A 144,179-nucleotide genomic window follows, 5' to 3' on the forward strand; every position below is an offset into this window, starting at 1 on the left:
GCTTTTTCCTCACCTCCTCCCACAGGGCTTTCAGACCCTTTCTCTGCATGGGTTGCCTTCCTCCAGTTCTTGCAGGGTTGCCGGCGCCTTTGCACCAGCTGGAGGATTTCCTTTTCCCTCCTTCATTTCTCTCTCAGGGCGGTCCTCTGTTTGGGGACAATTTGGCCAAACCTGTCCTTGCAGGTCTGGTATATGATGGCTCTGTTCTGTGTGAGGTGGTGAGGACTGGGTCTTCGTGCTCACGTGGGGGCTTAGCCTCCACCAGAGGACCTTCTTCCTCTGTGACTCTCGTGCCTTCAGCGATGTTGGGTTCTTCAGCTCTGTGGTTTTTATCCTGGCTTTTGGTCCCACTTGTCTCACCTGCTGACGCAGTGCAATGTTGCTGTTGGCCTTTCTGACCACACTTTGATTTCCCCTGGTGGATTCGTACTCCTCCAAACGTGGTCACTTTCTCCCATCCGCATGCACACTTCCGGAGGATCTTCTCCTCATTTGCTGGAGTTCTGGTGTTGTCGTTGTCCGTTTCCGTTGCGATCGTTACCGTGTGGTCCGTCCATCTTTCGCCCTGCCTCTCGGAGGTAGGTTGTTTTCTCTTATGATTCTTCATAGTTAGGTTTGGGGTGTCTCTTGATACTAGTGGGTTGGGTAACTAGCCACCCGGTGCGGTCTTTCCCTGCTGCTAACCAGTCTTTCCTGGTTGTCCTCCAGTCTTCCCTGGACTCCAACTGTCCTGTTCACAGTAGTCACTGGGTTTACCATAACTTCAGTAAATGTACAGGATGATGTTATCGCCTGCTGGGCATTGCTGCCTATCACACCTCCTCCGGTGCCCATGGGTCAGCTGCAGGGTCATCAGCCAGAAACCACCATTGACCAACGTTTCACTCCTTTATTTCTGGAACGTCTCCTGGTGGCGGAGCAGTGACAGGGACGACTCCCTGTCACCCCCTGCAGCTGATAGTTGTTCTCCCCTGCGGCTGCTGTCTGGGGTTAGGTGTTCTTTCCCCAACACCTATCCTTCCTCCTGGGCCAGAGCCAAAAGCTCCCTTTCTCAGCCTCCTCTGCCAGGTCCTTTGTTGCCCTCTTTAGCCTCTCTCCGGTCACTTCTGCATCCCTCAAGAGGCGTGTGGTTGACAACCCCAAAAAACCCTCGGCATCCACTGGGTAGATGGTAGTCTTCCAGCCAGCCTCCCGGCACTCAGCAGCCAGCTCTGAGTACTTGGCCTTCTTATGTTCAAAGGCGGCCTCAATCCCCTCCTCCAGTGGTACTGTGAGCTCGATGAGGTGCACAGATCTTGCCTTGGTTGACCACACAACTATGTCTGGTCTAAGAGATGTGGTGGTGATCTCTGTGGGAACCGGAGCTGCCTGTCGAGGTCAACCCTCATGTTCCTCTCCTGGTCGAGGGAGAAGGGCCTTGATACTAATATATGCATGATTCTGAACACATTTGCCCCGCTGGCGAGATTTTGGCACCACCTGAACAACAAGGAGTAGGTCTTAATTTCCTTGTGTAACAAAATTGGAAACAAGCAGTAAACATAACATTTCTAATTGGAGTTACTTTGGTAACAGTTTGCCAACAGTTGAAACCAAATTAGTTATTCAAACTATATGCAATGTTATGTTCTCTCCCCTGTGCATTAGAATAAGTCACTGAGCTTATGGACCTCCACTTTGACAAGGTCAATCGTGACCTGGCACCCTTTGTGGCTGAGCTGAAAGCAGTGACTCCTGGATTGCTGTGCTCACCTAATGAGTGACCTGAGAAGCCAGATGCAATTGTTAGCCATTGTCCACCTTCAGCTGTCCAAGTGGGATGCGAAAAAATGTAACACATGGTGACCCAGCACCCATCTAACCTCACAATCCCTTTACAAATCAGCTGCTTTCTGACAACATGTAAGTCACCATCTCCACCATACTATTTCGGTCCTTACTCAAAATGTTGTTATTTGGGTAATATATGCTGTTCCAATGCTGTTCCCTTGTGTATTTCACAAAGTGAGCAGTGCAGTTTATTGTCACAAAAACAAACACGACATAGATGCATACATTTCTGTTGAGAAAAAAGCCTGGAGGTGTGTAACAGTGGTCATGACGACGGCCTAATCTCTCTATTCCTTGTTCCTGTCTTATTTTCTTTTTCCAAGGTAGTCCAGATTTGACACAAGTGTTTTCCCCAAGTGCAGTTGTTAGTGTCTTCATTCATCATACATGCCTGCCTCAGCCCATCCCTGCACTATAGCCCCATCAGCCTCTATTTCAAAAAAGTAAGTTGTAACACATAGACAAACAAGTCATTACTAAAAAAAAATAGATTGAGAGCTGTCCAAGACTCCTATGAAATTTCTTAGAACTGCATTAAATAAATGTATAATTGTGTACATAACAAATGTCCATAACATCTTATCAACATCATAATACCTCACATCAAATGTGAGGTGTAAAATGTTGTGGTTAATTAGTAACCTGTTATGGTTAAATTAGTTACCTCACATGAAAAACTATATGTAATATTTTATCCGATGCGGTAAAAAAACAATTGAATGTATAAAAAAAAATTAAAATCCCTTTAAAATGTACTTTTGAAATGTAGTACACCTTACAGCCAGCAGATAAGGCCAAAGTCACACCCTATAATGAGTAGAGGATGCCAAAACCTTAAGAATCAGAATCAGAATCAGAAATACTTTAATAATCCCAGGGGGAAATTACTAATTACTTCCACAGGGCAGAAAGATTTAAAATATTATCTTCCGAGGGCATTCAAGGGACAAGCCAAGATTGCAGTCGGCAGAGTTAGCTTTTTTTTTTTTAACAGCAGCTGTTAAGGAAAGTTCCATATACGTCTTCTTCCGGAGGGTGTTCGGCTATGAAGGCTGCAATTGGCTGGATGAGAAGTGACATCAGAGGACAGGTGAACAAAGGATCAGGACTGCGATTGGCTGAGAGAGATTTTTGATTATTTCATGACATAAAAAAGGAGGAATATGTAAATAAAACAGAGTGATCTCAGTTGGATGGCTGAGAGATCTCTCGGGAGCATGCTGTGATCTTATGAGAAGACGGAAGTGAGTACACCTGAAGGAGAACCGGCAGAAGGGTAAACAGGTATCACTGGTCGTTGATAAACTATATATAGATGGTCTGTTATTCTGAGACTCCTCCACCACACCCTGGTTATTCTGATAATTATGTAGGTATTCTGGTAAGACTGATAATCCTATATGCGAGATGTGGAAATTAGTATACTATCTTACATTTACATTTACATTTAGTCATTTAGCAGACGCTTTTATCCAAAGCGACTTACAAGGGAGAATAACATTCAAGCTACATTGCGACAGAGATTAGTGTAACAACAACATTAGTGTAACAATAAATACTGCTAGGTAGTGCTAAGTATTTGTAGGTTAGGACAGGAGGTACTCACTGAAGAGCTGGGTCTTCAAGTGCTTCTTAAAGACAGAGAGGGAGGTCCCTGCTCTGGTCATTTTTGGCAGCTAGTTCCACCAATGTGGAACTACAAATGAGAATAGCCTGGAGAATGGCCGTGGCTGTATGGCCGGCAGAGCCAGGTGACGCTCATTTGACGAGCGCAGCATCCGGGGGGCAACATGTGCTCTTACAAGAGCATTTAAGTAGGCGGGAGCATTCCCAGCAATCACTCTGTAGGCCAGCATAAGAGACTTAAACTTGATGCGAGCGGCTACAGGTAACCAGTGGAGCTCGATGAGCACCGGAGTGAAATGTGCCCTCTTTGGCTGGTTGAACACCAGTCGCGCCGCTGCATTCTGTATCATCTGTAGTGGCTTCACCGCACAGGCCGGCAAGCCTGTTAAGAGGGCGTTGCAGTAGTCGAGACGGGACATCACCAAGGTTTGTACCAGCAGTTGAGTGGCATATTGGGTCAGGTACGGCCTGACTTTTCGGATGTTGAGTAGTGCGAAGCGGCAGGACCGGGAGACGGCGGCAACATGGTCCGAGAATGTCAGTTGGTCATCAATAATGACACCAAGATTCCTTGCAGCCTTGGTAGGAACAAGAGATAGAGAGTCGATTTTAATATCAATGTTGTGATAGATACCTTGTTTGGCCGGGAAGACCAGCAGTTCCGTTTTCTCCATGTGGATATCCATGTCGATATGTCAGCGAGACAATCAGAGATCCGCGTCGAGACAGTGGGGCCGTCGGGCGGGATGGACAGATAGAGTTGAGTATCATCCGCATAGCAGTGATATGAAAAGCCATGTGAGTGGATGATCGGGCCCAGTGAGGTGGTGTATATGGCAAAGAGGAGGGGTCCTAGCACCGAGCCTTGGGGCACCCCTGTGGTGAGGTTGTGAGGCACAGACAGCTGGCCTTGCCATGTCACACTGAACGAGCGCCCAGTAAGGTAAGATTCGAACCAGGAAAGTGCACTGCCCGTTATGCCCATACTTGAGAGTAAAATATTGCTCACTCTCAACATCTCACCTTCCTCATCCCCCCTCCCTACTTCTCTCATCATCTCACCTCCCTAATCCCTCCCTCCCTCCCTGCTTCTCCCATCACTCTCACTCTATTCAGTCACTCACTATATGTATGTCTGACTCTGCAATGTTCTATGTCTATCTTTGTCTATTTGTCATTTGTTTGTGAAGATATGTATCCTACAAACTTCCTGCAATGCTAGGGCAGTAAAAAGGAATATGAAGGAGGAAAACTCAGACTTCATCTATGGGAAAACATGGGCACAGTAGCATAGCTATTGCCTTGGATGCACTGTGCCATGACCCCCTAAATAACCTCAATGACACCCATTAAGTTTGTTGGTTGGAATGTGAGAGGCTTGGGCTCACCAGCTAAATGTAACAAAATCCTAAGTCACCTCACCAGGATGAACCCCAGCGTCTGTCTACTGCAAGAAACTCACCTCACTGCATCCGAGCACCTCAAACTCAAAGCTAAATGCGATAATCAGACACAGAAAGGCGATACATAATGATTTACGGAGTTTTTGGTAGCATCAAATTAACCGTAGTTAATATTTATGGCCCCAATGAGGACGACCCAAATTTCTTTCACAATGTATTTTCAAAACTCTTAGAATTCTTTGACTCAATTATTATACTGGGAGGAGACATTAACACAGTACTGGATCCAAGTTTAGACCGTTCACAAACTAGAAATAATCACAAGCCCTGGCATTCGTCAGACACTATAAAACAATATGAGTGTAATCCACATAATAGAGAATACACATATTATTTACCACCCCACCAATGCTTCTCTTGAATCTACTTTTTCTTGACAATTAACTCTGTAATGTTAAAAATCACTAACCCTGAAATCCACCCAATTGTAATCTCCAATCACGGGCCAATTTGTTTCAACCTCATAAATGAAACCACCCGGAACCCTCCCAGCAGGTGGCGGTTTAATGCCTTACTTTTGACGGATAAAGAATTTAACCATTTATTTTCCAGAGAATAGACTTCCTGCATTGAACTGAATGACTCTCCAGAAATGTCACCATCCTTACTCTGGGAAACGGCTGAGGCAGTTCTAAGAGGCAGTATTTTTCCATTCTCTACTCACAAGAAAAATAAAGGACAAGAATGCCAAAATAAACTCGAACAAGGATTAAAAGACTTGCACTCCCAACAAGCCCACTCACCCATTGAGCACATCTAAAATGAGATCCAGACAATTACATCTCAACTTGATAATATCATCCATCAAAAGACAACAAGAGCAAATTTTGAATCAGAATCAGAATCAGAATGCCTTTATTGTCATTGCATGTGGCACATTGTAATATCATCCATCAAAAGACAACAAGAGCAAATTTTGAATCAGAATCAGAATCAGAATGCCTTTATCGTCATTGCATGTGGCACATTCAACAAAATTACAGTGTCTCTCCATTCAATAACCCACACCACACACCCACATACACACCCACAATATAAAACAATATTACACAATATAAAACAATATAAAAAGACCACTATAAAGATAAAGTGGCTTATGGCAGATTTAAAAAGTGGCTATGGCATTCTGTCTATAGTGACACTGATTTGTTATGATGTCACGGGGGGGGGGGTTGGCAGAGGGGAGACAGAGTTCAGTTCAACGATTGCTGTTGGATAAAAACTGTTTCTGAATCTGGCAGTGCGTGTCTTTAGTGACCTATACCGTTTTCCTTAGGGCAGCAGAGTGAACAAGTAGTGAACAAGGGTGTGTAATGGGTTTCACAATGTTACTGGTCCTGTAGCAGCACTGACTGGTAAATGTCCTCCAGACGGGGCAGGGGGAGACCAATGATACCCTGGGCAGTTTTCATCACCCTCTGGAGAGCTGCTCTGTCAGCTGCTGAACAGTTCCCAAACTAAACATTTATTCAGTAAGTCAGTATGATTTCTACCGAACAGCGGTAGAAAGAATCCAGCAGTTTTGCAGACAGATGGGCCTTCCTCAGTGTTCTGAGGAAATAAAGTCTCGGTTGAGCCTTTTTTGCAACTGCAGCAGAGTTCACAGTCCATTTAAGATCCTCACTAATGTTAACCCCCAGAAACTTAAAACTAGGCACCCTCTCTACCTCATCTCCCACTTTTTCCAGTGGCCTGAGCTCCGCTTCATGTCACCTGAAATCAGTGATGACTTCCTTTGTTTTATTAATGTTCAGAGTGAGGCTGTTGTGGGCACACCACTCAGACGGTCTGTGCACCTCATCTCTATAGGCGACCTTGTTCCCATTTGAGATGAGCCCCACCACGGTTGTATCGTCCGCAAATTTTGTTGTCATATTTGTGGGGTGATGAGGCAAGCAGTCATAAGTGCACAGGGCATAGAGGAGGGGACTGAGCACACAACCCTGCAGTGCTCCTGTGCCGAGGGTCAGGGTCGTCGAGGTATAGGGTCCAAGTCTCACTGTCTGTGGCCATTTACTGAGAAGGTCCAGTATCCACCGACACAATTGACTGCTGAGGCCAAAGTCCAGCATTTTTGTGACCAGCTTGCTGGGTATGATGGTATTAAAAGCTGAGCTAGGATCAACAAAAAGCATCCTGACATATGACCCCTTCAGTCCTCTAGGTGTTGTAGTGCAGCACGCAGGAAAGTGCTTATGGCATCCTATGTAGATCTAAAGGCCCTATATGCATACTGGTGTGGGTCGAGTGGGGGGGCAGAGATGATTTAAGGTGACCTAGGACCAGTCTTTCAAAGCACTTGGAGGCTACAAATGTAAGAGCAAAGGGCCTGTAGTCATTGAGGGAGATGATGTTTGTCTGCTTGGGCACCGGGCTGATGGTAGTGGTTTTCAGGCAGGCTTGCAGAGTGGTGTGGGCTAGGGAAAAGTTAAAAATGTCTGTAAATACCCCGCGAGCTGGTGAGCACAGTCCCAGAGTACCGTGCCTGGGATCTCATCCAGGCCAGCGGCCTTACTAGCATTAACAGTTCTCAGGGCCCGCTGTACCTCCTCCAACTGGAGGGAAAGTGGCTGGTCAGCAGGGCCCAGTTGGTGCTCTGCTGATCTCTGCTGGGATCTCGTATGTGTGTTGGAAAGTACACAAAACCCCCAGTTGTTGCGTCTTTCCAATATAATTTAGCAATTCATGGGTATAGTGAATCATGTTTGGTCTACCCTGGCACAATTCCCACCATACAAACAGAAATAAAACCAAAAAACAGTTCAATCTAGGAGAGCTCACAGTCGCAGCGTCCTTACACGAAGCCATCTAAATTTATTATTTTATTTTCAAATTATTTAGAATTCAGTGACAAATCATGAACATTTCTTGCCAATCAATTGAAACGTGATAAAGAAAACACACTTATTACAGCCATCAAAGATCCACAGGGTAGAATAACATACGGGACATACAAGACATACATACAAGACTTCAATAACATTTTGAGACTTGTATAATAAGCTATATCACTCGGATAATGAATCAAAAATATCAAACACAAGACATAACTCATCCTAGATGATATCAACCTCCCTAAACCTTTCACAGAGCAGTCTGCCACATTATATCAACCACTTACTCTAGAATAACTCAGGAAAGCTCTCTACTCTTTGGCCAACAAGAAATCACCTGGATGACATGGCTACCCAGATGAATTCTATAAACACTTCTGGCCACTTATATGCCCATTATTCATCAGAATGGTTACAGAAATTAAGTCAGAATAAGAAGAATTAAGAATTAAGAATTTAAAAAGTATTTCCATTCCATTCCATAATTCAGCCAGACCAAACAGGCTTTGTCAGGGGCAGACACTCTTCCAGCAATATGCATCGTTTATTCAGTCGGTCAGCATATCTCAAAGGAACAACTTAAATACTGTTATTGCCTCTTTGGGTGCCGAAAAAGCATTTGACAGAGTTAATTGGACTTATCTCTTTTCAACCCTCAACAAATTTGGCTTTGGAGAGTCACTCATTCAATGGATCAGAATCCTGTACAACTCTCCATCTGATTCTGTCATCACCAAGGGTTAGACTTCACAGCGTTTCACTGTACAAGGTGGCACAAGACAAGGATTGCTATTCGCCATCTTTATTGAACCTCTCACGGTGGCCATCCGTCAAAACAATAATATCATTGGCATGCAAACAGGAAACTCTGTTCACAAAATCAATTTGTATGCAGACAATATTTTGTTGTACTTACGGAACCCAATATCATCCCTACTGCAAGTATTCAATCTTATCTCTAAATTCTCAGCTAACACCTTTAAAACCTCTTACCACTCAGTGGGAAGGACTGGAATGCTGTCACCCAGAAACTTTCCTTAACCAACACAAAAGGCAACATTAGATATCTTGGTATTGATATCTCCACTAATCTGTCAGATTTGTTTGCCCTTAACTTTACTCCATTGCTCAAATCCATTGAAGACCTCATTCGATGGAAAAACCTACCCATCTCACTAATTGGTCGGATAGCAGCAGTGAAAATGAATATACTACCAAAATTAACTATATATTTTCAATGACCCCAGTTCAACCAACAATACATTGGTTTAATACTGAAGACTCAATAATAAATACATTTTATTGGAAATACAAGAAACCGAGAATTAAACGAGCAACACTACAAAAAAACTGTGGAAAGACTGAGGAGGCCTAGTAGCCCCAAACTTCAGATACTACTATCTAGCAAATCATCTTCAATTTATAATTAAATGGTTAAAACCAGAGCAATAGTTGGGCCATGGATGGTGAGACATTGAACAAACAGAATATCAGGAGATATCAATATCTGATCTCCCATTCTTAACTGAATCAATAAAGAAACATAATTGCTTTAGCCTGGTGGAGATTCAACAAACTCAGTCTGGTCATCCTGGAAGGTGGATTCCTCCTTCTGTGGCCTGGCATGTGGCTAATACATTTAACCAAATATTACTTTATCTATCATAGGGAATATTACTGTATGTATTCTACGAGGGAGATTTCTGACTATCACAAAATGAAAGGGGGATACTAGTTTGGCTTTTTTCTCTGAATGGCTTATTAACTTCAAGGTTGGGTGAGAATAGAGATATAGGGTCATACCCTCATCAGCCAGTAAACATTTCCATGGTGACAGGAAGTTCCACCAATCAGAGGCGTTGCTATTACACTTAAGATTATGGGTAATGTAGTCTGTTGCCTCACAGCAAGAAGGTCCTGGGTTTGATTCCAGCCTGGGATGCTGTTGGCACCGTGCTCCGGGTGGGTCATCTCCCAAATAGGAGCCTCACATGGGGCTTCCTTCACCTTACTTAAGTCCGGACGCCCTACAAGGATGGGTTAAATGCAGAGGCCTCATTTCACGTATGTGCGCGTGTGCGTGCACATGTTGTAGTGTAGTGTGGTGTGCTGTGTGACAATTAAAGATTCTTCATTCATTCATTCAATCATTCATTCTTAACCTGGCCAACTACGAAGACTACAATTCTGTGCCATTTTGTTATGCATCATCATGCAATGGCCTCATGGGTAAAGTAGTCGTATAATTATAAAACTAAATATGAAAATAAATTGCATAAGTGTCAATTTGCTGATTACATATGAAAATTGACATATGTAAATATTACACAATGAATATAATAATTTGTTTTTGCTCCTGAAGAAGCCACAAGTCATTTTGATATCATATTGTTTTAAGAAAAACATGTTTTATTAACGATGTCATGGAGACTACACTACCCATAATCCAACCCATAAGTTTAACAGCGATGTCTCTGATTGTTAGAGCTTGCTGTTGCCATGGAAATGTTTACCACACTAGCTGATGGGTACACGGCGCACAAACACTGACATGTATATCCAGCTAGATTCAAGATTCAAGATTTTTATTCATCACTTACATATACATACTTTCATACATATATGCAGTGAAATGTAATGCAACGCACCCGGTTATAACACACAATATGTCCTAGGAAAAATTTCTAATAGCCCAACTAACTGACTCCTAAAACGTAATACAGTAAGTGGAATACTTATAGAATAAAATAAAAATATATAGAATAAAATAAAATACAATAAAAATAAAATGAAATAAAATGAAATAGATAGAGGGAATATGCTTATGTATATGGGATAGGCAATTATGTATATACAGATATGTGCATTAAAGTGGCATGTGAGTAAAGTGAGGTAGTGTTTGGGATAATACAGCACAGTATACAACAGTAAAGCGCAGCAATACGGCATCACGAACAACCCTGAACAGTGACACAGTATGCGGTACAGTATGCTACATACAGTACAGAAGGTAGTGGAGCCTATGTGTATGGCTCAGTGAGGACCCCTGGTGAGGTCAGCATTGACAGTTCTAATGGCATGCGGGAAAAAACTCTGTCTCAGTCTCTCTGTTCTCGCTGTGTGACTGCGGAGGCGCTTGCCTGACCGCAGCAGCTGGAACAGTCCGTTGTTGGGGTGATGAGGATCCTTCATGATCCTGCGCGCTCTGCTACTGCACCTCCTGGTGTATAACTCCTGCAAGGGGGGGAGGGTAGTTCCAGTGGTACGTTCAGCTGAACGCACCACCCTCTGCAGGGCCCGCCTGTCCTGAGCAGTACAGTTCCCAAACCAGGCAGTAATGTTGCCTGTCAGGATGCTCTCCACTGCTCCAGAGTAGAAGGACTTGAGGATCATCACCGAGACCCGGAAAGACGCTGCCTCGCCTTTCTCACCAGAGTGTCTGTGTGTACAGTCCATGTTAAGTCCTCTGTGATGTGGACTCCCAGGTATTTGAAGCTGCTCATCCTGTCGACAGAAGTCCCATTAATCACCAAGGGCGCGTGCGTCCTCGATTGTGATCCTCGCCTAAAGTCCACAATCAGCTCCTTAGTTTTGCTGACGTTCAGGTGGAGGCTGTTGTCCTGGCACCAGAGTGACAGGTCAGCCACCTCCTCACGGTAGGCCTTCTCGACGCCGTCGGTGATCAGGCCTACGACCACGGTGTCCTCAGCAAACTTTATGATGGTATTGGAGCTGGACCTGGCCACACAGTCATGTGTCTACAGGGAGTACAGTAGGGGGCTGAGGACGCAGCCCTGGGGGGATCCTGTATTCAGGATGAGGGAGCTTGACATGTGCTTCCCGACCCTGGCCACCTGGGGGCGGGCTGTGAGGAAGTCCAGGATCCAGGCGCACAGCGGAGTATTCAGTCTGAGCTCCTCCAGCTTGACAGCCAGTCTGGTGGGGACTATGGTGTTGAAAGCTGAACTATAATCGATGAACAGCATTCTCACATAGGCCCCCTTCTGGCCATCCAGGTGTGTGAGGGTGGTGTGCAGTACCTGAGAGACCGCGTCAGCCGTGGATCTGTTTTGCCGGTACGCGAACTGTAACGGGTCCAAGGTGCGGGGGAGGGAGGCGCAGATATAATCCTTAATCAGCCTCTCGAAACACTTCATGACCACCGAGGTGAGGGCCACCGGACGGTAGTCACTCAGGGAGGCAGGAGAGGCGATCTTCTTGACAGGAACGACGATGGACCTCTTGAAGCAGGACGGGACCACTGATTCAGCCAGGGAGATGTCGAATATTGTAGTGAACACCGGAGCTGGCTGGTTAGCACAGGTCTTCAGTACTCGCCCAGATGTGCCATCTGGGCCCGCAGCTTTCCTGGTGTTCACCCGCATCAAAGCCCTCCCGACCTCGTGCACGGACACTGAGAGTGCGCGCTCATCCCCAGCGGTGTAACTCCAATTAGCCGGCGAGCTAGCGGTGTTGCTGCCAGACTCGAACCGCGCATAAAAGGAGTTCAGTTGGTTGGCTAGGGAGGCGTCCACACTCGTGGCTGGGGAGGAGCTGCTCTTGTAGTTTGTTATTGTTCGCAGCCCCTCCCACAAGCGTCTTGTGTCCCCCCGCTCCATCTGTAGCTCCACGGTCTCCCTGTACGTCCGTTTAGCGTCCCTAGCGTCTACAGCTAAATTGTTGTGATGAAATTCATACTGAGGGTATGACCCAATATCTTTATTCCCACCAACCTTGAATTTAATAGACCATTCAGAGAAAAAGATAAACCAGTATCTCACTTTGATGTTGTAATTGGCAGAAGTAAATATAAACCCATAGATTTTAAATTAATGACATTTACGGTGCCGTACATTTGTCATGCTGGTGTGAGTTTTAGTTTAAGTACCGTGCCCCCCGCGCGCCATATGGCAAAGGACCATAAGTGTTTCAATACATGATCCTCCCCTCTACAAGCTACTGACAAATCTCACCCCTTCATATCACTCACTGGACTGAAGCTTGTGCGTATCCCTGAGAAAGTGGGTGAAGGAAGTGACCTCAATGACCTCTATGTCCACTTCTCAAGATTCAGGATCATGTCCATCTATTGCCCACCACTGACTCATTTGTTTTGTGTACACTGAGCTGACAGCATTTCAGACGTAATCTCTCTATAACATTGTTCAGTGGAGTGCTTCACTGCCTGTCATCATTTACCTCATCTGTAACATCTCAATGAGACCCAGGAAAAAGGGGAAGGATACAATCTATTTAAAAAAATTGAATTTTCATTTCCTCTGAAGAAATATTATAATGCATACTTAACCGCCTTCTAACTACATACCAAAACATTATAGGATCATCAACTGATGGAAAAAAACATGTGAATGTACATAGCAATGCCTAGTGGTAGGACTGGAAACATTACAAGCAGACACAGATTTGGAAATGATTGTTTTTGTTATTGAATGGGATAAACAGCATCATCATGATAAAGTAAACTAAAAGCACTTCATGTGAGCCGTAACTTAATATTTTGGCTTGTGGCTACAGTGGCAGGGAACAGCAACAGCTAAAAAGCTATTTTACTAGTTCTAAGCTGGATAGAAGAAGATAAACCAGTTGCACTAACAACTATTAAATACATACAGCCAGGTACAAGACAAGACTACTTGACATAGTTCAAACTATATTCAGAATTAAGAGGCAGGAATAGAAATGAATTTCATGTGGATGGCTGCACATATTTCTGTGGATGGAAATGAGCTGTCAGATAAATATGCAAAAGGAAAAAAAGAGAAATAAGTATGGTATTAAATACAGTCAGATACAAGGCAAGACATTGTACTTGACATAGCTCGAACATGACTCAGAATAAAGAAACATGAATAAATATTGTAATAAAATATAGCAAGGCTGAGGTTAATAGTATAATCAGAATCACAATAAACAGAAATGAAAAATAATTGGTAGAAGGAATGTGATTGAGGAAATAAGGGAAAAAAAAATCAATGTTCCTCAGACTTCCTTTCTATCACCCCTATTAGACAAGAATGGAACAACCCAGCTGTGATGTTTCACATGACACGTTAACGCACAACTCAGTTTTAAACGTGTCGTTTTTAACGTTTTAGCGTCATTGGTGACGTCACATATCAAACAACGACGTGTTAACGCGTCAACAGTATGGAAAGCCTGAAGCGCAAAAACATGTGTTAATGCGTCACTTTTTGACGCGTTAACAGGGCATGTTTCGGCGTGTTAATGCGTCAAAAAGTGACGTCTTTCTGCTTGTGGCCAATGAGGAATTTTAAATCAAGAAAATTATAACTATTCATGAGGACGGCTGCATCACGGATGTCGAACAACGACACAGGTAACATGTTGTGCATAAATTACGGACGTTGTGCATAAATGAATCTACGTAAATGCTACGAAGTCGTTACAGGCACCACCGTAAACACGTACGTACACCGTAAAATAAATGATGATAGATGAAACGTAAGCAATGAGGCGTGTGTTTTGGAAGAAGTCATTTGAATCTTTCAGTTGGGGTTGACCGAGTCGGTGGAGTTTCACATTTAGGGATTGTACGAGATTAGCAGCATCGGACGATAAGGAAACAATCCGAGCAGCTTTGACAAGGTAAAATACATCACCAGCTTTATGCTGTAATGACTTACTGTTGTAATTGTGATGCTAGCTAGTATGCTGTAGGGCAGGGGTGGCCAACCAGTCAGAGACTAAGAGCCACATTTTTTACTGTGTTCCTGCAAAGAACCACATCATACACATGGGCACACATGAATATCACCCCATCCCTTCCTCACACACACACACGCAGACCTCTGCTCAGCCAGATTTATTGTAAATGTCCCACACCAACATGATAATCTCTCTTCTTTTTCAGGGCGGCGCTGGTGACTTGCCTGCTGGCTTTTAGCAGAGTGGGAAAATGCGTTAAATCTCCCTTTTGAATATGCGTCTTGAACAGCTTCAGTTTGTTGACAAACGCAAACACACTTTGCACCAGGTCGGGCAGCATTTTTAACTTACCCTGCAGGGTCAGGTTCAGTCTGTCCAAGTGACACAGCAAGTCGACCAAAAAGGCCAGATCCATAATCCCCTCGAGGTCCGAGAGCTGGGGATAGTCCTTGTCCTTCTCTTCCATGAACAGTTTCACAGCATCCAAAAGCTCAAAGAAGCGAGAGACTACCTTGCCTTTTGACAGCCACCTCACAGTGCAGTGCAGCGGCAGGTCACCTGGAAGCCCTTGGTCCAGCTCAGCGATAAGATTCCTGAATTGCCTGTGGTTAAGCGCATGTGTGCGGATGTAGTTGACGATTTCCATCACAGGCTTCATGACGTTGTCTAAATTCAATGATTTAGACACGAGCTGCTCCCTGTGGATGATGCAGTGGAAATTCCAAAACTCTGGAAATGTTTGGTCAGCTTTGCACAGCCCCACAAGCCCGTTCACAGATCCGATCATGGCTGGCGCTCTATCCGTGGCTATTGCAGTTAGTTTCTGTATGGGCAGATTTGCTTTTGTAAATGCAGCCATCATTGTTTCTTTCACATCTATGCCACGGGTTCTGTCTTTTAATGGCACAATATCAAGTAGTTCTTCTTTGATCATACAATCGTTTGACACAGACCGTACAAATATTGCCAACTGAGGCTTGTCTTGTATGTCACAACTCTCATCTAATGCGACACTAAAATACTCACATGCTTGAAGGTCAGAGTGCAACTGTGATTCAATAGCCATGTTAATGTCCGATATTCTGTGTTCAACAGTGCTGCGGGACAGTTGGATGTCTGATACACTTCGTTTTTGTTTGTGGTCTTCAGGAGACAAGATTTCAACAGCGTCACTGAGGCATTTTTAACGAAGTCCCCTTCATTGTATGGCTTTTTAGCCTGTGCAATGTTCCAAGCCAGTTGATATGATGCAAGCGTTACGGTCTCTGAGTGCTTCGTAATTTTTTGGAAAAACTGTATCTGCTTTTCTGCCTGACTTTTCAAAGTGACCAACTTGTGCTTGCGAAGTTCAGTCCCTTTTGGAAATTCCTGGTTGCATGGAGTGAGCTGAAGTGGCGCTGAAGATTTGAAGTTTTGAAATGCGCTAATGACGCCTGACATATAAGGCAGAATGGCTTGCCATTACGTTCAACAAAAAAATATAAACTCTCCCACTCTGTCAAAAACGTCCTGTGTTCATCTTCATATTTTCGTTTTGCTGTGCTTTTTCTCCCTGCCATTATGAGAGCGAACTTGACACATTGTTTACTACTGAAATGATCTCGCAGATTTCTACCGCTCGCGACCGTAGAAATCTGCGAGCTGCAGCCAGTGTTGCCAGATTCCAATCTGGCAACACTGGCTGCAGCTCGCGTGTCGCTCGCGAGTCGCGACACACACACACACACACACACACACACACACACACACACACACACACACACACACACCCCTCCAGCCTTCACAGTTCTCCATCGGGGATGTCGGATACGCATCGCAATTCACCGGCCGATCCATCTTATATGTTGACTACTAACCATGTCAATAGTGTTGAAAAGAAACTTCCAAAGCTTTTAGAATCTTATTTGGTGTTTTATTAGTCCTAATGCCGCGTTAGACGCGTTCCAGGCGACTGGAACGCGTCTATACGTTGACTTTGTATGGAGGCGCGCCGCCCCGGCGCTTTTGACGTAAACGCGGCGTTAGGACTAATAAAACAGGCGTTAATGGGACATGACTCCTGCTGCTGTCCGCTTTGAGTAAATGAGGAAGTGATCGGCGGTGGAAAACGAGTGATACATCATAGCGATTTTATAATCATGATAGGGAATGAATGGCTGCGCTTTTTTTTTTCTGAGTTTTTGACGCTTGTCATGTGAAAGCCCCTTAAGAGCCGCATGAAACCAGCCAAAGAGCCGCATGAGGCTCGCGAACCGCGGGTTGGCCAGGCCTGCTGTAGGGCCTCATGGCTAGCAGGTCATGTTGTCTACCCAAGCTGAGTTTTAGATGTGTTAAGCACCTTTTTTATTTTTATTAATTTTTTTAACATCCTAGGGGTCTGGAGTTTCTAAAAATATCTAATGTGAAAGTGGCTTCCCTGGTGACAGACCGACACACCCAAGTTCAGAAGTTTATCCAGGAACACAAACCAGACATTGGCCACTTTCACATGTGGCATTTATGTAAACATAGGATCATTTGAAAATGTTTTTTTTTTTTGATTATTTATAGCACAGATAATATTGTGCAACACTAACATTAACTGTAGAAAAGTAATCTATTAGGTCTATTCGAACTGTTGACAGCACTCACCAAGAAGGTAGATTAAATTATATTGGTTTCAGAGTGCATTGATCCTAAAGATACTGGAACATAGTGAACCCTTCAATCGTTTATTTTAATAGAGATTCATATACAGATTAATTATCACTAATATGATTACATCAGTGCAACTTGGTTCTTCAGCCCTAAAACATACCAACTTTTGAAAGACAGGTGTGCCTTTGATCAACAGAAATGTAATTTCTATACATTCCAAATCAATAAAAAATATATACATTATGCTCCATACAGTGTAGTATCGCCATATTTTCCTCATGATACCAAATCGATTCTCTGAGGCCAAGAGTCACTTTTAATTTACATTTAGACTGACACTGCCTCCATTTCTGTAATACATAGGAAACTGGTTCTTTGTCTGTAAGACTTTATTCTGAACCTAACCTAATTAATTTCATCTCAGTCAGGAATCAACTATTATAAATTTAACCAAATATTACTTTATCTTTCATAGGGAATATCACTGTATGTATTCTAGAGGGGAGATTTTTCTGACTATCACGAAATAAAAGCTGGATAATGATTGGGAATTTTTCTCTGCATGGTCTATTAAATTGAAGGTTGGGTGAGAATAGGGATATAGGGTCATACCTTCATTATGAATTTCATTCATAACAATTTAACTGGATATAAATTGCGTGCCTGTGTATCCATCAGCCAGTGCGGTAAACATTTCCAAGGCAACAGCAAGCTCCACCAATCAGAGATGTCGCTGTTACACTTAGGATTATGGGTAGCGTAGTCTCCATGACATTTTCTTCACAAAGCAAAACAAAATCCGACACTGCCATGGCAGTGTGTGCCAAGTGTGGATTCCAAGACCATCCACATTCTAAATGTAATAAAATTTCTGTTTTTGCTTCGTTGTAAAACAAAACACATTTTTGGAAAGATCTGATCTTGTAGGTTAACATATGTAAGTATGAGAGATTTCAGTGGTAATTGCCAGAGCTAAATATAAACCCATGGATTTTAAATTTTGATACATCCATCCAGGTCAAAAATCGACGTGTTAACACATCGATTTTTGACATGTTAACACAAAAAAGGACGAAAAGAAAAAGGACTAATGTGTTAACATGTTATTTATTATTATTATTATTATTATTATTATTGTTGTTGTTAATTATTATTATGTATGGTCTTCCATACATACTGTAGATGTCCATGGTTGACAGGAAAGAAGTACTGAATCCTGCAGGGACTCAGGATTAAAATCAATAAAAATTCCTAACCTAAAATCACTAAATAAATAAGATGAACACTGGGCTAATAGGTCCAAATAGATTTATTTTTTTGTTGTTTTTTGAACCAGTGCTGTCAGCATGCTGGGCCTATTTGTATGTCAATGCATCTTGGACAGAGTTCATCTGCAAGTGGAGTTCAAGTTCTCAACCATTGCAACTCTTTATTAATTCTTAACTCATCAAGAACTGCTGCAATAACTCTGTCCTGTGGTTGACCTATAGGATGACAAGAGCGCAGTTTTTGGTTATACAGAACCACCACCAGCACCCCTCTTTGGAGAACTATTTACCATGTTTGGGTCTATAAACAACTGACCACTGCTCCAAGAGGGGGAGACAAATAAACATAGAACCAAACAACATTTACACGATAACATAAACATTGCACAACAACACGTATTAAAAACAGTTGATTAGATCCAGGAAAACTAGAACTACAATTGGGCCCGTGGCCTCTTCCTGTCATAGCTATGGCAGTAAATTAAGGAGAAAAGGAGAGCAATGCAACCAGGAGGGTGCTGGTTGGCTCACACCCCTTCTGCCCCGCAGACCCTGGTCTGGTGGAGTGTTGTTCGGAGTAGGATTGGTGTGCGAGTGTATGTGTTCTAAGCTAATATGAGTGGGATTCAAATTTTGGGATGGATGAGAAGAACGCTGGGGCAGGAGCATGACAGGCAAGATTGCAGCTGCCCGCCACATCCCGACCCACATAGCTCGCACCCCACCCATCCAACAAGCCTTAGACCTATTGTGTGGTGTATGTACTGAGTGTGAGTTTTGGCACTTGGAGAAGCGCGACCAGATCGACGCAGGGGCGCAGCAGGCCAGGGCGCAACCATGCGGACCCCATCCTGGACCCGACCGCACTCTACCATGCCCACTTCCCGTACCTGGTGCCACTCAACCTACAGCGATCAGCCACGGGCACAGAACGGCCCGCCATGCGCCTCCACCATGCCGGGCAGCTCCGTGCCCCCATCAGGCCCCTGGTCAGCCCCCGGCCGCTGAGCATGCGGACCACAGAACAGAGGGCGGCAGACGGCCCCACCACCCACAGCCCAGCCCCCAGCAACAAGCAACCCACCGAGAACGCCAGAGCACAGGTACCCCGCCAACCCGGTGTGATGACAGGAATCCGCCCCCCACCGAAGGAGGCCATGTGGCGAGCCCCGTGCTGCGCACACCCAGCCAGGTTCAGGCTCCCGGGTGACAGGACCAGACGAAACGCCTAACTAGCACAACGGGCCGCAGAAGGACACACAAGCCCTGCCACCCCGCCCATGGGGCTCGCGACCCAAGCGGCAAGCCGTATTTGTGAGTTGGGGGTCATAGAAAATGTGTTGTTGCAAATAAGCTTCCACAGGTTGATATCGGTGGGAAGGGCAAGGTCTCTTTCCCATTCCATTGTAGGTAAAGATAAAGTGTAATCTGTTTTTAATAAAACTTTGTATATTCTGGAAAAGGGATTTTTTAAAAGGCCGATATGAGTGAGATGTTCAATCATTGGAGGTGGTTGGAGGATGTTGTTCGTCAATTTGATTTTAACTTTAAGAGACTGCTGTAGTTGAAGGAAATGAAGGAAGCCGTTGCCACTGATATTATACCTTTGGGTTAAGGTTGGGAAGGATAAATGCAAATTGTTTTCAAAAATGTGTTCCAGATGAGTAATTCCTTGTCTTTTCCAAGACAAAGATTATTGGTCTGTTTTTAACCAGAAAATCTGGGTTGTGCCAGATTGGCGTGATTTGTTTGTAGATAACAGTTTGACCTCTGAGTTTGAGGAATCTCCACAAGGCTGACAGAGTTGTTGCGATGAATGCGTTTTTAAAGCAATTATTTGTCCCTATTGATTCAGTAAGGAATGGGAGATCAGTTAATGATAACTCCTGACATTCTGTTTGTTCAATGTCTCGCCATCCGTGGCCCAGTTGTTGCTCTGGTTGTAACCATTGAATTATAAATTGAAGATGGTTCGCTAGATAGTAGTATCTGAAGTTTGGGGCTGCTAGGCCTCCACAGTCTTTGTTTTTCTGTAGTGTTGCTAGTTTAATTCTCGGTCTGTTGTATTTCCAATAAAATGTATTGACAATTGAGTCTAGAGTATTAAAACAATGTACTGTTTGTTGCCCTGGGGTCATTGAAAATATATAGTTTATTTTTGGAAGTATATTCATTTTCACTGCTGCTATCCTACCAATTAGTGAGATGGGTAGGTTGTTCCATTGAATGAGGTCTTCTTCAATGGATTTGAGCAATGGAGTAAAGTTAAGGGTAAACAAATCTGACAGATTGGTGGAGATATCAATTCCAAGGTATCTAATATTGCCCATTGTGATGGTTGAGGGAAGTTTCTGGGTTGCAGCATTGCAGTCCCCCCCCACTGAGTGGTAAGACCGTGGTTTTAGTCCAATTTATTGAATAGTCTGACGTAGCTGAGAATTTAGGTATAAGATTGAACACCCCCGGTTGGGATGATATTGGGTTCCGTATGTACAACAAGATATCGTCTGCATAAAAAACGATTTTGTGAACAGAGTTTCCTGTATGCCTATGATATTTTTGTTTTGACGGATGGTCGCCGCAAGAGGTTAAATAAAGATGGTGAATAGCAAAGGGGAGAGCGGACATCCTTGTCTTGTGCCATGGTGTAGAGTGAAATGCTGTGAAGTGTAACCATTGGTGATGACAGAAGCAGATGGTGAGTTGTACAGAATTTTGATCCACTGAATGAGGGACTCTCCAAAGCCAAATTTGTTGAGGGTGGACAATAGATGTGTCCAATTAACTCTGTCAAATGCTTTTTCCACATCAAATGAAGTAACAACAGTATTTAAGTTGTTCCTTTGCGATATGCTGATCAGACCGAATAAACGGTGCATATTGCTGGATGAGTGTCTGCCCTTGACAAAGCCTGTTTGGTCTGGGTGAATTATAAATGGAATTACTTTTTCAATTCTGTTGGTTAGAGTTCTACTAATAATCTTTAAATCGCAATTGATAAGGCTCATGGGTCTAGAACTGGAGGTGACGGTTGGGTCCTTATTGGGTCTGAGCAAAACCAAAATGAGAGCAATATTCATGTGTGGAGGCCTGGTGGGGGTTGACTTAATTTCCTTAACCATTCCGATGAATAATGGGGATGTACTTTAAGTGGCCAGAAGTGTTTATAGAATTCCACCCGGTAGCCATCTGATCCAGGTGATGTATTGTTGGGCATAGAGAAGAGAGCTTTCCTGAGTTTGTCTCGAGTAAGTGGTAGACTGTTCTGTGGATAGTTTCGGGAGGTCAATATCATCAAGGAATTAGTTAATGTTTTATGTATTTGATTCATTATCTGAGTGATACAGCTCATTATTAAAGTCTCTGAATATTTTATTGATGTGTTGCAGAGTGTCTGTTATCCTACCCTGTGGATATTTGATGGCTCTAATAAGTGTTTTTTTTCTCTCTGGCATTTTAATTGATTGGCAAGACATTTACCTGATTTGTCATTGAATTCAAAATAATTGTCTTGTTTATTGCATCAGGAATTGTCTCTTTTGATGGATTGATATAATCAAGTTGAGATGTAATTGTCCGGATCTCATTTCAGATTTGCTCAGTGGGTGAATGACCTGATGGGAGTGCAAGTCTTTTAATTGTTGCTCTAGTTTATGGTGGCATTCCTTTCTTCTTCTTGTGATTGGAGAATGTAATAATACTACCTCTCAGGCTGTTGCTGTTTCCCAGAGTAAGGATGGTATCATTTCTGGAGAGTCATTCAGTTCAATGCAGGAAGTCTATTCTCTCAAAAATAAATGGTTAAATTCTTTATCTGTCAGAAGTGAGGTGTTAAACAGCCACCTGCCAGGAGGGTTCGGGTTGGTTTCATTTATGAGGTTGAAACTAATCGCCCCATGATCAGAAATTACAATAGGGTGGATTTCAGGATTAGTGATTTGATTTCGGACATTACATTACTTGTCAAAAAAAGGTCAATTCTAGAGAAGCTTTTGTGGGGTGGTGAATAATATGTGTATTCTCTACTATGTGGATTATTTGATCGCCAGCAATTGCCAAGAGGAAGATCACTCATATATTGTTTTACAGTATCAGATGAACGCCGGGGCTTGTGATTATCTCTGGTTTGTGAACGGTCTAAACTTGGATCAAGTACTGTGTCAAGTCCCCTCCCAGTATAAGAATTGTGTCAGATTTCTCAGAGTTTTGAAAATATATTGTGAAAGAAATTTGAGTCGTTCTCATTGGGGCCATAAATATTCACCATGGTTAATTTGATGTTTCCTAAAATTCCGTTAAACATTATGTATCACCCTTCTCTGTCTGATATTGGGGTTTTATCTGATATGGGATACTATTATTGATCAATATAGAACGCTGTTTTTCTTTTTGTTATATGATGATGAGAAAACATCTGATTAACCCATTTAGCTTTGAGTTTAAGGTGCTCAGATGCAGTGAGATGAGTTTCTTGCAGTGGACAGAAGATGGGGTTCATCCTGTTGAGGTGATTTAGGATTTTGCTACGTTTAACTGGTGAGCCCAAACCTCTCACATTCCAACTAACAAACCTCATCGGTGTCATTCGGCTAGTTAGAGGGTAATGGATTTGGATTTGTAGTTTTCCGATGCAGTAACACAGTGCATCCGGAGACAATAGCTATACTACTGTGCCCATGTTTTCCAATAGATAAGTCTGAGTTTTTCTACTTTACATTGCTTTTTACTGTCCTAGTATTGCAGGAAGTTTGTAGGGATTCATATCTACATGAACAAATAACAAAAGACAAAGATGAAACAGAACATTGCAGAGTCAGACATAAATATAGTGAGAGTGGATAGGGGGTGAGAGTGATGAGAAGTAGGGGAGGAAGGTATTAAGAAGGTGAGATGTTAAGAGTAAGCAATATTTACAATCCTGAGATAGATAGGGTGCTAATTTCAACATCTATCATCTCAGAATTATCAGAATAACCAGGGTGTGGTGGAGTCGTCTCAAAATAAAAGACCGTCTTTATATAGTTTATCAACAACCAGTGATGCCTGTTTACCCTTCTGCCGGTTCTCCTTCATGATGAGGTACAGCACGTTCTGTTGGTTTTTGATATCGCTGGGGAATTATCATTCATACCCAGGGTTCCTTTCAGCCCTTCCTTTGCCTTTAACCAGCTCCTTGTGCGTGAAGCGTTCAAACTTAGCAATGATGGAGCGGTGAGGGTTCCCCATGCAGTGTCTTGGTCGGTGAACCTGGTGGAAGGTGATCTGCTTCACGGTTTCGTGGGGAGTTTCAGGAAGGCGTGGAGGAAGTCTTTCACCATGTTTTCCAGTGTCTCGGTGTTGTTCTCGGGGATCCCGGAGAAGATGAGGTTGTCCCGCATACTTCTGGATTGGATATCCAGGATAGTGTCTTTTGTTATTTTATTTTCTTTCTTAAGATTAGTTAGTTAGATGCTTCACGGAGGTTATTAGGTCCATGATGTCTCTTTGCATCTCATCACCTGTAAGGTGCAGGAAATCAAGGCTGTCTTTAATCTCGGAAATGTCTCGGATGATCTTAACAGGCTTGTCGGCCTGTGCGGTGAAGCCACTACAGATGATACAGAATGCGGCGGCGCGACTGGTGTTCAACCAGCCAAAGAGGGCACATGTCACTCCGGTGCTCATCGAGCTCCACTGGTTACCTGTAGCCGCCCGCATCAAGTTCAAGTCTCTTATGCTGGCCTACAGAGTGATTGCTGGGAATGCTCCCGCCTACTTAAATGCTCTTGTAAGAGCACATGTTGCCCCCTGGATGCTGCGCTCGTCAAATGAGCGTCGCCTGGCTCTGCCGGCCATACAGCCACGGCAATCCAGGCTATTCTCATTTGTAGTTCCACGTTTGTGGATTCTTGTTAAAATCATTCATTATAATAATAATCGTTATAATCCTTGAGGTCCTCCACTTTGGATTTGCGTAGTGTGTTTATATATTATTATTACTTTTTTTATTTATTTTTTTTGGAATTCACTTTATTTGTTTGAGTTGGAGCAGATTGTCTGTGTTTTAGTCCGTGCAGCTGGGCGACGCCATGTTGGATCTGTGCTCACTTCCGGCTTCTCGCGAGATCACAGCATGCTCCGCGTCTCACCGTGTGTGTAATATTTTCGAAAAGTTGTTTATTCTGAAAGAATAAATGAAAAATAAAAGGGATGAGTTGACCTTCAGTGACTGTACACATTAAACATATAGTAAATCCCAATTATGTTGAAAACAACAAATTGACTGAATAATTACAATACACGCAATGGGAAGTAAAACAAAATGACACAAGTTATCTTTTTACAGGTTGGATAGATTGAAGTCTGGTGTATTTACAATGTAGCTTAATCATATTTACAATGTATAGAATCCGGCACCCTGCTTTCTTCTCCCAACCCGCAACTTCAATGTTTACTGTCGCCATGGCAACAGGGTATAGCTAACGTTCGCTTAGATGAATCCACATATTTACAGTAAACAATAAAATTACAATACGACATTTCTAAACAAAAAAACTGTCAACACCAAAAGCCATACTATCAAAGACCTTGATAGACCAGATGTCACTTCTAACGTCGGGGGATGGTAGCTCAGGCGGTAGAGCTGGTGGTCTAGTGATCTAAAGGTTGCTGGTTCGATCCCTGCTAGCATGCTGTAGTGTCCTTGAGCAAGACACTTAACCCCTAATTGCTGCGTCCGTCAGTGATTGAACAATCGTAAGTCGCTTTGGATAAAACCGTCCGCTAAATGTAATGTAATGTAATGTCATATCTTACAACAGTTCGTAGTTAAACAATATAACCTCACTAAATACGGCAAGGTTCTATACAGACATTACAGCTATATGAGTAAGGGTACACAGAACTAAAAAACACACTAAAACTCACTGTCACATTAACATCACAAAATAATGAATACACGTCACTTATCGCTGATTATTATAAAAAAAATAAAAAAATTAAAAACTCTGCTCTACAGACTGCGTGCTCTTGCTTTGAAATTCGGAAATGACGTAATCAGGATACGTGTGTGTTCTCGTTCGGGCTGGCGGAAAGTCTCAACTGTGTAAAATGCAAATCGACGTGTGTTTATATTTGCAAAATATTTTTGTGAGTTTACAAATCTTTTTGTATTTTTGGAAGTGGTAATAGTAATGGTTCGATTAAAAGTACCACTGTAATAGAGCATACTATCTCATGGTTTACTCATGCTGCTCTTATAAATGACTGATTCGGTCTGGAAACAGTCCAGATCATGTTGTTTGTCATTAATGTGAACAAACTAGTTGGCTAACTTCACTGTTGGAGTTGGCCCTTCATTGAATTGATAGCCTACACTGAAATGCATACTCGACATACTTAAATTGAACTTTTCAACCCGCTTCATAGTCAGAAGCATTAACGTTCCTTTGCCATGCATTCCAGCTGGTCAGAGAGAGAATCACAATGCAGAGTTTAGTGCAAAGTCACAAGGTGGATACATTTTTTTTTTTTTTTTTTTTTAATCCCCCAGGCAGGTAAGGTGGAGGTGAGGAGAATGGTGTGTGACTGTGACCAACCTACAGCCAACATATTTGCTGTGGGTGTGGAGTGCAATCCATAACTCAGTGGATGGCGTGGAATGGCGTCCTCTCATATAATACCGGAGACACAGGGCTGTGCCTGCTGCCAGCTGTGCCAGTGCATGGTTCAGAGAACTCAAGTGTAAATAATTGTTTCATCGTTCTCCTGTTTTAACGTTAACTTACAGTCAATTTGTCTTATTAAATATTAATTGAATAAATCCATATTTAACATTTTCTTAGTGGAAGTCTTGTATTTCAATTTTTTCATATTTAACAAGTCACAATGGAGAGAGAAAAACAAAACATAGGCTAACAAAAGGCAAAAAAAACCTAACAAGGGATATATCCAAAAATCTAAAATAACCCCAAATTGGCAGAATATATATACTGATCAGCCAAAACATTAAAACCACCATTAATAACCACTAATATACCCCTTTCCCACTGCACCAAAAACGCGGTAACACCCACTCACAATCGGCATTTGTCACCAGTGGGAAAGGAAGCACCCGGGTCTCAGTCCTGGGTCAAATTAGCCGGATTTTAATCAGCTCCACCTCTGATTGGCTCTGATGGGAGCAGGACACCCGGGTAGACCCCCTAATTTTGGGCCTTTTACCTGTGCGATGCGAAGCGCTTTGAAGTTCCAGAGGCTGGCAGAGAGCAGGTAGCGAGACAGTCTTGTATCCGTGGGGATTTACCGGCAGTTTGGACTGAATTATTCTGCTCTGGCAGCTCATCTCCATGATCTGACCCAAAATAGGCAACCACACCAGGTGAAATGGACCGAGGACACTGATCGGGCCCTCTGCACTCTCTGGGAGACCCCCTGTGCTGAACCCGTCCTGGTGGTTCTGGGAAACTACGCGGCAATGCAGATGCTCTGTCCCCAGAGAGACGAGTGCCTCTGGCTGGACGCCCCCTGCCACGGCATGGAGCAGGGGAGGGGAATATGTGGTGTTCCTTCGGGTCAAACCACTGCCAGGAACCATAGAAGAGGGCATCACCCAGCTAAGAAAGGCTGCCAGCTGGGGATCATTGTGGACAACAGGTATATCAACTGGCTGTGGCTGGAAATGTGGAGAAACCAAGCTGGGCCAGATCAGCAATCAAGGGGCCAGCCGACAAAGGGAGAGAGGAATCACCCTTCACGAGAGAGGAAGGCAACTAGAGTCAGTGTATGGTGGGCCTCCCTCAGCTGTTGTTAAAAAGGGTTGGATTTAACCTAGAGGAACCTAAGAGGAAATGTTGTTGAATGGTCTGTTGTCTCGGAACTTAATCATTCTATTTTGTGTGTCATCAGGAGGACACCGCCAGCAGGAGACAGGAATGCTGCTGATGTGCCAGTCCGGGAAGACTCTTGGTTATTTTTGCTCACCCACCATTTACCCACGCACAATTTAAATAAATGGACTTCAGTTGATTATACCTGAAAAGGCTTACCCCTGAGCCGTATTCCCCCGCTGAGGTGAACCCCATAAGATTAGGAGTGCCACAAGATGTAAAAAACCTGTTTATGTTGTCATAGCTCCTACACTGTATGCGTACACGAATAGCATAAATAAATGATGACAAACTATGATGTCACGGTATCGACTTGGGGGGGCAGAAAAAAAATACGAATTACATTTATTTACACACTAAGTTATTAAGAACTTTAAATTATGTAGGCTGTGAAAGGCTAAGAGGCAATGAGACAGCTAGGGGCTATGAATTGGGTATGAGGTCCATACACTATAACTAAAATAAATATGATATAGATTAATGTGCGTATGAATATATATTTGTGTTGCACATGTATATTTTACACAGGAGGGAGAAGTTGTTGGTGGTGCAGGAACGTGTGTGTGTGTGTGTGTGTGTGTGTGTGTGTGTGTGTGTGTGTGTGTGTGTGTGTGTGTGTGTGTGTGTGTGTGTGTGTGTGTGTGTGTGTGTAAGGGGTGGGTGTGGGGTGGAATTCCCAGTCAGTGAGAGGCAGGGGGCTTCAGTTGACCGAATGATTCGCTGCAGTCTGCCTTTGTCCTTGGCTGTGAAGGAAGTGAACCAGATGGAGAAAAATGATGATGATGATGACACATGTTGAGTTGGCGGTTGGGGCTGGACTCCTCCTGATGTCTGCTACCAGACTGCTACGACTCATCCCCATTGGAGATTTATTCAACAGGGGTTGTGTCGTCTGTAAAATTTAGGAGTTTAATAGAAGGGTGGATAGAGGTGCAGCTGTTGGTGTATAGGGAGAAGTGTAGAGGAAAGAACGAACAGTGTTGTGGGGCTCCAGTACTGATGGTCCTAGGCTCTGAGATAAGCTTGTCTAGTTGCACATGCTGGTTCCTATCTGTCAGGAAGTCAGCGATCCATCTGTCGGTGGGCTTAGGCATGCTCAGCTGGGATAGTTTGTACTGGAGAAGAGCTGATGCGATGGTATTGAATGCGTAGCTGAAGTCCACAAATAGGATCCAGGTGTAGGTGCCGGGGGAGTCTAGGTGCTGTAGGATGAAGAGGAGTCCCATGTTGACTGCATTGTCTACAGTCCTGTTTGCTCTGTGGGCGAACAGCAGTGGGTGGAGGAGGGGGTTGGTAATGGCCTTGAGGTGGGTCAGCATGAGGCGCACAAAGGTCTTCATTATCACAGAGGTCAGAGTGACTGGTCTGTAACCATTAAGACCTGTGATCCTCTGCTTTTTAGGAATGGGAATGATGGTAGATGTTTTGAAGCTGACAGGTACGATACATTCAACCAGTGAGTTGTTAAATATGTCTGAACAATTGAGTGAGCTGTTTGTCACAGTGCTTCAGTATAGAGGAGGAGACAGCATCCGGTCTAGCTGCCTTGCGGGGGTTCTGTCTCTTGTACCCCTTTCCCACTGCGCCAAAAACCTGGTAACACCCGCTAACATTCGGCATTCGTCATTCGTGGGAAAGGTAGTTAGTTCTCCGACACCGATTCCGAGAAGGATAGCGCTGCTGAATCTGATATTATCCTGGACTTGGAGAACATTTGAAACAGCGGATTTCAACCTGAATGTTAAGATGAAACTGAATATTTCCAAGAACCACTGGAGGAGACCGGCGATACGCCCGTTGTTGTTACAACGGAAGAAGTTGATGACGTGACGAATCCGTTGAGGTTGGTGATGCAGATTATGACCAAGTAACAATGGACAAGATTCTGAAATTTACCTGCAAATGCAGCCAGGGGCAAAAGAATATGGCAGGCTTGACCAGGAGTCATGTACAAAGAAACTGGATCCTGATTTTATCTATAGATCACACTACATGATAGCAGCCTTAACAAAGCAGGAAACAGACATGTTGGTCATGGCACAGCTATTCTGCAATGGGAGATGCAGTAAATGACTTCAGACAACAAGAAAACAGCAACCAAAAGAAAGAGGCAGTGGACCCAGTACTCAGTGGATGGTGGACGAATCTGCAGAGCTTTGTTTACAGGGAATTATCATTTTATCACAACGAGACCAAGGCAGACCTGCAAGGCAGACCTTCTCTGTGACAACTGTGGTGGAGAGAAAAAAGAAAAAGTTTATTCTGTGGTACTGTGCTTGGCGTACAATGCATAAGCTGCACCATCGCATGGATCTACACTTCCTGATAGCAGGCCACACCAAATTTTCACCAGACTGGTGCTTTGGACTCATCAAGCAGCATTTCCGAAAGACGAGGGTGAACACTCTTGCTGAAATTGGAGCAGTCAAAACAGCACGGTAAAGACAATCAACATCCCTCAGCTAGTGGGGAAAGAGGATGGTACAGTGCTGGTGCAAAGCTTCAACTAACAAGAACACTTGAGCCCACACTTAAGATCATTGCCACAGATCGAGCAGTACCAGCACTTTCGGTGGGTAGTGCATCACTGTCTGTGCATAAACTGCAAGTAATTATTCTACAAATCTTAAACGAATGTTATAGTGTAACAAATAAATGTATTTATTTGTAGATCAGCCAAGGTGTGCTGTATGTTAGAGTTTTCAGGAGGCTTTAATAGTGGAGGAGCCAGATTCCCTCTCCTGTGAGTTTCTTGTCCAGTAAAGATTTATTTGTTTTTTTCTGTTTTATTTCTTTGTTCTGAGTTATGATCCTCCTGTTGCCCAGCAGAAGTTTCCTGATTTATGGAGGAAATATGTTGTGGTTGGTCCTCCTGGCCGACAGATGACAGTCTCTCCTGGCCAGATCCTTCCAAACTGGTGGAGAGAGGAGGACGTTGTAGTTGTTCCTGTTGGCCAGCAGAGGGCAATGCTTCCCAGGAGAGGTCTAACAGATCCAATTACTCAGCCATGTCGTTTTAATTTTTTTTTAAATAAATATTGTTTGTGTTAAGTGTGTGTTTTTGAATCTAGCCTTTGAGCTAGGATTTTGCTTGCTGATGAAGCCAGAGTATGGATTTTTTTTTCTTCAATGTGCACATGACTAGTTTAAAAGATCCCAGTCCAAAGATTAATCTGGGCACTTTTCACTAGTCAGAGTCTCAGTCTGACAATTTATAGTTCATAAATAAATCCAGCAGAACCCTACAAAGGACCTGATTTAGAAACCAGCCCCTTAACTAGCGGCAACACACAGTTTGCCATAGATGAACAAGCAAATCAACAGTTCTCGTTTGAACGAGTCTTTTCAAAAGTAATCCGCTTCGGGGTCGCCGAAGTTACCTCCTGCACTCCAGTGGAGACAAGGCGGCAGGTTTCCGGAAGGTGACAGCTTCAGGAATGGATAGCCCGGGTGATGAACCAGGGGGATCGGAGGAAAGACAGACTCTTCTGGGTGTGCGTGAGCCCCTGACAGCTCAGGCCATACAACAATTTGAACTTCCCCCTTCCGCATAGGGCTGTTCCTGGTGATGTAGGGGAATGCATCCTTAAATGTGCAGAGTGCCACAACTGTTATGAACATAATGTCATATTTTTGAAAGTAAAAGGCATATTATGTATTCTGATGTTGCTCTTGTATTTCAGTGTTTCCCTCTTGTTCTCAATGTTGGATCATTAATCTGTTTCACCTCAGCTGCCACCTGATGGGGTAAGGGATGGGCTTAGAGCTCTTGATGATTCAAGGAGTGTTGTACTTGTCTCGATCCAGGCTGGAGATTTGTACATGCCAGTCTTGAGAAAGAGGATCCAATGTTGGACAGGGCCGGCTGCAACACTTCCTCACTGTCACTATGATTCCTTTCTATGGATTCCTGGTCCTGTGTTTCACAGGACACATGTGATGTGTGACCCAGTTGCCATGCGTGACGCAGTACGGGAAGCTCGGTTGCATGTGGGCTTTCTGGGAATCTACGTGCGGCATGGGCCTCTCGTTCACCATGCTAACAGTGACGGGCACCAAGTAACTGCAAATGAGGAAATATATAAGTAGAATTAAAAACAGAAATGCACTTTATTTATTTTGGCGTGTGAGTGTATATAATCATTGACAGCTACTGTTTCTGGACTATACAAAATTATAGCTTAAACAAGCTGTGATAAACATACATACTGTACATTTCAGTATTCTATTCAGTGCTGCAGGAGTGAGTCCCTAAAACCTGGAAATTAGTTCGTATTTTCACACTTCACGGTTCTCTCGTCCCGAAGTCAATGTGTTTATTGAATAGGTTTTTAGTTAAATGCCTGAAGTAAGGTCTGTGGTGAACACAAGCTTAAGATATATATCTTTTCCATATTTTATTCTACAACATAAAATACAACATTAAATACCCCACTCGTGAATTTTGAAGCTTTTAAGTGTCTTAAAAAAGGCGGCCAATAACAAGTGGCTAAATCAGACCTTAGAAACCTCTAAGGTTATGAACATTAAACATCATCACTCTGGACACGGAAACTCATCTACTGACTAGTCAACCTTAACAGCCTCTAGTTTTTTTTATACTTGCGCTCTTTCAAGAGGTTTATTTGCCACATACATATATGCAATCTCAAATCTTGCAAACTATTCTAACACAAACTTTCCAGGCGTTTGAAAAAAAGGTAAGAGTGTGTAATCAAATTTAAAGTTGGAATCTTAGTGGTGGTGACATTGAACTCATACGATCGTGGCGTAGTTCGTTTATAACCTAGCATTAGCTTTTTACTTTTGGCGATTGCATTTACGTTTCAAAAATCATAAAAGTGGTGTTAATTTGTAAAGATTATTTTGCTGAACAAAACATGTAAGCATCATAAACTTTTGTTTGCCACTGAGTTTATTTTCTACAATAATCCAAAATCCAATAGAAAAACCCTATTGGCTTTTGGTCCAGGGAACCGGAGTGATGCCAAAAATATAAAAATACGTCATCTCTGCAGCACTCTATTTGGAAAAGAAAAAATACATGAAGACAAATTAAATGGACCATGTGAGCTTACTTTTCAATAACTCTTTCAATGGGGCATAAAGAGTCATTATCATGAAATCACCATTATCCCTGTCTCAAGTGAATAAGATACACATATTCACAGAGAATGTAAAATAATTATTTTAAATCATAAAATACACTGCCTACTATATGGCCCACTTAGTTTTTTTTAAATATGACATTATTTTAGTGTTCTTTCTGTGCTTTTCTTATTAATAACCCTAATGCATCCGGACAATTAAATATTGGTGTTACAGTAATTAATGCACTTTAACTTCGCTTAGCTTAGTTTAGCTTAGCTTAGCATAAAATAGCAAAACGCACAATTACATTGCGAAAATGAATACTCCATTAATCACTACATTCCCCCACTACTCTTTCGAGTGTCATGTTTAAAATTGATAAAAATGTATATTTTTTGAAAAAATATGATACTACATTGTTACGGTAATGTAGCTTACAGCATTACCGTAACAACGTATTAATGTGTTCCAGTAATTCTTTGGCATTGTGTACTTTAATATATAAATGAATTATCACATTCTCTGTTAATGTGTATCAACTAATTTCGGACATGATTCATGGTGGTTTCATGACAATGAACACTGTACACATCAGTTTAAGTGAGTGGGTCTTCTTCACTAACACAGAAGCATGGAATTGGATCTTGAACACGTTCACACTTTCTTTGTATCCACTGGTGTAAGAAGATGTCTTACTTCCATTTGATCAATGTCGATTGCTTGTTTTGCTGGATTTCGTTTTAAGTTTATGAATTGATAACAATAAAATGTAAATATAGAATTGATATGGAATTGTATTTGAATGTATGTTTTCTCAGCTTTAAAAAATAGAATTAACAGAGAAAGATACGTCATAGGATCTGTTCTGAATTAAAAAAAAACAAACCTCAAAGCGGTTCTGGCTTAAAAGACCTTTAATTCCACAAATTCTATCCACATTGCAGGGCGTTGTTCCACTGAGCTTCTAATCTTGTGGTATGGCCCAGTTTTATTCTCTACCATGTAATTTCCCTCAGTCCTTCACATGGTTATTAAGGTATCTCACTAAATCGAGAGTTACTGTAGTTTGTAGTTCTATAAAGGAGGCAAAACCCCCTTAGGCTGTAGTTAGTAACTACAGTAACTATAGTGACTGTACAAAGTACAGTAACTCTCATTCTATGTCAGGAGGCTCCGCCGCTTAGGGGCTATGCTCCTATTGATATACTAAGGGCGGAGACCCACGATCTACCCAAACACTCCGAGTGTATAACGGTCCAGGTAGAGGCTGAAGCAGCCAAAGCCAGCGGTGAATGTAATCTACGCACACTGCGACCCTGGCAATCCATTGTGCCTCACTGAAGGGCCAATGGGAACCAACTAGCACTACACACACTCTATCCACAGAGAGAGTATTAGCCTATTAGCCCTATTACATTTCACTGCATATATGTATGAAAGTATGTATATGTATGTGACAAATAAAAAAAAATCTTGAATCTTGAATCTTGAGCCACTTAAACACAGACACACAACAGAACACTGAGTGGCCCGTGAAATAAAATATCCGCAACGCCGAGCACCTACTGGTAAAGGGACCCTGCGGAAACGTCACACAGATAGAAACAGACAAATGGGGATGGCGACGACCAGGGAGCCGCATACCAATGTCCTAGAAAACTGATGCCTCTACAGGCTGGTCAAAGCTTCCACACGGAAAATGGGCACGGAGAAATGATTGGTGAAGCCCGACTCGCTGACTCATAAGCCATCGTGATACACGCGAAATGGAAGAGTCACCATGTGCCTATTCTGTGTGTGTAATCGGACGCACACGCAGGTTTTGGAACCTGGAAGTAAAACCTTCTGTTCCAATGTTCAGAGGGAACCACTGTCACGGCTACCCTGCAGAGGAGAACTGCAATCTCCGCATTAAGAGCAGCAGCTTCCTCAAGTGACATCATCACCATTCCCACCATGCCTCAAAATGGCGGTGGGGTTCGAGGGAACTGCAGCGCGCGTCTTCATGGAGCATGATGTAGCTAAAGTCATGGCGTGGGACTGCGCCTGGACCCTGGATTTGCTGGTGATCCAGAGGTTCAGACGCTCATTGTGTGCTGTCAGTCAGGGCGCAACATGCCTCGCAGGGGATGTTGCCCTTGCACAACCGTGGGAGTCCCACCCTGACACGGCATGCACCCACCTGTGAGGTTCTGTGTGCGAGCATCCTCCAGGTCTATCAGCTCCCCGCATAAGCATGGTGGAAGATAATATAACTTTTTTTCCATTACCTCTGTCCCAGAGCTTACTGTATGTATCAGAGAGGCCTGTGGCTAACCACTGACAGCACCACGTAACAGCCCACGCATTCGGCCTGGGCCTGGGTGAGGTGGAGGATGGCTGTTGGACCCGAGCGAGCCAGCGTTGCTATAGTGGACATTGCTGCCACTGCCTGGGTCGATAAGATAAATATCTTATTGGTAGGCGTGAATTTATCCTACGGCAACAGTGGTTTCTTGGATGCCCAAGAGCCCACTGAGGTCGGAACAAAATAGTACGCTAGCGACTCCTGAGGCGAACAATGCCCGTCCTCTGATCCTCGAATCCCACGTTCCTGGTGAAGGGGTTGTAGGACGACACATGGTGACGCCCAGGACCCCGGTAATATTGGTCAAGGGAGGGTATAGCAGGAGCCATCGGTTCCACTAGCAGCTCCTGACTCGCATACGCCCCACCTACCATCAGGTCCACATCTGCAGCCACTAGTGGTGGTGGTGGCATGGGGATCCTCAGGCGACCCACAGCAGAGCAGAGGAGGCCAAAGAAATCTGCCCAAAGGGGCCGGATTATTTCCCCGCAGACGGAGCTGCCTAGACTTCGTCGAGCTGTTTGCCACTGGTCCCGAAAAGAGGTTGGAGAGGAAGGCTGGGAAAAGATGGCGTGGCATTGCGGCCTCGTTTAGGATGAGGGGTTTGTGGTACTCCCTGCCGGTGGATGATGATGGTGCCATCGTCTTCCCAGTGGCCTTGTCCAACTGCATGAGGTGTCACAGGCTGTCACGCACTGGTGACTCCACGAGGCTGGTGCAGTGTGCTCTGGCCAAAGTGGCACAAGTGGCACAAGTGGCACAAATGGCTTTTACTGGAGAAAGAGCCATTTCAAGAGCCAAGTAATACCCGATGACGGTGATCTTGATCTTGGAATGAAGAACATACAAGGGTCAGTGCTAATGCTAATAAGTTGCTGTTGAATTGCAAATGAGGAGGAAGGGTGTACTTTCGGGATTTATATATGGCTATGTTGCGCCACCCTGATTGGCTGGAGCGAATGCACATGATGCATTTCAGCAGATCTGCTACATGGGTTGGAGATTCCAAAAGGAGTGTAGACCCTAAGGGACGGAGCCTCCTGACATAAAACCAACTACACCCCCCCCCCCCCCCCCCCCCCCCCCCCCCGCCACACACACACACACACACACACTGACCATATATCATACACCACCCAAAACAAGCAGTAGCTGTATTTGCAGTCTCGTACCAGTAAAATGACCATACTTCAAATAACTTTTTTATTATTAATACTAATATGATAGAGGTACTCAATATGCATAACTCAACAAAAATCCCTTTGGAACGATGCCGCTCCGACACGCTGTGACGTCACGCCAGAGGCGGGTCCAGTCAGCTGGTCAGTTCGGTTCCGTGTCCTTCCTCCTCCGTGTTTCTGTTTCTGCTGTCCATTTCACAGTACCATGTCCCATCAAACCGGCATACAAGGTAAACAACATTACCTTTCAGGTGATTTTAGGCCTATTTGCAATCATTTCATTTCGCAATCTGCTTGTGTAAAAATGATGCGATGTCGACACGACCAGCCCAAGGGAAGCCTGTTGTATTTTGTGATGTATTATTCTAAGGAGGCTGGAAAAAAAACATGCACGACACGCATTAATATGGCCAGCTTTATAAAACCGGATCCGTCGCATTGACCCGCAATTGAAGTGGCCACGGTTAGAGAAATTATTAACGATCAAGCTTCTAGTCCATCAGTCCATCGCCTACCAGGCCTTTGGTGGTGCTACTATCGAACGAAAATGCATTGGGAATCGGAACACACAATTGGCAAACAAAAAGAGGCAACAGCTGCGAGAGTCACGCAGATGCCCCGAACATCCGAACAAGCAGCTCGAGTTTCAAGTCAGTTAATGGGTGAGCAAATGGGCAAAAGTGTCGACCAACAAACGAAAAATAATTACTGATACTGAGGACCAAATGAATGGGGCAAAGGGTCAAAGAATGCGGCATAATTCATATATAATCTTGACATAATTGAAATATTATTCAGCAAACCAACAAAATATTATTAATCTAACCGAAAGATGTCACACGCGACTCTTCTGACTCCCGTCCATCGTTCACCAGAAGTGCTCCCTCGTTCACTGGGCATTATACCGACTGAATGAAACGAAGTCGGAAAATCGAACAAGTCTTTTCACAGAGTGACTCGTCGAGAACCAGGTTGGGCAAAGATGTAACAGCATATGTAACAACTATTCAGACAGAATCAACTATCGAAGGAATTCTGTGACACGATTCATGAATATTTCTTCTTCTTCTTCTTCTTTTTCTTCTTCTTCCGGCTTCTTCCTGCATGTCATATTTTTTCAAATTTTAGAAATAATGTTACATTGTTAATATATGACTATAGATATGTGTTCGCGCTTACAACGTTCAAATGTCTAAACACTCATTTAAATGACAAAACACAAATAGAAATGCAAACGGCTCCACACCTGAATCAACCCACCATAAGTCATATAGATTGTATAAATATTTCTGTTTTTGTTTTTTTTATTCAAAAAATCGTAATATAGATATAAGATTTATTTGTGAATTGTGATTTATGAATTCTGTGTAATCTTCCAGTGATTAAGATGGTCCAGGTTAGGTTTTTAGTTCAATTATATGGCTAAATGTATCTCGTCCCATTCTCAAAATATGGCATTTTATTGTCTTTGACAGGCTTATTGGAATAATTGCAAAGAAGTAAGATAAGGAATACTGCCAGGTGTGCAAATTATGTAAGATTATTTTGTTAAAAAATCCCATAGGCTATTTGATATGCATCCAATATTTCTTGAGCTGGTACTTTATAAGAAACATTCAATGTATTTGTGTAATGTACAGTATGTGTTTCTCTATATGCTGTTTCAATTGCTGTCCAATTTTCGCGAAAAAAAAAGAAATAGAAATGTGAATTTTATAAACCAATATAGCTATTTGTGGTTAGTTAAATGTCGATATGTGCAATAGTTCAAGTTCAAGTTCAAGAGATTATTTGTCACATACATATACATACGGTCATACATACAGTGGGGCAAAAAAGTAGTTAGTCAGCCACCAATTGTGCAAGTTCTCCCACTTAAAAAGATGAGAGAGGCCTGTTATTTTCATCATAGGTATACCTCAACTATGAGAGACAAAATGAGAAAAAAAAATCCAGAAAATCACATTGTCTGATTTTTAAAGAATTTATTTGCAAATTATGGTGGAAAATAAGTATTTGGTCAATAACAAAAGTTCATCTCAATACTTTGTTATATACCCTTTGTTTGCAATGACAGAGGTCAAACGTTTTCTGTAAGTCTTCACAAGGTTTTCACACACTGTTGCTGGTATTTTGGCCCATTCCTCCATGCAGATCTCCTCTAGAGCAGTGATGTTTTGGGGCTGTCGCTCGGCAACACGGACTTTCAACTCCCTCCAAAGATTTTCTATGGGGTTGAGATCTGGAGACTGGCTAGGCCACTCCAGGACCTTGAAATGCTTCTTACGAAGCCACTCCTTCGTTGCCCGGGCGGCGTGTTTGGGATCATTGTCATGCTGAAAGACCCAGCCACGTTTCATCTTCAATGCCCTTGCTGATGGAAGGATGCTTTCACTCAAAATCTCACGATACATGGCCCCATTCATTCTTTCCTTTACACGGATCAGTCGTCCTGGTCCCTTTACAGAAAAACAGCCCCAAAGCATGATGTTTCCACACCCATGCTTCACAGTAGGTATGGTGTTCTTTGGATGCAACTCAGCTTTCTTTCTCCTCTAAACACGACAAGTTGAGTTTTTACCAAAAAGTTCTATTTTGGTTTCATCTGACCATATGACATTCTCCCAATCCTCTTCTGGATCATCCAAATGCTCTCTAGCAAACTTCAGACCGGCCTGGACATGTACTGGCTTAAGCAGGGGGACACGTCTGGCACTACAGGATTTGAGTCCCTGGCGGCGTAGTGTGTTACTGATGGTAGCCTTTGTTACTTTGGTCCCAGCTCTCTGCAGGTCATTCACTAGGTCCCCCCGTGTGGTTCTGGGATGTTTGCTCACCGTTCTTGTGATCATTTTGACCCCACGGGGTGAGATCTTGCGTGGAGCCCCAGATCCAGGGAGATTATCAGTGGTCTTGTATGTCTTCCATTTTCTAATAATTGCTCCCACATTAGATTTCTTCACAACAAGCTGCTTACCTATTGCAGATTCAGTCTTCCCAGCCTGGTGCAGCTCTACAATTTTGTTTCTGGTGTCTTTTGACAGCTCTTTGGTCTTGGCCATAGTGGAGTTTGGAGTGTGACTGTTTGAGGTTGTGGACAGGTGTCTGTTATACTGATAATGAGTTCAAACAGGTGTCATTAATACAGGTAACGAGTGGAGGACAGAGGAGCCTCTTAAAGAAAAAGTTCCAGGTCTGTGAAAGCCAGAAATCTTGCTTGTTTTTAGGTGACCAAATACTTATTTTACCGAGGAATTTACCAATTAATTCATTAAAAATCCTACAATTTGATTTCCTGGATTCTTTCCCCCCATTCTGTCTCTCATAGTCCAATTGTACCTATGATGAAAATTATAGGCCTCTCTCATCTTTTTCAGTGGGAGAACTTGCACAATTGGTGGCTGACTTAATACTTTTTTGCCCCACTGTATATATAATATGTATATATGACAAAAACAGTACCCTGGGATGAAAAAATATCCCACCGCACGGCCCTCATCCCCGCAAAAGGAGAGTGATTAAGGACAGAATGCGTGTTTTTCAGTGACGTCTGGTCTGACACAGTCAGAGAGAGTCCTTCGGTCCGCTCCAAATGTCCCTGCGTATAATCACAGAGTGCAGATTCTGGAACTTTTCAGACTGTTCTCAGACGACAATGATGATTATATTATACAGTATGTTTCAATGTATATAGTATATTATTTTTTAATATACATATATATATAAAAATATATATATTTGGGGTGCAATGATTCTCCAAATCCACGATTCGATTTGACTTCGATTTCAAGGTCACGCTTTGATTCGATTTTCCATTTGAATTTTTTTTTCCAGTACTGACAGCTATGCCATTGTTAGACTATTGAGTCTTGTTTGTAAAGAAAAACACTTGTTTGTCAATAACTAACTTTTATTTGAATATTAAAAAATATAAATGATAACAAACATATTTAAACAACACACCTAAACAGCTAAGAGCTCAAGCAAAACTAGACTTTAGAATAATGAACAATATGAATTGATTCAACTTATTGTCATTGCACAGATTACAAGTACTGAGGCAATGAAATGCATTTCTCCACATTTTTCTACTGGTCAGACAAGAGTGTATTCAGCCAGAGGCTCCTTCAGCTCTGCTGCAATAAGGACCGTTGCAGGAGGTCTTCTCTACCCATCGCAATAGCCACCTACAATTAGGGTCAGTTAGGGGACTAAGGGTCTCCAGGACGCTACCAGGAGGAGCCGGAACTGGGTTATTCACCGAAATAAGCACAGAAAAATGGATGCTATTTTTGCCAGAGGAGAACGCTAGTAGTAAAAGGCGAATTACTACCTCCAGCTTCCCAGCTCCAATGAGAGCAATCTTTTCTCCAAACAAAGTAAATAAAAACTCGAAATGTATTTTATTTACAAATTTAACTGCTGCTGTTCTACTGTGGAACAGATTGCAGATCGCTCCTGAAAAAATCCCGCCTGTGTTCTCACGTCCTTTTGGCAAATACCCCTGTGGTTCGGCCAGTGGTTATGAACCTCTAGAGGACATTCTCTCGGTGATGGTCGGATTACTTCCCACTTTCATCGCAATGTCTCAGGAATTACTGGCCATCTGGTTAAAGGCACACTCTCCATTGTACACACAATGAAATGTCGGAGGAGAGAGAGATGCGCCGGTGCGCTCATGCGTCTCCACCGATGCGGACTTCGCACACCATTACCATGAATATTTCTCTCTCTTGTGTGTTCATTGTTCAACAATGTGGATGAACTTATATTGAACCTTATTGTTTTTTTTTTTTTTCATATTACATTACATTTAGTCATTTAGCAGACGCTATTATCCAAAGCGACTTACAATTATTCAAACACCGACGGACGCAGCCATCAGGAGCAATTGGGGGTTAAGTGTCTTGCTCAAGGACACTACAGCATGCTATCAGGAGGAGCCTGGGATCGAACCAGCGACCTTTGGATTACTAGACGACCAGCTCTACCTCCTGAGCTACCATCCCATATTCCAGTTCTGTTCGAATTTAGTTCCTGCAGCCCTAGTGCCAGGTGGGCGGGTGCAGTATGTGTTGAGGGATGCGGCGCAGCTGACCCCTCAGCGAACCCCTCCGCGGAGCCAACCGCTGTTCTCCCAGCTCCGAACCAAATTTCATAAAAGTCGGTTTGGTAGCCAGGCCAGCATCAGTCGACACCCCCCAGCGCTGCATTTGTTTACTGGCGGGTCTTGACCACCCCAATATGGCGACCATGTCGGACAGTATTAACCACAAAAATACAGGGAGAATCGCAAACCTGATTGTGATTTTGAACTTCGAAATCGAACGCTCATTTTGAGCAATTTTCGATTTCCAATCGGAATCTTGACACCCCTAATATTTATAGATTATTTATTTTTTATTTATCTCTTCTTTTGTTTGCATATTTTTTATTTTATTTAATTTATTCAGAGTTTAACAGAAAGCCATGAGAATACACTTAAAACTGTCAATTGAGCATTATTATTATTATTCAATATATATTGTGATAATTATCGACATCGATCGATATTTAAAAAAAAAAAAAAAACACATTGTGACAACATCTTGACCATATCGTCCGGCCCTATTTCAATTCCCATTTCCTAGATCCAAATTTTAAAACGAGTGAACAAACATGCTCAGCCACCACATGTTATATTTCCTAATTAGTTCACTTGCATAATAACCATATTAGTGGACTAGATGACAAGTATTTGATTTACCAGCTTTTGTGTCTTGTCTATATTATTTTGGCAAAGTTGTTGTAGTCGTCATTCAGTTATAGTTGGTTGTTGTTTTGCTCTCCTCTAAGTCCTGGTTGCCTATTTGCATTGTGAAATGAACTGTTATATGTCATTAGTTATTTGATTCTGAAGTTATTTTCCCCAAAGCTGTTACATGATTGAAGTGATTTTCTTCTTAACAGCTACAGGGGAGGTGCGAGACGTCTTCTCCAAAGCCAGAAATGGAGCCTACCGCCTCATTAAGGTCGTCATCAACAATGGTGAGAAAAACCCGGCAACCTGTTAATTGAGGGGTAGGGATGCCATGATGAGGAACACTTTCACTTTCAGTTTTGTAGCGTACTAAGTATTAAAAGCATGATTAGTATTTTACAAATTTTAGTTCCTTTATTGGATGAACGTCAGCGCTGATAAAACAAAAAACAAAAACAAAAAAACAAACCGACGGTGGGGGCAGTGGGAAAGTAATGTAATTGGTGTATGCCCAAACACTGTTTAACACCGGTAACACCAGTAACCGCTGCGACCAACCGAGGGGAACCACCGTTGAACAGAGTCATTCCAGACTGATATACTGTATAGTATGGACCCAAGTTCATGGAGTAAATCCATCCTGAGCTGCTGTCAAGGATTATGAAGCACAGTGTATACCTGAAATACTTTCAGTGTTATCATCAATTATCTTTTTATTTTATTCATCTTGAATTTTCAAGAAGGGAAAAAAATGTTATTATTCTGAAATACAGAATCTAGCCCTAAATTAGACTATGGTAGTTGTTTTGTAGTATAATAAAAATAGCCATAATATCCTGTTGTTACTTGTACATTTTTAATTTTTGCTAGTAGCAAGCTGTTTTGTCCAGTGATTTCTCTGGTAAAAGTACATTGTTTCTGGTAAAACAAAAATTATTACTAGTAACAGCAAGAAAAGGCACTAGTCACAAATGAGTAAGTGCTAGTACTCAATTAATAGTGGTTGTGCTATACTAGAATAAATACTAGTCGGAGGCAACTATTTGATATCTCAAACAGCCCCATAGTATTCTTGTAATACTAATTGTAATAGTTCTTCTACTTCCTCTTTCTCTATCGGCTGCTCCCGTTAGGGGTCGCCACAGCGGATCATCTGCCTCCAATACCTTCTGTTCTGTGCATCTTCCTCCCTTACACCAACCACCTGCATGTCCTCCCTCACTACATCCATAAACCTTCTCTTTGGCCTTCCTCTTTTCCTCTTGCCTGGCAGCTCCACCCTCAGCATCCTTTTCCCAATGTAACTCTCATCTCTCCTACATATGTGTCCAAACCATCATAGTTACTGTTATCTAATAAATCAGTGCTGGTACCTAATACATTCTGACTTGTAAAACTAAGATAGTTACTATTAACTTTTGGAATAGCAACTAGTAACTGAAATAAAGATGTTAGTAACTTTTGAAAAGTGACTAGTTCGTCCTATGGATTAAATGTTAAAACGGCGTGCTATAGACCTGCTGTATTTTGTCGTTGGTCTTTAGAGCAACTCATTTTGGGGGGAACCAGACAAGCTTGTCAGAAGTGGGACCAGGAATACGACACCTATGTCTTGCCTCTCCTGGAGGAAGACAAGCCTTCCTACCTCCTCTACCGCCTGGACTCCACCAACAGCCACGGTTACGAGTGGCTCTTTTTGGCTTGGTCTCCCGATTGCTCCACTGTGAGTAAAGCACTTTAAAATTAATGGGTACACATTTGATGGGGGCTAAAGAAGGATTACTCCATCTCTCTGATAAAGAGTCCCGATAAAACAGTAGCTATTCACTCACCCCCCCATTTTTCGCTTGTTCCTGTTCATCGTTATGCTGACGACACTCAAATCTACATAGCTGTATTATCAGGTGACGGTGTGGTCCCACAGATCTGCTATGCCAGTGCATTGAACAAATCAGTGATTGGCTCTGTCACACTTTCCTGCAACTAAATAAGGACAATACTGGGATAATTGTCCTTGGTGCGAAAAACGAAATGCTGAAAGTTACTAAAACTGCTTTCACACATGCCCTGCAACCCTGAAATTGTCCGGATATTACCCGGAGGAGCTGTATGTGTTAACGCAAATGTCTGAATCAATTGGACAGGATATTAACTGGACTTTACCCAGCCTAAAACCCTAGGACAAAGTCTACATAATGTCCAATTGAGCGTTATATGTGAACAGAGCAGGTGTTTGTCCAGCGAATTCACAGCGAGCGCCTGCTTTCCTTGACATTCCCTTCCACTCCTTTTGTTTATAGTGCAGATACTCCAAATACATGCAGTATCAGTGCAAAAAAGTCACAATTACCAATAAGTTGGTAGCCTAGTCCGCCATCTTGGAGTGGTGTAACGGAACGTAGTTGATCCGTGATCTGACCAGGTTGCAAACCCATGGCTCGGCATGCATGTGAATTTTTCATTTATTTTATTTTATTCATTTATTATTATTATTTGTTATTATTATTTGTTCAAAATTACCTGTGCTGTCAGCATGCTGGGCATACAACACAGAGTATTTGTATGCCATTGCATCTAGGACAGAGTTAGTCTGCAAGTGGAGGTCAAGATCTCAACCTGCAATGCAACTCTTTATTAATTCTTAAATCATCAAGAACTACTGCAATAACTCTGTCCTGTGGATGACCTGTAGAATGACAAGAACACAGTTTTTGGTAATAGAGAACCACCACCAACTTCCTCTTTGGAGAACTATGTGTCATGTATGGGTCTATAAACAACTGATCACCACTCCAAGAGGGGGAGAATCACCATGGGTGGGACAAATAAACATAGAAACAAACAACATTTACACAAAAACACAAACATTGGATGACAACATGTATTTAAAACATTTAATTAGGTCCAGGAAAACTGGAACTACAACTGGTCAGATGGCCTCTTCCTGTCATAGTTATGGCAGTAAATGAGGGAGGAAAGGAGAGTGTGTGTGTGTGTGTGTGTGTGTGTGTGTGTGTGTGTGTGTGTGTGTGTGTGTGTGTGTGTGTGTGTGTGTGTGTGTGTGTGTGTGTGTGTGTGTGTGTGTGTGTGTGTGTATGATGTCCACCGGTGAGTGTACATGACTTATCCCCATTGGTACTGGTGTAGAAGGTCCGTATTATGTCGCGGCTCCTTCAAGTAGTGGAAAGGGCCCCGAAGCCCCCCAAACTCCGCAGCCTTGTAGACACCCTACGGAAAGCCCCGAGTACCCTGCCCTGCGGCCACAGAAGACCCCTGGGCCCCCAGAGAAGCCAGAGGGCCGTGGAGCAACCCCATCGCCCAGCCCCGTGGAGCATTACTCAGTCCCAGGGCTCTATTGTTTTCCTGGCAATTGTTCAGACGATCAAAATGGGTTGATGGTGTTTCAGTAGAGGGTCGACCGAGGAGAGGTCACCGAGAAGACATGTAGATGGGGAGACTGGAATGCTGCGACCCAGAAGGGTTGATAGCTTCTTCGTGATGTTGGTCCAGAATGCTAGGATAGGTGGGCAGAGCCAGAAGGCATGAAAGTAGTCATCTCTAGTATCAAGGGAACAGTGAGAGCAAATGTCTTCAGCCACAAAACCCATTTTGAACATTTTGTGTTCCGTGATATGGCTCTGTGCAAGATCTTATTTTGGATGAGTTGCACTTTGGAGTTGTGGGTCATAGAAAAGGTGTTGTTGCAAATAAGCTTCCACAGGTTAATATTGGTGGGAACAGCAAGGTCTCTTTCCCATTTCATTGTAGGTAAAGATAAGGTGTCATCTGTTTTTATTAAAAGTTTATATTTTAATATAATATATTATATTATATAATATATATATCATATATATTATATTATATTTTAATTTTAATAATAAGGGATTTTTCAAGTGACCGATATGATCAAGATTTTCAATCATTTGAGGTCGTTGGAGGATGTTGTTCGTCAATGAGATTTTAACTTTTAGAGACTGCTGTACATGAAGGAATTGAAGGAAGCCGTGGCCACTGATATTGTCAGGGTTCGCCTGGGGCCTACCGGCATCGGCCACTAGATGCCACCAGTACTGCCTTTTCAGGGTTGCTCTGCTTCACCTATTTCTGTTCCTGATTACCCTGCCTCATTAGGTGATATGTTTCACCTGTGTCTCGTTTGGTCGTCCCTATTTAGACCCTGTCGTTTGTGTCCTCAGGCTCTCAGTCTTGAGTTTGTCTAACCTCATGACAACGCTCTTGTTCCAAGCTCCCGAGATGTCTTATTTGTTTTTGCCAAGTTTTTGTACTTGTTTTGAGTAAACCTCTATTTTTGCCACCTCGCCTCTGCCTTGTTCTCTGCACCTGGGTTCACTCAGCACACCTCCTAACAGCAAGACTGAGCCACAACATGGACCCAGCAGAGAGCCAGCCTCCAGAGGTGGAGAGCCTGCGGGTGGCCTTGACGAACCAGGGGGTTGCGATTGGCCGTCATGAGCGGGTTCTCCAACAGGTCCTGGACAACCTGCAGTCGCTCGCCCAGGCCGTCCAGCAGAGCCAGGCACAGGCTCCACCTATGGCCCCTGCGCCAGTGCTGCCTCTCATGGACCCGCGTCCTCCAGATCACCGCGAACCACGACTGCCGGCGCCAGAGAGGTACGACGGTAACCCAGGGGGTTGTCGTGGCTTTCTGACACAATGCTCCCTGGCTTTCGAGCTCCAGCCGTCACAGTTCCCCACCCAGCGCTCACAGGTGGCATACGTGGTCACGCTACTCACCGGCAAAGCACTCTCCTGGGCCACAGCCATCTGGAATCGGCAAACCCTGGCCTGCTCCAGCTACCAGGCTTTTGCCGGGGAGATGCGCCGAGTGTTTGACCACTCAGTCAGTGGGAGGGAGGCGTCGACACGGCTACTCTGGCTCCGCCAGGGGGGACAGAGCGTAGCGGACTACGCCATCGCATTCCGCACCCTCGCCGTGGCGTCCGGATGGAACAGCGAGGCACTCATCGCGGCCTTCCAGGAGGGTCTCAATGAGGGTGTCAAGGACGAGCTGGCATCCTGGGAGGCGCAGGAGGACCTGGACACGCTCATCGATACAGCGATTCGGGTGGACAACCGCCTCCGGGAGAGACAAGGGGAACGCTTTTTCCCCGCTTCACCAAGACCAGCGCGCAGAGCGGCTCTGGGGACGAGGCCTCCCGAGCATCCCCTGGCTATCCCGAGCCCGCCTCCAGCATCAAGGGATGAGCCGATGCAAGTAGGCAGCACACGGCTCTCTCGGTCCGACCGTGACCGGCGGATGAGAGAGCGCTGCTGCTTGTACTGTGGGATCCCGGGGCATTTCTTTTCTTCCTGCCCTGAGCTCTCGGGAAAAGCCAACTCTCGTCCAGGGTAGGGAGGACTGCGACGAGGCCAACCTTCTCTCCCGAGCTCGAGGCGACCGGGGTCCGGCTGGCTGCCTTCCTCGCCTGGGGAGATCAACATCACTCCCTCCAAGCTATGGTGGATTCCGGCACTGCAGGTAGCTTCCTGGATGTAGGGCTAGCAAAGGCCCTAAAGCTCCCTCTGGCACCTCTAGAGCATCCTCTCACGGTGACAGCCCTGGATGGAAGACCACTGGGGTCCGGTAGCGTGTGCAATCTCACCGCGCCCCTTTGGCTGTCACTGGAGGGAAAACATTCAGAGGTAATCCAGCTCCACCTCATCCACTCTCCTGAGTTTCCACTGGTCCTGGGCTACCCATGGCTAGCCCGTCACAACCCACATCTGGACTGGGCCTCCGGGCGTCTCACCGAATGGGGTCCTGCCTGCCACACCACCTGTCTTCGTTGTAGTCCGTCTTCTCACCCTCTCGAGCCTCCAGTCCGTGTCCAAGCTCGGGCTCCTTCCCAAGCCCCAGCCCACTCCGGAGTTCCTGTCCATGTCCTGGCTCCAGTCCGTATCAAGGTCCCATCCATCCCGAGTATTCACGAGTGCCCCACGAGTATGCCGATCTGAGGGAGGTCTTCAGCAAGAGACGGGCCACCACGCTTCCTCCCCATCGGTCCTATGACTGCGCCATCGACCTTCTGCCTGGCACCTGCCCTCCTCGAGGACGTCTCTTCTCTCTCTGCCCCTGAGACTACAGCCATGGAGGAGTACATCCGGGGGGCGCTCACCTCAGGTTTCATCCGCCCTTCTACCTCCCCGGCGGGCGCAGGGTTTTTCGTGGGATGGCGGCCTGCGTCCCTGCATTGATTACCGTGGTCTGAACAAGATCACGGTCAAGAATCGCTACCCCCTTCCTCTCATGTCCACATCTTTCGAGCAACTGCAGGGCGCCACCATCTTCACCAAACTCGATCTTCGAAACGCATACAATCTCGTCCGTGTCCGCGAGGGGGATGAGTGGAAGACCGCCTTCAACACACCTACCAGCCATTATGAATACCTGGTCATGCCTTTTGGATTGGCTAATGCTCTCGCTGTCTTCCAGGCCTTTGTAAACGACGTCCTCCGTGAGTTTCTCAACCGCTCCGTGTTCGTCTACATCGATGACATCCTCATCTTCTCCAGGACCCTTCCCGAACACATACAGCATGTGAGACAGGTCCTTCACCGCCTGCTCGCCAATGGCCTCTATGTGAAACTGGAGAAGAGTGAATTCCACGCCACCACCGTTCAGTTCCTGGGGTTTGTCATCACCGAGGGTCACGTCCAGATGGATCCTGCCAAGACCGAAGCCGTCCGGGACTGGCCACCACCCACCTCGGTCAAACAGGTGCAGCGCTTCCTCGGGTTTGCCAATTTTTACAAGCGATTCATTCGGGGTATTAGCACTGTGGCGACTGCCCTCACCGCCCTCACTAGGACATCCACAGCCCGCTTCGCCTGGACTGCGGAGGCTGAGGGGGCGTTCAGGGCTCTCAAGACGTGGTTCACCGCTGCCCCTGTCCTGGCCACACCAGAGCCTACCCTACCCTTCGTGGTGGAGGTGGATGCTTCCGATGTGGGAGTGGGGGCCGTTTTGTCCCAAAGGACTCACGACAAGAAGCTCCATCCATGTGCTTTCTTCTCCCGTCGCCTCACCCCAGCGGAACGGAACTATGACATAGGGAACCGGGAGCTACTGGCAGTCAAACTGGCGTTGGAGGAGTGGCGGCACTGGCTGGAGGGGGCCCAACACCCATTTGTCGTCTGGACCGACCACAAGAACCTGACATACATTCAGGATGCCAAACGCCTCAAATCCCGTCAAGCCCGATGGGCCTTGTTCTTCAATCGGTTCAACTTCATCCTGTCATATCGTCCCGGGTCCAAGAACCTCAAGCCCGATGCTCTCTCCAGACAGTTCGACCCTCCTGAGCTGGTTGAACTCCCCGAGCCCATTCTCCAGAGCTCCTGCATCTTGGCTCCGGTCCGCTGGGGAATCGAGACGCAGGTCCGGCAGGCCCAAAGGAGGGAGGCGGATCCCGGCAACGGGCCCCCGGGTCACCTGTTTGTCCCGAAGGCTGTCCGATCACAAGTCCTGCAATGCGGGAATTCATCCCGCCTCACTGGCCACCCGGGGATCTCCAGGACCCTCGAGTTCCTCCGCAGGCGTTTCTGGTGGCCTACCATGGAGCAGGACGTCCGGTCCTTCGTCGCTGCCTGCACCATCTGCACCCAGAACAAGAAGCCCCGGTCACGTCCCATGGGGCTGCTGCATCCCCTTCCCATCCCCAGTCGGCCCTGGTCACACCTCTCAGTGGACTTCATCACCGGCCTTCCACCACGGGGCCACACCGTCATCTTTGTCGTGGTGGACAGGTTCTCCAAGGCTTGCCGCTTTATTCCTCTGCCCAAGCTTCCCTCAGCTCTGGAGACTGCTGAGCTCATGGTGCAGCACGTTTTCAGGGTGTTCGGCCTGCCCCTGGACGTGGTGTCAGACCGCGGCCCGCAGTTTGCATCCCGGTTCTGGAAAGCGTTCCACCAGCTCCTTGGCGCCTCCGTCAGCCTGTCCTCCGGTTTCCACCCTCAATCCAATGGCCAGACGGAGCGGGTCAACCAGGACCTGGAGACAACACTGAGGTGCCTCGTGTCCTCCAACCCTGCCTCCTGGAGCGACCATCTAGTGTGGGCGGAATACGCTCACAACACTCTGCGCTGCTCTTCCATTGGCATGTCCCCGTTTGAGTGCCAGTTCGGGTACGTACCTCCTCTGTTTCAGGAGCAGGAGGCAGAGGTGGGAGTGCCGTCAGCCCAGCGGTTCGTCCAGCGGTGCCGACGGACCTGGCAGAGGGCTCGTCAGGCCCTGCTGAGGACATCCTGGCAGCAGCAGATCCAGGCCAACCGACGGCGCAGACCAGCGCCTATGCTCCGTCCGGGCCAGAGGGTCTGGCTGTCCACCAGGGACCTTCCATTACGGGTGGAGTCACGCAAGCTCGCGCCACGGTATGTTGGGCCCTTCAAGATCGTGCGGCGGGTCAATCCTGCCACATACCGTCTTCTGCTCCCCAGGTCCATGAGGATAAACCCCACCTTCCACGTGTCGCGGCTCCGACCGGTGGTCACCAGCACCTTGGCGCCCACCACGAGGCCTCCTCCGGCGCCTCGCATCATCGACGGTCAGCCCGCCTACACGGTCCGCTGGCTCCTGGGCTCCCACCGGGTCCGCGGGGCCCTGCAATACCTGGTGGACTGGGAGGGTTACGGGCTGGAGGAGCGCTCCTGGGTTCCGGCCCGGGATATCCTGGAGCCCTCTCTGATCCAGGATTTCCGCCGTCGCCGCCCGACACTCCCTGGAGGAACGTCGGGAGCCGTTCCTAGACGGGGGGGTCCTGTCAGGGTTCGCCCGGGGCCTACCGGCATCGGCCACTAGATGCCGCCAGTACTGCCTTTTCAGGGTTGCTCTGCTTCACCTATTTCTGTTCCTGATTACCCTGCCTCATTAGGTGATTTGTTTCACCTGTGTCTCGTTTGGTTGTCCCTATTAAGACCCTGTCGTTTGTGTCCTCAGGCGCTCAGTCTTGAGTTTGTCTAACCTCATGACAACGCTCTTGTTCCAAGCTCCCGAGACGTCTTATTTGTTTTTGCCCAGTTTTTGTACTTGTTTTGAGTAAACCTCTATTTTTGCCACCTCGCCTCCTCCTTGTGCTCTGCACCTGGGTTCATTCAGCACACCTCCTAACAGATATTATACCTTCAGGTTAAGGTTGGGAAGGATATAAGCGAATTGTTTTCAAAAATGTGTTCCAGATGAGTAATTCCTTGTCTTTTCCAAGACCTAAAGGTTATTGGTCTGTTTTTAACCAGGAAATCTGTTTTTTTGGCGTGAATTTGTTTGGAGATAGAATGTGACCACTGAGTTTGAGGAATTTCCGCCAGGCTGACAGAGTTGTTGCGATAAATGGGTTTTTAAAGCAATTTTGTTTCCTTATTGATTCAGTAAGGAATGGGAGATTAGATAATGATAACACCTGACATTCAGTTTGTTCAATATCTCACCATCCATGGGCCAATTGTTGCTCTGGTTGTAACCATTTAATTATAAATTGAAGCTGGTTTGCTAGATAGTAGTATCTTAAGTTTGGGGCTGCCAGGCCTCCACAGTCTTTGTTTTTCTCTAAGAAACAGAAACAGTCTTTATTTATCACACAACACACCACACTATAACACATGCTTGCACACACACACACACGCACATGCTTTTGATGGTGGCCGGTGAAATGGATCCTCTGCTTTTGACCCATCCTGGGTTGTCCTTCCTCCGGGGGCACAGCCAGGAGCAGTGGGCAGCATACGTAGACGCGCCCGGGGACCAGGTGATAATTGTCCATCGCTGGTCAGACGATAGTGTTGCTAGTTGCTAGTTGCTTGCTCTAGTGTTGCTAATTTAATTCTCGGTTTCTTGTATTTCCAATAAAATTTGTTGACTATTGAGTCTAGAGTATTAAACCAATGTTGATTGCACTGGGGTCATTGAAAATACATATTTTTGGAAGTATATTCATTTTCACTGCTGCTATCCTACCAATTAGTGAGATGGGTAGGTTCCATTGTTCCATTGAATGAGGTCTTCTTCAATGGATTTGAGCAATGGAGTACAGTTAAGGGTAAACAAATCTGACAGATTGGTGGAGATACTGTATCAATTCCAAGGTATCTAATATTGCCCGTTGTGATGGTTAAGGGAAGTTTCTGGATTGCAGCATTGCAGCCCCCCCACTGAGTGGTAAGACTGTGGTTTTAGTCCAATTTATTGAATAGTCTGAGATAGCTGAGAATTTAGATATAAGATTGAACACCTCCGGTAGGGCTGATATTGGGTTTGGTATGTACAGCAAGATATTGTCTGGATACAAACTGCTTTTGTGAACAGTTTCCTGTTTGTATCCTACAATATTAGAGTTTTGACGGATGGCCGCCGCGAGGGGTACAATAAGGATGGCGAATAGTAAAGGGGTGGACATCCTTGTCTTGTTGTAGAGTGAAACGTTGTGCAGTGTAACCACTGGTGATGACAGAAGCAGATGGAGAGTTGTAGAGGATTCTGATCCATTGAATGAGTTGAGAATGAGAAGAGAATTAAATAATACTACCTCTTAGAACTGCCCTAGCTGTTTCCTAAAGTAAGGATGCTGATATTTCTGGGGAGTCATTCAGTTCAATGAAGGAAGTCCATTCTCTGGAAAATAAATGGTTAAATTCTTTATCTGTCAAAAGTGAGGTGTTAAACCATCACCTGCCGGGAGGGTTCTGGTTTGATTTATTTTAGGTTGAAACTAATCGGCCTGTGATCGGAAATTACAATAGGGTGGATTCTTCCCCCCGAAGAATCGCCACCTTACCGCGGTGGAGGGGTTTGTGTGTCCCTGTGACCCTGGAAGCTGTGTTGTCGGGGGCATTAGCCCCTGGTAGGGTCTCCCAAGGCAGAGTGGTACATGTGTCATGATCTCCGCCTTCTTCTACTTTCCCCTCCCTCTCCTTACCTGTCCCATTAGCCCAACTCTATTCACCTGCGCACACAGCTGTTCCAGATCTGCAATCTAACCACTATATATGCCTCTCTCACCAGTCACCCATTGCCAGATTGTCTTCGATGCTTGCACCAGACTCTCCAGCGTTCTCCGGACTGATTCCCTGCTACCGACTCTGCCTCGCTCCGACCACGTATCCTGCCTGCCACTCCGCCTGTATTCTGTCTGCACTCCTCGTTATTGAACCTGCCTGTCCCCGACGATGTATCCTGCCTGCCCCCTGCCTGTCTTCCGTCCGCTCTACAAATAAAAGACATTACCAAATATCCCTGCCTGTCCTTGTGCTGCAATTGGGTCCTAACCACACCCGTTACAGTACAATCTGACCAACAATGGACCCAGCACACAACCCCGAGTTGCTGGCACACCTGGGAAGGGTGGAGTTACAGCTCCAACACCAGGAGGCTGTCCGAGCCTCCACCTCAGCGGACGTTCGGCTAGCAGCGGCTAGCTAGGAGCAAGGGCTCGCCACGCTAGCTGCCCAGGTCCAGCAGCTCGCCATCGCTCTTGGTCAGTTCATCCCGCCGCCTGCTTCCCGGGACCCACCTGCACCGGCCCAGCCTGGGTACTTCCTGGAGCCCCGGGTGGGAGTTCCAGAACGCTACGCCGGAGAAGCAGACGGCTGTAGTCCGATCATTACGAACTGTTCCATCCTCTTCGCTCTGCAGCCCCACACCTTCGCCTCCGAGGAAGCCAGGGTGGCGTTCACAGTAAATCACCTGACGGGCCGCGCTCGGCTATGGGGAATGGCCGAGTGGGAACGACGCACACCAGCCTGCTCCTCCTTCCACGCCTTCGCCGCCGAGCTCCGCAAGGTGTTCGGGGTGACATAACGAGGTCCCGATGCTGCTGGTGGTCTCCTGGGTCTCAGTCAAGGGTCCCGCTCCGTGGTCGATTACGCGATCGACTTCCGCACCCAGGCTCAACTGAGCGAGTGGAACCCGGCAGCCCAGATTGATGCGTTCCTGATGGGATTAGCAGAGTACGTGAAGGATGAGCTAGTTTCCCACGACCTGCCCACCTCTCTCGATGGCATCATTGAGCTTGCTTCCCGTATCGACAGACGCATCCAGGAGGCAAGAGGCAAGTGGAGCGCCGCCCAGCAACCTGTCTTCCAGGTTCCTCCAGGCCGCCAGCTCTCCTGGCCCGTCAACCCACAAGTGAGGCCTCTCCCATGCGGGTTGGCCGGTCCAGCCTCACCCCAGAGGAGAAGGAGAGAGGCCGGGTGGGGAACCTTTGCCTCTACTGTGGTCTAGCTGGACACTACATTTCCGGGTGTTTGGTAAAAGGGCCGGGCTCGCCAGTGAGGGAGGAGGTCCTGGTGAGCCACACCTCCAAATCCCCCTCCAACCTACGCCCCCTCTGAAAGGCTCGGCTGCTCCTGCCCCAAGGCTCATATTCCCTCGCCATACTTGTTGACTCTGGTTCCGATGTTAACATCATCGACGATAACCTAGCACGGCAGCTGGGTGTTGGTCCAGTTCTCCTGCCTTCTCCGGTACCTGCCACTGCCCTGGATGGCCGCCTCCTGGGCACAGTCACCCATCAGACAGTGCCCATCCGGATGCTTCTGTCCGGCAACCACCATGAGACGATACAGTTCTGCATCCTGCACTCACCTCGTCACCCTCTCCTCCTGGGGTTCCCCTGGCTCCGGCGTCACAACCCACACCTCGACTGGACCACAGGGGCTATTCTGGGATGGAGTCCTGCATGCCATCCGGTCTGCCTGAAGCAAGCCGCCGCACCTCAGCCAGCCAACAGCTCCAGCTCCGCACCCGACATGGGATTCAAGATTCAAGATTCAAGATTCAAGATTTTTATTTGTCACAGACATATACATACTTTCATACATATATGCAGTGAAATGTAATGCAACGCACCCGGTGATAGCACACAATAAAAAAATGTCTTTCTAATAGACCGACTAACTGACTCCTAAAACGTAATACAGTAAGTTGAATACTTATAGAATAAAATAAAAATATATAGAATAAAATTAAATACAATAAAAATAAAATGAAATAAAATGGAATAGATAGAGGGAATATGCTTATGTATATACAGATATGTGCATTAAAGTGGCATGTGAATTAAAGTGGCATGTGAATGTGAATAAAGTGAGGTAGTGTTTAGGATAATACAGCACAGTATACAATACTGGGAGGGAGGTCTTCAGCAAGGCCAAGGCGACATCCCTTCCCCCGCACAGGCCGTACGATATTGCCAGTACTGCCTGTACTCCCTGTCCGCCCCGGACAGAGAGGCCATGGACACCTATATTAACGATGCCCTGGCGGCAGGCATCATCCGTCCCTCCTCATCCCCGGCGGGGGCGGGCTTCTTCTTCGTGGAGAAGAAGGACAAGTCGCTTCGCCCCTGTATTTACTATCGCGGTCTCAACGACATTACGGTCAAGAACCGCTATCCCCTGCCTTTCATCTCATCAGCCTTCGAACTCCTGGAGGGGGCCACGGTGTTCACCAAGCTCGACCTACGCAACGCCTACCATCTGGTCCGGGTTCGAGAGGGGGACGAATGGAAGACAGTGTTCAACACTCCCTCCAGTCACTACGAATATCTGGTGATGCCCTTTGGTTTCACCAACGCCCCCGCCGTCTTCCAGGCCCTGGTCAATGACGTGCTCAGGGACATGCTCAACAAATTCGTCTTTGTGTACCTCGACGACATCCTGATCTTCTCCCGATCCCAAGCTGAGCACGTCCACCACGTCCAGACGGTCCCACAGCGCCTCCTGGAGAACTCACTCTTTGTGAAGGCGGAGAAGTGTGAGTTTCACGTCCCGTCCGTCTCCTTCCTGGGGTACGTGGTAGGGAGGGGGACCATCCAGATGGACTCCACAAAGGTCTCCACCGTCACCACCTGGCCCGCCCCGGACACCCGCAAACAACTCCAGCGCTTCCTCGGTTTTGCCAACTTCTATCGGATGTTCATCCAAGGCTACAGCACGGTGGCTGCCCCCCTCACAGCCCTAACTTCCTCCAAGGTGCCGCCAACGACGCCTTCCTGGCCCTGTAGGCGCGGTTCACTTCAGCCCCCATTCTGGTATTGCCTGACCCCGAACGGCAGTTCGTGGTTGAAGTGGACGCCTCCGACGTGGGAGTCGGAGCTGTTCTGTCCCAGAGAACCGCCTCCAACCAGAAGCTTCATCCCTGCGCCTACTTCTCCAGGCGTTTAACCCAGGCCGAGAGGAACTACGACATCAGGAATAGGGAGCTTCTCGCCGTCAAATTGGCCCTGGAGGAGTGGCGATCACAAGAACCTGGAGTCTATCCAGTCCGCCAGGAGACTGAACTCCCGTCAGGCCCGTTGGGCGCTCTTCCTAACAAGGTTCAATTTCTCCCTCTTCTATCGGCCGGGGTCACGCAATATCAAACCTGACGCCCTGTCCCGGCAGTTCCAGGAGGAGGAGGAAGACGCTGCTAACCCTGACACCATTCTACCGTCCTCCCGTCTAGTTGCCACACTCACCTGGGAGGTGGAAGAGAAGGTCAGAGCCGCCGCCCAGGACCAACCTGGACCCAGCGCATGCCCGCCCGACCGTCTGTTCGTTCTGCCTGACCTCCGGTCCGAGGTTCTCCAGTGGGCCCACAACTCCCGACTCACCTGCCACCCGGGGATCCAGTGGACGAAGGAGGTCGTCCAGCGTCGCTTCTGGTGGCCCTCCCTGGGTGAGGACGTCCGAGGGTTCGTCAGTGCCTGCCCCACCTGTAACCAGCACAAACCCTCTCTTCTTGCTCCTGCTGGTCTCCTACACCAACTGCTGGTCTCTCATCGCCCCTGGTCTCACATCTCCGTGGACTTCGTCACCGGTCTGCCACCGTCTAGCGGCAACACTACCATCCTGACCGTGGTGGACCGGTTTAGCGAGATGGCTCACTTCGTGCCTCTACCGAAGCTCCCGTCGGCCAAAGGCACGACTCTCCACCCGGCTCTCCACCCGGGACCTCCCCCTTAAGGTGGAATCCAAAAAACTGGCTCCTCGGTTCATCGGCCCATTCATGATCGAGAAGGTCGTCAACCCGGTGGCAGTGCGGCTCAAGCTCCCCAGGTCCATGCGCGTCCATCCCACCTTCCATGTGTCCAAAGTTAAGCCGGTCGGGGAGAGTGCTCTGGTTCCCTTGGCGCCTCCCCCGCCTCCTCCGTGCTTCATTGATGGGGGTCCTGCCTTTTCTGTCCGCTGTCTCCTACGTTCCCGCCGGCGTGAGAGAGGCCTGCAGTACCTGGTGGATTGGGAGGGTTAAGGCCCGGAGGAGAGGTCCTGGGTCCCTGCGAGGCACATTCTGGACCACACCCTCATCAGGAGGTTCCATCAGCGCCATCCTGACCAGCCCTCCAGACCGGTTCAACCCTCCCGACCGCAGACCCCACCACCCCTCTTGTCTGCGTCCTCCAGCGATGTTTCAGAGGCGGAGGATGTCGTCCCTGGGGGTCCCTCCTCCGATGAGGACGTGGCCCATTTACAGAGGACGAGGAGATGGACGGGGTCTCCAACTACTCCGATGAGGATCACGTGGCCCATTTAGCAGAGGACGTAGAGATGGACGGGGTCTCTGACGAGTACTAGGAAGACACAATGAAGGAGATGCAGACGAACCTCCGTGGAAAGCCAAAGCCTCTTTCATTGCTTTACCACTACCCCCTGGTTGAGGTGTCCAGTTGGAAGATAAGAACCTGGGATAAATGGAGAGGGTTGCATCAGGAAGGGCATCCATAAAAACCATGCCAAATCAAACATGTGGACAACAAATCTGATTTCCATACCGATTCGGTCGAGGCCTGGGTAAACAATGACTGCCACTGGTGCAGTTAGCCAACAGGGTGCCAGTGGAAATTTTGCTACTGTCGGCCGAAGAAGAATAAGAGGGGGAAGGCGTTTCCGGAAACAGCAGGAAAGGAAGAAGGGTAGGCGAGTAGGGTTAAGAGTAGGAACTTTGAATGTTGGCACTATGAAGGGTAGAGAGAGAGAGCTGGCTAACATGATGGATAGAAGGAAGGTAGATATGCTATGTATACAAGAGACCAGGGGGAAAGGGAGTAAGGCCAGGAGTATCGGAGCTGGATACAAACTGTTCTACCATGGAGTGGATGGCAGGAGAAATGGGGTAGGGTTAGTCTTGAAGGAAGAATATGTCAAGAGGTGACGAGAGTGTCGGACAGAGTGATGAGCATGAAGCTGGAAATTGGCTGTTGTGAATATGTATTTCATGAAGAGGGAGGAACACAGGCCGACATACAAGAGAGGAGGAAGGTGCACACAGGTGGACTACAACTTGTGCAGGAGGTGCAATCTGAAAGAGATTAGTCATTGCAAAGTGGGGAGTGTGTTGCGCTGCAAAATCGGATGGTGGTCTGTAGGATGACTCTGGAGGCCAAGAAGAGGAAGAGAGTGAAAGAAGAGCCAAAGATAAAATGGTGGAAGTTGAAAAAGGAGGAGTGTTGCATGCAATTTAGGGAAGAGGTAAGGCAGGCAATAGGTGGAAATGAACGGTTACCAGATGACTGGGAAACAAGCGCAGAAGTGGTGAGGGAGACGGCCAAGGAGGTACTAGGTGTATCATGCGGGAAGAGAAAAGAAGACAAGGACTCTTGGTAGTGGAATGAGGAAATACAGGAGAGCTTAGAGCAGAAGAGGTTGGCGAAGAAAAAATGGGATAGTGAGAGAGATGAGGAAAGTAAACAGGAGTACAAGTTGATGCGGTGAAAGGCAAAGAGAGAAGTGGAAAAGGCAAAGGAAAAGGCATACGACGAGCTGTATGAGAGGTTGGACAGTAAGTAAGGAGAAAAGGACTTGTACAAATTGGCAAGACGGGGACCATGGGAAGGATGTACAGCAGGTTAGAGTGATGAAGGATAATGATGGGAATGTGCTTACTAGTGAGGAGAGTGTGTTGAGAAGGTGGAAGGAGTACTTTGAGGAGTTGATGAATGAAGAAAATAAGAGGGAGAGAAGAGTGGATGATGTGGGGAGAGTGGATCAAGAAGTGCACCAAATTAGCAAGGATGAGTTGAGAACAGCATTAAAGAAGATGAAGAGTGAAAAGGCAGTTGGCCCAGATGTTTAGGTGAGATGGCAGTGGCGTTCCTAACGAGACTGTTTAACACCATCCCGAAAAGGGAGAGGATGTCGGAGGAGTAGAGAAGTGTACTGGTACCCATCTTCAAGAATAAGGGAAACGTACAGAGCTGTAGTAACTATAGGGGAATAAAGTTGATCAGCCACAGCATAAAGCTATGGGAAAGGGTGGTGGAGACGAGGTTAAGAGGAGAGGTGGGCATCAGCGAGCAGCGGTGTGGTTTCATGCCAGGAAAGAGTAGTACAGATGCAATGTTTGCCTCAAGAATGCTGATGGAAAAGTCAGGAAGGAAGGCCAGAGGGAGTGGCACTGCGTCTTTGTGGATTTAGAGAAAGCACATGATAGGGTGCCGAGAGAGGAAGTGGGGTTTTGCATGAGGAAGTTGGGTGTGGCAGAGAAGTACGTAAGGGTGGTACAGGATATACGTATATGAGGGTAGTCAGACAGTAGTAAGATGTGCAGTAGGCGTGACGAAGGCATTCAAAGTGGAGGTGGGATTGCATCAAGGATCAGCTCTGAGCCCTTTCTTGTTTGCAATGGTGATGGACAGGTAAAAAAATTATATCAGGCAGGAGTCTCCGTGGACTTTGATGTTCGTGGATGACATTGTGATCTTTAGCGAGAGTAGGGAGCAGGTTGAGGAGAGCCTGGAGAAGTGGAGGCATGCATTAGAAAGAAGAGGAATGAAAGTCAGCAGCAGTAAGACAGAATACATGTGCCTGAATGGGAGGGAGGATGGCGAAAATCTGAGAATGCAAGGAGTGGAGGTGGAGAAGGCGGATGAGTTCAAGTACTTGGGGTCGACCATCCAAAGCAGCGGCAAGTGAGGGAGAGAGGTTAAGAATAGAGTACAGGCAGGGTGGAGTGGGTGGAGAAGAGTGTCCAGAGTGATCTGTGACATAAGGGTTCCAGCAACAGTGAAGGGGAATGTCTACAGGACGGTAGTGAGACCAGCTATGTTGTACGGTTTAGAGGCAGTGGCACTGACAAAAAAATGCAGGTGGCTGAACTGCAGGTGGCAGAGTTGAGGATTTTGAGATTTTCATTGGGAGTGACAAGGATGGACAGGATTAAGAATGAGTACATTAGAGGGACAGCTCAGGTTGGACAGTTTGGTGGAAAAGTGAGGGACGATTTACAGCTTTCAGTGCAACTGGGAAAAGGACTGAAACACCAGTCATTTCTGGACTGCTCACATGTGCCACCTGGTGGTGGTTGGTGCGCACTACAGCTGGTGTTTTTCTCCTCAATGCCTCCTCAATGCCACCACACAATCAAAGCCGTGGCAATCGTGACATCTGAAACCAGAAACTGTATTTGTATAAATCTGGCACCAATTTCACATTGGCTGAAATGAAGGCAAGGGTGTTCTGTCAGGTGTCCCCAAAACAGAGCTTAGATAATTGGAGATCGAGTTCTAACAAAGAACAAGAGATCTGCACACCTCACACAAATTTTTCAGGTAATCTGCACTGGCTTCCGGTGTGTCACAGAACAGAAGGTACTGCCGCTCGTTTGCAAATCTCTCAATGGCTTTACTCGGAAGAGTGTTTTCCAATCGGACTGAACATTCCCATTCCCACTTAAAACTAACTGAGTCAACATCAACAACAACAATAACATTTGTCATAGCTAAGCTATGATCAGGTATTCAGGTGTTCTTGAAAGAGCAGGGTCTTCACGTGTTTAGCGCGTTCCACCATTGGGGTACAAGGCATGAGAAGAGTCTGGATTAAAAACTCATTCCACGCAGTGCAGACACCACTACCGCCGTTCACTTCCAGACGTCAAAGATTTGGTTAGGGTGTATGGCCTGTTGATGCAATGTGTGTGGGTGCGGATCCAGTGACTATCCTCAAGGCGAGCATCAATGATTTGAACTTGACGCGGCAGCTACAGGAAGCAAGTAGAGAGATGAAGAGAGGCGTGACATGCACACGCTTGTGCTGGTTGAAAACCAGATGCTCTACTGCATTCTGAATCCTCTGCAGAGGTTTAACAACACACGCTGGTAGACCAGCCAGTCGAGCGTTGCATTAGTCTAGTCGTGAGATGACAAGCACCTAGACCGTGTACCGAGTGCTCTGACAGGTACTTTGTGAGCTTCCGGACCAAATCGCAGGATTGGGAGATGCAGGATACTGTATATGTTTAGCAAAGGTTAGCTGGTTGTTAATCACTACTAGAAGATTTCTAGCAGGATGATATGAATAATGATTAGCTGAGCCAAACATAAATTTGGTGTAACCCTAACCCTAACCCTAATCACATCAACTGAAAAGTAGATGTTAAAAAAAATCTTTGTTGTGTTTTTTTAGGTTCGACACAAGATGTTGTATGCCGCTACAAGAGCCACAATGAAAAAGGAATTTGGCAGTGCTCACATTAAAGATGAGATCTTTGGCACAACAGTGGTACGTGGGCCAAGAAGTATTTGAACATTATTTGGTCTTTGCTTAACATGGCATGGATGTGGAAATGTACCACTTGGTTCACAACAACTAATCTGGATATAACAGTTTATAAAGATGTAGAAACATCCTACTAAATGGAGCTCATTAAAATATATATTGGGATTTTCCTAATACCGTCTGAACTTGTGCTTCCATCATATTAAAACACATGTTCCTTAATTGTCTTTGATCTTCTGCACCCCCACAAGGATGATGTATCGCTCAGTGGTTACCACAACCACCTTCTCTCTCTTGCTTCCCCGCTTCCGCTGACAGCTACTGAAGAGGAGCTGAGGCTGATGACATTATCCGAGGTACTAGATTTTCTTAGACGATTCACATGCACATAACATGAAAATGCAAGCCCATTTCCTACTACAGCAAAAGGCACTCAATTAGGCAGTTCAACAACTTCAGGTTACCGGCTACAAACAGTAAATTTTCTGTCTAAATACAGGTACTCCTCACTTAACGACCATGTTCCGTTACTGCAACCAGCTCGTTAAGTGAATTGGTTGATAAGCGAGGCCCCGTGTTATTTCAAGGTAAGGGGGCATGGTGATTGCGAACGCTAGTGTAGTGAATACTGACAGACTGCGGAAATGAGACTGAGAAGGGTGATGCGCAATGAGATGTTGGACGCTGAGACGTAGCGTGCACGCTGCAGTATTATACGCAGCGCACAATACAGACTGGTCAGAGAGCTGGTCGTAAGTCCGAACGGTCGTTAAACAGGTAGGTCGTTAAGTGAGGTGTACCTGTATATGTAAATCAATCTATGGTACATGTACACATATTTTGCTCTAAATAAGAATGTAGATCTCCTGGTAATGCACCGTCGAAAGAGGATAAAACATTGTGCACAGTCTCACTCAATGTGGGAATGTCAGCCATGGATAAAAATGGTGTTATTCAAACTGGACATACCAGATACTCCTGTTACATGGTTTGCAAATCAGGTTTTCTACTTTTTTTTAAGCTGTATGTTTTAAAGTTGTGTTGTGTCGAAACCCAGACATTGCACCTCCCATTGCACTATAGGAGGTTAAACACACTTAAAAGGGGTAATAAAATAGTAAAACGGGCTTTACTATTTTTTCTACAGAACATTCATTTTGTTTATTGTTGTTGGACTATTATGGTTCATGTAAAAATGCACTTTTTGTCTATCCTACTCAGATTCAGATGAGAAGGTCAAAAACAATTTCATCCCAGTGTCCCATCCCAGTTTCAATCAGGAATTATGGCTCTTCGTGCGCCCTGATCGCCATGCCCTGTTCCTTCAACTATAACAACTAAAAACAGAGGGGGACGGGGCACGGAGGAATGGGGCATAACTCGTTGAATCATTAAGATTATTTTCAGCGCATAACACATGGAGAGGGGAGAGAGTCATTGAGAAAGTGTCCCCGTTACGCACTGGTTCATTCCATACCATTCCATACACACTTGTTTCGTTCAATAAACAGACATAAAATAAAATAACTTACATCTAAAAGTGAAGGTGTGTTCTGGCTCAGTGCCAGGAAATGAGGACGAGGAGGCAGGCGGAGGCGAAACAGTGCCAGTTGGCGTGTTTATTAACAAGTCCTGTGGTTTATTAACAACAACGTGGTTCGTGGGCCGAAAAGGAAACTCAGGGCTCCCAGGCCAATATACGCTACTTACAAAAAGTTAGGGATATTCGGCTTTCGGGTGAAATTTCAGGATGAACCTAAAATGCACTATAATCTTTACAGGTGAACTTAATTTGACCTTCTCTAAACTTTTGAATGCACATGTCCAACTGTTCAATGTTTCAGTACTTTTTGCACCACTTGCTGTTCTCTAACAAGGAGCTGAATGGCAAAATTCACAACAGGTGTTTGATCCATGAATTGACCAATACATTTCCTGGTTCAATTACAATTGGTATTTAAACAGTCCTCTTCATCATGCTGTTCACATTTTGACATCATGAGACCAAGACGACACCTAACAATTGATCAACAGTACCTTGCCATTGCGAGGCTTCAAACAGGATGTTCTCAGAGGGATGGCCACTGAGCTTAGCGTGTCACACAGTGTCATCAGCAGCTTGCAACAGAGATACAGAGAGACTGGAAGAGTCACAGAAAGGCATAGAAGTGGACGTCCTTTGGCCACATCCCAAACCGATTACCGCTTCATTGTGAACAGTGCCCAGCGGAACCGGATGATGAATGCCACTCAACTCCACACTTAAGGGAGATGAGAGGCACCCAGGTGTCACGTCAGACCATTCGAAACCATTGACATCAGCATGGTCTGCGTGCTAGACCACCTGCAAGGGTACCTGACCACACCACCAGGCACAGGCATCATCGTCTTGCATGGGCCAGGGAGCATTTAGGCTGGATTAGGGCCCGCTGGGCCTCAGTGCTGTTCTCTGATGAAAGTCGATTCACGTTGAGCAGAAATGATGGCCGTCAACGATGTTGGAGACGTCAAGGAGAGCGCTATGCGTCAGCCACTGTTGTCACTAGACGAGCCTTTGGTGGTGGTGGTGTTACAGTGTGGGCAGGTGTGTCTAGTCAATACAGAACTGCCCTACACTTTGTGAATGGTACAGTGACAAGCCCATATTACCTGAATAACATCATCAATCCAGTCAATGTGCCCCTGCATGAACAACACATGCAAAATTTCATCTTCATGGACGACAATGCTCCAGCTCATCGAGGTCGCATCATTAGGGAATGGCTGCTGGAGACTGGGCCACCTCAAATGGAGTGGCCTGCACTTTCTCCAGACCTGAATTCCATAGAAAACCTATGGGATCAGCTGAGTCGCCGTGTAGCGGCTCGTCACTCTGTACCCCAGAACCTCAATGACCTGAGGGCCGCCCTTCAAGAAGAGTGGGGTGCCATGCCTCAGCAGACAATAAGTCGATTTGTGAACAGCACAGGCCATCGTTGTCAAGCTGTGATTGATGCTAGAGGGAAAATTACAAGATATTGAGACATTGACATTTTTTGTTGTGGTAAACCCACCACTGTTTTTGGCTCTTGTTTCAATCAATTGTTTGAGATAAGGAAATCACCATTGCATGCTTCTACTTAAATGGCATACTTTTATGATATAATATCACTGTAGCATAAACTTTTTACATTTTCCATAAATTTCACCCAAAAGCCAAATATCCCTAACTTTTTGTGAGTAGTGTATATAAATAGTCCAGGTTGATCCGTGGATCCCTGCTTCCTTGATCACCCGCTGTCTGTGTCGGATCGTTGCCTGACAGGCTCACACTGCTTTTACACGCCGATAACATTAGATAAGATAAGATAAACCTTTATTATTCATACACTGGGAAAATTTACATTGTTCCAGCAGCAAAAAGGGGACAGAAAAAAACAGAGAGCATATCAAGCATAAGCACTATAAACAATATAAAATAAATAGAAAAAAAACACCCAAAAAAGTGCATTGCACATATCTTGAAACATTGCACATCAGGGATTGCACATGGATTTTTTTTTTTCTAATGTAAAAGATGTCACTGGGATTCTTTCACAGGTGTGTGTGTGTGTGTGTGTGTGTGTGTGTGTGTGTGTGTGTGTGTGTGTGTGTGTGTGTGTGTGTGTGTGGTCTACTGGCTGCGCTGTTGGTTATACAGTCTGATAGCCGCAGGAATTAAGGACCTGCGATAGCGCTCCTTCCCACACTTTGGGTGAAGCAGCCTATCACTGAAGGAGCTCTCCAGCGCCGTCAGAGTCCCATACATGGGGTGGGATTCGTTCTCAATCATGGATGACAGCTTAGTCATCATCCTCCTTTCTCCCACCACCTGCACTGGGTCCAGGGGGCCCCCCAGGACAGAGCTGGTCTTCTTGATCAGTTTATCAAGTTTCTTCCTGTCAGATGTCGTGAGGCTGTTGCCCCAGAAGACCACTCTATAAAAGTTGGCTGGTGCCACCACGGTCTCAAAGAAGTTCCTCAGGAGAGCCCCCTGCACTCCAAAGGACCTAAATCTTCTGAGCAGATAGAGTCTACTCGGACCCTTCTTATAAAGTACATGTATGTGATTAGTCCAGTCTAGTTTATTGTTCAGGTGAACACCCAGGTACTGGGAAGATTCCACTATGTCAATATCCATTCCCTGGATGTTCACCAGTGTCAGGGGGGAGTGTCTGTGCCTGCAGAAATCCACCACCAGCTCTTTGGTTTTCCCCGTGTTGATCTGGAGGCGGTTCCGCTGGCACCAGTCCACAAAGTCCATGGTGAGTTCTCTGTATTCCCTGTCGTCCTCATCTGTGATGAGGCCAGTGATTGCAGAGTTGTCAGAAAACTTCCGCAGGTGACAGCTGGTTGAGTTGTACATGAAGTCTGCAGTGTAAAGGGTGAAGAGGATAGGTGCCAAGACCGTTCCTTGCTGCAGATGACCAAATCAGTATCAATCAGTGTATTTACTTAAATTGAATCATCGTTTGTTTCAAATTGAATTCTGCAGACATTAAATGATCTTGTACTCGTGAGGGAGAAAATATGAAAATATGAGGAAAAATATGATACTCTACTCAACTCCTGTATTCTACTTATCTCCTGGATCTGACTCTGTCTTCTAATTACAATACAGTATAAGTATTCCCCCAAAGAGAAGGCACACATAATTATACAATTTTAACCGCATACTTTAGGGTCATTTGGCGGCTTACAACTTTTTTCAATCAGAGCTTCCAAACAAGGTGTCACTTGTGCAAATCAAGCAAATATTTTTAAAGCTATGACTTCTGTGTCATAGCTTTGTGGCAATCTGTGTTTCTGAGATAGTTTCTTGAAAGTTTTGCCGAGACATTGCTTCATTCACCTAGCTTCCAGAATGCAAATGGGGTAGCCAAAGCCACATGGCTACTTAACATACTGCGAAATGGGCCAATCACTGCTTTGTTCTTGGGTTTTGTGGGAACGTTGAACGTATTTTTATTTTGAAAAAAGCTTTTATTTAACAGTAAGAATATCCATGTTTTATAAAAGTGGAATTTATTTCCTGTGGTTCTTGAAAATATGCTGTTTCATAGTCACATTCAGGTTGAAATCCGCTGTTTGAAATGTTCTCAAGTCCGGAGTTATATCAGATTCAGCGTCGCTGTCGGAGAACTGACTATCATCATGAAAAATTAAGTCCAGTGTCGCTGCTTAAACTGACTTGGATCTATTGCACTGGTCAGATTAAGGTCCGCGAAATGATTTAGATCTTCCTCCACCTGCTTCTCCTAATCAGCCGGAGTTTTCACAGACAAGTTAAACCGGAGCCTCATCTTGTTTACGGAAGTGACGGTCGCTTTAAAGGAAATGAACGATCTGCATCATTCAGCGTTGTTTAGCTTCTCGGTAAGTGAACTGCGTTTACCCATGTAATCTAATATTCAAATATTTAATCGAATATTTAATTTCACGGTTTAACATTTTTCTACTATTTATAAATCAAACTCAGTTTTGAAAATATGTTGAGATAAAAAAAAACCACAAAGGAACACGATTCTAGAAAAATCTAATTTTCCTTCAAGAAAGGTTTTTTCAACTTATTTGGCTGTTTCTGGCGATTTTAGAAATGCTCGAGATGGCGGCTTTTTCTGTGGTGGGTCACATATGTTATGCAATCCACAGAAGGAGACATCACATTTTAAGCTTCCTGTGGGCTATTACTAAAACCATACCTGCCAAACGATGACATGGCAAGTCTCAACATTGACAGCTCTTGCAGTATAGAGCTGATTATTATAATACACAATTGACATGTTGTTCTAATCTACTTTCAAATGCTGTATTATGATGGATCTGTTAAAAAAAGATGAAACACATTCCAATAGAAGATTTCACCAGTTTTCCTGTCTCCAATGCGGTGTTTTCCACATTAGGTATAGTATATATATGTAACTATATATATATTGCTTTCAAACTACCATCGCAGTTGCGTCTCCAAGTTCGTCTATGCTCTGTGCTATATCGTCTCCGTGCATGCGCTCGCGATGCGTTTTGGGGCCTCGTAAATTACATTGCTCAGTGATTATCTCAAAAAAATTTAACTGTAACTTAAGAACTACAGAAAATAACTTGGGTTACACACTCCCCCTCTAAAATGCATGCATCTCTGCATGAACATTTTAATCATCAAGTATGGAAAATACAGTTCCCAAAGTCTGAAGAAATGAACTGATAGCCAAAATCAAAGGTTCTCCCAAATCATCATCATAAGTGAGCTTACGAGGTTGGCGCCTCTCTCTACTAGAGCGTCTCAACTCAGTGGGCTCTTGGTTATCAGATGTCTTATTTTCTGTGTCTACAACTACAGTTTCGGCTGTGACATGATCTGTGATGTCATGAACAGGTGACATATGTGTTATGTCTGGTTCTTGGATATCAATAACAACATAGTCTAGGGCTCTAGAGTGCGAGGTAGAATGTTTAACTACACTTCCACTCTCTAAGGTATTCAGAGGACATTCTGATTGAAACTCATGTCTTGGTTTATCAGACTGTGTAGAGTTTTGTGGTTCAAAAGGAGGAATGTCTGGGTTTAACACCACTGAGGCTGGTTGAGGCTCATTGGGATCGCCTCCTGTTTGCAAGAAAGGGCCTCTTGTGATAACCTCTGGCACTTGTGTGCTAAGATGGAGTTTATCCTCATCACTGTACAACTCGTCCTCTTGACAATCATCTCTCTCTCTGTCTTTTGTTGCTTGCTTCCTCAGTTTAATTTTTCTTGGTTGATCATTGTGTGAATGATTATCCTCTCCTTCTTTTACAGGAAGGAACCACATGGTAAAAGGAGATCTTGGTGCAATGTGCGCTGTGGTCCTTCTCCTGTTTCAGGTTTAACCACATAGACAGGGCTCTCTCCAATCCGTTTGGCAACAACATGGATTTTCTGTTCCCACCTGTCTGAGAGTTTGTGCTTCCCTCTTAAGTTCACGTTCTTCACTAAGACTCTGTCCCCCTCAAAGAGCTCTGCTGCTCTTACTTTCCTGTCAAACCGAGCTTTATTCTTCTCACCCTTTTTCTGGGAGTTTTTTGTAGCTAGCGAGTAGCTTTCTTGCAGGTGTTGACGAAGGCCTTTAACATACTCTGAGTGGGTCTTGTGGTTTCCCATACCAGGATGGATTCCAAGGACTAGATCAATTGGCAGTCTGGGCTGCCTCCCAAACATTAACTCATAAGGCGAGAAGCCTGTTGTGTCGTTTTGTGTGCAGTTATACGTGTGGACCAAGGGCTTAACAAAGTCCCTCCAATGGTACTTGTCCTTTTCTTCAAGAGTCCCCAGCATACCCAGGAGTGTCCTGTTAAATCGCTCCACTGGATTTCCACGAGGGTGATATGGGGTAGTGCGAACTTTGTCTGCTCCGATTAGTGTGCAGAGTTCTTTGATGGTTTTTGATTCGAAATCTCTGCCCTGGTCACTGAGCAGGCGACTGGGAAATCCATAATGGACAATGACATTTTCCCACAGGGCTTTCGCAATGGTTCGTGCTTTTTGATCTTTTGTTGGTACTGCAACAGAAAACTTTGCAAAATTATCTGTCATAACTAGTATGTTTCTCGTATGTCTGTTGTCTGGCTCAAGAGATAGTCTATAGAGATGAGTTCAAGGGGGTAAGTAACTGAGATGTTTTGCAAAGGTGCAGCTTTTTGGGGCTCAGCTTTTCTCCTGAAACATCGAACCGAGGTGACCAACATCATTGTGTACACCATGAAGTGCTTTTTCTCAGAACTGTTCAGGTAAGACCAATTTGAAGACAGGGTTGTCTCTGTCCATCCACTTCCTGTGTAGTACACCATCTCTGAGTTCAAGCCTTTTCCATTCCCTGAGGAAGAGTTTTACATCTGAATGCTCAGGATTTGTCTCTCTGATGCAGGGCTTTAACGCTCTCTCCACAAAGTTGATTACACGTGAGATACATGGATCTGCTTTTTGAAGGTTGTGCCAGTCAGTGTTTGTCGTAGAAGGCAAGGTGTCTTCACCAAAGATGTCGGATAACAATGAGGGGTTGACAGCTAAAGACTCAGCAACAACAGATTGCTCTGGCTGTTGTTGGTGTTCACCTGTCATGTCACCAGGTGATGTTGAAATAAGACAGAGAACACTTCCTGACCCATGTTTCCTCTTTGGTCCATGAGACATCTTTTCATATCCTCAATCCTTTCTCTTTCCTTGACAAAATCCTCATCCTCACGAGGTGGGCTTTGAGGCCGACGGGACAACCCACCTGCATGGCCGCTGGCATGCCCTGCTCTATACTTGATGGAGAACCGGTAAATAGAGAGAGCGGCTAACAAGCGAAGGCCAGCTTGCATCTAGCTTGGCAGAGGTTAACACGTACGTGAGGGGATTGTTGTCGGTAAGCACAGTAAAATTTGTCCCACAAAGGTAGTCATTAAACTTCTCACAAACAGCCCACTTAAGAGGTAAGAACTCAAGTTTGTGAGTGGGGTAGTTTTGTTCGCTCTTGGAAAGACCTCGACTAGCATAAGCCACAGCTCTGAGCTTCCCCTCCTGCTCTTGGTAGAGGGCTGCCCCTAGACCTTCTCGACAAGCATCGGTAAGCAAGACATACGGTAGTTGTGGGTCTGCAAAAGCAAGGATGGGTGCAGAGGTCAATTTGTTGATTAAAGTTCTGAATGCATTTTCACACTCGGGAGTCCACTCCTCTCCGAGGGGTACATTTGGACTCAAATGAGGTTTGGAGTAGTTTCTCTTGTACACCTTGCCTCTTTTCCTTGGTGCACAGTAGCCTGCTGTCAGGCTGTTCAGGGGTTTGGCTATTTTGGAGTAACCCTCGACAAAACGTCGATAGTATCCAGCGAAGCCTAGAAAACATTTCAACTACTTCCTTGTTGAAGGGCGAGGCCAATCTCTTAAGGCGGACACTTTGTCATGGTCAGTATGGACTCCCTGAGCATCGACTACATAACCCAGGTACTTCACAGAAGTCTTACAGAAGTGTCACTTTTCTGGAGACAGTTCTAAGCCGTAATCTTTGAGTCGATTCATTACCTTCATGAGCTGACTTTGTGTTCTTCCAATGTGTCTGAGAACACTATCAAATCATCTAGAAACACGAGCACCTCATTAAGGTGGGGGTCATCGACAAACTTCTCCATAAGGTGTTGGAAGGTGCTTGGAGCATTTGTGACACCCTGTGCCATGCAATTGAATTCAAAGAATCCCAGGGGACACACAAAAGCGGTTTTAGGCTTATCTTCCTCAGCCATGCCCACCTGATAATAACCGGATTTGAGATCCATGACGGAAAACCATTTAGCCCCACTGAGGGCTGCAAATGTTTCTTCAATGTTCGGAAGGGCATATTCATCTCTGATGGTTTGTGCATTTAACTCTCTGTAATCTATGCATAGCCTGATCGAACCATTCTTCTTACGCACCAAGACTATTGGTGATGCAAAGGGGCTCTCTGACTCTTGAATGATTCCTGCATCGAGCAGTTCTCTGTCTGCCTCTCTGTCAATGGGATGAATAGGTCTCGGCCTCTCTTTAAAAGGAGTCTCATCAGACAGCCTGATGTGATGCTTTTCAGCAGTGGTGTGACCGTATGACAAGTCATCTACTGCGAAGACTTCCGAAATGGAGTTAAGCTTAGTAGTGATGCGCTCTTTCCATTGTTCAGATAGCGGTGAGTCATCAAGGTTGAGTTTGAGGTTGTCAGTGATGGGCTTGTCCTGACAAGGTGCATTTTGTTTAGGTCTAAGTGGGGTGAAGAGCTGGGCCGCACATAATTGATGGATGGATTTTGGCTGCAGTATGACATTGTGTTCGCTTAGGTTACACGGCACAACAGTGACCTTGCTTCTTGAATTAAAGGGAATGTCGGTCAGAGAAGCTTCAAGGAACACGTCACCTGGCAACCCATGTTGTTCATGTGGTTCAAGCAAAAATGCTGTATTCTTGCTGTGTTTTCTCAACCTGACATCACCCATGACACAGCACTTTTGTTTCCCAGGAATAGTGATGGGATCGTTTCCATGCAGCTTGACGGGATATGCATTCAGACAGACAAGAGACAGAATGGTTGTCTGTCTCATGTGTGCGGGCAATATGCTGGAAGATCATTGCAAGGTCTTTGAAGCGAAGTTTCTGGTTGAACCCTAAGCCATCCTGTTCAAGTAGATGATCATAAAGTCTGAATAACACATTAGTCCCAATCAAAAGTGGGGTTCTACTGTGAAATGAACATTCTGGGACTATAAGTGCTAACACCTCGTAACACCCCGGCCAGTGATGGGTTGGGGAAAATTGATGCGAGCTTCTATGTAGCCAAGATAAGGGACATACTGTCCACCAGCTCCTTCATTTCAAAAAGAGCATTAATAGGACGGATGGGTAGGTGAGACAAATTGTTTCTATAGAAACACTCAGAAACTGTAGTTACTTGCGAACCAGAGTCCATGCTTGACTCACAAGTTACTCCCACACGAGTAAACGAAGCTCACGACTGAAGCTTCACAACGGAGACCCACAAGTCCTGAAGGTATGAGTTGCTCTGAACTGTCAGCCTCCATTGTCTGTGTCATTACTTTTCTTTCTGTTTTAGCACTGTGAATCAGGCTCTTGGGACAGGGGTTATGTGCTGTCGCAGCTCCTGGGTGTCCCATGCCAGAAGCTGCTACAAGTTTTAAACCAAAGGGCGAAGCAATCTGCTGAGCGGAGAACTTGTCACGTGCCTCTCTTAGCTCTGCATTTTTGATGCGGACTAACGTCTGGTTCGGTCCATTTAAACAATGAGCAGCAATGTGGTTGTCTTGTCCACACTTGAAACAGAACCAAGCTCTTGGCATTCCAGGAACTCTAACGGGTCTCCTGCTATTGTCGCTAATTGCGAGGCACTCCTTTCTCTTAGTGCTCTCACTCTCTCTTTGACTCTGAGATAGCATCTCAACTTGTTTTGTGAGTTCAGCTACTTTACATTCAAGCTTAAAGGTTTCACCTTGTTTTGGTTTTGGCGCTGGCCCGTTATCATGAATGAGGTTGTGTGAGTCTCTGCTCAACTTCTCTACCTGTTCAGTTAGCTCATTCACTTTCTTTTCAAGCTTTGATGCTTCGGTTTCTTTTGAGGTGGGTAATGGGGCAGGACCACTATCATAGAAGGGAATGTCAAAGATGTGATGGGCTTGTGCGATAGCTTTTGAAGCACCTAGATGTTTTTTCATTCTGTCTAGCTTTGCTGAGCGGCGAGCTTCCTCGGCCCTCAACATGAGGAGGAATTCACAGAATGACAGAGGGTTGCTCTTTTTGGGCCCAAGCTGTAGACCGATGATGATGTTCTGATCCCAACAGCCCCGGCAGAACTGTCTGAGTAAGTGTTCGTTTGAATTTTCAACTGAGGCTCCCCCTCTAGAAATTGTTTTTGTGAGGAGGGTTTGGAGCTGGTTCAGATATGCTGAGGGTTTCTCCCCATTGTTCTGGTTGGGGATGGTAGCTCAGGACGTAGAGTTGGTTGTCTAGTAATCTACACGTTGCTGGTTCGATCGCAGGCTCCTCCTGCTAGCATACTGTAGTGTCCTTGAGCAAGACACTTAACCCCTAATTGCTCCTGATGGCTGCGTCCGTCGGTGTTTGAATAATTGTAAGTCGCTTTGGATAAAAGCGTCGGCTAAATGTAATGTAATGTAATGTAAAAAAAAAGAAACGCTGCAAAGAGCTCCTCTCCGTCCTCCACAACACCGAAAGCAGACTCAAGCTGAGTGACATAAGCGCTAGGAGGTGAGGAGATTCCAAGGGGTTTCACGACATCAGTAGCTGGATTCAGCAGGCTTTCAAGGATTTTCCTTACCTTGTGCGTATCACTAAAGGAAGGATCGTCAAAAAGGAGGTCAACCTGGGTGCGCCATGTGTCATAGTCAACCTCACCGTTAGGCCTTGGCATGCGACCAGAGAAGATGCGCAGACGGGCAGGCATGGATGATGAAGTTCTTGAGTCACCTTGGATGACATGCTCTACGATGACTCTTTGGACCTGAGGTGGGTTAATGACATTCTCTTCAATGTGAACTGGGCTCACTGGCACACTAGCAGATACATTAGGAACATGTATGGATCCTGCAGGTTCACTTTGGTTATCATTGTCAGGTGTGTTATCATTTTCAGTTGTATCTTGGTTCCCTAGTAACTCGTTTGTGAGTACACTTAAGAAGCCTGTTTTGCTACTACCCGCGACTAGCTTTAGTTCACTCAGGTATCGGCGAGCTATCTCCCTGCCCATCTCTTCTTGACAGACATCTCTAATGGTTCTCACAGACCATTTTAGGGAAGGATCTTTGGGACTTGGTAAGGTGCCTAGGGTAATGGGGTCTATTCTAGAGAGGGACTGGTCAGACGCGTACTCAATCAGGACTCTACCCTTTGGGTGTTCTAGCTCATCAGGGATCCGGACAATTTTTGAGACTTCCCCATTAGCTTCAAAAACACGAGCTATTTCTACATCTGAGTAATCTCCCTCGATGCCCGTTACCAAGAGGGAGCTCTGACCATGAACGTCAAACTGGTTACAAATATCCATAGCTAACTCGGTGGAACAAATTATTAGCGTACAATGTGTGTAGCGTGGGATGGAAGATCAGGTTGCTACTTAAAACCAATCTCCTGGCTGACTCGCCACTTTATGTAACCTTCTGGTGACCCCTACGTGATGGGGGAACTATGCTAAAAGTCTATGTCTAAGGTTGGATCAGGTTACTTAAGATTCCAGGTTCACATCTGATTGGTAAGGGTTTGATTGTAGCTTATTGAGATTTATGAGACCTCCAACCCACACAACAACACGTGACCACGACTTGAGAGAGTAAAAGTTATATATTCCAAAGATACCTTCAAGAAATAAATAAAGAAATGTATATGTTCTCTCAACACTGCGGCAAACAAGGTAAACATTGACCCAGAATCACATCCCGAAAAAAATTAAATTAAACAGTTTGCTTGTCTTGGCCACAAGAACCAAAAGAAAACTCTAAGAAAAAAACAGAGGAAAAAAACTGAGTACTCAGAATAAAAAAAACATCAAAACTAAATATTCCTCAGTTTAGTTCCCCAATTTCGCTCCTACCACCCCTGGGCCCGAGCACAATGTCCATGTGACAGACGTCCGACGAGAGGTGATGGCATCCAGGAGCAACAACGATGGCGGAAGCAGTCGAATCCAGTTGGATCCGACCCTCAAAAAAAAAAAAACAGCCAGGATAATCTGTCTATTTCCTCGGAAAGCACCCGTCCGGAACTCTCCCCAGAAGTTTTCACCAGTTTTCCTGTCTCCAATGCGGTGTTTTCCACATTAGGTATATTATATATATATAACTATATACTGTATATATTGCTTTCAAACCACCATTGCAGTTGCGTCTCCAAGTTCGTCCATGCTCTGTGCTCTATCGTCTCTGTGCATGTGCTCGCAATGCGTTTTGGGGCCTCGTAAATTACATTGCTAGCGATTATCTCAAAAAAAATTAAACTGTAACTCAAGAACTACAGAAAATAACTTGGGTCACAATTACATATTCTATTTGCTCCTGTGCTAAATCCAACTAGCCCACTCACTACAATAAACTGGTGTTTACAACCCCCCGTCATTTTTGTCTCTGTGCCGGAGGGCCCTGAAAATGCCACTTGGGTAGCATGTGGGGCAAAACTGCCACAGTATGTATAGATCTTTACCTCATGGCCAGCGGTGTGAGCTTTTGTGTTGAGGCCGAATGCTGGGATCTGTCTTTGATCATTATTCATACTCATTGTACTTTATAGCTCGGTCAGTTTACTAACCTTTCTGGGCCTTGCCTTTACAGTGGCTTTGAGTGTTGCATGTAATGAGGATGTCTTGGATCACTTCTGTTGTGGCATTACCAGCTCATTTCCTTTAGTTATGGTGGTAGTGGGGATTGTGATAGTTTCTTCTGCCTTCTTGTGCTACAGTTATCTGTGTTACCGATGTTACACGGTGTTCGGGCGTACACCGATTACTTGCCCACTGCCCCCACCATAATTTTTCTTTCTTTTTATTTACAGAAATAAAACCCATGTAGTTCATTTTCACGTATCAGCGCCGACGTTCATCAAATGAAAATAATTCTGATTTGTAATATACTAAGCGTGTTCTCAATACTTAATCGGATGCTACAAAAGTGAAAGTAAAAGTGGCTGCATCTTGCCCACAGCAGAGTCACAGTACAGTCTGCTTATCCCGAGAGGAGAGGAGAGAAGGGGAGATACGGCTCTGCCACTACAAACTTTGGCTTGCCACAACAATAGTTCAGGGCGGGATGCCTGTGAGTAGAGGAAAAACAAGGTTAGTTAGGAATTCTGTGTCCTCATCTGTGGAGGATACAACCATTATTAGACCATTATTAGAGCAATATCAGGTACGGCGGCTTTGTTAGCTGCGTTGGCTCAAACATTTCCTAGAGAGATGGGGGTCAAGTGCATTAATGTAAATAACACAAAGAGGGAGATCAGAATGGGAGGGTTATGACATCAAAACATTAAACGGATGTTCTGTATATCTCATTAATCAGCTACACTGCACCCTATCACATTGGCCCGTACATATTCATGCATTCAATCAAAATAAAATAAAAGACAGTTTACAACAGATAAAACTACAAACACAACCGGTTGTACAGAATAGACAAACACTGTTTTATACAAAAAACAGGTGACAGACAGACAGACAAAATGACACACTCCTGATAGTTGTACTCATGAGTTTACATCATCGTAGTTGAACTTTTCGAGAGCTTCAGTCGCAAGATCTGGGCGGGTCAAAGCCACAACGGCTATTGCTGCTAAGCAGTCATGTGAAACTCCATCAGAGGGAAGAAGAGAAGTTGGAGTAGGAGGGGTGCACCACCTCAAAGTGACATGAGCGAAGCAAAAGTTGCACATGTTGATGATGGAGAGGTGTTGCCAGAGATAAATGAGCCGATTTGCTCGGTAGCAAAATAGTTGCTACAGCATGTACTCAAGCTGTAATCAATCTATCATGTTTCTGAGCATAATATGCACCAATACGTAATTCATCTCCATCTCCAATCTCCATAAGATTGCAGCAACAGCTAACATATACCCATCTTCCTCATCTACAGTTAAAGTAATTCAGCAAACCCGACATTGAGCAGGTGCAAAAGCTTCTTGTTTGAAAGCAACAAAACGTTCTCCCACCTAAGGCGTCCAATCAACTCGATCTGATGATAAGACCTTCCCATGAGCCATTTGTGGTAATGGCTGGGTAAGCATTGCTTAATTCCACAATACGAAAACAACAATAACCACAACAGCCTAAAAAGGCCATACAAGGGTGTGACCTTGAGGTGAAAAGAAAAAATAATTAAATAAATGTCATGACTCAAATAGTAAACGTTCTTTTGTGCCGGCTGGAGTTATAATGGAAAACAAAACTGTGACCATCTTGTTCTAAGTATTTTAGGAAGCCCTGTGTATCTACGACACAAGCAGATCAATAAACCATCAACATTTGGATTAATATGCTGACATTTATGAACTCAAAATTAGATAAAAATAAATATCCCTAATGCAGCAGAAAATCACTGCAAGTTAAGCAACTAGAGAGGGTAAGAAAAAAAATTTGATTCACATACCAAAACATTTTAAAAGCAGTGTTCAATACAATATTCCTAATTTGTTTATATTATTTTTATATATACCCTTAAAGGTACAATTAATAACTGCAAACACTAAGCCTGAGATCTCAGCAATCATCAAGCTAACAGAAGACTGACTGGTATTCATCAATTACATTGAATCAACTTTCCATTATCTCATGGTCAATTTGTGTTAACTAAATTCTAATAAATCACATGAATTATGTGTTAAGCTTTGAACTACAAGTCTTACTTTTGGCCAGGGATTATTCAACTATAAGTCACATCATTCTGTAGTCTGTTTTGATAAATTGATAGGTTATTTACCATTTCCAATCAAGTTAACACCTTTACTCAAAAAAAATGATAATAATAATGACAATAACACAGCCAACATTCAATTTGACACCATCGACACACCTAGAAGGGCCGTTATTAAAATAGTAAACACAATCAATAAAAAAAAACACTTTTTTCTAATACTGTGCCTAATTCTGTTTCTGCTTAGTCATTTAATTTACTTACTATTCGTACCATTTCCTAAAATTTGGAATTGTAATTTAAATAAAATTTAAATTTGCCAATACTCTTACTACAGTGTAGGTTCAGAATCAGAATCAGAAATACTTTAATAATCCCAGGGGGAAATTACTTTAAAGATCAGTTTTCTTTAGAGATCATTTAATACTACTGTATTGTATCAGAATAGAAAGAACAAGAAAACAATAGCTGCAAACACACACAAAAGCAGGCATGTGGCGATCACTCAGGTATCATTTCCAGCAGGACTTGAGGTGGTAAATAATCCCACAACTCCCAGTTGGAGCAGAAAAACATACCGATTGTAGTCTTTCAGTTTGATGTTTTGTCCGTTGCAGTGACATCACCATATGCGGGTTCAGAGGAGCATAGTAGGGTCCTCAATTGTGCACAACATCTTTCTCAATTGTGCGTTTGTGGTACTTGGAAGCCAAAACACTTAATGTTTGTTGGTAGAGAGGAGGAGCAGCAGATATTGACACTTGCATTTCATTTCACACAACAGAACTTTGTTTGTTGTTGGGAAAATGTCCTCAGTTATTCAGCTTGATGTTGGCCAAACTAGATCTCCATAGACAAGGTTTTCACAGACCTTCAAGTGTCTCTCAGAAGGATACCAGGCAGATAGGAATGTCCTTCGGGCTTGGGTGAAGCCCTGGGGTGCTTAATGTGTTTGTTGCAGACATTGTCAGACGAATGAAAGGAGAGGTCTACCACAGTAATAGGCAGTGTCATAAAGATAAGCACTCCATGGTTCTCTGATAACAATGTCACTAAGCGATAACAAAGTAATCATTAACTTAACTTCTGAACATTGCTTCAACAACTAGGTACATTTAAGAGAATGTCACATATAAATATGAACTAATCTAAATGATTCTGGTTCTATAGGGCACTGGATAATATCTGACAGTAATTTAACGATGGTGCTCAATATGATGTATCTAAATTTCATCAAGGTCTCCCCATTTATATGCTTGCATGCATTTTATCTCACAGGTATTCCAATTTAGCCTATTAAAACATTGTATTTGCAAATTAGTTAAATACAAATAGAAATAATACCAATAATTTACAAGGACTTTTGAATGCTGGACATGTTATGGCCTTACTCAATTGTAGAGCAATTATCTTTGATCAATTCTGTCATCAATCCTTCAGGTCTTCCCAATCAGATGCAGTCACATGTACACTGGCAAAAAGTCAAACTGCAGCCCAGTGGATTCCTGTTGGCTGTGGAAATAAAACACTGAATAGACAGGTTGGTTAATATCCATCAATACACATTACAACATTAATCGATTCACAAGATATTTCCAAATTAAAACTTAAAATATAACATTACTAAAATGACATTTACAACTCTCTTTGCTCCAAGTTCCATCCTAAACAAAGTATCACAAATTCATCCTGTTCTAACTTTTCCATTTTCATTGTCTTTCTCATCAACTTCCATAAACCTTTCAGTCTATCAACTAACTTTACAGCTCTCTTGCCTTGTTATAATTTTTTCTAATTAATTAAAGCCTTGCAGTGTCCTTTCCAGCAATTCTACCAGATATTTAGATTATAATGCTACTCAATGTGACTCATATGTGAAGCTAGTTTGACATGCTATGTACAGCACACATACTACGCTTATCTTGTTTCTATTGACACACATACTACGCTTATCTCGCATTTATGCATTTGCTTGTTTTATCAAGATTTTTTCAGGCAAGTAGCTAGCATAACCCACAACACTGATAAAATCGCTCCGAACTCATCTCATCCATACACGTTCCACTGTGATCTATCGGCCAGGCGGTCACACGCCCCAGACACCAATAAGATCACCCAGGATTCATGTGAAGTATGTCACTACAAATAGAGTAAACACAAAACCAACCACATAATGGGCCTTCCAACTCCATCCTCCCCCTAACTATTCAAAACTTACTAAAACTAACTAGAAAGTAAGCTGCGAAAACTGGACTACCTTATACCTCCAAAATAAAAAATTGAATACAATTTTTTAAATGACATACACTACTCACAAAAAGTTAGGAATATTTGGCTTTTGGGTGAAATTTATGGAAAATGTAAAAAGTTCACGCGACAGTGATATTATATCATGAAAGTAGGGCATTTAAGTAGAAGCATGCAATGGTGATTTCCTCATCTCAAACAATTTATTGAAACAAAAGCCAACAACAGTGGTGGGTACACCACAACAAAAAATGTCAATGTCTCAATAACTTGTCATGTGCCCTTGAGGATCAATTACAGCCCACTCTTCTTGAAGGGCGGCCCTCAGGTCATTGAGGTTCTGGGGTACAGAGTGACGAGCCTCTACACGGCGACTCAGCTGATCCCATCGATTTTCTATGGGATTCAGGTCTGGAGAAAGTACAGGCAACTCCATTTGAGGTACCCCAGTCTCCAGCAGCCGTTCCCTAATGATGCGACTTCGATGAGCTGGAGCATTGTTGTCCATGAAGATGAAATTAGGCCTGTGTTCATGCAGGGGCACAATGACTGGATTAATGATGTTATTCAGGTAGTATGGGCTTGTCACTGTACCATTCACAAAGTGTAGGGCAGTTCTGTAAATGTTAAATGTGCCTGCAGTTGAGTGGCATTCACCATCCGGTTCTGCAGGGCACTGTTCACAATGAAGCGGTCATCAGTGTGGGATGTGGCCAAAGGAGGTCCACTTCTATGCCTTTCTGTGACTCTTCCAGTCTCTCTGTATCTCTGGTGGAACCTGCTGATGACACTCTGTAACACCTTAAGCTAAGTGGCCCCTTCCCTCTGAGAACATCCTGTTTGAAGCCTCGCAATGGCGAGGTACTGTTGATCAATTGTTAGGTGTTGTCTTGGTCTCATGATGTCAAAATGTGAACAGCATGATGAAGAGGACTGTTTAAATACCAATTCTAATTGAACCAGGAAATTTAGTGGTCGATTCATGGATCAAACACCTGTTGTGAATTTTACCGTTCAGCTCCTTGTTAGAGAACAGCAAGTTGTGCAAAAAGTACTGAAACATTGAACAGTTGGACATGTGCATTCAAAAGTTTAGAGTAGGTCAAATTAAGTTCACCTGTAAAGATTATAGTGCATTTTATGTTCACCCTGAAATTTCACCCGAAAGCCGAATATCCCTAACTTTTTGTGAGTAGTGTATAAGTATTATTTCTTGTTTTGTTTGTTATCTTTATTTACAAATACACCATGTCCCAATACACTGCACAACCGACAGGAATTGTTGCCCACCTGTGTCCCAATACACCTCACGATCAACAGGTGGCTTTATTTATCATTATTATTTACTTAGTTATTAATTCATTTTCTTTTATTCTGACACACCAGAAGTTTCGATCACTATTCTGCTCCCTACCCTCAACACATTGCCACAGAGGGATCAAGAGTAACCTATATACCTATAGTTTAATAGTTATGTATTAACTTATGCCGACTTTATCATTGATTAATCTAAAAACAAAACAAAAAAAAACAGACAAACAAAAACCACAATCACTCCTTATCGATGCAAATTTGCCCACTTTAACCATGGTCCTTGGGGGGGGGGGGGATTTCTAAGTTTAACAAAGCTTCTTTAACATTCCTCTAGATCAGTGGTGGGCAATTAATTTTTACAAGGGGCCACATGAGAAACCCGAGCTGTGGTGGAGGGCCGAACCAACAATAACTTGAACTTTATTCTGCTCAAAATAAATTTTCTCCCATTGTAAAAAGCAGTAAATTATATATTTTGATTAGCTGCTTCTGGTAATCAGAAGAATAAGGATATTCTGTAAATACTTATCTAAATATAAATATATAAAACTGTGGTGTAGGTCAAATAAGAAAATTCTCCTACAGAAGTAATAAATAGAAAAAGTGAATGTTCACATACATAGGTAGATCCAAAGAGGACTAGAATCATCTGAGCATGCCTCCTCAAGTTCTCCTCCTTGAGGGAAAAGTAAAAACCAAGCAGTGCTCTGCCAGAAATGTGTCAGACTGCAGGTCAATGAGTTCCATCTGAACATCACTGGGTGCATTATCCACACTGCAGGTGAAGGGAGAAGAAACCGTGTGCATTTCACTCTCAACTGTTTTAAAGTCTTGAAATCGCTTTGAAAAGTCACCATGCAGTGCTTCTAACATGGATGAGTACCTGTGGAGGTGATCAGCTGATGGTGTGGCTCCCTTCAGTGCTGGCAAAGTGGTGAGAATGTTGTCCTCCAATTGGCTTGAGAGAAGCTGCAACTTCCTCATGAAAGCCTTCCCTGCGCTGTACATTTCATGCACAAAAAGGCCCCTGTATTGCAGTTTGACACTAAGTTCATTCATTAGTGCAGTCACATCTACAGCAAAACCAAGGTCTGCCATCAAGTCTGAACTCGTGAATCTCTTCTCTCAGGTCCTGGACACTTTTCAGCACTTTGCCCAGGCTGAGCCACTGATGTTCAGTCTCATTTTCCTCCAAAAGTGCAACAAACTGTGATGCAATGCTCTTGCCCTGATGAAGTTAACTATTTTAGTTACAACATCAACAACATGGTTCATTTTTAACACTGACTTACACAACACTTCCTGATATATAATACAGTGCAAAAGTGTCAATATCTGCTCAGGGTTCATTTCTGTCACTTTATCCTGCATTCTCTTCAAAAGTCCAACATTTTTCCCCGTCAGATTTGGACAACCATCCGTTGTCACACCTGCCGGCTTGTCCCATTTCAGTCCCAACTTGTCTAAACGTGCATTTACCTTTGAGAACAAATCACTCCCAGTTGTTGCCCCTTTCATTGACCGCATGGCTGCCAGCTCCTCCGTGATTTTAAAAACCGTAGTTATCCCCCGTAAGAAGATGACTAGCTGGGCAGTATCACGTACATCGCAGCTCTCATCCAAAGCCAGGGAAAAATAGTCAAAGTTGACCACTCTGTGCTTCAGCTGAAGCTCTAGATTGCGGTGGGAGGGAGAAAGTCGCGTTCTCAAACGCTCCCTTGTTCTCCGGCATATTAGTGCTGCAGAATCCAACAAACACTCCTTAATAAACTCTCCGTCAGAAAATGGTTTACTTTTTCGAGCGATTTTGTGGGATATGACATAACTTGTCTTGACAGCTGCATCTCTGGATGTACAAAGTTTAGTAAAAGGTCCTTGTTGATTTTGCAGCTTAGCTAGCAAAGCATCCGACTCCCTTGCGCGCTCTTGATCAGACAATCCTTGTATTTCTCCTCGTGGGATAGCTGGCCAGCAACACTTGTAGCTGTTCACCCACGCATGTACCGAATGCCGCATTTTGAATAAGACATGGACTGCTAAATATTTATTTACAGAAGTCAAAGCTAAAGCCGTGTCCATAGTTTGTGGTAGACAAGTCGCTGTGCTCGAGGATTACAATGTGACCAAACACGAGGAGAAATACAAGGACTTGTCTGATAAAGAGTGCGCAAGGGAGTCGGATGCTTTGCATTGCATTTAGCAGAGGCTTTTATCCAAAACGACTTTCAATTAGTCAAACACCGACGGATGCAGCCATCAGGAGCAATTAGGGGTGTGTGTAAGTGTCTTGCTCAAGGACACTACGGCATGCTAGCTAGCAAGAGAGCCTGGGATCAAACCAGCAACCTTTAGATTACTAGACAACCAGCTCTACCTCCTGAGCTACCATCCCCTGAGCTAGCTAAGCTTCAAAACCAACAAGGACTTTTTACTAAACTTTGCACATCCAGAGATGCAGCTGTCAAGACAAGTTATGTCATATCCCACAAATTCACTCGAAAAAGTAAACCGTTTTCTGATGGAGAGTTTATTAAGGAATGTTTGTTGGACTCTGCAGCACTAATATGCTGGAGAAAAAGGGAGCGTTTGAGAACGAGACCCTCTCCCAACAAAATCTGTAGCTTCAGCTGAAGCACATAGTGGTCAACTTTGACTATTTTCCCCTGGCTTTGGATGAGAGCTGTGATGTACGTGATACTGCCCAGCTAGTCATCTTCTTACATGGGATAACTACGGCCTTTTAAATCACGGAAGAGCTGACAGCCATGCAGTCAATGAAAGGGACAACAACTGGGAGTGATTTATTCACGGCGGTAATGCACGTTTGGACAAGTTGGGACTGAAATAGGACAAGCCGGCAGGTGTGACAACAGATGTTGTCCAAATCTGACCGGGAAAAATGTTGGACTTTTGAAGAGAATGCAGGATAAAGTGACAGAAATGAACCCTGAGCAGATATTGACATTTTTGCACTGTATTATATATCAGGAAGTGTTGTGTAAGTCAGTGTTAAAAATGAACCATGTTGTTGATGTTGTAACTTAAATAGTTAACTTCATCAGGGCAAGAGCATTGCATCACAGTTTGTTGCACTTTTGGAAGAAAATGAGACTGAACATCGTGACATAACCACACAGCTATCAGGTGGCTCAGCCTGGGCAAAGTGCTGAAAAGTGTCTGGGACCTGAGAGAAGAGATTCACAAGTTTTGTGTAAAGAAAGGAAATGCCATCCCACAGCTTTCAGATGCAGACTGGATGGCAGACCTTGGTTTTGCTGTAGATGTGACTACACTAATGAATGAACTAAATGTCAAACTACAATACAGGGGTCTTTTTGTGCATGAAATGTACAGCGCAGTGAAGGCTTTCATGAGGAAGTTGCAGCTTCTCTCAAGACAGTCTCTCAAAATGGAGGACAACATTGTCACCCACTTGCCAACACTGAAGGAAGCCACACCATCAGCTGATCACCTCCACAGGTACTCATCCATGTTAGATGCACTACATGGTGACTTTTCAAAGTGATTTCAAGACTTTAAAACAGTTCAGAGTGAAATGTACTTGGTTTCGTCTACCTTCACCTGCAGTGTGGATAATGCACCCAGTGATATTCAGATGGAACTCATTGACCTGCAGTCTGACACATTTCTGGCAGAGCACTTTAGATCAGTCTCACTGCTTGGTTTGAACATCCCACACATGAGGAGGCATGCTCAGATGATTCTAGTCCTCTTTGGATCTACCTATGTATGTGAACAGACATTCTCAGTGATGAAGTTCAACAAATCCAGATACAGATCGTCTATCAGTGATGATCACCTCTCAGCTGTCCTTCCCATATCCACCTCAGACATTCAGCCAGATTTTAATGCACTTGTTCAAGCCCAAGACGGGCTGAATTTTACTGAACAAGTAGAATGAACTGAAAAACATTAAAAGCACTTATTGCTTTTTGTATCAAGTTGACCAATTGCTTATCTTTAACATACTGCAAAACACTTTTTGAGTATTTGTGAAGATGATGTTAAAAATAAAATGAAACACTGATGTAATGATTGTTTTTGTTTTTACTATTTATTACTTCTGTAGGAGTATTTTCCTGTTTGACCTACATCACAATTTCATATATTTATATAAATATTTACAGAATATCCTTATTCTTCTGATTACCAGTAGCAGCTAATCAAAATATATAATTAACTGCTTTTTACAATGGGAGAAAATTTATATTGAGCAGAATTAAGTTCAAGTTATTGTTGGTTCGGCCCTCCACCACAGCTCGGGTTTCTCATGTAGCCCCTTGTAAAAATGAATTGCCCACCCCTACTCTATGCTGTCACCTGCTTCCTCAAACAAAGATCAGTGAGTGCATTCAAAACAACCTAGGAAAACCGTGGTGCTGTCATTGGTCTAGACCAGGGGTGGCCAACCAGTCAGAGACTAAGAGCCACTTTTTTTACTGTGTTACTGCAAAGAGCCACATCATACACATGGGCACACATGAACATCACCCCATCCCTTCCTCACACACACACACACACACACACACACACACACACACACACACACACACACACACACACACACACACACACACACACACACACAGACCTCTGCTCAGCCAGATTTATTGTAAATGTCACACACCAACATGATAATCTCTTTTCTTTTTCAGGGCGGCGCTGGTGACTTGCCTGCTGGCTTTTAGCAGAGTCGGAAAATGCGTTAAATCTCCCTTTTGAATATGCATCTTGAACAGCTTCAGTTTGTTGACAAACGCAAACACACTTTGCACCAGGTCAGGCAGCATTTTTAACTTACCCTGCAGGGTCAGGTTCAGTCTGTCCAAGTGACACAGCAAGTCGACCAAAAAGGCCAGATCCATAATCCACTCGAGGTCCGAGAGCTCGGGATAGTCCTTGTCCTTCTCTTCCAGGAACAGTTTCACGGCATCCAAAAGCTCAAAGAAGCGAGAGACTACCTTGCCTTTTGACAGCCACCTCACAGTGCAGTGCAGCGGCAGGTCACCTGGAAGCCCTTGGTCCAGCTCAGCGATAAGATTCCTGAATTGCCTGTGGTTAAGGGCATGTGTGCGGATGTAGTTGACGATTTCCATCACAGGCTTCATGACGTTGTCTAAATTCAATGATTTAGACACGAGTTGCTCCCTGTGGATGATGCAGTGGAAATTCCAAAACTCGGGAAGTGTTTGGTCCGCTTTGCACAGCCCCACAAGCCCGTTCACAGATCCGATCATGGCTGGCGCTCTATCCGTGGCTATTGCAGTTAGTTTCTGTATGGGCAGATTTGCTTTCGTAAATGCAGCCATCATTGTTTCTTTCACATCTATGCCACGGGTTCTGTCTTTTAATGGCACAATATCAAGGAGTTCTTCTTTGATCACACAATCGTTTGACACAGACCGTACAAATATTGCCAACTGAGGCTTGTCTTGTATGTCACAACTCTCATCCGATGCGACACTAAAATACTCACATGCTTGAAGGTCAGAGTGCAACTGTGATTCAATAGCCGTGTTAATGTCCGATATTCTGCGTTCAACAGTGCTGCGGGACAGTTGGATGTCTGATACACTTCATTTTAGTTTGTAGTCCTCAGGAGAAAAGATTTCAACAGCGTCACTGAGGCATTTTTTAACGAAGTCCCCTTCATTGTATGGCTTTTTAGCTTGTGCAATGTTCCAAGCCAGTTGATATGATGCAAGCGTTACGGTCTCTGAGTGCTTCGTAAATTTTTGGAAAATCTGTATCTGCTTTTCTGCCTGACTTTTCAAAGTGACCAACATGTGCTTGCGGGGTTCAGTCCCTTTTGGAAATTCCTGGTCGATGTTAGCATGGAGTGAGCTGAAGTGGCGCTGAAGATTTGAAGTTTTGAAATGCGCTAATGACGCCTGACATATAAGGCAGAATGGCTTGCCATTACGTTCAACAAAAAAATACTCTCCCACTCTGTCAAAAACGTCCTGTGTTCATCTTCATATTTTCGTTTTGCTGTGCTTTTTCTCCCTGCCATTATGAGAGCGAACTTGACACTTTGTTTACTACTGAAATGACCTCGCGGTCCGCTCGCGACTGTAGAAATCTGCAGCCAGTGTTGCCAGAATATGGCTGCAGCTCGCGTGTCGCTCGCGAGTCGCGACACACACACACACACACACACACACACACACACACACACACACACACACACACACCCCTCCAGCCTTCATCGGGGATGTCGGATACGCAACGCAATTCACTGGCCGATCCATCTTATATGTTGACTACTAACCATGTCAAAGAAACTTCCAAAGCTTTTCGAATCTTATTTGGTGTTTTATTAGTCCTAATGCCGCGTTAGACGCGTTCCAGGCGACTGGAATGCATCTATACGTTGACTTTGTATGGAGGCGCGCCGCCCCGGCGCTTTTGGTGTAAACGCGGCATTAGGACTAATAAAACAGGCGTTAATGGGACATGACTCCTGCTGCTGTCCGCTTTGAGTAAATGAGGAAGTGATCCGCGGTGGAAAACGAGTGATACATCATAGCGATTTTATAATCATAATAGGGAATGAATGGCTGCGCTTTTTTTTTTCTGAGTTTTTGACGCTTGTCATGTGAAAGAGCCGCATGAAACCAGCCAAAGAGCCGCATGAGGCTCGCGAGCCGCGGGTTGGCCAGGCCTGGTCTAGACCTTCACCAGGCGTGTTTTCTCCCTCTTCAGCACTTGTGTTCAGATGAGCCAATTGGGGGACCTGTTGTAGATGTATATGTATATGCATTTGTCCCTTTAATGGAGCCATAACAGGGCAAGTGAAATATGTATAAAAATCATTAACAGTTCTCTTGATATTACACTGATTATCCCAGGGTTGTCCCAATCCAGGTGGAGGGGCAGGCCAAAGCCCTCGATCCCCAAGGAACTGTTACTGTCATAGTCCTTCAGCCAGGTTTCGGTAAAAGCCAAAACACATGCATTTCTGAATTTGTGCAAGTACGGAGTTTACATTTGCCTGCAACTCATCAGTCTTGTTCCACATGAATATTCACCAGAAAGGTCAGCGGCACAGTTTAGTCTGGAACAGGGCTTGAGCAATAGAAATCCCCAAAATAACTTAAAAGGTGATCTCCATTTGTCTCTTAAAATAAATGAGGGGTACTTTCAATCACCACTTCTATCAATAAATTGCTGATTTGTACACATTGATAGACAGGTTTACATGAAAAACGAAAACTTTGGAAAAACAAACTTGGAGAGACAAACACATGTTACTGCTGGTCATGTTAGGAGCCGTGCCTTCTCTTCACATATTTTCATAGATCTTATGCATCTTTTGAATGAGGCCCATTGATTTCATTGCACCATTCGCGTGTTCTCTCCTCCAGGTTCAGACAGATGTCATTGTGAACAGCAGACAACAAACTCTAGCAGGAGTTGACTTCCCCATGCAGAGAGAGGCCATCCAGGCATTGGAGCAATTCAGGGCCAAGAAGATCAACTATGTCCAGCTGGTCAGTATGCAGGCTGCATGCTAATAGGCTGAATTCGGGATGGAATCAGAAAACCTGCACTAGTGCAGTTAAAATACTTGTTGAGTTGGGAAATTGTTTTCACATGTTTGTTTTTGTACTCCCCTTGATGTATTCTTTACATTCAATTAAATAGACCGATGCCTACAGTAGCTACTTCAGAAGCATTCAGCTGTTCAGAGGAAGGACATCATTAGCAGGGCTACTATTGATTTGCTGCTCTGAGGGAAACTTAATGGCACCACTTGTGATTATTGTTCATTTTCCAACAGGAGATTGATTTTCGGAATGAGTCAATCAAGGTATGCAGCACTGCTCCCACAGAGCTAAAAGAATTGCCCAAAAGGATTCCAGAGGATGCTGCTCGATACCACTTTTTTCTCTTCAAGCATTCCCATGAAGGGGACTACCTAGAATCCCCAGGTAAAGTGCCCATAGAGACAGGTTGACAGAGAGATGTTAAACAACAAACAAACCAATGTTGAATATACACTTCATGATTCGGGTTGCCACTATGTACTGTGAATTAGTCAAAAGTAAGCTCAGTGAGGCGACTATAGCCCCATCACAAATCACCTTAGTTTAGCCCCCCCCAGCCCGCCATTTCAGCAGAATTATCAACTTTTTTATAATAAAGACATATATAAAAGTAAACCAGGTATTCTGTATGCGTTCACTATTCATCCTGGCTGTGTGAAGGATGTCACGAGTGTGTGTGCGTGCGTACGTGTGTGCATGCGTACGTGTGTGCGTGTGAGTGTGCGTGTGCACGTGTGTGAGCACTAAAGGGAAGCACTTTCGTCATTAACATTGCTATGCGTATGTGTCCCTGTGTTTGTTTGTTATAGTGTTCATCTACTCAGTGCCAGGGTACAAGTGCAGCATCAGAGAGAGGATGCTGTATTCCAGCTGTAAAAACCCACTACTCAACACAGTGGAGAACAGCCTGCACATCCATATAGCCAAAAAGGTGAAAAGAAAACACACACATACAGTGGTGGAAGTAATTAACTACAAGTACAGTATATGTGATTATTCTTTCAAGTTTGTTATTCTGCTCATGTAATGTAATCTTCAAGAATAGTTTTTTCAGAACAAGTCAGCGTGATAACATATCTCAGTGGTTGGCGTGCTTATTCATTTAATTTCATTTGAATGGAAAAATTCTGTAATTCTGCTTATTATCATTTGAAGTACACATAGACAGTCACAGATACAGCTGTGGATAAGTAGCTGCATCGACGTTATGTTTACTGGCCCTCCCCTTGCATGGAGTTTATTACTAATAGCTTTGTCTAACTCTCTCTAGTTGGAAATCGACAATGGGGATGAACTGAGCGCTGACTACATGTATGAAGAGGTCCACCCCAAGCAGCAGGCAAATAAGCACGCCTTTGCCAAACCCAAAGGTCCCACGGGAAAGCGAGGTGGGCGTAGGATCACACAGACATCATAACACAAATGACTGAATAAGCAAAACAGTATATAAACTGTGACTTCCAGGAATATTGCCATTGCGCACTAAGGACCCTTAACATTTTCCCCTGAGAATACAATTTAAAAGCCCCATAGTCTTTGAAGTATTCAAGCTGAACTATGCTCAGAATCACAACCACAAAAGCCATATTAATACTCACATCACACCAAACCTGTGAAATAACAACTTGTTGCTTTCTGTGGAGTGTAAAAACAAACTTGTGTACTGTAGCTGCATTACAGTAGAAAATATTGTGCTGAAAAGGATACATTTGACAGAGCGTCGATAAAACCTAAAACTTAGCCTTTATTAAATTAGGTTCAACACTAGACACTGGAGCAGTAGTAAAGTCTGTTGAATGGTGGATGCCCATTTGTTTTTTAACATTTATGATGTGTCGTGTTAGCTGTTCTAATTTGAAGTCAGCATGTACCTGTAACGTTGAAGTAATACAACGTGAGTACTTCACTCCACTTAAGGGCATTTACAATTCTGTTGCCAAGATGTGTACAATTCACACGTTGACATGACATTCTCAATTATAATAGTAGACAGGCCATACCCCCATTTCGTTTTTTTTCATTCATGGATTTGCATCGATGTACAGTAGCAGCATTCTTGTTTGCCTAGTTTTGGTGCATTTGGCATCAGTTGCAGGCAAGTGTAGGAAAGTTTAAACCTGGCTGAGGTGAAGGCAGTCAATGTATTGTGGTTTATGTTAGAGGCTCGTAAGTAAAGTAAGAAAAAAAAATGTTTAAAACTAAAAACCATAACATTTTTGTAATCACAAGAATTGTAAGGGTTGCGCAACAGCAGGTTGTCGTTGAACATTATGCAACCTTTGCTCTCCAAAGTAAGGGCAAATTACTCGCAGGGAATTGTTACAGGCTGCTTTAAGTTTAGATGTAATGTGTATGTCAAGAAATAGACCAAGGCTTTTATGTTGTTTGTAGTATATCTCTGGTTGGAAACCAATGAACATTTTTGAAGTTTGGATATTGACATGTGGTTGAACAATGATTTTGTTTTTGTTTCGAGAGGGAAGGGACACATTGGACCTTTTTTAACTGAAACCAGCTATTTGAAATAATGCAGGAGGTTTTGAAAATTTGGGAAAAAAAATGGACAATAATGAAGGGGTACCAAGTGCAGTGTTTAGGGCAGTCAAAATTGCTACGTTTTTTTTAAGGTACAGCACTAATACTATCCTGGAGTACAAGGAACCTTCCCCTCCAATTCGGGGTTTTGTCCAAATTGGTGTTTGCTATGAATCAAAATGCCGATTAAACTAAAGGAAGTTAAATATTAACAATGCCTATTTGTCTGGCTTCTCTTGATTGTACAGTATATATACGTATATATACACTGCTCAAAAAAATAAAGGGAACACATAATCATTACTATGTAACTCCAAGTCAATCACACTTCTGGGATATCAACCTGTCCAGTTAGGAAGCAACACTAATTGTGAATCCATTTAACCTGCTGTTGTGCAAATGGAACAGACAACAGGTGGAAATGAGAGGCAATGAGCAAGACAACCCCTATAAAGGAATGGTTCTGCAGGTGGCGGCCACAGACCATTTCCCTGTCCTCATCTTTTCTGGCTGATTTTTGGTCACTTTTACATTTTTCCAGTGCCCTCACCACTAGAGGTAGCATGAGGCGGTGTTTGCAACCCACAGAAGTTGCACAGGTAGTGCAGCTCATCCAGGATGCCACATCAATGCGCGCTGTGGCAAGAAGGTTTGCTGTGTCTCCCAGCACAGTGTCAAGAGCATGGAGGAGATACCAGGAGACAGGCCAGTACACCAGGAGACGTGGAGGGGGCCATTGGCGGACAACAGCCCAGCAGCAGGACCGCTATCTGCTCCTTTGTGCAAGGAGGAACAGGAGGAGCACTGCCAGAGCCCGACAAAATGACCTCCAGCAGGCCACTAATGTGCATGTTTCTGCTCAAACTGTCAGAAACAGACTCCATGAGGGTGGTATGAGGGCCCGACGTCCACAAGTGGGGCCTGTGCTCACAGCCCAACACCCGGCAACCTGATTGGCATTTGCCAGAGAATACCAGGATTGACAGATTCGCCATTGGCGCCCTGTGCTCTTCACGGATTAAAGCAGGTTCACACTGAGCACATGTGACAGATGTGACAGAGTCTGGGGACACCGTGGAGAACGTTCTGCTGCCTGCAACATCCTCCAGCATGACCGGTTTGGCGGTGGGTCAGTGATGGTCTGGGGAGGCATATCCTTGGAGGGCCTCACAGACCTCCATGTGCTAGCCAGAGGTACCCTGACTGCCATTAGGTACCGGGATGAGATCCTCAGACCCATTGTCAGACCATATGCTGGTGCAGTGGGCCTTGGGTTCCTTCTGATGCATGACAATGCTCGGCCTCATGTGGCTGGAGTGTGTCAGCAGTTCCTGCATGACGAAGGCATTGATGCTATGGACTGGCCTGCCCGTTCCCCAGACCTGAATCCAATTGAGCACCTCTGGGACATCATGTCTCGTTCCATCCAGCAACACCACGTCGCACCACAGACTGTCCAGGAGTTGAGTGATGCCCTGATCCAGGTCTGGGAGGAGATCCCTCAGGAGAACATCCGTCGTCTCATCAGGAGCATGCCCAGACGTGGCATACAGGCACGTGGAGGCCACACACACTACTGAGCCTCATTTTGAATTGTCTTGAGGAATTTCCACAGAAGGTGGATCAGCCTGTGATCTGATTTTTCCACTTTTATTTTGAGTATGATTCTGAATCCAGACCTCCATGGGTTAATGATTTTGATTTCCATTGATCATTCTTATGTTATTTTGTTCTCAACGCATTCCACTATGTAATGAATAAAGATTTTCAACTGGAATATTTCATTCATCGAGATCTAGGATCTGTTGTTTAAGTGTTCCCTTTATTTTTTTGAGCAGTGTATGAACTGATTGATCGGCCTGTGATCTAAGCCATCCGATATTGATTCTAAAAGCTGATAAGAAGAAGCTATCGATGACGGTAGCCTGTGACCCAATTCTCTGCTGTGCTCAGTTAACATGTAGCATGTATAAATGCATGTAAAACATTTTTTACACATACGCGTATATATATATATATATATATATATACACTACACACAAAAACCTAGGGATATTTGGCTTGGGTGAAATTTATGGAAAATGTAAAAAGTTCACGCGACAGTGGTATTATATCATGAAAGTAGGGCATTTAAGTAGAAGCATGCAATGGTGATTTCCTCATCTCAAACAATTATTTGAAACAAAAACCAATAACAGCGGTGGGTTTACCACAACAAAAAATGTCAATGTCTCAATAACTTGTCATGTGGCCTTGAGCATCAATTACAGCTTGACAAGGACGTCTCATGCTGTTCACAAGTCGACTTATTGTCTGCTGAGGCATAGTACCCTACTCTTCTTGAAGGGCGGCCCTCAGGTCATTGAGGTTCTGGGGCACAGAGTTACGAGCCTCTACACGGCAACTCAGCTGATCCCATAGGTTTTCTATGGGATTTAGATCTGGAGAAAGTGCAGGCCACTCCATTTGAGGTGGCCCAGTCTCCAGCAGCCGTTCCCTAATGATGCCACCTCGATGAGCTGGAGCATTGTCGTCCATGAAGATGAAATTAGGCCTGTGTTGTTCATGCAGGGGCACAATGACTGGATTAATGATGTTATTCAGGTAGTATGGGCTTGTCACTGTACCATTCACAAAGTGTAGGGCAGCTCTGTATTGATTAGACACACCTGCTCACACGGTAACACCACCACCACCAAAGGCTCGTCTGGTTAAAACAGTGGCTGATGCATAGCGCTCTCCTTGACGTCTCCAACATCATTGGCGGCCATCATTTCTGCCCAACGTGACTTCGACTTTCATCAGAGAACAGCACTGAGGCCCACTAGTCCCTCGTCCAGCGTAGATGCTCCCTGGCCCATGCAAGACGATGATCCCTGTGCCTGGTGGCGTGGTCAGGTACCCTTGCAGGTCGTCTAGCACGTAGACCACGCCAATGTAAGTGGTTTCGAATGGTCTGACGTGACACTTGGGTGCCTCTCACCTGCCTTAAATGTGCCTGGAGTTGAGTGGCATTCATCATCCGGTTCAGCAGGGCACTGGTCACAATGAAGCGGTCATCAGTCTGGGATGTGGCCAAAGGAGGTCCACTTCTATGCCTTTCTGTGACTCTTCCAGTCTTTCTGTATCGCTGTTGGAACCTGCTGATGACACTCTGTGACACTCTAAGCTCAGTGGCCACTATATATATATATATATATATATATATATATATATATATATATATATATACATACTTTTTTTTGTAGGAGCAATGAATGGATTTATTGTAAATTAAGAATGAATTGTAAATGGATTATGTTGTGATGGGTTTTTTTTTTTTGGTTATTTTGGTTTTTTATATGTTATTGCACAATCACAATGATTGATATCAACAGGTCACATGGATATGTGTGCGGACTTTCATATAGTTAATATATCACCCGTTCACCTGCATGGCAGCTGGTAGAAAGATTGAGTTGGGAATGGGTTTCCGTATTTGTTGTTGACCGCTGTTTTTGTGTTTGATCGCTGTGATTATTTTGAGTATATGTTGTGCACGTTATACTCAATCGATTCCTTTCATTATTAAAAACTATAAAAGGTATATTATGATACCCACAAATCTTTTCTTGGTAGCGTGTCAGACAATCAGCAAACAAGGCCCTACCTCAGCCTCACATTGACCTTTTACTTTGTTTCCAGTAAACGCTATATATATCTATCTAGAGAGAGAGAGCGAGAGAGAGAGAATTGTGTAACATTGTAGCACCACAAAATATAAAAAAAATAAAATAAATGTACTAATGTATGGAGACATGTCAATAAAAATATTATTTTTCTCAAAATGTATAGCTGTACTCCTTTTCAAAGGACACAAAGAATTAATAATTATTAACAAATCAGGAAAATAGTTGTAGTGTGTACCACAGTGCCTTGTTAAAAATGGATGGGGTTTAAAAAATAAACCCCATCCATTTTTAATAAAATAAATAAACAAATAAACAAATAAATAAACAAATAAATAAATATAAACATTGAGTCGGAATTACAGATTTCCGAGTCCGAGATCCAAGTGAATGCACCACCCCTCTCCGATTCCTCGCGGCCCTGCTCTGGGGGCGTGGCTTATAGGCTGGTGACGTGGAGCTAGTGCAACGATGGCGGCGGTTGTAACTCAGGACGACACAGTGCAAATTTTGTCTGATATTACACCCAACCCAGAATCCCAGTTAGACTCGGGGAGCGGGATATGCCGCGACCTTGCTGTTGACTTCATCCAGAAGGAGGTGGGAAGCGATCTGAGATCGCTGGTGAAAGTCGGCGAGCTGCTGGTCAAGCAGCGTGAGGAGCGGAAGATATTGGAAAAACAGGTATGATGACGGCGTAGCTGTTTGCAATCGCTAATAAATAACAACCGAAATAATGTCCGTAATTATTTGGTAGTAATGATGATAGTAGAAATAACAATAATCGTCATAGTCGTTATAATTTACTAATAACAACAATAGTAATAACACTAATCGTATTATATTTTTATCTTCGCTGCCACGTAGCCGCTAGCCCATAATAGAATCATTGTGTGTGTGTGTGTGTGTGTGTGTGCGCGAGATGAATGTGTGCATGTGCACGTACTGACATTTCCTTTGGACGTTCAGCAAAGCACTAAACTGGCAATTTGTAAAGTCTTATGTTTTATTTATTGATTAATTTACCAACTCACTCTCAATTTTAATCACCCACATTCATCTGCCCGTGCAATAAAGACCAGGTGAGTGCCTGTCTGCCCGCACGAGCAAAGAGAACAGTTTCAGAACGTACATTCTTCTCCACACTGAGCCACTTCCGCAACATGGCCTCTTCCAGCAGTATGGGCAGAACGCCGGGTAGCAATGTCGGATACGAGTGGCTGCTTCTCAGCTCCTTCTCAAACAAGAGGACTTCGTCCACCAGGTGGCAGAACAGGGCGTCGTCATAAAGAAGCCTTGGAGCATCGCTGGCCAATTTCTCCTGGACAAGGGACAGCAGACCTCTGCACAGTTCCACCTGTTCTCACACACACACACACACACACACACACACACACACACACACACACATGCATACACACATGCATACATCGGTCAGCCACAACATTAAAACCACTGAAAGTGGAAGTTGCTCATCTCGTTCCAATGGCATTTGTCAAGGGCTGGGATATATTATGTAGTCAGTGCAGTCAAAGTTGATGTGTTGGAAGCCGGAGAAATGGGCAAGCGTAAGGATCTCAGCGACTTTGACAAGGGTCAAGTTGTGATGGCTAGAAGACTGGGTCAGAGCATCTCCAAAAACGGCAGGCGTTGTGGGGTGTTCCCAGTATGCAGTGGTTAGTATCTACCAATAGTGGTACAAGGAAGGACAACCCGCGACAGGGACATGGACACCAAAGGCTCATCGATGTGTAGGGTGTGAAGTCTAGCCTGTCTGGTCCGATCCCAAAGAAGAGCTACTGAAGCACAAAGTGCTGAAAAAGTTAATGCTGGCCATGTTAAAAAGGTGTCAGAACACATAGTGCATCGCAGCTTACTGCACATGGGGCTGCGTAGCTGCAGACCAGTCTGCCAATGCCCTGACCCCTGTCCACCACCAAAAGCTCCTACAATGGGCATGTGAGCGTCAGAACTGGACCATGGAGCAATGGAAGAAGGTGGCCTGGTCTGATGAATCACCTTTTCTTCTACATCATGTGGATGGCCGGGGTTAGGGGTCCGATCTGATCGAGCATCTGTGCGATGTGCTGGAACGACAAACTCGATCCATGGGGGCCCCACCTCGCTACTTACAGGACTTAAAGGAGCTGCTGCTAATGTCTTAGTGCCAGATACTGTACAACAGGACACCTTAAGAGATCTTGTAGAGTCCATGCCTCCATATTTTTTTCTGATGCTAATTGTCTATACAACAACACATCAACTCTGACCAAGACACAGTACTTGTATATGAAACTGTTTTTGGACAAATAAACAGATTCCGATAAAGTGACTACAATGTCTTATCTCTTGGTTAGTTATTGTCAGTTTCCAGCTCTTCGCCTCTGAAAGTTTCTGAAGCAGTTTTGGCTGCTGAAGTCGCTCAAACATTACTGCAAAGCCTGCTGCAGAGGGAGAGGCTCCTCTCCAATACTCTACAACAGGTAATGATGACCAACAGACTGATCCATGCTGGATGAGACACAAAATCTAGTCATACTCATTTGGGCTCATTTTTAGCATTTGCAGGGAGCCCAGCCCTGGGTAGACAGACTCAGTCAAGCATTCAGCCAGGTGGACACTATGGAGAGGCATATAAATTACCTGCAATGCCTTCAACACATTGAAGAACTCAGGTAAGCTCTTTTTTGGAGCTACCGACCAAGAACCGATAACCAAGTCAAATGCCTGGTGAATGTGGGAGAAATTAACCCCATATACCTACATACCGAGCGAAGTTTCTAAGCAAATTAGCAATCTAATGGTACCAAGAAATTCACAGAATGATCATATTGGATAGGGTATTAAACAGAGATCCCCTTGTAGGTTTGCTATATTTCAAGTACGATATGACTTTATTGCCTGAGTTGCCCAGAAAATTGCCTGGGGAAAAAAGTATAAAGTTGCTGCAAATGGTTGTGTACATAACTCCCCAATTCGGTCATTTGTTTTCAAAATACTCCTAGAATTACAATATGTTTTACAAGTGGTTACAATGGCCAGCTTAATATAATTTCAATGTGAGATGAAATCCTTTATTTATTTATTCATTCATTAATTCATTCATTCATTCAATCAATCAATTCAGTATATTATATTAAGATAAAACTCTATTTAGCCCGGGGGGATTCAAGTGTCTGAAGTCATCAGTGTACGAATGTAAAAAAATATCTGTGTGTGCACATCTAGAAACAGAATTTATCAGTGGGTGGTGCTTGTACAGATTACTCTCCTAAGTAGTAAACCCAATAGGGGCAGGTGACAATTATGCTAAAGTAAGTACAGATAGTTAATAGCAGCAGTGTTCAGCATTAATATGCAAAGATTCAAGATTCAAGATCTTGAATCTTGAAGTTGAGAGCAGCAGTGGATAACAGTAATATGCAAAGATAGTACATGATGATCATTTTCTTCTCATTTTCAACCTGTCCTTCTCTCCACAGTGATCGCATTCAACAATGTCTAATGACCAACAGCGTCTGGGAGGCCATTGGTGCGATGGCTTCAATGGCCAGTCTTGACGCGGGACTCAGAGAGTCTGGCTGCCGCCACATACAGGCATTTCTGAGAGAAACCCTGCAATTCTGGCACAAGATCATTAAAGATCGTCTGGCCAGGTCTGAACGAAGTCTTTTTTATTTTCCTCCTTTTTTCCTTTGACATGACATGACATGACATGTCAATTTGTCTCCATTAAAAAACATCGGATGTCCTTCTGTGTCAAATGGGAAAACCCGGATGGCTTTTATTCCATACTTTTGATAAATTCACCCCTAATAGATGCACACATTCTTGTGACATGTTTTCTGTTGTTTTGGCAGTGACTTTGAGGAGGTATTGACTCTTCTCCACTGGCCTTTCGTCTCCTCACCCACTCAGCCTCTGGTGCCCCCTGCCAATGCTCAGGAGATCAGCAGCCAGCTCGACCTGCTAGTTTCACAGCTGATGGCTCTCCAGACCTCGTATTCTTTTGAAGTTATGAATTTGACATTGTCACCACTAGAGGTTATGCCTTTTTTTTTTCATTGCAACCATATATATCGGACTGAGAACTAGGCCCATTTGAAAACAAAAAATATATATGTGTGTGTGTGTGTGTGTGTGTGTGTGTGTGTGTGTGTGTGTGTGTGTGTGTGTGTGTGTGTGTGTGTGTGTGTGTGTGTGTGTGTGTGTGTGTGTGTGTGTGTGTGTGTGTGTGTGCTCGCCTGCTGTTCGGCGGGGTGTCTGTCTGTCGACACCGGGCACCCGCGGTGCCTGGCGTCTACGCCCCCTCACCAATTTACATATGATAGACCACAACCACTTTGTTTCCATGCTTTAACTCCCTTCCTGAGTGACGACCTCATATCTCAGCACGGAGTGAGTGCTCACCCAGGGGTGCCCGCTGCACCACCCCTTTTCCTGCCCATCCAGATCATGCTTTTGCCGCTCAGCAAGAGGTTCCGCTACCACTTCACCGGCAACAGACAGACAAACTCACTCAGCAAGGTCAGACAAATATACACCAAGTAACCAAACTGGCCAAGGCACACAGCAAATTGTTTCAGATATCACTTGTTTTTTCTTGGTTTTTTTATCAAAAATATGCAGTTTTGGATTTATGCCAAATGTAGTTTTCACATAAACGTGTCCATCATCATTCAGGTTGATTGGACACGTTTATGTTGGCATGTTTGTGTCTCCAATAGCATTATTGAAATTGGTAACCGTTTTCTTGTCCTGGATAGGACATTTACCAATTGTCTTCGTTAGTGCCGTCATTGGCATATCAAAACATGCTTTACTATCTCAGTTGTTTGATGCGGCTCTTGGTATCAGATTTTTTATTCAGGATGCTTTTATTGTGTACTGCTAACCTATACATTGTGGATGCATCACTGTTACTCATCAATATTTCGGACCTTCATGGACTGTTGACGATTGACGAGTACCTTCCATCCATTTGCATCCACACAGCCAGAGTGGTACCTAACGCAGGTCCTGATGTGGATTGGGAACAGTGCTGCTTTCATGGAAGAGAGGATCCAGCCCATTCTGGAGCGTACTGGAGCCAATATCAATGCAAGGGTACTCTTTTATGTTCAAGTATTTTGTCAATCAAATGTGAGGAGAATGCCTGTAGGGCAGAAAAGGCAGTCAAACTCAGTCACTGAGGGGAGCGTATTAAAAAATCAATTAAAACACTTTTGACCCGAACTGGTCATTGTTTGATCAATATATGTCCTGTGTAAAACCTTGAGAGAGAAAAAAAAGATTCATACACAAATTTGAACTTTACATGATACATTCCTCCCAAAAAGGTCTTTCTATAAAACAAATCTCGGATCCCAGCCGTCCTTTTCTGAAAGGACGGTGAGTTCGCGCTAGAGATCAGCAATTCAAAGGGGGCTGGCTTAAGTTTTTTTGTGGGGTGTTGTGGGGATTATTATACTGAAGAGGAACTTCTTCAAGTGGCAAGTGTGTTTCTGCAGTGTCCAGTCTACACGGTGTTGACGAAAGGAAGTCTTTACAGAATATTTTGTCTAAAAAGGTTTGTATCCAGACAGGATTCCCTTTACTGCATTCATTTGCTACGGGAACATTTTTATTTATCAGTGCTGGCCAGTTTGTGTTCGCTATTAGCCAAGGAGTAATCTCGGATTCTCACGGTCTTTTTCTAAAAGGGTTTTTTAGTCCCTGGCAATTGATGGTCAGCCATGTCACGTTTCAATTAGCATATGAATGTTATGGCTTCGCTGGTCAGGTTGTTGTTTTGAAAAAAGATTTGTTAGAGATTTCTGATTTGTGAGACTACTATAAAACCAGCCAAGGATATCCAAAAAGCAAATTGACTACAGAGTAAGAATTAACATGAAATTATTCCACAGCATCATTCCTCGTATTCTGTATCTGCAAGCATACGTTACCCACAATACACAGCCTACAGCCTACGCATCCTTACAAATGACAATTTTATCACAGGGAATGGAAAATAATATTAATAATAAATCCGCAGTCATACACGTCTTTACTTTACACTGACACGCAAATCCAACTCCAAATTAAATAAATATTTTTATGTCAAACAACATAAGTAATTGGGTCAAAATATGATACCAGCGATCCGCTGGACTGCAGATGAGCTCGTCAGTAGAGGGAGGGGGGGTGCGGTGTGCAGGTGTTTTGTGGTGTTTACAAGCCGCCTGCCCACCGCCCCCGTCTGTATAGCCTCAGGCAGGCCAGTATTAATAGAGAATCAAATTCATCTCGCGGGCCACATATAATTGTGACAAAGGCCTGATCTGTTCTGCGGCCTGGAGTCTGACATACGTACTCCAAGGAGACCGATTTGTAAGTGCAATAATTAGGTAGTGTTTCTCTTTACTTATCGAATGCGGTGCGTTGTATGTAAATTGCACAGATTCAGTGATGATGTCTGATTGTACATTATCCTTGTGTCTATTAAATTTGTGTTGTCATTAATCAAATTAAGGAACACTCCTATACATACAGTCAATTTATTCAGTGTATTAATGCCATAACATTATATTGCTTTCTACTACTTGCAATTTGTTTTTCATTTAGCCTTTTAATACTATTTTATTATAGCTTCTTTATGCACCTTTTCAAACAGTATTTCCTTAAGCAACAGCTAATTGTCCGGGATGAATGTGGTTGTATCATATATAATATACTTAGTACTACTTAACTTATCACACAAATTGCTGTGATTAGTCATCATTTATAATTTTTTCCTCCTACCTTAAGGCTTAGGCTTGTAATCATTGATATTAAAACATAGAATCACCAAACTAATGCAGAATCGACACAAAATAAGTATCTATAAAATGTAATAATATCGTTTCATGGAATCTTTTTAATTGACAGACTCTCCCCTGTGAACTACAGAGCAGTCATTTCCTCTTTATCTCCTAATAAAGTAACCTACACATTTACCAATGATGCGAGGGCAAAGAAAAACAGGGGCTGTATATGATAAGAGTATTCCCAGCAGCGCACAAGCGGTTGCAAATCTTCAGCTCTTACCAGTGCATACCTTTTCTCTTGTTCTCATTAAAGCCAGAAGTCCATTCATTTCAATGGAGAGTGCCGTGCAAGATTTCTGCATCCGATCAAAGGATGTGTCCACATTTTATACTTCAACTCTTGCATCAAATTTCAGATCTGACTGCACGAACACAAGTTACTTTCCAATAATTGTAACTGGGCTCAAAATTAAGTAGTAAATACAATCGGCTATACACCAAACACTACACTACCGGCTATACACCAAACACTACACTATACACTACAACCGGCTATACACCAAATCCAAAGATCGATCCCGCTGTCGGACCCTCCCCTATGTTAGCTATCTTAGTGCTTGTGTTTATATTTTGTCACAAAATATTTCGGAGAATTGTCATTATCGTTATCATTAAAGTCAGAAGTCTGTTCATTAAAGTCAGAAGTCTGTGTGTCGTGCTGAATCGGAACTGTGTGTGTGTGTGTGTGTGTGTGTGTGTGTGTGTGTGTGTGTGTGTGTGTGTGTGTGTGTGTGTGTGTGTGTGTGTGTGTGTGTGTGTGTGTGTGTGTGTGTGTGTGTGTGTGTGTGTGTGCAGGTGGAACTGTGCAGAGGTCTGCTGTCCCTTGTCCAGGAGAAATTGGCCAGCGATGCTCCAAGGCTTCTCTATGACGACGCCCTGTTCTGCCACCTGGTGGACGAAGTCCTCTTGTTTGAGAAGGAGCTGAGAAGCAGCCACTCGTATCCGACATTGCTACCCGGCGTTCTGCCCATACTGCTGGAAGAGGCCATGTTGCAGAAGTGGCTCAGTGTGGAGAAGAAAAGTATGTTCTGAAACTGTTCTCTTTGCTCGTGCGGGCAGACAGGCACTCACCTGGTCTTTATTGCATGGGCAGATGAATGTGGGTGATTAAAATTGAGAGTGAATTGGTAAATTAATAAATAAATAAGAAAACATAAGACTTTACAAATTACCAGTTTAAAGCTTTGCTGAACGTCCAAAGGGAAGGTCAGTACGTGCACATGCACACATTTATCAGAATGATGTGAATAACCAGAATAAGATGATATTTTAAACAAGGTGTTTATGTGTCTGCATTATTTCGATTCCTTCATCCAACCAAGTTAACATTACATTACATGATGTCATTTAGCAGACGCAGTATCAAACAAACTTTTTGGCACAGTCGTAGCCAACTAAACATTTTCTAGAAACAAGCAGTACTAGTGGAGTTAGTGAGAGTTTTGTTTTTGTTGTTGTGTTGTGTTTTTATGTTGGAATGAAAGTTTACACGACGCATTTATCAGTTGAACAGTTCACATTCCTGGTTCTCCTATTTCCAGGCATATGACGCGGTGTGTCTGTGACATTTTGGAGCATGCGCATAATGAACACAACAGAAGCAATACAATTAAGGTGTATATTTAACTTTAAATCTGTCAATCTAAACAGGCTGGCTGTATTCGACTCAAATTTTACGAATGTGATATTTACACATATGGTTGTAATATCAAAAATGTTGCCTTATTCCTTATTCTGGTGCCGCATAAGATTGATTAAATTAGTTTGATTTTGAATAAAAGTTTGCATACTTTTGAAAACGCTTTCAACTCTGAATCAAATCAAACCTTTAAAAAAATATATTGTCTTCGAAAGACCCCATAGTAGACCTAAGGTTTCAGAAACATTTTTGCAGGTCCAATTAATTTTTATTTTTATTTTATTTTTACCCATTTTAGCTCAGTTTTCTGTTCAGTTTTCTGACACTCTTTCTGTTCTGTGCTATTTTCCCTCTCGCTCCCTCTACCCCCTGCCCCTCCTCAGTGGCTCTAGAGAAGGTGGACAGCATGCTGTCAGCGGAGGGCGCGTGGAGCTGCCAGTACAAAGATATCACTGATGTAGAGGAGCTCAAAGCCCCTGACTGCGCTGAAACTTTTATGACTCTACTCCTTGTTATTACTGGTAAGATGGCCACACAGATTTTAGCAGAGCCCCCTCCCTCATTTTTATGCTTTAACATTTCGCATTGGTGTCTTCCGGTAATACATGTAGTGATAGTAAAGTCTTTCATATAACATCCCTGGTATGAAATGAGAATTAATGTGGCTTAATACAGTATGAAACTAAATGTGCATACAAAGAGCAATAATTTTATAGTAAGGGATGAAGTACGATACACTCCATTAAAGTACAGTTTCAGGATTTTGGAGATTTTGAAATCGACACACCGAATGTGTAATAATTTCAGACCGTTCCATCCCCCCCTCCCTCCTGGAAGTTGGATGAACTGCATCTGGGTTTCGCATCCCAAATGTCAAAGAAAATGGGAGAGCTTGTTTTCTCCAGTACAATAGGCAGTATTTTGCTAAGCTGGACATTTACCATGTTCCATGAATAAGAGTTTGAAATTTCCTTCATGTAGTTTTTGCAAAGTGCGGGGATAAAAAGGTAACTGGTTAATCTGGAGGCTATGCTCTTTGTATATTAATCGAAATATGCTTGATTTGCAATAACTTTATCAAACTGAAACTGTTGTGTTTGGAAATTGACATTGTGTCTTTGGTTTGGAATTACCAGAGTGATTGCGGAATACACTTTTTATTTATATGTATTTCACTTTTGTTTTCCTTTCTTTGGTTTTAGGTATGAACTTGGATTGGTTATGGTATTGCATTGGCTCAATTATGATATTATTGTCATTATCCCTTTTTATCTTGGTTTATATTCTGTTTTCTGAGTCCAAGGAGCATAGCGGGCCGTACTTTGTACACTTGGAGATGGAATCCTAGGAAAGTGGGTTTTAAAGTTTCGCTACTGTAACATTTAGAGGCTCCGAAATGTGATTCTTTAGTGTGAGTTATTGACAGATAGTAGACTTAAATTTAGCCCTCCCATTCAATATCACCAGCAGCTGCCACTGAATATGTATTTATGTTTCCCTTAAAAATCCAAAAGACTGTGAATTTAACTCCTAACTTTTAATGTCTGAAAGAAGGTTCCATTGAACTTTTCTTTATGTATGCCATTATACTATGTCTGATCTTCTCCGCTCGGTGTTGCACCCAGAGCGCTACCGCTCCTTGACGTGTCCCTGTGCACAGCTCAAGTTCCTGGACCTGCAGAGGGAACTGGTAGATGATTTTCGCATCCGCCTCACTCAGGTAACCGTGGAAACAGAGGGCTGGTAGTGGGTCGGATGGAAGACTGGCAGAGCTCTAGTTGACACAATCATTTCATTCATATCAGGCTAGTAGAGAAAATGGTTATATATTAGGTATACTGACTATATTGCATTGCCAATATAATGTAAACCAAATGATAAACAATTAATATAAACCGAAAAATTAAGAAAGAAAACAATAACCTAAAAAATGCACGAATGAAGAACAATTTGCCAATACACCAAAATATTAACTATGACATCGAGATGTTTTTACACCTAAGATAAACCTAAATGTTAACAATAAAATAAACCTAAAAATAAACAATGTAAAACAAAATAGATAGGCATATACCTAATATTAAAAAATAAGCAATACATATAAAGAAACAAGAAAGAAAAAAAATCTAAACAAGAAACATTGGCACTTATATAGTAAACCTAAAGTAGAATAAATAAATTGACAAAAAAAAAGCCAGAAAATTTACAAAAATAACAATTTGGCAATAGATAATATACAATAACCTAATGATAAACAATAAAAACTAAACAATGGTTATGAAGAATATATGTATTTTTTTTTCATCTAAGAAATTGCTTTGTTGTTCAAAATATTTGTAGAACTATTTATTGTTTGGTTAAGCATGATGGATTTTATTTGCCAATCTTGGATATACCATAGCATATTCCTATATATTCCACCATTATATACATTACTGTATACATTATCTCATACCATTAGGCTCTTCTTATGTCTTGTAAGTTTTCTGCCAAATTTCAAACTATCACTAACAGCATGACAAATTTATGGGCCTTTATTTATGCATGAGCTCTTTTATTCTATGCACGTAAGCTCATGTATAAATTATTGTGATTCATCAACACTTGCGTATCTGTGGACAGAACACCTCCCACAAAGTGTTGAATCTAGTCTTTTTAAGGAAGGAATTTTCCCGCCAATAATATTAGATCAATATCAAAGTCAATTTTCGATCACAATTTAAGAATAACAATATATATTTTGAAGTGTGTTTTGAATGAATGCAGGTGTGTGAGTAAGATAAATGCATTGCAAGTGTAAGAGGATGCCACATAGAAGGTGAAAGAATAGGAAGACAAGTCGATTCTCATTTATTTGTATCTGTTTGTTCTTTGGTCTAGGTGATGAAAGAGGAATCTCGATGTCCCCTGAGTCCCCGCTACTGCGCAATCCTTAATGCTGCTCATTACATTTCCACCATTTTGGCAGACTGGGCAGACAATGTGGTACGCAGTGTGATTGTGTTTCTTCTCTGCTGAGTGTTGATTTGAAATATTAAAAGTATATAATGATTTGAAAACTTCGACATGCCAGAGGTGGAGCGGTAGTAGCTGGAGAATGTCCTGCTCACCTATACGCACAGCATCAGCTCTGGAACCAAACTCCTTGATTGGAGTTGGGCTCTATCCAGAGTCGAACAGGGGGAGAGGGATATTCGGGATACTCGCCATCCCCCTGCAAGGTCCCATTCAGCGAATTTGGCCAGAGGTCGATAATCAACCTTGTCAGAATCAGAATGGCTTTATTTTTTGCCAGGTGAATTTACATGTACAAGGAATTTGTCGTGCTGATTATTGCTGCGTGTCTACAGATGATAAGCATTATAAAAAGCTTAGCATCCTGATAACAATATTAATAAAAATAGAATAAGAAGTAACAAGTAAAAAATGTAATAGAATTTTCCAAATACACAAATAGCTGAAAAAAGCAAAACAAGAATAGTCAAATACATAAAATATGAATAGACTATGCAATGTGATCCTATGCACAGGACTTTATTGTTGTGATTATAAATTATGATTATAAATTACTACAAGGTTGTCACACTTTGTACATTGTTATTGGACATATACAGTATAATTGCACAATTATTTGAGGGGGAAGGTGTGTTGTTGTGTGAGGGACACAGTCAGTGGGGGTCAGGGGGCGTGATGGTGAGCCCCACTGCCATGGGGTAGAAACTAGAGTTCTGTCAATTTCCGGTTCTGCCGGTCCGGTCCAATGTAAGAGCCTAAACCGATTTGAGTTTATGCAAACTGACTGAATCGGCATTGTCATTATGAGACGTTCTGGCAAATGACTGTATTGACACAAATATAAGACTTTTTTTTTTTTCCCTGGAAATACGTCTAAAAAGGTTGTGCCATCTTATTGGTTCATAGGGAACCCAAAACTATTCTAGCTCCGTTATATCAGACTCATCTGCACTTGCCATAGTGTGACTGACTCAGACGCGCAATCAGCTTGAGTTAAGCTTAGCATGTTGCTAACTCACTGCTTCCGGCGTCAGAACAGTAGGTGAATAGTAGACCCAAACGCAAAGACACGAGGCAGGTTTCCATAACACAAAAATATTGCATGGTCCATGAGAAAACTGCAGGACTGAGCAAGGGGCCTCAGTTAGGCAGGGTTATAAATAACCAACCAATAAAACAAACACAGATGAAACATTAAAATATAATCACACAGACAAAACATTCATAGTGGCTTCTGCTGGACGCTTGAGGAACTGGCAGGCTGGGAGCCAGTTTCCAGGAGGAACCCGGCCCAACACTAGTAGAAACTGTTCTTGTTGCACAAGGTTTTGGTCCAGATGGACTGCAACATCTTGCCAGAGTCTCAAAAACGTGATGTCCGGGGTGAGTAGGGTCAGCCACAATCTTGCCCACCCGTCTCAAGGTCCTGGAGGTGTACAGGTCCTGGAGGGAAGGAATGTTGCAGCCGATCATATTCTCTGCAGAACGGATGTTCCTCGCAGCCTGCCCCTGTCCTTGACGGTCACAGCAGCGAACCAGACGGTGATGGAGGAGGTGAGGATGGACTCAATGATGGCGGTAAAAAAGTGCACCATCATTGGCAGGCTGGATTTCATCAACTGCCGCGTTGGGGGAGCTGATCTTTAGGTCCCACTTGATGTCCTGAGCAATTGTGGTGCCCAGGAAAAGGAGGGACGTCGCACATGGTGAGGTGGGGGAGGCAGGGCTGGCCTTCTCCTGAAGTCCACCACCATCTCAACAGACAGATTGGTGTCTTGAGGTGCAGCCATTGGTGTACAGCGAGAAGAGCAGCATGGGGAGGATGCAGCCTTGGGGGGTGCCGGTGCTGATGGTCCGGAGTTCTGAGATACTCTTCCCCAGCTTCACATGCTGACTCCTGTCCATTAGGAAGTCAGTGATCCACCTGCAGGTGGAGTTGAGCACATTCAGCTGGAGGAGCTTGTCCTGGAGAAGAGCTCGGCTGATGGTGTTGAATGCGAGAAGAATGCAAGAAGACTGGAACTTCATTCCTTCTGTGCCCAAAATCATTATTATTATCTATTATTTATACTTGTGGCCCGCGAGCCTTTTTGTTCCTTATTATAATACAAATAACAGCAGCTCATCCACCTTGTTACATAATTAGCGCATTTTGAAGAGGAATATCGCCGGGAGTGCCGTGCGTAATCCTCTGTGCCTGAAGCACATCAGTGTTCTGGAGCGCTTCCCATTCCAGCCTCTCACCACCTGGCCAAGGGCCACAGCACCTTTCACCACAATGTCCAATAATTCCACGGAGGGAGCGAGAAAATATCTGTGAATAAGTCCAGAGGAGTGGATTCTCTGATGTTAAGAATCTCTTCTCTCGTAAAGACGATCCATGTACGCAAATACAAAATAAAGATGCAAAGTAGCGTGCACCAATTCAGTCTTCCATTCGCGCTGTCATCTTGTATATCTGTATTGTGTAGTTGTTTCATCTAACCTGAGGAGTTAAGCCACATGTTCTAGACACATGGGTGAAGAAAAGAGATGATGGGATGGCGGGGGAAGACTATGGCTACGTTCACACAGCAGACCAAAGTTGCCCAAATCCGATTTGATTTGATTTTTTATTTTTTGCTCATATGTGACTCAGATCTGTTTTTTTTGTGTGACTGTATGAACAGCACAAATCACATGGAATCTGATCTTTTCAATTCGGAATTGGGCAGCTTTCGTATGTGATCCTAAATCGTGTGTGTGTGTGTGTGTGTGTGTGTGTGTGTGTGTGTGTGTGTGTGTGTGTGTGTGTGTGTGTGTGTGTGTGTGTGTGTGTGTGTGTGTGTGTGTGTGTGTGTGTGTGTGTGTGTGTGTGTGTGTGTGTGTGTGTGTGCGCGCGCGTGTGCGTGTGTGCGTGCGCGCACTGTGAGGGAGCGATGTGCCCATTGTGATTTTATTTGACTAAATTTCCTTATTGAACGAAACAAAAAAAGCACCGTGCCCCTGTCTGGATTGAAAGATTTCATCCACGAGCTTGAGCCGAGGTACATGGTCCCACGCTTGCCGACAACCACTGCGCATTCGCCTGCCTTCGTTACTTCTGTACAACAGCATGCTGCGCCTGATGTCTGTGTTACTTCTGCGCATGCAGGCAGTTCAGGACCGTGACCTGTTCACATTGGAATCTGATATTGGCCATATTAAAAAAAATACTACTTACTGACTACTAATGTGAACGTCTGACATACCTAGGAAGCCCAAACAGGTTGTGAGGGTTTGCTAGGAATGACTGGTAGAGGACCCTGTCCGGAGTGATTTCAACTCCCTTCTCTGGATGAGCTTCTAACACATCCCGAAGGAAGCTGAGAACATGGAGTCTGAATAGATCCATAAAATGTAAACTTACTTCTCTGGGATCCTCCTTCAGCTTTAAATTCAATGCCCACAATAGCTGTGTTAGCTGATTAGACTTCTTCTCGGGCTAAAGTTCACCAGAGCTACACTGCAAATTTCAGAGGTCAGACGTTTGTCAGTACTTCATAACTCCTCCTTTGGCAACAGACTTTGTCGGTGTAACAGCTTACAAATGCTTCCCGTAGCCAGCTAAAAGTCTTTCAATTCCGTCTTTTGGGATTTTTCCCCATTCTTCCTTGCAGAACACTTAATGTTATATTCAGCCTGTACTTTGTGGTTGACTTTGAGGTATGTTCTGTCACTACCGTGCTGGAATGCCCAACTTTCTTGTTAAATGCAATGTTTTGGCTGACTGTCGAATATTTGTCCTCTAGAATCTCCTGATGTGTGATGGGATCTGTGCTTTCTTCCACCCGTACAATATTTCCTGTGCCCCCAGCTGCCACACAACCCAAAAGAATAATGGAACTGCCCCCACGCTGGCAGTTGACGGACATGGTGTTCTTCTCTACAAATGCTTCACCCTTTATTTTCCTCCAAACATATGCCTCCTTTGGTTGTGACCAAAGTTTGTTTTTTCAGTTCAATTCACATTGTACCAAAATGCTTCAGGCTTCTCAAGGTTCTCTTTTGTGTACTTCAGAGGCTTTAGTTTTGTATTGAGGTTGTAGGAAAGGGTTCCTTCCTTCTGGCAACGCTGCCATGGATGGCTTTGTTGATTTAAGTGTGTTGCATTGTTGTCCTAACTAGGCCGTTTTTGCAATGTTGTGTGGTTTCTTACGAGCATTTCTCACCAGGTTTTGGCCAAGTTTATCTGGAATCATTCTTGATCTTCGTTTCTAATGGTGGAATTGTGACATATTGTGGTTAACACATGGTTAAGGGTTGGTGGCTCCGGAGGTAGAGCTGGTCGTCTAGTAATCTAAAGGTTGCTGGTTCGATCCAAGGCCCCTCCTGCTAGCATGCTGTAGTGTCCTTGAGCAAGACACTTAACCCCTAGTTGCTCCTGATGGCTGCGTCCATCGGTGTTTGAACAATTGTAAGTCGCTTTGGATAAAAGCGTCTGCTAAATGTAATGTAATGTTAACTCCAGACACAAGTCCATCGCAGTCCGATTGTTTAGAAGGCATTGAGGGGAAACCCTGGAATTACAAAAAAGCCTGGGCAGTAGTAATCATCTTTTTAAAAGCAACAATGAATAATACGGAAGTGTTCTCAAAGTTTTTCACAGGGCCTTTTTTATTTTGTAGAAATGTAAAAATTTAAAACATCAGGTCAGCTTCTGTTCACTTAAATATTCATTGTAACATTCTGAGGTGTATTGTATTACACTGTGTACAGTATACTCTATGTATATGTAAAATAACTGCAATTTGGATTAAGCACTCAGGTACAACCCCTCTGGAATGAAAAACTGCTTTTGCTGGCTTTCTGTTTGCTATCTTTTTTTCTTCCCCACTCCAGTTCTTCCTACAGCTTCAGCAAGCAGCTGTCTCACAAGGTGTGGATGAGGAGGATAGAACCGGCCTTGGTGCCCTGGAACTGGGCCGCCTGGCCTCACTGGAGGACTCTCTGTTCGAGGGACTCCTGGCCCTGCTGGAGAGGCTCAGGGGAGACATGATGGGAAGACTGTTGGACACCGTCATGAGACACGTGAGGGAGAAGGCCAAGCCTTACTGCCAAGACAGGTTTGGGCCCCACCACCAGTGAAATGGCTGTGTAAAATCGTTTGAAATAACTGCTAAGCTATGTGTGGTGTGGGGAAGGTGTGGTTTGAGCAGCCAGACCTGACCTGGATCTAGGTAATTGGGGTCCCAGACCAGAGTGGCTGCATACCTGTTGCTTGATGGTTGGTCTAACGAGCAGCAGGTATAACCCCCATGCCCATACAAACCCAGGAGAGGAGCCCGTGTCATGACACATGTCTATCTGCTCCTGGGCTGATTCCAACTAGCCCTCTTTCTACAATAAACCGGTGTCAACAATCCCGTCTTCTGTGTCTCTGCCGGATGTCCTTGAAACACCACTTGGATGGCGGGTGGTAGGCGAAAATGCCACACTTGCACCTGAACAGGGACTCTCTGGCACGGGGAAGGAACACAGAGGAGCCGTCCGAAGACCCCCTGGAGCCACCAGCGGGTCAACGGGTGGCCCCAGCACCCACCCTCTCCTGACTGACAGCAGCAGCACCCGAGGTGTCCAGCGGAGGACCGGGGGAGAAGCCACCGCAGCAGTGTGGCAGTTTCACCTACCACGCACCGCCAAAGTGGCGTGTTCAGGGACCTCTGGCACAGAGACACAGAAGACAGGGGTTGTAGATACTAGTTTATTGTAGAGAGAGGCCTAGTTGGAATTAGCCCAGGAGCAGATAGACATGTCATGACACGGGCTCCTCCCCTGAGTGTTTGTGGGGATGGGGGTTTTACCTGTTGCTCGTTAGACCAACTAATGAGCAGGTATGCAGCCACTGTGTGTGTGTGTGTGTGTGTGTGTGTGTGTGTGTGTGTGTGTGTGTGTGTGTGTGTGTGTGTGTGTGTGTGTGTGTGTGTGTGTGTGTGTGTGTGTGTGTGTGTGTGTGTGTGTGTGTGTGCGTGCTGTGAGGGAGTGATGTGCCCATTGTGATTTTATTTGACTAAATTTCCTTATTGAACGAAACAAAAAAAGCACAAAAGTGTGTGTGTGTGTGTGTGTGTGTTACGTATAGGCCCAGTATATATATATATATATATATTATTAAATAAATAAATAGATTATTAAAGAACCCAGAATCACAATTGTGGCACTGCCCCTTGCTGTCGCCTGCGTAAGCGACTCCATGCGTCACAATTACATTTCACTACATATATGTATGACCTTATGTGACAAATAAACCTCTTGAATATATATACAGTATATGTATGAACGTATGTATATAGGGGTAGATGAGGAAGCTCATCTCCCACTACTAGTACGTGTGCTATAGTTTAGTAGAGACTAAAATAGAACAACATGGAGCTTTCATTTCTATACCTTTTTGTAAAACAATATGGAGAATATTTAAAAAAAATAGTTAAGTTCTGCACTTCTAACTTTGTTCTAATTCAGCACGCCTTCTTGTGTGTGTGTCTGTCTCAGATGGTTGTCCCTGCCATCCCAGTGTGACCAAGCCACCATGTCTATGTCTAGCTCGGCCTGTCCCATGATGCTTTGCATAAGGGACCACCTGTTGAACCTCCAGCAGCTCCTGTGTCTTCCACTCTTTCAGACCGCATGGCAGGGCCTGGCAGACAGACTGGACCACTTTCTCTATGAGGATGTAAGTTGTGAAGCTGAATGAATCTGCCACCTCATCTCTATTCCAATCTCACGTTTTATTTCAAAGCTACATAGGATGACTACTTGATGGTAAAACATGTGAGTTTGTGTAATAAACAGGATCTGATGTAAAATCCCTTGTGCTAATGATGATGATGTGATTATGAGGATGAGGTTGGTTACACACAGAAGCCCAGTCTTGCCAAACAACTTCACACACTTGTCCATATGTTTTCAGGAGAGTACCTCAGAAGAGGCCCTCATAAATCCTACCCTAAAGGAAGGAATCTCTCTCTGTCTGTCTGTCTCTCTGTCTGTCCGTCCGTCCATCCATTCTTCAATTATCTGGACAACTGTTCATCCTATCTACTTCACACTTGTCTCGTGTATTGCTGGTCCCCAGCAATAAAAGATGGGCAGGGTTGAATTTGGTGCAGTCTGTCCATGATGCGATCTCCCAGGTTCTGCACACCACCCTCTAACACCTTGGCAGCCACAAGGGTGGCTGTGTGAGAATACTGTTCATTGATTACTGCTCAGCATTCAATACCATAATCCCCTCCAGACTGGCTGTAAAGCTGATTGATCTGGGACTGAACTCCTCCTTGTGTTCCTGGATCCTGGACTTTCTGACGGCCAGGTGGTCAGGTTGGGTGGACACACCCTCGCTCTGAGCACAGGATCCCCCCCAGGGCTGCGTCCTCAGCCCACGACTCTACTCTCTTAAAATATGACTGTGTGGCCAGTTCCAGCTCCATCATTAACCTTGCAAACGACACAGTCGGCGTGGGCCTGATCTTGGATAACAACGAGAAACGAGATTCGCCTACCTGGACGAGGTGGCGAAACTCTGGTGTCAGGAGAACTGCCTCGTCATGAACGTCTCAAAGACTAGGGAGCTGATTGTGGACTTTAGGAGGGCACTACAACCGAGGACGTATACGCCACTGTGGATTAATGGGATTACTGTCGACAGGGCGAGCAGTTTCAAATACCTGGGAGTTCACATTACGGAGGATCTGACATGGACTACTCACATTGACACTCTGGTGAGGAAGGCAAGACAGCACCTTTATTATCCTAGGCAGCTAATGAAATTAAGAGTCTCCCCGAAGATCCTTCAATCCTTCTACTCGAGAGCTGTAGAGCGCATCCCGACAGGTAACATCACCCCCTGGTTCGGAAACAGCACTGCTCAGGACAGGAAAGCTCTGCAGAGGGGGGTGAGTCTGGCTGAACCGACTATGGTAGCCACCCCCACCCCACTTGTATTCCTTGAGGTGCAGAATCAGAACCTCCAGGATCATGAAGGATCCTTACCACCCGAACAACGGACTGTTCACTGTCATGCAGCAAAATCAGAAAAACTGAGATGGAGTTTCTTTTCACAAGCCATCAAGACTGAACTCTGATCTCACCAGTGCCCCCCCAAGACACTCACTCACACACACACTGACACGGTTACTATAGACATACAACACACTACACACCTTCACACATCCTGCTGATGCTGCTCATCTTCTTTTTGTTGCAAACTTCGAATGTACAGTATATATGTACTTTTTGGGATATAGAATATATATATTTTTTTTTTTTCTTGGAAGTACAGACATGATTTTATCAATTTTGCATGAAATATTTTTTTCTCTTTCTTGAATCTTGATCTGACGATCAGTCCAATGAGTAATGGATCGCAGTCCCAGCGATATGGAACAATCACATTTCAAACATGTAACGGCATTGAACAGCCTTTTGTTGAAAAAAAAAAGGGCTAAAAGCCCGATAGCCCCCTGAATTAAAATTGTTGCCAGCGAAATCCAAGGACCTACAGAAGATGGGAGGCAGCAATTAGATCATATTCAGTTACAAGGTGTAGAGGGACTTCAACTTCCTCCACCTGAGTTCATCATTCAGCAGGTTGCAGGAGCGCCGTCTAAACGACAAGGGTCACAGGTCCCTGAGGGGCAAAGCCTAAAGAAAATGTATATAATTATTAAAATAAGTAAATAGTATGTTTTCTTCGTCAGGTGATTCTGTACAATCATTTCAATGAGGGAGGAGCCGCCCAGCTCCAGTTTGATATGACCAGAAATCTGTTTCCTCTGTTTGGCCACTACTGCAAAAAACCTGAGAACTTCTTCAAGCAGTAAGTATGCGTCGTCACAATGCGGTTTATTTTTTTGTTTATTTTACTTACATTACACACAATTAATTAAAAGTATATATATATATGTATGTATGTATGTATGTGTATGTGTGTGTGTGTGTATGTATAGATATATGTGTGTGTGTATGTGTGTGTGTGTGTGTATATATATATATATATATATATATATATATATATATATATATATATATATATATATATATATATATATATATATATGTATGTATGTGTGTGTGTATATATATATGTACAGTGGGGCAAAAAAGTATTTAGTCAGCCACCAATTATGCAAGTTCTCCCACTTAAAAAGATGAGAGAGGCCTGTAATTTTCATCATAGGTACACTTAGACTATGAGAGACAGAATGGGGGAAAGAATCCAGGAAATCACATTGTAGGATTTTTAATGAATTAATTGGTAAATCCCTCTGTAAAATAAGTATTTGGTCACCTACAAACAAGCAAGATTACTGGCTTTCACAGACCTGTAACTTTTTCTTTAAGAGGCTCCTCTGTCCTCCACTCCTTACCTGTATTAATGGCACTTGTTTCAACTCGTTATCAGTATAAAAGACACCTGTCCACAACCTCAAACAGTCACACTCCAAACTCCACTATGGCCAAGACCAAAGAGCTGTCAAAGGACACCAGAAACAAAATTGTAGACCTGCACCGGGCTGGGAAGACTGAATCTGCAATAGGTAAGCAGCTTGTTGTGAACAAATCAACTGTGGGAGCAATTATTAGAAAATGGAAGACATACAAGACCACTGATAATCTCCCTCGATCTGGGGCTCAACGCAAGATCTCACCCCGTGGGGTCAAAATGATCACAAGAACAGTGAGCAAACATCCCAGAACCACACGGGGCGACCTAGTGAATGACCTGCAGAGAGCTGGGACCAAAGTAACAAAGGCTACCATCAGTAACACACTACGCCGCCAGGGACTCAAATCCTGTAGTGCCAGACGTGTCCCCCTGCTTAAGCCAGTACATGTCCAGGCCCGTCTGAAGTTTGCTAGAGAGCATTTGGATGATCCAGAAGAGGATTGGGAGAATGTCATATGGTCAGATGAAACCAAAATAGAACTTTTTGGTAAAAACTCAACTTGTCGTGTTTGGAGGAGAAAGAAAGCTGAGTTGCATCCAAAGAACACCATACCTACTGTGAAGCATGGGGGTGGAAACATCGTGCTTTGGGGCTGTTTTTCTGCAAAGGGACCAGGACGACTGATCCGTGTAAAGGAAAGAATGAATGGGGCCATGTATCGTAAGATTTTGAGTGAAAACCTCCTTCCATCAGCAAGGGCATTGAAGATGAAACGTGGCTGGGTCTTTCAGCATGACAATGATCCCAAACACACCGCCCGGCAACAAAGGTAAGAAGCATTTCAAGGTCCTGGAGTGGCCTAGCCAGTCTCCAGATCTCAACCCCATAGAAAATCTTTGGAGGGAGTTGAAAGTCCGTGTTGCCCAGCGACAGCCCCAAAACATCACTGCTCTAGAGGAGATCTGCATGGAGGAATGGGCCAAAATACCAGCAACAGTGTGTGAAAACCTTGTGAAGACTTACAGAAAACATTTGACCTCTGTCATTGCAAACAAAGGGTAAATAACAAAGTATTGAGATGAACTTTTGTTATTGACCAAATACTTATTTTCCACCACAATTTGCAAATAAATTCTTTAAAAATCAGACAATGTGATTTTCTGGATTTTTTTTTTCTCATTTTGTCTCTCATAGTTGAGGTGTACCTATGATGAAAACAGGCCTCATCTTTTTGAGTGGGAGAACTTGCACAATTGGTGGCTGACTAAATACTTTTTTGCCCCACTGTATATCCTCTAAGTGTAGAGGATATATCAATGTGGTATTTGTATCAGGTTATTTGTACTTTAACTTAAATAAATGCCCTGAGTACTTCTTCCCCCACATACATATTGAGATTGAGTCCTGTTTAGTTTTGAGATTGTGGTTCCACGGAACTAAAATGTAAACCATTTAATACAATTTTAAAGTCAATCCTTGTCTGTTTTAATCCGCTTTTTGACATCATGTACCCTCACCCCAGCATCAAGGAGGCCTACGTCCTGCTTTGTCTGAATGTCGGAGCCGCCCTCCTTCTCAGGGACCTGCTCAGTCAGTCTGTGGAGGTGAAGGAGATGCGAGAGGGCAACGAGGAGGCCCCCACGGCAGTTTCTGCTCTGAACGAGTTGGGGGTGTACCGCCTGGCCCCCTCAGATGCCCTAGTCCTGCTGAATCTCAGAGCGTCGTGGCCCAGACAGTGACGGGTACGCAATTATCCTCTCGGGCCGGAAACATCTACAGGAAAGATCATCCTTTATGCCCACTGAGGATTTGGTCAACGGGTCAAGTGTCACTGATTTTTAAGCTGGATATTTCTCTAAAATAAAACAAAAAAACCATAACATTGAATGTGTCATAAATGGACAGGTATTGCTTGTTGATGTGTTATGCTCTCAATTTTGAAAGATAAGTTATTTTCCACCTATGGAATAGATCAACTCTAGTTAAGTTTTGGTCTTTTCTGGATTCTAGTTGACTATTTAAAAATTTGATATCTACAAAAGTGATGTGTAGATGCCAATACTTCCAGACCATGGGAATTCCACAGAGCATTAAAATACCAGTAAAATGCAACACTTCGTAATTCTCAATAAGTTCTACAATTTGCATCCACAAAGTTTTGTATCATCACTTTTTTTATTATCTAGAATCCATTCACTAAAAGCCATTATTTTTTTCTTACAAACTAATCATTCAAGCAGAGACGAAGTACTTGCTCTTAAGTGTACTTAAGATAATTTCCTGTTCCCCGATATAACATCTGCAGGAAAAATAAGGTGTAATAAAGAACTTTATTATATGCTTTGAGTGCTCACTCATATCCTGATTACAATTTAGAACAAAGGTAGGATAAGTAGTATCATATTAATTTACATGGGTAAAATCAGCAGTTTGATAGGTCCTGTCCCTGGTTTCTCCTTTTTGCCCTGTGATCCAGCAGGTGGTGTTGGAGGAAGGATACAGCCATTTTTAACAATGTTACTGCTGTTTTAAGCAGTGTGTGTACATTGCCTGTACCGTTTACACAGAAGTGAGGTGCAACATTAATGTATATTCCTTGTAATGTTGGATAATGCTGAATAAATATATTTGTATTCGGATACCTTAATATTGTTTCCTGATTCATTGAAAAGTAGTGTGTAAAACAATGGAGTAAACTGCATCTGATCGGTATACGCCACCATTTACTGTTGAGCTAAACTTTCCCAGAGGAGGACAAAATAAACTTGGCGGAAAAATATTTTAAAAGCGAATGTGAACCACATATAAATATGGAGTCCCTGGGCTTCACTCACAAAATGTGAGTGAATTTTATCATGCTATGACTTTACATTAGGGGTTGCTATTCAGTTATTGGAAAGTAATGTTTATTTAGAGGTTTAGAGGTTTATTTGTCACATACATATACATACATTCATACATATATGCAGTGAAATGTCATGCAAACTATGGAGGCACTCGCGCAGGCGGTGCCACAATCAGGATTCTGGGTTCTATAATGACAATACTATTAATTGTCTGTTGTATGAAAGAAACTTACCTTTAACCATATACATACATACACACACAAATATACAGTATATATATATATATATATATATTATTATTATTTTTTTTTTCACTATAATGTTGAATTTTGGGGTTTCATTGTGTAATTGTTGACACGTTTGCATCCTTCCAGGACTTCACTTCTAACTTCTGGTGTGTCCGAAGGGCATGGGGGTCCTGATTAGCATGTCTGGGTTATTTTACGATGAGAGCCTGGCTGTAAATTATTCTGCTTATACAGCTACTTACTAAACAAGGTAATACATTGACACAGAATATTGATTTTAAATTATTTTAATGAGTTTAATTATCAATTTGCCTAGCTTGAGATTTTGAAGAATGATAGTCCACAGCAATGCAGCAAACTATTTGCTTTTACAGTATTAAGCAAAAATTGCACATTTCCCTTGGTTCTAAGACCAGTAGGCTTGTTTTCATAATTCAGTGACAAAATTTGTAAAAACGGAAAAATCATTTTGTTTCTTGTATATATTTGGGGATCATGGTAAAAAATGGACCAAATGGATAGAATGAAGTAACACGCAACAAGGCGTCCTCAACGCTGTGGTAGCTTACTATCCTAACCCCTACTTACAAAATAATTACAAAAGAAAGAAGGATGACAGGATTCTTATCATATTTTTGTCATTGATTGATGACACAATTTAAGACTTAAAGGCAATTAAAAACTACAACAAAATGAGGATGTAACAGTGACAAGTATAGTGCATTACATTGCAATACCAATGCATCACTTTCAATGTTCAATTTGAAAGTCTGCAGTTCTATTGAACCTTTTCTTCATGGATTATTTTAACTCAGAAGTTATGTCTGTTGATTCGGTCCCGATCCATCTGTGACTGTGCCTTCTTTTTGAGTAGAAGGATGTGCTCAGCAAACTCTCTGATTGCTCCCTTGCCACCAATACTTCTGCACATGTACTTTGCTGCGTTGATGGCTACCATTGAGGCATCTTGAGGCACTGCACTGAGACCTGCAAGTTTCAGACACTTGATATGTGGCTCATCATTAGCTGAGGAGAGAAGAGAAAAACTGATCAACTCACATCAACTCATTATAAAGCAGATCCATATAGGAATCTAGGCTGATCTGAAACAGTCCACCTTTCCTTATAGATTTATTAGGTTTCCTTTTCTAATATCACAGAGATCCTATTATTCCTGTACAAGCCAACACAAGTGACGGGGCTTACCAATCTAATAAAGTTAATGTTCGAGTAATACAAGGTGATTATCACATAAGACCACTATATTAAAATCACAACTTATAATTGGCTCTTCCCATTTCCTTAATGATGAAATGTGAGGATGGGTTCTTGACTAGTTAATCAGTTAAGTCATTCGATTTTCCAACTCTTTGTTAATTTGAGTCGGTTGAAAACTAATTCAGAAATGTGCAGCGGAGGACTTCCAGTGAATAATGGACAGGAACCAAATAGTAGGTCAACTGCTTTTGTTTTGTGGAGCTCTTCCAAAAATGACTTATTTTGGCGGAGAAATTAGTGTCCCTGAGAGAGAATCATAACTTCAGCTTATCTGGGTACATTGCTGCACACTTTTGACTCCCAGCTCACGGCTATTCTTGTTCATGGCTGTTCTGTACAACTCCTCCCCAACACCACCCGATGATCACCATCAACAACAAGCATAGACAAGGTATTCCGTCTTAAATATATATAAATTAATTTACTAAACACATATACCCAGCATTTTTTAAATGTTGTTAAAAATACTTAACATCTTGAAAGTATTTCAAAGCAAGAGATGAGGAAAGTGTTTCTCAGGAATATCCTTGGAACAACCATACAGGAGGTAATGCAAAGATAGTTTGCAAGTCTCAACATAAAACATATTAAGTTTTTTCATACAGATCCATAAAAGCGAATGCTCTTCAGAACAATTTACTTACATAAAATGGTTTCCTGTCAATGTTGTAAACACAATGTGGAGGTTACACATTTTAGTCTAACACAAGTAATAACACTGGCACAGCAATGAAAATACTCTCAGCGAACAGGGAATTAAGCACTGAAAGTGAATGTAAAAAAATAACGGCTCAAATTTGCAAGGTGAGATTCAGATTACTGTGGCATTATATTAGATTTGCCTGAAATGTGGAGTGAGTTTTTGCACTGGACATAAAATGTGGATTTGTCCCCCATTATTTGTTTCAACTCTTGATGGGAGTATGGAGCCATATGTCCAGTATGAAGAAAAGCCTTGAATGCTGCTAGTAGGAAACCTAAGTATAAAACAGTGATAGACCTAAAGACATATGAACGATTCCTTTGGATTCAATGATAATACATTTAAAATAAATAGTTTGTTTTACCCATGTATGCCACCACTTCCCAATACAGGCCTCTCTCCTTCATCATCTTCTCTACATCACCCAGAGGCTCCACTCCAATGTGCATGACTGGGCAACCTGTCTTCTGGGACAGTTTGTCACATAGCGCTTTGGTCATGGGCTCCTCAATTGAAGTCAACAGCACCACCTGAAGGAGGATTCATGCAGAGCAGAAGTCAAGTTTGTATTGTATGGTGTACGGTTGGTTGTAGAGAATAACCTATTATTATTATTATTATTATTATTATATGCATTAATTTAAAAAAAATCAATTAAAATGGTTAAGTAAATCAAGTGTCAATTTAATAAAACACTTCAGACAGTTATCTTTTGAAGTCACTCTTCAAATCACTATTATTCACCACAAGTCACTTGTACTTATTCCTTGATTTGGATGTGAAACCAGGTAACCAGTAGCAATGGAAGTAACTGATTATTCAGAAATAACTGTTTGCTGCTATTGACTAATCAGAATCAAGAAGTCCACAGAGCTGTGCAATGATTCATAATAATATCCAGCTGTGCATTATCTCATACTTCATCCATTAATCATTCAAATATAACTAGCTTCTTCTCTGTCACCAATATGCAGAATGGGTCACCCATATTTGGGTTTGGCTGAAACAATTGGGGGTGTAAATTAAAATCAGTTCATTGGCATACCTGGACTCCTTCTTTCCTCAGCATGCGGATACCCGTGGTATCTCTCGTGTTGATGGAAACCATCTCTTCTCCGGATAAACAGAGACTAATCTGTCCATCTGTCAGGCATCCAGATATATGGCATAGCATTAACTGAACCACCTCAGGCTTTTCCCGGCCAAAGTAACCATATCTTTGGGGGGAAAGTGCAGACGGGGAAAAAAGGAGAAGAAAAACTGAAATGCTATTTGTGTAGACATCCCATGAGCCAAAGAGTGAATTAAAAGAAGTAACTGCACCCTATTACCATTGCATATACAGATTCGCAGCAGCTAAAAACAGACATAAAAGGGAACAGGGTCAGTAATAGCTAAAAAAAAAAAAAAAAAAAAAAAGGGAGGTAACATAGCTAGGGTTTTATTTGACTGACTTAGCTTCCCCCAAAAAAATAGTTTAACCAGTATCACAAAAGAGAGATGTGATACTCTCCTTTGTGATACTGGTTAAACAATTTTTCTACATGCACATCTATAACAAAACCTCTGCTAGCAAAAAGTTAACAATTATAATAAATATTTTTTTGTTAACAATTCTATATGCCCAGTTTTTTTTATTTGATTTTTCTTTATAAATGATTTGCTTTGATGATTGCTTTTGTAGATGATGTGCATACTGAAGCAAAAAATGGTGTTTGGTGAATTGTGATTATTGTGATTACAAGAGACTTAATTAGTCAATAGGCAGGCTTTTCTATGTGACCCCCAAGCAGCTAACAATACAGCTGGGTGTTGAAGGCAATTTGGAAGTGCGTTCCCCAAATGCTGTTTAAGAAAGCCTAGAAGCCAAAAAACAAGTTCATGAAAAACAATTTTTACTTCAATAGAAATATAGTCAAGAACAAGTTATACAATAACATGAAATATAATCAATAATTCGACAAGGATTGAGGGTCTCAATAACCGTTTAGTTGTTCTATTACGTGTATTGTTTTTTAAAAGAACTATTGTTCCATAAAGACTTAATAAAATGTTGGTTTCATCCCATCCCTGAATGCTCAACAATTGAGACATTTTACACACTATATGGGCAGTTTCAAAAAAAGTTTAATCTTCTTTTCAAGAACTAGTCCAGTCCATTTTTTCTTTTTCAACATTCTATGACCTCATAGTGACAATGGAAAGCCATTGAAACCGATTAATTGCAAATATAGCAAGTTTCAGACTGAGTGAATTGAATGTTAAGTGAATTGAATGTTAATTTGAGATTTGGATAGTCAACTAAATAGCTGGGAAATTCTCTGCATGTTGGGATGCATCCACCTACCCAATTACTCTAGAATGAGTGATATAGTGTGTCTACAATTAGTTATATTTAAAACATTTTAAGACAAATTTTTAACAAAATTAAAGATGAGGCAGGTATGAACTGGATGATTATATGAACTGTTATGATGTTATGAAGGCAAGTGATTAGGAACTTTAATCAATTTAGTTGGGTGAGGTGTTCTTCTAGAATAGGCAAGTCTAGCAGGAAAGTATGAAGGAAAGTCTTAAATTCAGCAGAAGTCTTGGGGTTTAATAAGATCAGAAATATAAACCCTACTGCAGAAGAACTTGACATATTCTGGCCAAAACATAACTTGTAATAGTCCAAATGTTTGGTGTTATAATGGGAATCTTATGGGAGTCAAAGTTATGAGTGAGTTTGATCCGTTCTGGAAGGCCCATATAGAAAAAAATGGCAACGATGGCAAGAGAACCCTTCAATCTTTTTAGGGAACCCTCATCTTTCATATTTTTCAAAAAATCTCTTATTCAACCCCTGGGTGTATCGCACCTTAGAACTCTTTGTTCAGCTACAGGCCAGTCAATGTCCACGTCAATGTCAACACTATACTCTGGAAGCATCTCATAATAGGCAATCCTTCCGCCCTAGAATGTGGAAATAACGTAAAAAGAGGGGTTAAATATCACTGCATCAGGAAGTTTGAAGCACATTTTTCTAATTATTCACACAAATAGTATTCAATCGCACCTGGTAGTCAATAATAATTGGTAGAAACTTGGATTAATAAAGGAATACTTAATTACATGGGAATCTGGTATCCCTTATATGGGCCAATGTGAAGCCAGACATTTCCTCCATGAATCCTCTATTAGTTTTAAACCAGCTGGACCTGATGATTTCTTAACCAGCTCAAATCAGCCAACCCAGAGTAATAACGCTCAACAACTGTGCATCGGGCAGCTTTCTGTCCTCTAAGGCTACATTCACGCTGCAAGCTTTATTGCTCAATCTGGATTTATTGCTCACCTGTCTGCCCCTGTCTGGATTTAAAGATCTCATCCGCAAGCTTGGGCCGAGGCACATAGTCCCATGTGCCGACAACAACCCTTCATTTGCCCGCCTTGTTTACTTTGGTTCGACAGCGTGTTGCGTGTGACATCTTTGTTACTTCTGCGCATGCCAGGGTCAGTTCAGGACCATGACCCGTTCACACTGGAATCTGATATTAGCCACATAAAAAAACAAAAAACAAAAAAAAACTATGAACAGCCAAGTAAAACAATCTGATCTGAGCAATAAATCCGAATTGAGCACAAAGGCTTGCAGTGTGAACATAGCCTTAGTCAGGGGGTCAGTAAAAAGTTTTTGAAATATAAATAACTAAAAACTTAAAAAAATATATTGTGTACATAAGATGCAATCGTTGGATGTATTTTACGAAGACCCTTTCAAAATAATTTACGTAAATTTCATATGACCCACATACAACAAATATTTAGAAAAAGTAAAAAAGTAGTGACAGAAAATAAAATAAATTCTATGGAAACAGGGGAAACAACAAAACTACAACAAAATAATGAAAGGCAGAACCTCTACAAAAATTATAATTATCACGAAAACAGGTAAAACCTCAATCCCCACACATACAGGAGAGGAACCCTTGTCATGACATTATGTGTCTGTGGGGGGTGGGGGGCTTCAGCCACCTGCTCCAGGCTTGTTCCACCTTGCCCACTCGCTACAATAAAACTGGTGTTTTTGACCCACTTGCCTGTGTTGGAGGGCCCTGAAATCGCCCTCACACAGTGGCTCAGTGGTTAGCAATGTTGGCTCACAGCAAGATGGTTCTGGGTTTAAATCCCAGCCATCCCAAGTACTTTCTGTCAGGAGTTTGCCTGTTCTCCCCGTATTTGCATGGGTTTCCTCCCACCATCAAAATACATGCATGTTAGGGTTAATACTCCTGTTGGTGCACCTGACCAAAAGAGCTGGAGTTGGATGGGTCACATGAGTCAGAGCTCTGTGGCGGTCTTCTTTCCCCGCTGATTCTGCCAAGCCCGTTCCCTTGGCTGTGGTTTCGCTGGATAGTGGGTAGGGACAGTGGGAATCTCGTTCATCCATTCATGCGCGTCACTAATTAGATGACAAGGCATTTGGCTTGTCAAGTGGGACCGAATGATAGACACCATCCGGCCCTGTTCCCAGACCTGAGGGGTCATTCCTGGTTAATCAGCCAGTCCAATGACATCGGGAGTGTCGCATGAATTGAGCATACTGGAGGCTTGGCAACCACCCACCACTCATTAATCATTACGAGCTCCCACCGCCCCCTACACTTTACCCAGCGTTTCCCAGCCAGAAGGGTGTACAGGGACTCCTGTTCACCGTGCTGACCCACACAGATAGCCCTGAAGCCCATTACGGATTGTAACAGGTTGATGGAGTATAACAGGACCCTCCAGCTAGTCAGCCCGGCAAACTTGAGGAGGTTTTGTCACTCCAACATGAGCTCCTCCTCTAGCACCCATTTTGATGCTCTAGAAGGGTGATCCTGGCCTCCTTCGTTCTCCCCGTATTACCCGGCTCTCCTGGCCAAGAGGGTGTACATGAACACCTGTTCGCCTTGCTGTCTAGCGCAGAAAATCCCTAAGTACATCCAGGGAGTACAGCAGGGCCCTCTGGTTAATCAGCTTGGCAAACCTCACCCTCCTCGCTACTGATAGTCCAAATTCAGTGAGCACTGTAGTACTGCATGAAGGCCATTTTCCCCTAGCGCCTACCGGGAAACCCCAGGGGCGACATTGGATCACCTTGCTTAACTCCAATCCGCATGCTACCCTACCCACCCTCATCACGCAGTCCACGTATGAGTTTCTGATTAACTCAGTTACATGTTTGTCCAGATGTCGTTGCTCCAGAGCACATTGAATATGCTCATGGGCTATGCAGTCAAATGCTTTAGCAAAGTCGACAAATATTACTGCTAGCTGTTCACCCTCCGACCTCGAGCGCTTTATGATCCCGCTCAGGATCATAAGATTTTCCATGCAACCACTCGAGGCGGCGAGGAACCCCCGTTGCCTAGGATTCAATGGACAGGCTCCGGATAGCCTCATCATCAGAATCCTAGAAAACAGCCTCAGAACCAGGGAACCAATAATCACCGGGCCTGAGCCATCAGTGCTCTTGAGATCGTCTGCATTCCCGGACTTTGGTAGCAGATTTGTTCGACATGCCTTGAATTCCTACAGTATGACTCCATGGATCAACCATGCCGTGAACAGCCATGCAAGTTGTTCACCACCAGGGTCCCAGTCAAGCAGTGCTTGTTTCCTGATTCCGTCGGGACTCGGGACCGAACCGTTTTTCATGTTCGCCAGGTTTTCTCTCACCTCTACAGCCGGGATTGGCATGTAGAACTCCTCATTTCGAGCTTTTGATGAGGATCGGAACTTGCCGAGCCCGTGGAATTGCCCTGTCCCACCCCATCGTTCACGGAACGCTCCGTGAACCTCTTCAATTGGTAAGGTACATTCGCTGAGTGTGTCGTTTGTGTTGCGTCGAGCCAACCTTCGACTCAAACCATCGCCTGCAGAGTTCGCATGCAAACTCACCTTCCTCCTTCTCCCCGCCCACAGCTCCCCGACATTTCGGGATGTGGCACGCAATAGAGTGACTGTTGGCAATGGTCCGCCCACACTTACGACACTCGTACAGTACCGGTGTACCACCATGTCGGTTTGCGCAATGCTTGCCGAACATCATGATCCCACTGGCCTCTACCCCACACACTGGACATCGTAGTTCAGGACAAGGCAAGGTAATGGTTATGCATGTCAGGTCTGGAGTTACTACATGCACTACATACACCCAGACCTCGGTTCTCGGTGGTAAGCTGCGGTTGGTGACTTCATCTGATAAAACTGCATAGGCCTCCATCTCATCAATGATGCTTCGTTCTGTGACAGCCGGCCGTGGCGGAATCAAGGTTTCGCTAGTCTCGAACACTAAAGCGGAGTTAACTACCGCTCTTGATTCAACGACTGAAGGATCCTCAGCCGTCCGGGTTTAAGTGTCCATATAGAGTTGAGGTATGTTGGTTTTTACCCTCCTCTTTTTAGGGATCTTTTCTGGCACACCAGCTGGCTTTTCCCTAACGCCCGCTGGGGAGGTTGCTTCGTTCCGACACCTCGAATCCAACCACAAACCCGAGGGTGAGGAAGCTTCGCCATACCAACAAGAGCCCCTCCTCTAGCCCCGTCGGCACCCGTTTTGATAAGCCAGAAGGGTGGTCCTGGCCGCATATCGCCATCATTGTCCGCATGTGTTTTTGTGATCTATCTACGTGTGCCAGCTGATCAGACTGGCACCCGGGTTGGGCATTCTTCTTAGCTAATCCTGAGGGGTCATTGCCCTGCGTGAACCACGGGGAGGTGAGGACTGTAACTATGGGCTCCACGGCCTCCAGCAGACACTTCCCACATGCCATACCGTTTTGTGGTCGTGGCTCTCAAGGTATAATCCAGCCGTCATGTCATCCATTTCCTCGCTCCCAAGGGAGCGGTACTCGGACAAGCAAAGGACAACCAAAAACTCCCGCCGTTTACCCGCGCTTCATTGAATTTCTTCATTTTAACATTCCTCCTCTAGCTCAGTTGGCACCCATTTTTTTCCCCGGGCGCGTCCACGTATGCTGCCCACTGCTCCTGGCTGTGCCCCCGGAGGAAGGACAAGCCAGGATGGGTCAAATGCAGAGGATCCATTTCACCGGCCACCATCAAAGCATGTGCATGTGTGTGTGTGTGCAAGCATGTGTTGTAGTGTGTTGTGTTGCGTGACGAATAAAGACTGTTTCTTCTTCTTCTTCTTCTTTAATTTTGATGCTCTAGAGGGGTGATCCTGGCCTCCTTCGTTCTCCCCGTTTTACCCGGCACCGGGAAGTGGGTTCTAGAACCAAGTGACCAGGTGCGGAGGGAAGCTCTCGTGGCCCCCGAGTCGCACGCACTTCTCTGGGGATAAAGAGACGATGACAAAACCCCGGTTTGGGGCCCAGAACGCGACTGGGTCCCCTGTCCCGGACGGAGCACTTCCCAGTGGGCTAGAACCACGGGACCAGGGGCAGAGGGAAGCTCTCATGGCCCCCCGAGTCACACGCACTGCTCGCCTGGCGTAGGATACCTCCTGTAAAGACTCATGTTACTAAAACACCTCCTCACCGTATATAAGGAGGCAGGGTCTCAGAGGGACAAGCTGCAGGAGTGAGTGAGAACAGGGTGTACCGACACACCAGCAGCAGCAGCAGCAGCAGCAGCACCACCACTGTGTGTCTCTGCCCAGACGCCCCTTGCTAGACTCAACCGAGATGCAAGAGTGACCCCCCACGTGAGGGCCCCGCGCCGTTCCTCCAGCTGGTTCGCATACTCACGACCTACAGGTGTCCCCAACCTGCACAGCGGCCGCTCGGGGCCCGAGACGACGGCCGTCTTGAAGCCCCACGGCGCCGATGCAAAACGGCACAAGCGAAATGGGGCTGCCCCGTCTGCCCCAGTTGTCCTACGCATGCGGGCCGTGTGCCCGGGAGATGCCAATTCCATTGGCTAATGGACGGACTGTCTCCCCGCGGCCTCTGCCGACTGACCCTTGCAGGGATGCGTGCATTTATCAGATCTTAAACCTTAGCGGGGTGTCCCACTTCCATGGGTGCGCCCCGGCCGTTTTGGTGACTCTAGATAACATTGGGCCGATCGTGAGCCCTCCGCGGCGGTGACTACTCATTTGAATTTCTGCCCTATCAACTTTCAATGGTACTTCTTGTGCCTACCATGGTGACCACGGGTAATGGGGAATCAGGGTTCGATTCCAGAAAGGGAGCCTGAGAACTGGCTACAACATCCAAGGAAGGCAGCAGGCGCGCAAATTACTCATGACACGTGGAGGTAGTGACAAAAACATAACAATACAGGACTCTTTCGAGGCCCTGTCATTGAAATGAGTAAACTTTAAATCCTTTAACGGGTACCTATTGGAGGGCAAGTCTGGTGCCAACAGCTGCGGCAATTCGAGCTCCAATAGCGTATCTTAAAGTTGCTGCAGTTAAAAAGCTCGTAGTTGGATTTCGGGGCCGGGCTGACGGTCCGCCGCGAGGCGTGCCACCGCCCATCCAGGCCCCTGCCCTCTCGGCACCCCCTGGATGCTCTTGACTGAGTGTCCCGTGGGGTTCGGAGCGTTTACTTTGAAAAGATTAGAGTGTTCAAAGCAGGCCCGGTTGAACCAAATAGCGCAGCTAGGAAAAATGGAATAGGACTAGGGTTCTATTTTGTGGGTTTTCTCTCTGAACTGGGGCCATGATTAAGAGGGACGGCCGGGGGCATTCGTATTGCGCCGCCCGAGGTGAAATTCTTGGACCGACGCAAGACGCACGAAAGCGAAAGCATTTGCCAAGAATGTTTTCATTAATCAAGAACGAAAGTCGGAGGTTCAAAGACGATCCGATACCGTCTAGCGACCCGCCGCCGTTATTCCTATGACCCGCCGGGCAGCTACCCGGGAAACCAGAGTCTTTGGGTTCCTGGGGGAGTATGGTTGCAAAACTGAAACTTAAAGGAATTGACGGAAGGGCACCACCAGGAGTGGCGCCTGCGGCTTAATTTGCCTCAACACTGGAAACCTCACCCGGCCCGGACACGGAAAGGATTGACAGACTGATAGCTCTTTCTCGATTCTGTGGGTGGTGGTGCATGGCCGTTCGTAGTCGGTGGAGCCATTTGTCTGGTTAATTTCGACAATGAACGAGACTCTGGCAGGCTAAATAGTTACGCGGCCCCGTGCGGTCCGCGTCAAAAACCTCTTAGAGGGACAAGTAGCGTACAGTCACACGAGATTGAGCAATAACAGGTCTGTGATGCCCTTAGATGTCCGGGGCTGCACGCGCGGCACACTGAGCGGATCAGCGCGTGCCTACTCTTCGCCGACAGGCGCGGGTAACCCGCTGAATGCCGCTTGTGATGAGGATTGGGAATTGCAACTGTTTCCCATGAACAAGGAATTCCCAGTCAGCCCGGGGACGCCGCTGTCTTCCGCTCGGCGCGTCTGCACTTAGGGGGACGTAGGCTGCTTTCGCAGGCCTGCGACAGAACCCCAACCGCGAGAAACGGCGCGCAGAGGATCCCCCCGCCGGCGCTCGCTTCCCGATTGATTGCCAATGCGACTCTCAGACAGGCGTAGCCCCGGGTTGACCCGGGGCCGCAAGGTGCGTTCTAAGTGCCGATGATCAATGTGTCCTGCAATTCACATTAGTTCTCGCAGCTAGCTGCGTTCTTCATCGACGCACGAGCCGAGTGATTCCCCGCCTGCTCTAGGATGGGTCAAATGCAGAAGACAAATTGTTGTATCCTACTTGTACAATGACAATAAAGATATATTCTCTTCATTTAGACCTGCATTGAGGTTGCCATTGCACCAACACTTAGCATTAGCAACCAAATAACAACAAGTAATAAAATAATAATAAAAGTCCAGACCACCTTCATGGCTGTGTCCTAGGTGTTGGCATTTTTTATTTATTTTTTTTAAATCTCTGCTGTCGGCAGGCTTGCTATACAACACACCGCAACCGCTAGACCAGGGGTGTCAAACGTACGGCCCGTGGGACGGAACCGGCCCGCCAGGGGGTTCAGTCCGGCCCGCGGGATAAATCTGCATTATTGAAAAAAATAACAATAAACTTCATTTTCTTTAAAATCTGCAGTTCCTATATTGTCCGCTAGTGGCGCTGTGTGTTAGTCAGTTCTATCGTTTTACCCGCTTTTTCTGTTGACCCTGGCCCCCTCTTCAGTGAAATGTCTTTGTCAAAAAAGAGAAAAGTGGACACAGAGTGCCGGATTTTTCAAGAAAAATGGACCTCTTCCTATATGTTCACGGAGGTAAATGGGAAACCCGTGTGCCTGGTGTGCATGCAGCAAGTTTCGGTGCTTAAGGAATACAATATTCGGCGCCACTATGAAACTCAGCATGGTGAAAAATACAACAGCTTGCACGGAGAACTGAGAAAACAGAAGGTAAATGAATTGTTGGCGGGTTTGAGGAAACAGCAATCTGTTTTCACCCGGAGCCGAGAGGTCAGTGATGCTGCGGTGAAAGCCAGCTACGTAATTGCAAGCCAAATAGCATTAGCCTCAAAGCCATATTGTGAGGGGGAATTCGTCAAAAACTGTATGCTGAAGGCTGCCGAAATTGTGTGTCCTGAGAAGCGACAAGCTTTTGCCAATATTAGCTTGACGAGAAATACCGTGGCAGACAGGATTTCGGAACTATCGGCAGATTTGGACAGCCAGCAAATCGGAGTCATTCCTGGCATTTTCTGTTGCAATTGATGAGAGTACTGATATTATGGACGTCGCTCAACTGGCCATATTCATTCGTGGAGTTGACGAAACTTTGACTGTTACAGAGGAGTTTCTCGAGTTGGTGCCTATGACCGACACCACAACAGCTGTGGACATTTTCCGCTCCGTCGTTGAAGGGCTGGACAGAGTCGGGCGGACTGGTCCCGCGCCGTAAGCCTGGCTACTGATGGTGCGCCGTCAATGATCGGGGAAAAGGCAGGTGTTGTGACAAAGTTCAGAGAGAAAGTACAAGCCGCAAATGGAGGGGGTGATTTTTGGACATTTCGTTGCATTTTGCATCAGGAGGCATTATGTTGCAAGGCGTTAAAAATGGATCACGTCATGGAGGTGGTTGTCCGAACTGTTAATTTCATCTGAGCCAGAGGTCTCAATCATCGTCAGTTTGAAAGCCTTCTCAGTGACTGTAACATTACCCATGGTCTGCCATACCACACTGAAGTAAGATGGTTAAGCAGAGGTGCTGTGCTGAAGTGCTTCTTTGATCTACGTGGGGAAACCTGTTAAGGAATTACAGTGCCCACTTTGGCTGCAGGACCTTGCATTTATGGTTGATATTACAGAGCACTTGAATAATCTGAACAAAATGTTGCAAGGACGCAAAAGAATTGTAACACAGTATTATGACAGCATACATGCATTCAAGTTAAAGCTCGCGTTATGGGAGACGCAGATGGCAAGCGGTGACCTTGCTCATTTTCCCTGTCTCAGAGATGTGTGCGCAGCAAGTGTTAATCCTGACGTGAAACAGTACAAAGACAAGATTTCAGGGTTGCTGAGGGAGTTTGGGAAATGATTTCAGGTCTTTAGCGAACTCGAGACAGAATTCGCATTTTTTCGCTCACCATTCACAGTCAGAGCTTCTGATGTGCCCGTTGAAATGCAACTTGAAATCATTGATTTGCAGTGTGATGTAGAATTGAAGGACAAATTTGCTTCTGTGGGCTTGGACACATTTTACAAATATCTCCAACCAGGCTATCCTAAATTGACAGCACTGGCTGCAAAAATGTTGTCCATGTTCGAGACTACCTATCTTTGTGAGCAGGTTTTCTCAGTAATGAAAATTAATAAAACAAAGCTGCGCTCAAAGCTCACAAATAAGCACTTAAATGAGACTCAAATGACTTGTGCAGGCTAAAAGATGCCAAGTTTCAGGGGCAAATACTGAGCAAGACTAAATCTTATGGAATGCTCCTGTCAACATCGCACTATAAAAATAAACAGCTGTGAATATTTGCTGTTGTAATTGCTGTGAAAGTCAGTGCTAGTCAGTAACAGATTTACAACAGAAGAGTTTTGCTGAGTAAAAAAATATTTTTTATGCATGCCATATTTTCTTATGCATGTTGTATGTTTTTTTACATGCATACATGTTATGCATTAACAAGGAAGGGGCCAAATTTACTTTATCAAATGTCTGTTTAAAACAGCTGCCACTTAAGATTTCAAGTGTGTGGAGTCAGTTCATGTGTTCAGAATTGCTTCCCAGATGTGGACAATGGATTTTAAATCATTTATAAATTCTGACGTGTTCTAAATTCTGATGTATTTTAACATGCAGGACAGTGTTTTAACTTCCACAAAACTGTCAATAAATGTTTTGCAACATTGTACAATCACTGTGATCAGTTTTTATGCATAATGCACTTAAATAAATGTTAAACTGGGCAAAAGTGTTGTAAAAATTGCACATACTTTTCTTAAAAACTCTTAGGTTGTTCATAATATATTTAATAAAAAGGACAATTCATTGCATATAAAGATTTTTATAATTTACTTCTTCTTCTTTGCACTAATACAAAGAAAAAAGGGGACTTATTGTTAGTTCTAGGTAATTTTGGAATGAGTTTACTGGTCTGGCCCCCTTGAGATCCGATTAAGTTGTATGCGGCCCCCAGACCAGAATGAGTTTGACACCCCTGCGCTAGACCATATATTATATTATATTATTTAATTAATTTGCATCATTATACACTTAGTCTTAAAAAAACTGGATGTTAAGGATATGGGCAGGTCTTGAAAGAGGTTAAAACATTTAGGGAGTATAATTATCTTTGTGGCATTGATCATACTTATCACAGATAATGAAACAACCCTCCAAATTCAACAGAAGAATTATATAGATCAGACTGTTTTAACCATGTAAACACTTGATTGTAACTAGCTCCATAATCTTATCATTTATAGTTAGCATGTGTTGAAAGTATCACATGCATGCGTATGTGGCAGTAATGTAGCCGTTTTTTTCCACCTGCTGACAGATATGCACCTGCAGAGATCCCTTGTTCTGGATGAGTTCTCTAGTCGAAAAGTAGAAGGACCCATTCTCACACAGCTCTCCATCCCAGTCCTGACGCCGTGGCCTGTTTGCTGGGTCAATATTCAACGGCTTAGTCATCTCACCTGCTAAGGGAAGGAATATCAAGTCAGTGAGGTGAACCAGAGGATGAATTACTTGACAAAGAGAGAGGAAAGTTTGTCAACTTCTGATATTAATGCAATGACCTTCACTTGGAGCTTCAAGCACAGTGACAGCAACAATAGTGTGCAAAAACACTGCAATAGACATATTTTGTAATTAACAAGATACAATATAAAATAAGCAGTGTGTAGAACTTTCTTAACTAAGAACTTTCTTTCTTTCTTAAGGATTAAGACTTTGCCAGCAAGTTATCTTGTGCACTGCCCCACTCATTGCTCTAAGCAATCACTGAATGAAATGTTTCCAGAGCTCAGAGCAAAGAGTGTGGACTGACCTCCTTTTTTGACCTCCTGCCAACGGAACTGATGTCTTCTGACCACAGCAAAGACTGAGTCGAAGCCCTGCAGGGTGATCATCTCTAAGGCCTCCCTCACATGAAATGGATGGAGGCAGGGTGATGTTGCCTGGATGTTACATATCACATCAACCTCTGCAAAAACAAAGTTGTGAGAGGATAAGGGTGCAGAAAATGTTGATACACTAGGGAATCAAAACAGTTTTCCTAATTCTGCATCTCATTTTCAAATTGTAATAATTTATGGATATAAATGTAGTTAGCAGAGTTTGTGTTAACCCCTCATCCGCATGGATGTATTACAGCATTGCAAAACTGCTTTTTATTTTATTTTCTATTTTTTCCTAGGACATAGTGTGCTATCACCGTTGCATTACATTTCACTGCATATATGTATGGAAGTATGTACAGTGGGGCAAAAAAATATTTAGTCAGCCACCAATTGTGCAAGTTCTCCCACTTAAAAAGATCAGAGGCCTGTTATTTTCATCATAGGTATACCCCAACTATGAGAGACAAAATGAGAAAAAAAAATCCAGAGAATCACATTGTCTGATTTTTTAAGAATTTATTTGCAAATTATGGTGGAAAATAAGTATTTGGTCAATAACAAAAGTTCATCTCAATACTTTGTTATATACCCTTTGTTTGCAATGACAGAGGTCAAACGTTTTCTCTAAGTCTTCACAAGGTTTTCACACACTGTTGCTGGTATTTTGGCCCATTCCTCCATGCAGATCTCCTCTAGAGCAGTGATTTTTTGGGGCTGTCGCTGGGCAACACGGACTTTCAACTCCCTCCAAAGATTTTCTATGGGGTTGAGATCTGGAGACTGGCTAGGCCACTCCAGGACCTTGAAATGCTTCTTACGAAGCCACTCCTTCGTTGCCCGGGTGGTGTTTTTCGGATCATTGTCATGCTGAAAGACCCAGCCACGTTTCATCTTCAATGCCCTTGCTGCTGGAAGGAGGTTTTCACTCAAAATCTCACGATACATGGCCCCATTCATTCTTTCCTTTACACGGATCAGTCGTCCTGGTCCCTTTGCAGAAAAACAGCCCCAAAGCACGATGTTTCCACCCCCATGCTTCACAGTAGGTATGGTGTTCTTTGGATGCAACTCAGCTTTCTTTCTCCTCCAAACACGACAAGTTGAGTTTTTACCAAAAAGTTCTATTTTGGTTTCATCTGACCATATGACATTCTCCCAATCCTCTTCTGGATCATCCAAATGCTCTCTAGCAAACTTCAGACGGGCCTGGACATGTAGTGGCTTTAGCAGGGGGACAAGTCTGGCACTGCAGGATTTGAGTCCCTGGCGGCGTAGTGTGTTACTGATGGTAGCCTTTGTTACTTTGGTCCCAGCTCTCTGCAGGTCATTCACTAGGTCCCCCCGTGTGGTTCTGGGATGTTTGCTCACCGTTCTTATGATCATTTTGACCCCACGGGGTGAGATCTTGCGTGGAGCCCCAGATCGAGGGAGATTATCAGTGGTCTTGTATGTCTTCCATTTTCTAATAATTGCTCCCACAGTTGATTTCTTCACAACAAGCTGCTTACCTATTGCAGATTCAGTCTTCCCAGCCTGGTGCAGGGCTACAATTTTGTTTCTGGTGTCCTTTGACAGCTCTTTGGTCTTGGCCATAGTGAAGTTTGGAGTGTGACTGTTTGAGGTTGTGGACAGGTGTCTTTTATACTGATAACGAGTTCAAACAAGTGCCATTAATACAGGTAACGAGTGGAGGACAGAGGAGCCTCTATAAGAAAATGTTACAGGTCTGTGAAAGCCAGAAATCTTGCTTGTTTGTAGGTGACCAAATACTTATTTTACCGAGGAATTTACCAATTAATTCATTAAAAATCCTACAATGTGATTTCCTGCATTCTTCCCCCCCATTCTGTCTCTCATAGTCGAAGTGTACCTATGATGAAAATTACAGGCCTCTCTCATCTTTTTAAGTGGGAGAACTTGCACAATTGGTGGCTGACTAAATACTTTTTTGCCCCACTGTATATGTATGTGACAAATAAAAAATCTTGAATCTTGAATCTTGAATTGTACTAAAATACAGTAATATTTTAAAACAATATTGATGTATGAACATATGTATATGTATGTGACAAATAAACCTTGAATCTTGAGCTCATCTTATGGCAGGAAAATTTAAACATATGACTTTATTAATAGGATCGCAGTATATGATGATATGAAGTGTTTTTTATATATATTTTAAGAAGCATTAAGAAGGAAAGAAATTCCACAAATTTACTTTTAACAATGACACCGGTTAATTGAAAAGCATTCCAGGTGACTACCTCATGAAGCTCATCGAAAGAATGCCAAGACTGCAAAGTCGTCATCAAGAGAGTATTTTGAAGAATCTTTAATACATTTAGATTATTTTTTTAAACTTTATTTCATCGTCTTCATGTACTAAATATTATTCAACAAATATTTTTAATTAAGAAAAGCCCTTGAATAGGTGTGACCAAGGACACACACACACACACACACACACACACACACACGTGCGAATACCTGGGTTGAGTCTCATAAACTCCTGGATAGTCTCCAAAGAACTGGAAGAGTCTCTAGAAACCTCGGGGCTCCTACGATGCACCATGGCGCCCCAAGCTTTCGCTACCTTCTCTATCTCATCATGATCAGTAGATACCCACACACTAGGAAATGAAATAAATTACAAGTAATTGTTCATAGTTTGTGAGTGAAATAGAGTACTGCTAATGACATGATCCACTTTGAGAAAAAAACAAAACATTTTACAAATGAAGAAAGTTTAGCTAAGGGTATAACTTTCACAAGACAATATCCAATATATATCCTAGACGGTGCATGGCACAATCAACACTACATGATGTGCTAAACACAACCCTAATTGTGTTTGGGGATTTTAATACAAAAACACATCTAGCCGCAATTTCACCAGCACAGGATCACTGCTACACACAGGTCAAAGGGGGCTACAAAGCCTTCTACAAAGACAATCCCGCCATATTCCTGATGCCAGAATATAATCATAGGCTGGGTGGGAAAGCATTGTGGATGAGAGAGGTGCCCAATCAGAAGCCACGTTACAGGACACACTGAGTGATGTACATTTTTCACTCGTGGGAGGGCAAGCAATTTGCTTGTTAGTTCTTTTAAAATAAATGTATGGGTTTAAAGAGCAGTGGTGTAGTGGGGACGGAAGGCAGTGGAGCAGTGGCCTGCTACTTATTTCAGACAGTTGGTGATTTTCAGTGGAGTTTGCATTGAACTCCAAATAAAAAAATAATTTGTGTTATGCATTAGATTAAATGACGTCATCTGATTTACATGGATCAGCCACAACATTAAAACCACCAGCCACAACATTAAAACCACTGACAGGTGAAGTGAATAACATTGTTCGTCTCGTTCCAATTGCACTGTCAAGGGGTGGGATATATTAGGCAGCAAGTGAACAGTCAGTTCTTGAAGTTTATGTGTTGCAAGAAGGAAAAATGGGCAAGCGTAAGTATCTGGGCGACTTTGACAAGGGCCAAATTGTGATGGCTAGGCAACTGGGTCTGAGCATCTCCAAAATGGCAGGTCTTGTGGGGTGTTCCCGGTATGCAGTGGCTAGTAGGCTTGGGCAGATTTACGATTAAATTGTCTATCGGCGATTGACTCCGTCATGACATTGATGACGGACAATTTATTTTTTTTATTCGCCAGGAAATATCTGAGCATTGTGCCATGTTCTGAAACGAGCGGAAAGGGAGAGAGGGAGAGAAGGAGAGAGGGAGAGAGAGAGAGAGAGGGGTCGGAGGTTCTCCCCCTCTCCGCTCAGAGCTGTCGAGTAACTACTGGTCATCGGGTCTCACTTACCCTCTACAGTCCTGTACAGAGACTTTGAGGCAGGTGCTCAAAATAAAAAGAAAAGGCACATGGACCCCCAGCTCCGGTTCTGGGTATTTTGCCGCTCTGAGAAAACTGAGCAGCACAGCGGGGCCACTGTGCAGACACTGCAGGCGCGCCGAGGTTCATGAGGTGTTCCTCATTAATATGTCTTGCCCAGACAATCTGCTACCTTAATACCCATTAACACTTAAAAACGCTGTACTAGAGTTGTCCCAATTATTGCATCATCACCTGATTGCATTATTATTTGAGTAGATCATAATCCTTTTGTATCGTTAGTCTGAAATCATGTTTCCATTCAAATGTCAAGGGAATCCTAAGCCAATGTTAGAAATGAAATGCAACATATAACACCTGAATTAGATGCAATTCCCTTGGGTGGAGGCAAATTAACTGTCTAGCCAAATCCTCATGTTCCAATGTTTAATCTCAATAGATAGCTCTTAAGCAGCAATTATTGCCATGTATTATTACACAAGTAATTATACTATGATAGTGACATATACATAACAAAAATCCCAATTCAATTGTTAATAATTATAATTTGTATGGCAAGTGATTGTAAACATAAATGCCATGATCATTACAGATCATTACAAAAAAACCACTCACCTTTGGCAATACAACTGATATTATATTGTTATAACCATCTTGTTTTGCACCCTGGTACACACAGTATATCTACATACAATTTCAAATTCTGTGTTAATTGTTCATCCATCCATCCATTTTGGGTTGATTGTATATGGCCATCATTTAGATTCATTAGTTCAATTTTAGGTTTATTATATATTGCCAAATGTTCGATTTTTTGTTATTTTTTTACATCTACAGTCGGTTATTCTATTTATGTATTTGTTTATTGAATAACGCCAGGTTTTGTATTTTTTGTTAATGTTTTGGTTTAATGTATATTGCCAACTTGCTTTGATCATGTGAGCTGCTGAATTTCACTTAGGGAATTAATAAATTAGTCTGTCTAGTTGTAAACTGATGTTGGTATAAAACTCAAGGCTTGCATGGATAAGTCACAGAATTTTGATTCGGAAATGTGACGCCCTTCCGTGAATAATATTAGTACCTTCTGCCCACCTGTCAAACATGTCAGTGTCCAGAGCGGCCCTCAACACCCATCCGATGAGGGGGACCCCGGCCAGCATCTTGATGTTCTTCAGAGGGATTCCTTTGCTCCCTCCTCGTGCCAGAACTAAAGCTGCTACGTGTCTTTTCCCGCCAGCTCCGCCGCTTACCTGATTGGTCGTACAGGTGTCGCCCACGTCCAGGTGGGTTCGTTTTATCGCCGCCATACAGAGTTATTTAGAGCTCCGACAAACAAAGCGAGCACAGCTCTAACCAAATGCTACGACCGAAACAAACGGGAGAAAGTGCGGTTACGTGTCCAGTTAACTCTCCCATACGCTCAGCCCTTGCCGGAAACAAAATTATTAGTTCCGGTGTTACTTCATAATACATCCCACTATGACGTTACCATATGGTGCGTTCCGTAGAGTTCCGAACTCGGAAAAATCGAGCGAATATTATCCAATTGCAGAGCACGAAAGCGCCAGTTGGAGACGCAGCCGTTCCAGACCCACCGTTTTATACGTGCGCATGCGCCACCAGTTTGCGACATTCGCATGGGCGCAGTTTCAGATATACGCATGCGCTGACAACCTCCACAGCCTAGTCCGGTGGTTTCTTCAACCTCTTTGATATATTTATTTTAGCCAAGTACCAGCTGACCAGCGCAATACATTTTTGGTATGAAAAATAATGCATATATAAAGGGTACAATATAGAGCTGCGCCATCAGTTTCTGATTTATTAAACAACAACCTAAACAACACAGGGAAAACACACTTAAATGCTACATTTCAAATGTTTAATAATATGTTAGTTAACTGGTATATTTTTTGCATTTCGTTTGTTTAATTGCTATGTGTGATATAAAATATGAACACAACAATCATTGTTTAGTTATCATCATTGACTGCGTTCAGGGGCTTTTGCTCTGCTCTTCAATTCACCTTGGCGCGCCGCGCGCGAGGGAGAGGGACATTCCATTAAACATGTAGGGAATTTATTTTGTGTGTCCGATTATTATTATTACCTATTTCTAGGTTTGAATGCTTGTGAAATGATCTACGGATAACGTTCAATTACGCACACAATATAGAGTGACTGGAAGCGTCCCGGTTACGCACGGTGCTTTATTTAATTTTATTATTTTTATTCGTTCAATAAGTGAACGCACCAAAATAAAACGCATGTAACATTAAAACACACTGGACTAGGTGTTGGACTAGGGGAACCACGGGCGCTATTTGGCGGAGGTGTAGACGAACGAGCGGAGCAACACAGAATGTCACACTGTGGCCCCACTGGCCCCGAGTTGTACTGGGGATGTTAACGACACAATTTCGACACTGTTTCACCACAAAATCTGAGGTTATTTTCCCAGATAGGCCTTTTTATTTTCCACACTTAATCGCCGCCGTTCCAACAGACCGTACCTGCGCCGTCCTTTCAGGACGCACCATACGGTGATTAACGATTGGATTGAAAATTGGAATATTGATTATAAAATGTGATATATCGAACGTACGTTAAAATTTTTTATGAAATATATTATAGCATGATTATTTTAGGAATTATGCATGACAGTTTTTTTTTTTAATATAATAAACATAAAAAAAAATCTCAAAGTACCCATAGGGGTACCTAGTGTAGCAACAATAATATGATCACAATTTCTAATATGTAGGAGATAATGTCCATAGAATATCGATTCGGTTACAAAATAACTGACAGTGCGTAAATAATTTAAAAATTTTCCGAAAATGCATTTCTCGAATGTTGCCTGAACATAATCCCATCGACACAATCCATTAATTAAGTAAATTCTAAAAGTGATAAATACTAACTGGATAGTCTGATCACTACTGGTTTACTTGATGTAATTCATATGTGGCTTTTGTCGACAGAAGACAGACCTTAGCGCATTGGTCTCCCAGTCAGCACTTCATGCTGCGACAGTCCTATCACACCATGTGATCATCCTCACATTCCCGTCATCACTAAAGGCAGAAATGAAACTCCGTCAAACTTAACTTCACTGAGATTCCATTAAGAAAGACATGTCAATTATCACCAAACAATATTTCAACCATGACCCGGTGTCAGCTTGATAAGTCCATCATGAGGTTCCTGCATTGTTCTAAGCACAATCATTATGTTTACTGAATTCTCTAACTATCCCTCCTTTTTGACAAATGGTACTTACCATACTTCTCACAAGTAAAACAATGAAAAAAGTAGCGGGAGAGATATGGCTCAGTACATACAGTACCAAGTGACTCTGCCACTATAATAATTCAGTGCAGGATGCCTTTGAGAAGAGGAAAAACAAGGTTAGTGAGAATCCTGTGTCCTCATCTGTGGAGGAGACAACCATCATTATTAGACAAGAGCAATATTGCGTATGGCGCTTTTGTTGGCTGCATTGGCTCTAACATTTCCTATAGAGATGGGGGTCAAATACATTAATGTAAGCAACACAAATAGGAAGATCAAAATGGGGGGTTATGACATCAAAACATGAAACAAATGTTCTGTATGTCTCATCAATTAGCTACACGACACTGTATCACATTTGCCTGTACATATTTATGCAACAAAATAACACAAAAGACAGTTTACAGCAGATAGAAACACAAACACAACCAGTTGTACAAAGATAGACAAACACTGTTTAATACAAAAAGCAGAGGACAGACACAAACCAAACGAAAACCTTCCTCTTTGTTTTACTCATTAGTTTAAATCATCATAGTTGAACTTTTCTAGAACTTCAGTAGCAAGACCTGGGCGGGGCGAAGCCACAACGGCTATCGCTGTCAAGCAATCATGTGAATCTCCATAAGAGTGAAGAAGAGAAGTTAAAGTAAGTGAGTGGAAGTTGCACATGTTGATGATGGAGAGATGTTGCCTGAGAGATATGAGCCGGATTGCTTCGTAGCAAGATAAAGGCTACAGCATATAATCAACCCAATGACCACAGTACCAGGTTTCCGAGCATAGTATGCAACAAGACGTAATTCATCTCCATAAGATTGCAACAACACAGCTAACATAAAACCATTTCCCTCACCCACAGTTAAAGCAATCCAGCAAACCCAACATGGAGCAGGTGCAAAAGCTTGTTTGAAAAGCAACAAACCGTTCTCCCGTCCAATGGCTGGGCAAGCATTGTCTCATCCACTCATTGTCAACACAACCACAACAGCCAAGAAAGGCCATGCCAGGTGCGACCCTGAGGAGAAAAAAAAATTAAAATAAAATAAATGTCATGACTCAAATAATAAACGTTATTTTGTGCGTTCTGGAGTTATAAGGGAAAAAAATAAACTGTGATCATCTTGTTCTAAGTCAGGAGTGTCCAAACTTTTTGCAAAGAGGGCCAGATTTGGTGAGGTGAAAATGTATGAGGGCCGACCATTCAGCCTGACGTTCTTTGAACAATTACCATTGTAAATTAATATGTAAATATGTAACTATATCACTTTGTACAGTTTGTTGTATACGTGTTTATTTGTATTTGCTTTTATTTTGCTTTTTTTTTGCTGTCTGCAGCTGGGTTGACATTGCAAATGAGAATCTATTGTCAATTGCCTTATCAGAATAGATAAAGGTTAAAATAATCTTCTTCTTGTCGTGTCCACACAACAGTCAGTTACAGGGCTTGGCTAGATGTGGTTCAGCCACAGCTGAACACATTGCTGTCCTTTCTCATTAAACTCTGCTAAGTCCGATGGTGTGCAGGGCTGTTCCAGTAGCGGACATATCAGGAGGTGCTCCATGGTCTGTGGTCCAGTTCCACAGTCACACACAGCGTCCCCGTCATTCAGGTATCCCCATTTGGCAAGAGTGGCTTTTGCACGTCCAACACCAGATCTTAGTCGTTTAAGGCATTTCCACACTGCGTAGTTGGTGTCTGCTCCAGGGGGCAGTGCCTCGCTCGCCTTTAGCTCCATTGTTGTTTCTGGTGGGAGGTTGTCAAGTCTTTCTTCCCACCGAGTGACTCTTTCACTGCTTGCGCTCGGTGTTCTGAGAGGTGGGACGCTCTTCAGGAAACTTTTCCTGGATTTAAGGCGGCTTTTGGCTGGCACATGGCCGAAGAGAGGATGTCTTTGATCATTGGACTGTTCTTGCCGGTCTTTCTTGCTTGCTGCATTTCGTCGTATCTCTGGTGGGGCTATGCCTGCCAGGATGTATAGCCGGTCTGTAGGTGTTGGTTTCAGGCAGCCAGTGATAAGGCGGCAGCTAGCATTGAGGGCGGGGTCCAACTTCTTGGCATGGGCAGCTCGCTCCCATACTGGGCAGGCATACTCGGCAGCTGAGTAGCAGAGAGCCAGTGCGGTTGCTTTCAGAGTCTGTGAGTTAGCACCCCAGGTTGTTCCAGTGAGCTTGCGGATGATGTTGTTCCTCGCACTCACTTTACACTTGGTCTTCTCAATGTGGGTCTTAAAAGAGAGGCATCTGTCCATGTTTACCCCTAGGGAGACCGGGTGCTCACAGTGTTCGAGGGAGGTTCCTGACCAGTTGACCTTCAGTTGGCGCTTGGCTTCACGATTTCTCAGGTGGAAGGCACACACCTGTGTCTTAGATGGATTTGCACATAGGTGGTTCTCTTCATAGTTCGGTGTTAGCTCTGCCAGAGCATTGGAGAGTCTGTCTTCCACAACTTTGAAGTCAGTGGCTTGTGCACCTATGCCAAGGTCGTCTGTATTGTTGCAGCGGCGAGTGTCTGCACCTTTTGGTTGGTCGTTGGTGTAGATGTTAAAGAGAAGTGGTGCAAGCACACTTACCTGTGGAAGGCCATTCTTGAGTCTTCGCCACCTGCTTTTCTTTCCTCCAAGCTCAACAAAAAAGCTCCTGTTTTCAAGCATGCTTTCGATCAGTTCTGTCAGACGGATGTTCCTTGTGGTCTCCAGGATCTTGCTGAGGAGACGTCTGTGGTTGACTGTGTCATAAGCAGCTGAGAGGTCGACAAATACCACACCAGTTACCATCCCTTCCTCATAGCCGTCTTCAATGTACTGAGTGAGGTTGAGTACTTGGCTAGTTGTTGACTTGCCAGGGCGAAAACCTGCTTGTTCAGGGATGAGGTGTTTGTCAACAAAGGTGCCAATTCTGTTGAGGATCAGACGTTCGAAAAGCTTGTAGGTATGACTCAAAAGTGCGATTGGTCTGAAGTTCTTGGGAGCGGATGGATCTTTCCCAGGTTTCAGCAGTGCTATAATGTGGGCTTTCTTCCAGATGTTAGGGAGTTTGTGTGTTGTTAAGCACTTATTGTAAAGCTGTAGAAGCCATGTCTTTGCCTTGTGACCAAAGTGCCTGATCTGTTCGGTTGCGATATTATCCAATCCGATTGCCTTTCCTGGTTTGAGGGTAGAGATTCCCCCTTCCAGCTCTTCCATAGTAAGC

At 43.9% G+C, this 144,179-nt stretch overlaps 3 protein-coding genes across 5 annotated transcripts; 2 read left to right on the forward strand and 1 right to left on the reverse strand.

Annotated features, from left to right (window-relative positions):
- Positions 1-35,991: 35,991 nt before the first annotated feature.
- Positions 35,992-90,846, forward strand: LOC307246323 (twinfilin-1-like). Its single transcript, XM_080022227.1, has 9 exons — positions 35,992-36,061; positions 41,781-41,858; positions 43,116-43,294; positions 60,964-61,059; positions 61,308-61,412; positions 87,930-88,055; positions 88,346-88,496; positions 88,922-89,043; positions 89,383-90,846. The coding sequence occupies exons 1-9, from the start codon at positions 36,037-36,039 to the stop codon at positions 89,527-89,529; spliced, it is 1,029 nt and encodes a 342-aa protein (XP_079878353.1). The 5' UTR covers positions 35,992-36,036; the 3' UTR covers positions 89,530-90,846.
- Positions 90,847-96,702: 5,856 nt separating this feature from the next.
- rint1 (RAD50 interactor 1) lies at positions 96,703-117,855 on the forward strand. 2 transcript variants are annotated; one of them, XM_080022800.1, is made up of 14 exons: positions 96,703-96,798; positions 96,875-96,990; positions 97,798-97,971; positions 98,176-98,316; positions 98,689-98,842; positions 99,311-99,421; positions 101,956-102,181; positions 103,183-103,320; positions 104,425-104,519; positions 105,680-105,784; positions 110,675-110,898; positions 112,325-112,505; positions 114,532-114,650; positions 116,744-117,855. In XM_080022800.1, exons 2-14 carry the CDS (start codon positions 96,938-96,940, stop codon positions 116,958-116,960), a joined length of 1,938 nt encoding a protein of 645 aa, XP_079878926.1. In that variant the 5' UTR covers positions 96,703-96,798; positions 96,875-96,937; the 3' UTR covers positions 116,961-117,855. The 2 variants fall into 2 exon arrangements, with proteins under 2 accessions (XP_079878926.1, XP_079878927.1); XM_080022801.1 differs by having other exon boundaries at positions 96,723-96,798; positions 96,884-96,990.
- A 361-nt stretch (positions 117,856-118,216) lies between these two features.
- cmasa (cytidine monophosphate N-acetylneuraminic acid synthetase a) lies at positions 118,217-139,108 on the reverse strand. Of its 2 annotated transcripts, none has more exons than XM_080022805.1 (8): positions 138,786-139,108; positions 136,329-136,471; positions 133,769-133,924; positions 133,282-133,415; positions 123,157-123,251; positions 121,342-121,513; positions 120,661-120,826; positions 118,217-119,341 (listed from the first exon to the last, which is right to left on the reverse strand). In XM_080022805.1, exons 1-8 carry the CDS (start codon positions 138,998-139,000, stop codon positions 119,127-119,129), a joined length of 1,296 nt encoding a protein of 431 aa, XP_079878931.1. In that variant the 5' UTR covers positions 139,001-139,108; the 3' UTR covers positions 118,217-119,126. The 2 variants fall into 2 exon arrangements, with proteins under 2 accessions (XP_079878931.1, XP_079878930.1); XM_080022804.1 differs by having other exon boundaries at positions 133,282-133,418.
- Between the last annotated feature and the right edge of the window lie 5,071 nt (positions 139,109-144,179).

The sequence above is a fragment of the Zeus faber genome (genome assembly GCF_960531495.2).
Source record: "Zeus faber genome assembly, chromosome: 21".
NCBI lineage: Eukaryota > Metazoa > Chordata > Actinopteri > Zeiformes > Zeidae > Zeus > Zeus faber.

Bases quoted from the DNA above. Each gene is read 5' to 3' on its own strand.
- LOC307246323 (XM_080022227.1), top strand. From the start codon at position 36,037: ATGTCCCATCAAACCGGCATACAAG. The intron at 61,060-61,307 runs GTACGTGGGCCA...CACCCCCACAAG, and splicing joins AGATCTTTGGCACAACAGTG to GATGATGTATCGCTCAGTGG. The intron at 88,056-88,345 runs GTCAGTATGCAG...ATTTTCCAACAG, and splicing joins AGATCAACTATGTCCAGCTG to GAGATTGATTTTCGGAATGA.
- rint1 (XM_080022800.1), top strand. From the start codon at position 96,938: ATGGAGAGGCATATAAATTACCTGCAATGCCTTCAACACATTGAAGAA. The intron at 97,972-98,175 runs GTCTGAACGAAG...TTGTTTTGGCAG, and splicing joins ATTAAAGATCGTCTGGCCAG to TGACTTTGAGGAGGTATTGA. The intron at 105,785-110,674 runs GTACGCAGTGTG...TCCCCACTCCAG, and splicing joins CAGACTGGGCAGACAATGTG to TTCTTCCTACAGCTTCAGCA.
- cmasa (XM_080022804.1), bottom strand. From the start codon at position 139,000: ATGGCGGCGATAAAACGAACCCACCTGGACGTGGGCGACACCTGTACG. The intron at 136,472-138,785 runs GTGGGCAGAAGG...TTCATTTCCTAG, and splicing joins GACACTGACATGTTTGACAG to TGTGTGGGTATCTACTGATC. The intron at 121,514-123,156 runs GTGCGATACACC...TTCCCCCCAAAG, and splicing joins GCTGAACAAAGAGTTCTAAG to ATATGGTTACTTTGGCCGGG.